This window comes from Molothrus aeneus, chromosome Z, assembly GCF_037042795.1.
Source record: "Molothrus aeneus isolate 106 chromosome Z, BPBGC_Maene_1.0, whole genome shotgun sequence".
Taxonomy (NCBI): domain Eukaryota; kingdom Metazoa; phylum Chordata; class Aves; order Passeriformes; family Icteridae; genus Molothrus; species Molothrus aeneus.
Window position 1 is genome coordinate 71,824,254 of NC_089680.1, and position 144,179 is coordinate 71,968,432.

The 144,179-nt window shown below is 43.7% G+C and overlaps 1 protein-coding gene across 1 annotated transcript; it reads right to left on the reverse strand.

The window, feature by feature from the left end:
• Positions 1-29,007: 29,007 nt before the first annotated feature.
• Positions 29,008-115,047, reverse strand: MEGF10 (multiple EGF like domains 10). The gene is made up of 25 exons (XM_066569368.1): positions 114,999-115,047; positions 96,282-96,416; positions 93,460-93,561; positions 92,661-92,761; positions 87,582-87,674; positions 74,649-74,895; positions 73,980-74,100; positions 71,968-72,104; positions 69,428-69,640; positions 63,826-64,000; positions 62,828-62,948; positions 60,288-60,451; positions 57,324-57,426; positions 47,784-47,930; positions 45,600-45,734; positions 45,149-45,277; positions 42,451-42,579; positions 41,245-41,373; positions 39,216-39,344; positions 38,449-38,685; positions 37,346-37,473; positions 37,059-37,182; positions 35,291-35,335; positions 33,661-33,867; positions 29,008-32,767 (listed from the first exon to the last, which is right to left on the reverse strand). Exons 2-25 carry the CDS (start codon positions 96,398-96,400, stop codon positions 32,610-32,612), a joined length of 3,393 nt encoding a protein of 1,130 aa, XP_066425465.1. The 5' UTR covers positions 96,401-96,416; positions 114,999-115,047; the 3' UTR covers positions 29,008-32,609.
• Between the last annotated feature and the right edge of the window lie 29,132 nt (positions 115,048-144,179).

Consider the following 144,179-nt stretch of genomic DNA (forward strand, 5'->3'; position numbering starts at 1 on the left):
CCCTTCATTTCAACCTGAGTGCTTTTCTGCACTGTGCCAGCCCAAGTGGGGCACGCTCTGAGCTCTTCTCACCAAGTGGACACTGCGCTGCTCACACACCAGGTGATGCCCGTGCTGCCCATGGGTGCATTGGCCGGGAAATTCTAACCAAAACTACTACAAGGGATACTCCTGGCACTCCTGCATCTGCTCAACTTCATTCTTGTCAAGTTGAATTTAAACTATGATGCACCTTCAGCCCAGTGTGAGTGTCTAGCCGGGCCAGGATGAAGGCCAGTGTTGGAGACATGATGGCCTGGTGGGAGAAAGAGAGCTGAGCACATTTGGCTGGAAGGGAGCAGGAACCTGGGGCACCTGGAAATGTTCCCAGAGCCACTCTGGGCTTCTGCCACGCTGGGAGGACCAAGCCCCTGTTCTTTCTCCCCCAGCTGGGAACCATGCTCTGTGCAATTCACACAGGCAGGGCAAGCCAGCAGAGTTGTAGCCACACTGTGGTGTGGTTGAACATAGCTTGCCTTGGGTCCTGCTCAGAGAGAGTACTCAGATGCTTTGCAGTGTTGCGTTGCTGGGACTCTTCCTAGTGCCTTGATTTCAACCCAAGCCCTTTTCTGCACTGTGCCAAACCCAAGTGAGCACACTCCGAGCACATCTGGCTGGAGGGGCAGGAACCTGGGGCACCTGGAAATGTCCCCAGTGCCACTCTGGGCTTCTGTCCATGCTGGGAGGACCAAGCCCCTGTTCTTTCTCCCCCAGCCCTGGGAACCATGCTCTGTGCATTTCACACAGGCAGGGCAAGCCAGCAGAGTTGCAGCCACACTCTGATGTGGTTGAACATAGCTTGCCTTGGGTCCTGCTCAGAGTACTCAGATGCTTTGCAGTGTTGCGTTGCTGGGATTCTTCCTAGTGCCTTCATTTCAACCTGAGCCTTTTCCTGCACTCCACTGCTGTAGCCTGCTCTGCGGCCAAGGGAGCTGGACAAATGCCGGCTAGCTGCTCCTGGTGTGTGGCTGGAGTGGGCCACAACAAGATCTGCCACTCTCAGGTTCTTCTTCAAAACCATCGGGTAGCGGTGCTGTCTGTGGCATGGGTGGCGCAGGCAAGAGCGTAGCTACGAAGTCCTGAGATGAAGGAGAGAACGGACACTCGTGTGGATACCAAGGTGCTTTATTTCCCAGGCGGGACCAGTGACGGATGTCAGAGGAGGATGGCTTGGGGAGGCAATAATAAAGGGAATGTGCATGACAGGAGGAGACACGAGGTGACCAATAAACGAAGCTCAGGGGAGGTAGCGTGGGACACAGCTGGACCAATAAGGATTACATAAGGGAGGGAAGAGGCAAATCATACATTGAGTAAGGGATGATTGACACAGAAAGTCCTCGAAATAAAGGGGGGTGGTTACAATGATAAACAGGGGAAGTGGGCAGCACCAGGAGGGAAGAAATAAACTACAAGGGCATAAAGGAAGGATCAAGGGATCAGTCACCTTGAGGGACAAGCCATTGGCGGGAAAACAAGGGGTAAACAACTTAGAGAGAAACCATTTTGAGGGAAGTACATGGGGGGAACCGAGGACCAAACCATATTTTAAAGTATAACCAACTTTACAACTGAACTCATATAAACATTTTAAAACACACGACTCCACATTTCCCCCTTTGTTTAAAAAGAAGGAGAAGGGTGCTGTGGAAAAAACGAAGTCCAGTCCTTTTTACATCTCGGTGCTCTCTGCTTTCTGGGTTTCCCACCATCCATCATTTCTCATGACTGCGACAGCAAGCACGATCTTGGACGCTGAGGAAGGCTTTGCAGTGGACGCGGTGATGATCCGCTTCAGGAGACACGAAGCACAAGGACAGCAGAAAAAGAAAGATAATGAATTAACTAATGTCCTTCATGAGTGACAGCATCCACCCAGAAAGGCCTCAGTTTTTGAACAGGCTCTTAAACCAGTCCTTGCCTTCCTGTTGCACGTTGCCCACCATGCCTTTGATTTCCTGGATGGACGCGTGGATTGATGCGGGTTTTCAGGACCCGGCTAGCTCCCGGGAACCCTGATGCTGGGTGGGCGTGGGCAGACCTTCTCCTTGACATGTCCTGCCGCAGAACTTCTCTGCCGCTAACACGCACATGCACAGTCCCGAATGACTAAAAGACAGCACGGCCAGATAGAAGGAGGACTCGGAGGCTCTGGTGTTGTTCCAACAGGCTTTAATGTTGGGAAGTCTGAGGGCGCAGGCAGGGAAGGAAAGCGGGGTACAGCCTTGGTTGAAGGGGACTGGAGCCGAGTTGCCTGAGCCCCGATCCCGGGCGGGACCGGGGTTTATTAAGGAGGAAAGGATAGGCGGGGTTGGGATATGATTGAACCATTAGGAAATGGGGGTACAGGGGAGGGAGGGCTCAAGGTGTGGTAATTGGGGGTACACCAATAGGAAAACGGGGAGAAGGTGTTCTTAGGGAGAGATCCAATGGAATTGTGGGGAGCCGGGAATTTTCTGTAAGAGAGGGAGTGGGTTGCAGATGATTGATTGAATTGTCCCATGATGTCCCAACTCCATCCTCTCTGTTGCCTCCTGTCACATCTTCCCCTTTTCTGTTAATTAAAAAGGCCTCTTCTACTGTCTTCAAAACGGCTTTCTTGAGGCACAATATAGCAGTTACAACAATCCCTATGATGATGAGAACCATAGCAGGCCTCGTAAAACAGAGGAGGCCCACTCAGGAATTTCCCATTGGTTGAATAGCTTGTCCAGCCAGTCGGCCGCCTTTTTCTCAGTCTTTATGTTCTTCACCTGGTCTGACAGTCCTTTTATGTTCACCTGTATGGAATTGTTATGTGAAGATAAATTGAAACAGCAAAGTCCTTCAAAGTCCTCGTATCCATGGCCATGGGAGAGCAGCAGAAAGTCAATAGCCACTCTATTCTGTAACGTGGCTTGCCTGGTGGTCTCTTCGTCCACAAGGAGATCGGACAGTGCCGCGGATGTTGCGTTGGCCTGCTTACTAAGCCAACACCCCAGGTGAGAAAGCTCACCAAGGGCCTTTGCAGCGGCGACCCAAGGCAGAAAGATAGATAACGCAACCCTCTTTGTCATTCCCCAATTGTAAATTTGGCTATCACAATCTAGACTGAATTCTTCGAAGGATCTCTTTTGGCAGGCTAATTTGTTATTCTGCTTCCAGTTGTGCAATAGGGTGGTATTTGGGGTGAGGATAGTCAGCAGGCCAAGGCTGCAGGGACCCCCTCTGATGTTGGAGGGGATTCCTGCCCACACCCTATCGCCACAGATAAGAAGCACTCCCTGTGGGAGCTCCCTGGGGTATGACATGGACTCAGACGGTGTGGTGCTGGTGTAGTTGCACCATTCAGCTATGTTGTACCGCTTATCGTTTGGCGAGACATCTTTGCTTTGTGGTTTTGTGGTGTGCCAATTGGGTCTTGCTTGATGTTTGAAGTTAATGCAGTACTTCGACCTAGTGGAGCCCAGCAGGTCTAGCTCTTGGGGCTCGTGTGAGGCATGAGGAAGAATCTTCATCCATTCATCCCAGGAGTCCACAGAGTTGGGTTTCTTACCTGTGAACAGATAATCATTTTCCGACAGGAGGATCCCCACCAGGCAGGTAGATAATGGATCGTCCACGCTTCCCATGGCCATACAAAAGTTGTCCTGCTGGAGGGACTTTGCCAAGGTGACCCAGATGTTTTGTTTGGGCTGGGGGGGATGATCCAGCCTGGGGTCACCTGGACAGATGCAAGGATGCAGGCGAAGGTAGCCAGACTGGCTGCATAGCTGGGGATACCCGGGATTGTGGCGATGTCAAGCATGTTCCCCTTCTCTTGTCCACACCGGTGTACCTGATCTTTTTGGAGAAACAAAAGACCCATTAGAACATGTCCCTTTTTTCTTGCGACCTCCTTGAAGACACACAGGCACTGTGTGACACATTTGTGCTTCCTAATAATTCCAGCTCTCCCTGACTATGCTGAGCTCGTAATGGAGCTCTTTCATGCCCTGATAGGCATATATAAAACTTTGGTCAGTGGCATTTCAAGTTTGCCAGACCAGTGTAAAGCATGGACCGAGTAGGAGCATGGACCGCAAAAGGTACTTGCTACATGAAAAAACACGCAACTTCAAAAATACCTTTTATATGAAAGCCACGTGACCTTAGAATGTACTTCATACATGAGAAAACACACGGCCTCCAAAAACACTTGCAACAAGAGGCGTGTGACCTTGCAAGTTACCTGTGCAACCGCAACCAATCTTAAACCTCCCAGATTTCTCCTTGCGATCTCAAGAACAGGGGCCCAGACAACCTCAACCTATCTCAGACTTTCTTGATTTTCCCTGCGACCTCAAAAACAAGGGCCTAGACAACCTCAACCTGTCTCAAGCTTCCCCTGTTTCTCCTTGCAGCCTTTGTTCTTGTGGAAAATATACATTCATTGCAAAAGAATGGTCTTTTCCCCTTTGACACCAACCTTATCTCGAACTTCCTCTGCAACCTCCCGCTTGTCCCCTCCTCCCACAGATCGATCGGCTCTTGGATGACAGATTGAAACAACACAGCCCCTCAAACTACTGGCATCCATGCCCGTGTGCCAGCAGCAGAAAATCAATAGCTGCCCTGTTTTGCAGGGTCACCCATCTGGTTATCTCCTCGTCTTCTAAGAGATCGCTTAAGGCCCTAGATGTTAAGTTCACCTGGCAAGTCATCCAGCATTCAAGATTTCCTAGCTCAGAGCTTTCGCAGCTGCTACCCAAGGTAGAAAAATGGACACAGCAATACGCTTAGATTTGGCCCAGTGATAAATTTCACCGTCGCAATTTTCATCGAATTGAGTTGCACCCCTTTTGACAGTCTTTGAGCTTAATTTGGCACTCTGAATCAGAATTTGGGTCATGTTGGGTGACGTCAGGGATAGGCGCCCCAGGGTGCATGGGCCTCCGAGAAGGCAAGAGGGGATTCCTGGATATGCATTATCTCTGCAGATAAGAAAGACCTGGTGTGGTTGAACACAGCTTGTCTTTGGTCCTGCTCAGACAGAGAACTCAGATGCTTTGCAGTGTTGCGTTGCTGGGACTCTTCCTAGTGCCTTGATTTTGACCCGAGCACTTTTCTGCACTGTGCCAAACCCAAGTGAGGCACGCTCTGAGCACATCTGGATGGAAGGGAGCCGGAACCTGGAGCATCTGAAGTGTCCCCAGAGCCGCTCTGGGCTTCTGCCATGCTGGGAGGACTGAGCCCCTGTTCTTTCTCCCCCAGCTCTGGGAACCATTCTCTGTGCAGTTCATACAGGCAGGGCAAGCCAGCAGAGTTGCAGCCATGCTCCTGGTGTGGTGGAACACAGCTTGCCTTGGGTCCTGCTCAGCCAGAGTACTCAGATGCTTTGCAGTGTTGTGTTGCTGGGACTCTTCCTAGTGCCTTCATTTCCACCCAAGCCCTTTTCTGCACTGTGCCAAACCCAAGTGAGGCACGCTCTGAGCACATCTGGCTGGGAGGGAGCAGGAACCTGGGGCACATGAAGTGTCCAAAGAGCCGCTCTGGGCTTCTGCCACACTGGGAGGACCAAGCCCCTGTTCTTTCTCCCCCAGCCCTGGGAACCATGCTCTGTGCAGTTCACACGGGCAGGGCAAGCCAGCAGAGTTGCAGCCACACTCTGATGTGGTTGAACACAGGTTGCCTTGGGTCCTGCTCAGAGAGAGTACTCAGATGCTTTGCAGTGTTGCGTTGCTGGGATTCTTCCTAGTGCCTTCATTTCAACCCAAGCCCTTTTCTGCACTGTGCTGCCACGGGGGTGTCGATGGCTTGAGTGCCATGACCTTCCTGAAGAAGCGCCTTTATAAAGATGTCCCAGGAGCACAGGCACAATCCAGCCAATTGAGTGATTTCTCAGCTCTCAGCCTGGCGGCGGTGCCAGCGAGGCGAAGAAAGAGACTCGAGTGCTATGTGGCAGGTTCCACGGAGTTGGAGGCCTTTATTTTAGAGCAGGGCCTCTGTGAAGGGAGCCAGGGACAGCAGCTCGTGCCTCACAGGGGAAAACTTGGATTTATATAGGGAAGTGGAATGGTGGGGAGAAACAAGGAACGAATGGGATACGTCTAACTTGGAAGAGTGACAGGGAGAAATCAATGAGATAAAATGAGATAAAATTAACATGGAACTGCAAAGGATCACGAGCCAGGAGGGTTTCCTCACCCTAAGTGTATGAATGTGCTTCATTCAAGGGTTGGCTCTCCAGGGGAGAGCAACCACTCCTTTGCTGGCCGATTCCTTGGCACCCACAGATCCTTTTTCTTTATTTAATACAAAAGCATCTCGTAGAGACTTGTTAAGCAGTTTTTTAAAACATCCAAACATACATATGTAAATAATGATGACTAAGAAAACCCAGAAAACATGTTGAAGGAGGGAACCAACCCAACCCTTGAGTCCCAAGCTTCCAGAGAAGCTCTCAGACCACTGGGGTTCTTTCTCATTGAGTTCTTTGACTGTGTCCTCAATCTTTTGGATGTGGGCATGGATGCCTTCGCTGTGGCTAGATAGATGGAAGCAGCACAGCCTGTTGAATTCCTCGCAGCCATGTCTGTGGGCAAGAAGTAAAATTGGATCACAGCATAATTTTGAAGCATGGCATGACAGGTGGTTTCCTCATTGGTCAGGTCACTTAACACAGCGGATGTTAAGCTGGCTTGCTTACCAAGCGAGCACTCCAGGTGAGAAAGCTCACCGAGGGCTTTGGTGGCAGAAACCCAAGGTAGGAGAATGGACATCACCACCAATGTGTATGACGAGTCGATAATTTCATTGTCACAATTTTCATCTAATCGAGTGAGCTCTCGTTCTTGGCGGGCCAATTAGTTCTTTTTCTGCCAGTCAGTAATAGTTGTGGATTTTGGAGTGAGGGGATGGTAAGCTGGCCAAGCGTGCAAGGACCTCTTTGCAGGAGGGAGGGAATGCTGGCTCACATTCTATCCCCACAGATCAGGAACATGCCCCGGGGTAACACTCTGGAATGATGGGTGGAGACAGAAAGTGTGCTGCTGGTGTAATTGCACCTATCAAATTGATTGTATGTTTTGTCATTTGGTGATGCATCTCTCATATAAATAGATTTTTGATATTTTGCAGCAGGCCATGGCTTACCTGGTGGGCAGTAGTAAAACAATACAATATGTGGCATTGGAAGACCCCAAAAGCTCCAATTCTTGGGGCTCCTCTGGTGCATGCGGCAAAATCCTCGTCCACTCGTCCCATGTGTCCACCAGACTGGGCTCCTTCCCTGTGAAGGGATACTCGTTGGGCTTCGGGGGAATCCCCACCTGTCGCACGTCCCAGCTGGATGGTGACATGGTGGGGGCAGGAGGGCAACAGTTCCCCTCTCTCGGGCTCCACAGAATCCCAGCTACCAGTGGAGGCACAGTGCAGAACAAAAGGACAACAGCACGGACCTGGGGTGGCACTAGGGTTACTTTATTTGATGGTAAAACTCCCCGAGTCCAGGGTCCCAGGTGCCAAACTGGGGGCAAAAGACAGCTTATAAACTGGGGGAGGTCTCAGGGGAGGATACAATCTCTAGCTGATAGGAGAGCTGGGGGGGAAACACAAGGCAAGGCATACAACGTGTAAACCAGTGAAGGATTTCAAGGGAGGGCAACAGCTTGGGATAGGAGGGGTTAACAACTGGATAGGGGGAGGGGGTTTGAAATTTGGTAAGGAAGTAGCTAAGTAACAAACATATAAACCAACACCTGGCTCAATTAAATAACAAAGGCAGGTCTGTGTCACTCTAAAAACGGGGAGAAAACCACAAAAGGACTATCAAACCACAAATCAATAAACGTGCCAAATAAAAAAACACAGTACAACACCTACTAGGCATGATGGAAGGGGATTGGTGGCACTGCCCATGGACAAGCACGTGTCATTCTGTTGGAGAGACTTTGCGAGGGTGATCCATACGTTCTCCTTGGGCTGTGCTGCTAGACAGGCATCCATGGTTGCCATCATGAGAAGCATCCAGTGGGTCAGGAACTGCGAATGGGCTCTGTTTTCCATGGTACCGACTAGTTGGGTCATCTGTGGGAGGGTTGTTTGTCTCTGTCCCGCTGGGAGCCTCTCAGGAACCCCTGGCCAGCCCCGAGTTGGCAGGCAGCGGGGAGGCAACCCCGACATGGCTGACAGTGGGGAGACAGTCGCTCGTGCCCCGAGGGTCCTGAGGGCAGCTAGGCCAGTTGCCTTTGCAGCACAAGAGACACCAGAGACATAGGTAGACGATAAAGGGCGGACTCTTAGCAGGTGTTAATCCAAGGTTTTACTCAGGGGCTCCGGCGAGCTCCTACACCTCAGGGGGCTTCCTGCAGAGAGCCCCAGGAGATGTGCCAAGATCACACGTAAAGGGAGGTGGAAACTGAAAGTAGGTAACATTTTTCTAACCAGTAAGTGACCCTGAGGGATGCGTATGGGGGGATAGACATTTAGGACAGTGTATGAGGCAAGGCTTGGGGGACTGACCCCTAGCCTCTGGCAATCACTCAAATGTCCTCGACCAAAGCTTCTAGATGGAGTGATTGACAGAGAGCCAGGGTGGGGATTTGGGGATGATCTCAGCAAGGGAGAGGGATTGCACAGGTAAAGGGAGGGGGGTACAATCTATTTGGGAAAAATACAGGAATACAAAAATGAAGCTACTTCAAAATATTACAAAGTATAAAACACACTACAACAGTTGTTAACGACTGTTAGTCTTGAAGGGGGAGGGGGGTCCTACGTTTAATTCTCCCATTCTCCTCCCTTCTTTTATAAATTTATAACTGAGTAAAACCCAATGTTAGTAATAGGATAACAATTAATGAGGTAGATGATGGCCGGTGGGACCGTTTTGTGCAGTGGGGGCATATAGTCAAGCATCGGCTGTTGCAGCTTGAAAATGGCTTGCATTGGTGCATTGGCATCATTAATTGGTGGATGAAGTGATGAGGGAGTGGAGGAGAATGAGGACAAAGAGGATAGAGAGGGAGGGTAATTACTGACTATATGAATGAGGAATGTGGCAGTGTGTGGCTGCAATGACGAGATCATGTCCAGGGAGGCCACAGCTGATGGCAGGAGAAACAGATAAGACAAGTTTCTTCCTTGTTTAGCACAGGAATCCATTTTATTTCCCCCCCACCCTGTGCCCGGGGGAGGAGGGGTCAGGAGGTGGAGGCCTGGGAGCCCAAACAGAGCCCCAGAGAGCCAAGAGCAGAGAGAAAAGAGAGCAAAGCAGACCCGTGGTGGGGGTTTTATCAGGTATCCCATGGGAGGAGTCTTAGTATCAGATTACAGCCGCCTCAGAACAGGAAAACTCCACAGAGGAATACTGAACTGGGAGAAAGGGTATTATAGCATTGAGATTTGGAATTGGGATGGGGAGGTGTCACCCTGGTTTTTTAAGATTTTCTACGCCTTCTGATGTTTACATTCTTGTAGTGAACTTTCTCACACACTTTCTGTAAATAACTCATTGTTGTGCATTCCTTTATGGAGGAGGAGACAGTTAATGGACTGTTGGTTTGACCAGTGTTGTTGGAGAGGTGGCATTGTCACCCTCCAATCCACCGTCCCTTTTGGAAAACTATAAATGTTGGAGTCAGAAAATAAACTTCCCTTTTTTCCTTCACCTTGAGAACAGCGGTGTGCGCTTGTGTTCTTTTGTGTCCTATAGTGACAGAGAGGGGGTTTCACGAGCTTTGCTTGTCTTGGGAAGTGTCGGCGTCGTGGTGGCTTGGTCTTGTTTGGGAGCTGGTGACAGGTCCATTGGCTCTCAGGGGCAGTGTTCCCCTGCGGCCCATCCTGACAAACCCCATGCAGGAGAAGATGTTCCCCTGCCAGTCTGCAGTCTCCTCTTTCAAGCCTCGGACCATATCTTGCATTTTGTCAATCATCTTCTGCACGTTCTTGGTGTTGGTGTCAGGTTTAGACAACAAAGAGCTTCAAACTCCTCGCACTGATGGTTGTGCAGTAGGAGAAGAAAGTCAATATAGGAATAGGAACAATATAACAATCGGAAGCTTTGGAAGAACCAAGTAATTTAAATTCTAGGGGCTCATTATTTAGTGGGGTTACTTTTCAGACCATGCTTCTCTAGCCAGTCATTGGGTTAGCTACAGAACTTTTACTTCTTGCATCATGAAGGAAGATGCAGCTCTTTGGGGGGACTGGGGAGTCAGGGAATCGGCTAAAAAAGGGGGAAACTCATTCGGTTTAAAAGGGATCCCCACAAGGGCAGGTCGACATAGGGTCTTCTGCAGAGGTGGTGGTGAGGCAAATGTGGTCCTGGCTGAGGACTAGTGCAAGAATCCTCCAGACATTGGCCTTTGGCTGGGGAACAATCCATTGGTCTGTAGGGTGGATGTTGGACCACAGGATAACGATGAGGGCAAATTCTGCAGTTCAGATCGGGGCCATTGGCTCAGGTCACTAAACAAAAGCACAGGAAGTTAAAAGGGTAACGTAAAAGGACTTGGTTCTGCCACTGTTTAAAGGGATTAGGGTTTGCGCCTCCTTCTCCACCAGGCCTCTTCTACCTGCACCACAACTCTGATTTCAGGCTGTTTCTTAGAGAGGTACGGTTTGACCCATTTGGAGGGGACCTCCTTCAGTCCTGAGGGGGTGGGCACTCAGGCATACCTCCTCCTCCAGGTAACCAGATCGTAGGACCCCTCTGTCTTCCAAGACTCTGAATCTTTCACCAGGACTGGAGGCCTGGCATTCAGGTGCAACTGAGAATTTTGTTTGAAGTGCTGGGCAATGAGTGGGTTTAAGTTGTCAAAAGAGCAGTTTAGGAAATGTAAAGTGAAAAGTGCTTTGAAGAGCTGGACCTGAGAGGATTCCACTTTCATTGTCTCTTGTTGCTGTTGGAGGGCTCTTTTGAGACTCTGGTGAGCCCTCTTGACCATGGCTTAGCCTGTTGGGGAATTGGGGATGCTGGTCTTAAGTTTAATTCCCTATTGTTGTAGGAAGCTCTGGAACTCCCTGGACTTGTACACAGGCTCGTTGTCCGTTTAGATCACCTTGGGACACCGAACACGGAGAAAGCCTGCACGAGATGTTTTTTCATGTCAGCTGCTTTCTCCCCTGCATGGGCTGAGGCATAGACAGCGCCAGAGAAGAGTGTCCACTGAGACGTGGACATAGTTGACTGCCAAAAGACAGATGTGAGTGATGTCTGTTTGCCACACCTCGCAGCTTTGCAGCCCGCGGGGGTTCATGCCTGAGCTTAAAGATGGCAACTGGTGGGACTGGCATGAGGGGCATGTGGCTACAATCACCCTGGCCTGTTCTCAGATTAGGTGGAACTGCCGAACCAGGCCAGGGGTATTCTTGTGGAAAGAGCTGGTGACCAATGTTCACCTGCTGGAATACCTTGGGGAGTGGGGCCATCTCGACAGAGGCAGCAAAGGCATTGGCTCTGCAATTGCCCTCTGCAATGATCCTTGGCAGGTCTGTGTGCAACCTGACATGCCTTACATAGAATGGTTGCTCTCGGTTGGAGACCAGAGCTACTAGTTTTGAGAGCAACTCGAAAAGAGGCGTGTTGGAAACCTCCTGCAGTACCGCGTTTTCTGCTCGGGATACTACACCAGCTACATTTGCTGAATCTGTTACCAAACTGAATGGTTCAGAGAACCTCTCGAAGGCCCTGATGACAGCGGCCATCTCAGCTACTTGAGGTGATCCTTCCACCTTGGCAACATCCGCCTCCCACCGCTGAGTTTGAGGATCCTTCCAAGTCATTACCAACTTACGGGGTGCTCTGGACGCATCTGTAAAAACTGTCAATGCCCTTAGAGGTGTTCTATTTTGAATGCCTTTTAGAGATAGGGGAAATTGAACATCCGAATCAAAGAATTTGTGGGCTGGCCAATGAAGGGAAATTTGACCGGTGCATCTATCCAATGCAAACTGTAGGGCTTCATTCTCCTGAAGCAAATGTTCCACCGTTGCCTTGTTTAGTTGGCCCGAACCTAATTGAAGTGGCAAATGGATGCAGTCAAGGTCACATCCTGCTAACTCCCTGATCCGTGATGTTGCTTTGTGGATCAATTCTGCCACCAGCTCTTGTGGCTGTGTCATTCTTTTGGACCAATGGTGGCTGAGGAAAACCCACTCTTTGATTAAGAGTGGATCCCTCTGGCCCTGGACATCCTTGTCCTTGGATGTTGTGTCCCATTGAAAAATCATCCGATGGAGGTGTGGCAATTTCCCCAGTACAATAAATTTGAAAGTCAAGCCTGGCTGATACCAGTGGGCCTGCCTGGCAGAGATGGTTTCCTGGACATTCTCCAGTGTGGTCTTTGCCTCCTGGGTAAGTGTCCTAAGAGAACTGAGCTCCTCTTCCCCCTTCAATAAATTGAAAAGGGGAGCTAGGTCGTCAGTGGGTATGCCTAGCCAAGGTCTCACTCAGTTCAAAGACCCACACAGTTGGCAGATGTCCACTAGGGTCTTGATGTTAGTTTTGATAGCCAATTTCTGCAGAACAATGGTCTGCTTTCTGATTTCAAGGCTAGGTACTTCCAAGGTGGCATCCATTGAATCTTCTCTTCCTGAAGCTCGAACCCTGCAACAACTAACACATTGATTGTGAGGTCAAGCACATGGGTAAGTAGGTTGTCATTCTGAGCACACACCAAGATGTCATCCATGTAATGTAAAATCACGGCATCCTTTGAAGCTGCACGGATGGGAGACAGCAAGGAGGAGACATACCACTGGCAAATCACTGGACTGTTTTTCATCTCTTGTGGGGAGGACTTTTCAGTGGTACCTCTTCCTTGGGGCTTCTCAGTTGATGGTAGGAACCGAGAAGGTGAACCGTGAGGCATCGTCAGGGTGTAGGGAAATTTGGAAAAAACAATCTTTGATATCGAGAACGGCCAAATTCCAGTTTTGGGGGAGCATCGTGGGGGACAGCATCCCACGTTGGGGAGAGCCCATGTCTTCGATTATGTTGTTAATTTGGTGGAGGTCGTGGAGGAGCCACCACTTGTCTTCGTTTGATTTTTTAGTGACAAAAATGGGAGTTCAATGGACTTGTGGTCTCCACGATGTTTCCTTTGCGCAGCTGCTCCTCTACAAGCTCCTCAAGCACCTTTAATTTTTATTTATTGAGTCGCCACTGTTCTACCCATACTGGTATATCGGTCTTCCAATTCAGTTGTTGGGTAGGGTGCTCTTCAGTGGCCACCATCCCAAAAACCTGGGGGGGGTCTTAGGTAGGTCACTTGTGGCCCCTCACTGGGTCATGAGGTCTCTCCCCCACAAGGGTTCTGCATAATTAGAATGGATGTATTTGCGTGTGGCCAGAGTAGCTTCCCCAGGCAGGTGCTGTTGGGGTGCCTGCAGCACTGAGAGCGTCTCCACTTCAGGCTGCCTTGACAGCTCCCCCAGCCCCCCAGATGCCTGAGCCCGGATGGTGAAATCAAAGCCTTACCAGAGAAAACAAGAGGACTCCTCACATAGCACATCCAGCTGGGTTCATTAAGGGAAAATCCAAGGGTCCAGATGAGGTGAGGGTGACGAGGGAACCAGGAGCAAGCAGGAACACAACCTCTGCTGAAGGGAACCAGGGACGAAGAGCCAGGAGCAGGGGTGGGGCCGGCCAGAGTATATAGCTGGGGGAGGGTAGGAGGGGTCAGGGTACCAGTTATCCAATGGGGAAGGGAGTCAGGGCTGGAGTTAAGGTGGGGTGACACGGGACGCACCAATGGGGGAGCAGAGTGGGAGGGGTCTCTCAGGGAAAGCCAATGGAGGAACCAGGAGCACAGAACTTTCTGGAACTGGGGGACGAACAGCAGTCGATTGACAACAGCACATTAACATTAACAAGCAAGGAACGATGGAGAATTGTGCCAGTCTCTCACCCTAACTTAAACAGTGATGTCCTCCCATGGCATTCTAGATTTGTCTTCTCCATGGCTGTCTCCCACATGTATTGATGCCAATTGCCCTTCTGGCCCATCAGTTTTATACGATGATTTTCAATTGCTTAGCTAATTGAATGCCCCTTATACCTTGCACACGACCAGCCACGTTTTGTAGCTCCCAATGTGACGGCCACTCCCAGGAGGGAATGATCATCACATCTGCTCCCATGTCTAGAAGTCCATCTAGGTATCTATGTTCCGCATCCTTCTGCATTCCGCACTTAATGCGGGGCTTCTCTCTCCCCAGCACCTGAGCCCATGACACAGTGTGATGAATGTTTCGTCGGAGCAGATGGGCTTGCTCTGGATCCCAGGTCAGCTCAGGCACTGGTATGGCTTGCGCTATTATCTGGCCTTCTGGGAGGTAGGTGGGGGGGGCGGATCAATACAGCCCAAGAGAGAATTATTCTGGGTCTGATGTTAGGAGACCCGGAACGATGTTGATTTCTACCGGTGTGTATTTTGCGTCTCCGATGACAACATATTTAAATTGGATCCGGTTCCAAGTACCTTGAGATTCCGGGGCACACCGACACAAAGTGGAAGTCGGAATTCTGCAGATGAAGCAGCTCCATCAGTTGCAACCTGAAAGGTTCAAAATTAGAGTGGGCAAAATGGGTCTATGTTTAGTAGTTGTAAGGTGAGACAAGTCCTGGTGTCATCTTATTGCAAGAGTCCTATACCTTCTTGGTGATTTCTCATAGGCACCTCCTCACAGCACTGACTCCTTCACAGCACAGCCAACAAACTCTTAACTCTCTCCTCACCCAGCTAACTCACTCTTTTCTAGCACTCGTCTTCTTGTTGGACACAGCTGTGACCTATTAAGAGCAGGCCTGTTCCTAATCTTTGGTGATTAGTACAGCTGCAACTCCTCAGGTGTGAGACTACCTTCTGCACTATATTTTCTTACTTCTATCCCTCCACAAAGTCTGGTGAAGTTGTGGTCACAGGTAGGCTCTGCTTCTTAACATTTTCTCCTCTGCTCCCCCTCTGTAGTGTAAATGAGCCCACCTCATTTATATCACGGCACAGGGAGGGACTGCGCTCTTTAGTTAGTTTTTTTGTTGGGCCTCCACAGGAGCCTTCTGCCCCCTTTTAAAGTCTAAAAATTGTTGCCTCAGTGGGCAATCAGGCATCCAGTGTCCCTTGTTCCCACACAAATGGCACAGTTTGTCTGGGTCAGTTTCCTGGGAGGTTTTGGGACACGAGGCTGATGTGCGGCTGGTGTCGGTGCTGAACCAGCAGCAGACTTGACAGCGGTGACCCTCCAAGGCGGCCAAATCTTGTTGTCGTGTTCCTCCAGGTAACTTTGTGAGCACAGACTTCTAACGTGCTGCAGAGTCGGAGGAGGATCCAGGGGCAGACTCTGGGTGGCGGCCTTGCATTTTGCATTAGCATTGGCCAACACCACTTCCATCAGGATCTCCCGCCGGATGTCCTCACTCCACACCTGCAACTCAATCGCCCTGCAGAACCTCTCAAGAAAGGTTAGGAAAGATTCAGCTGGTGATTGCATAATTTTAGCGTAACTGCAAGCCGGTGCCTCAGGTCTCAACATGAGAAAAACTTTCTCTGCTGTCTTGGTGCTTTCCCGCAACACCTCCCTGGGAATGGATCGCGCCTGTTTGGAACCCTCTGCCCATTCTCCTTGCCCACAAAGATGATCTATCGAGATGGTATCGCCATTAACATCAGAGGCCATGCAAGGATTATCCCATAATGATGGGCGAATTCTCTGCAGTTCTTTTTTCCGTGCTGCTTCCCACATTGGGAACTCGGTGGGGTAGAGCAGGCATGAAAATAATTGTTTGAAGTTGGCTGGGGTGACCTCTGATGCTGATAACGTTGCCCTCAGGAGCCCCTGGAAGTATTCACTCTGCTGGGAAAACTCCTTTTGGGCCTTACGCAACTCCCTAGTCATGTGGTAGGGGAATGGGTTCCACTGGGGCCTACAATCTCTCTTCCCTCTCCAGATTGTGTGTGACTGGAGATACAGACAGTGTGGGAATGGGCCCTGGATTCCTATCTCCTGACACCCCCCAAAGACACTGAAGAATAGGAACCGGAAGTCGAAGGGGAAGAGGAGTGGCTGGGAATCTGGGAGGGGACACATGATGGACAGGTCCCTAACTTTGGGCGTGGTCAGGAGGCAGGTCTTGGGAGGAGATGGGAGGAGCTGAAGGAGGAGCCGAAGGAAGAGGAGGGACATAGGAAGAGGAGGGTTCACAGGAGGGGTCTGAGGACAGGAAAAGGTTGGCAGACTGACAAAAAAGGGATTGTGGGAAGAAGAAGGGAAAAAGGCGGAAAAAGCCATGTGGCCTCCGCCTTGTTGAGCTCCATGGGAGCCATTTTGTGGGGAGCTGGAGACTGGGAAACTGAACTGAACAGCGGGTTTTCAGGACTGGTTTCTGCTAACTGGGCAAGTAGGGGAAGGGGAAGGATCCTGAGAAGTCAGGCCCGGACTCCTTGGGCAGGGGGTTTGGGAGGCTTGAGGGGAGCTGGGGAGGTGGTGGCAACCTCGCACTGAGCAGGAGCAGGCAGCTCCTCTCAAGAGCCCAGAGTGAGGGGGAGCAGGTGAGGGAAAAGGGCTAGGACAGGGAGAAATGGGGAACAGGTTGTCAGAGGATGGCTGTTTCCTCACTCTCACAGTGGATTTTCAAACAGTTCTAATTTGAAAACTCCAAAATGTTTTGTTCCCTGATTTGCCTAGTTCTGCTAACTTATTTCCCACCAAATCCCAGAAATGCAAATCAAAAATTTGTTCAGAGGATGCTTTGGAGACATGAGAAAACAGCCACCTGACAAACTGCTTTAACTCCTGTTTCAAATATGGAACTTTTCCCCCTGCAAGGACACCCACAACTTGGACAAAAATTCCTTTTTGAGCTGCTGACAGCCTAGCACCCATGTCTGAGATGATAAATTGAGCAGCCCAAACCAACCTACCACCCTGGAAAAGGAGAAAGAAAATCAAAACCCCACTGCCGGTTACCACCAAGAAAGAGAAAGCTGCGCACCAATGGGCAAGAAAAGGAGAGGTCCTGGCCCTATACACACAAAAAGGCACTAGGACAGATTTCCTCAACAAGAGAAGTTTAAGAAAAGGCAGGGAAAAGACCCACCCCATAGAAAGGGGGATTAACAGGGTAAGTCACATATCCGGCACTGAGAAAGAAAATCTGAGGGTGATGGCTCCTACCATGGAACAACTCCTGCGGTGCCTCCAGGAGCTGCCATTCTCATCCCCCAGGAGTGCCACCCACTAAAACTGGGTCTGTTCCCACTGGGAGTAGCTTGCTGACCAGGAGGCTTCAAGGGCACTCCAAGGGATAGATCCAAACTCCAAAGCAGTGTCCAGAGTCTCGCCCATGGGGTATGGTGCTGGCCTCAGGCCCTACGTTGGGTGTCATCTGTCGCTATGCCCCTCCAAGTGTCCCCTCGGAGTCACCCCAGCTCACTCTGGCACGGGGAGTGGTGGGGGACTCTCTCCCATTCCTCAGGAGGCCAGGAGAGCAGCTAAGGCTCTTTGCCTTGCACGGACAAGGCTCTTTGCCACGGCAGCAGAAGAAGGAGTGGACTCCTGTTGAGGGTTCAGTCCGGGTTCATTGGAGAAGCACAGGAAAGGGTCCAGTCAACCAAAGAGCCAGGGCTGAGCTGTGCACCATTTTATAAAGAGGGGAGTAAACAGGGGAGGGATTTGCCCACAAGCCAACGGGGATATAGGAGGGTGTGGGGAGCAGGGAAACAGGCAGTTAGGGGAACCAATGAGGGTAATCCAGGGGAGGGGCCCTGGTGCCTGAACCTATCACTCAACGCTCTTGGTGTAAGTTTCTAGAGGGAGGGGATGGGCTGTTGTGTGACGGACAGGACACTGGGGAGGGGTTGGGGGAATGACACAGCAATTTTATGGAATTAGGGGGAGGAGGCAGGATGACTCACAATGAAAGGGAGAGAAGAGGCAACAGGGGCAGAACCATTACAATGGCGGCGGGGAGGGGGAAACTGGAACAAACCAAGGCATAACTTATTACAATTAAAATATACAAGAACCACAGGATAACATCCTTCCACAGCAGGTATTCAGCTGGGGACAGAAGACAGGAGAACTAATCTTTAGGGCTTTGATCAGTCCCTTAAAATATTCACTTTCACTCCTGAATTATTTTTGGGCCTTTGTGAAAGATGGTCTGAAGTTCTCCTCATCTGTCTCACAACCAAGGGCAGACATCGGGACCCTGAGGACCCTGATTGGAATTCTGGCCTGCTGGTGGTGGATGAACACCAAAAATCCTGAGGCCCCTGAGCCAAGTCCTGGCCTGCCAAGTGATTGTTCACAGCTGTGTCTACAGTGACTGCTTCTACCAGGGCCTGCCAAGGGGCAATGCGCCCTATATGCTTACACGTGCGACAATAGCCCAGGAGTTTTCCCACCTCTTGGTCAGATGAACTTCCTGGGGCAACTTTGGTAGCCCCCCCCCATGGAAAATCCTTCATCTGCTCCACTACCACCATGATGGATGGAGATTGAAGCCCCCTCCCAAGGACTGAGACCCCCGTAATTCTGATCTAGGGGTGCTGGCCTGAGTGAAGCAGGATGCCTGCTAAGTGTTGCCTGCAGATGTGTTCCCTGGACCTAGACTGGTTTCCCATGGAAACGAGTGCTGAAACAACGAGTCCCACTCACTGCTGATATTGACTTATCCTCCTGAGAATGTGGACTGTCTGTACCTGTCTTGAATACCTTTTTCCCCTGCCTGCAATTTCAATAGACTCATTCTTTTTTGTATCTGTTCCCCCTCAATGATTTCAAGATCTGTTCGCCCCTCAGCAATGGACTATAATATGAACTACTGTCTCAAGTGCCTTCAATCCAGACACAGAGAAACCAACAACTGGTACTGCCACACTGCGCAAACCTCCCAGCATAAGGGAAGGCATTCAGGGAGGCAGGGAAAGGGGTAACTGGGGTAGAACTGGGTTGTGGCTGTTTCTCTACTTCCCCCTTCTCAACTAAGGCGCTCCCCATTAGCCAAATTAAAAGATAAAATTTTGACACTGAGGTGTCTCCCTGGTTTAACAGAGATGAAGCCTTTGCTCCCACTCTGTCCCAAAAGGGGGCAAAGACAACATCCATGGGAGACACCTGAGGGAAGTGAAGAAACAGCCACCTAAACAATTTCTTCAAACCCCCCTTAGAAAAACATTTACCCCTACCCTTCAGGATTTCCCTAATTTGGAAATAAATCCCCTTTTGTTGTGTGGACAGGCGAGCACCCATTTTCTGCCACACAACCCTTCACCCACACCCGCACCAAAAGGAAAACTTAGAGAAATCAAAAGAAAGGTCTAAGGAGCAGACCAGGGAAGGGCACCACTTTCACACAGGGTCCCCCCAGTCGCACACACACTATCCCCCCACCTGGAGGATGCTTGCCTGCTCCAAGGATGAATGTGAATGTGGTCCCATCCTGGAGACGATCCCTGATGCTGCGGGGGTTGCCATCTCCGTCCCTGTGAGCGCTGCCAACTAAAATGCCGCCTGCTGCAGCCGGCATAGCCGCCATCCAGAGACTTCTGCTGGCTCCCTCAGAGGAAGTCAGCCAGTCCTTCGTGGGGTCTTGGACCATTTGGGAGGCCCCACATTGGGCGCCAGATGCTACTGCCTGCCAGAGCCTCGGCTAGCTCTCTATTATTCTGGAGCAGTGATGAGAGTGGGGAACTCCCCTGGCCGGGGTGAAGCCACAGGCTGAACCTTCGAGCTAGCAAATCTCCAATAAGAGAAGTGGTGCTGCTACGTGGCAAGACAGGGACTGGATAAAGAAGCAAGAGGAGACTCTCCAGTCTTGAAGCGCCAACGAAACTTGAATGAGGTCGGAGGGGTCAGGACAAGGAGAGCCCTGAGCACCTCGGTGCACGGCGTTTTAAAGCATAGCAAAGTGGGATGGATACAAACCGATAACCAGTAGGGCGACAATCGAGGTGGAATTTTGGGGTAACAACCAACCAGGATGGGGGAAGGAGAGAAGGTTCAGTTAGGGATTGGTTCAGGGAATGAATGGCAGGGAATGTTCCAGAACAAGGAGCAGGGTTGCCTTGACAGGGAAAAAGGGGCAGGGTTGCCTTGATAGGTAGGGAAGGGTCTGGAACAAGGGGGGGGGACACCTTGAGGGGCAGCTGGAAGGGAGCGCACAACTTAGGAAGAAACCAACTTGGGGAAAATATGGGGGATAACAGAACAGACATTTAACAATCAACTTAATAAAATAAACATAAAACACAAACCTCAACAAGCGCCAACTCTCCAAAGCTTGCCAACAGGCCCCAGTGGGGACCTGACACTTGCTGGTAAGCATCCTTTCTATCTAATTTGATGATGAGTGTGTGCATCTGGAGCGGTGTGGCCGATGGAAAACATGCCCAGGCTAGAATGACCAGCCCATCTCCAGCCAAGGGGGGCGCTTCCCCAACACGAAGCTGGGTATTGCGCCTAAGGCAATAAACTGCCTTCCGGACGTTGGCCGCTGTAAAACTCCGAGCCGCAGGATGAAGAGGCGTCTCTCAGTCTCTTTGGTTTTATCGGGTTTATTAGGTCCTGGGGGACCAAACACTCCCAATGGAAACAGGGGGTAGGAACAGAGAACTGAGAGCCCCGAGGTGTGGAAAACCTCGGGTTTTAAAGGAGATGGGAGGGGTGAGGGGTAACAAATCAGGAGAGGGAAGGGAAAGATACATTGGGGATTGACACAACAACAGAACCAATCACGTACAACTGAGGGAGGGGCCCCGGTCCCTGGGCCAATCACCCGACACCCTGGCCAGAAGCTTCTGGAAAAGGAGGCAGGGGTGCCGAGTGACAGGCAGGCAACCAGGGGTGGAGAACAAAAAGGATACATATGATAACCATAGCAACTGGGGAGGGGTTTGGGGATTGACAGTTAACTGGGATTGGGCAGGACCTTTCAACATGAACAATGGGGGTGAACAGAACAACCGAAAAACGAACCACAACATGCATCAAATACCATCAGGGAAACTTGGATCTTCTGATAGGCTGAGAGACATTTTAATCACTGGAGATTCTCTCAATGGAGTGGACAATTGCCATGTACTCCCAGTCCTAGAAGTCCAGACTGTAGGAGCAAGGGATGAAATCACTGTTAAGGTTGTGTGTCTGGAATCACCTTAGCATGCCCCCCTCCCACTCGCATGGAAGACGAATGAGCCAGAGTCTGGGTGGGTTGGTGGCCACTGCCAGAAGCAAAGTTAAGGGTGCTCGAGTGCCTTGCACAGGAGCAATTGTCCAAGGGCCACATTTTACCATCTAATAGCCCTTGGAACACCCCTGTCTTTGTCAGAAAAAAACCCAGCAGAGACAGGTGGCATCTCCTGCACAACCTCTGTAGGATCAATGAGGTCATTGAGGACATGGGTGCCCTGCAGCCTGAGCTGCCCTCAATCTCAATGCTCCCCAGACACTGGAGACTGGCAGTGATGGATATTAAAGATTGCTTTTAACACCTCTCTCCATCCCAGAGATGCCCCAAGGTTTGCATTCTCAGTCCCATCCCGGAGCAGGCCTGCCCCTCTGAAGTGGTACCACTGGCGTGTTCTCCTGGAAGGGATGAAGAACTCTCCATCTGTTTGCAAATTATTTGTCACCCATGTTCCTTAACCCATTTGGAGGAAATTTTCCTGACACTGTAATACTTCATTGTACAGATGATTTTGTATATATTGATTGGATCCTGTATATCAATAGGATTTGACTCCTATTTAAAAACCTTGTTTGAGAGCACCATCCAAGCCATTAAGAAACAGGACTTGAAATAGCAACTGAAAAGATACAGCCTGTGGACCTACCTTGGACTCCAGACTGGCAAGCGAAACCAGCACGTCACCATCAGAGATGACCTGAAGACCCTCAGGGATCTTCACTAATTATGCAGAAGCATCAGCTGGGTCCATCTGCTGCTGGGAGTCAAAACTGAGGACTTTGTGCTGCTCTTGAACTTCCTACAAGGCTGCGAGGACCTCAACTCACCGCGAGCCATCCTGCTGGGTCCAGGGTAGCTATTGAAAGGGTTTCAGAAGGATTGTCCACAAGTGTTGTAGTGTGTTTTTTATTTGGCATGTTTATTGTTTGATTTGTGGTTTTGTGGTCTGTGTTTTTTCTCCCCTTTTTTAGAGTGATACAAGACCTGCTTTTGTCATTCAGTTGGGCTAGGTGTCGGGTTATCTGTTTGTTCCTCAGCTACTTCCCTGCCAAGTTTCAAACCCCCAACCCCCTATTCATTTGTTAACCCCTCCTATCCCAAGCTGTTCCCCTCATTTGAAATCCTTCATTGGTTTACACATTGTATTCCCTTGCCTTGTTGCGGCTGCGCTGGCTGTTATGGAGTTGGTGGAAGCCCGGCGGATTCACAGCCCAGACCGCAGTGTGGAGTGCTTGCCTGACACGAAGTCAGTTCCGCGCTTGTGGGTCCAAACCGCACGCAGGTGGCCGCCAAGGAGAGCGCGGAGAAATAAAGGAGGGACTCTAGTGCCACTAGACAGGGTTGGGTTTATTCCAGCCCAACCAGGGCGAGAGCAGGAACGGGGAAACAGGAGCGACGAGGGAGGGGAGGCACTAGAGCAGGGAATAATGGGATGACATGAGCTTATAAAGGCAGGGGGTGGGAGTGGGCGGATACAGCCGACAACCAATTGGGGAATAAAAAAAAAATTGATACATGGAAAACTGACACGCCAGGCTAGCAAACCAGACAAACCTTGAGGAGGGGCCCCAGCTCCTGCCCAATCACCCAATGCCCTGGTGAGAAGATTCTAGAGAAATAGGATGGGCTACTGAGTGACGGACAGGGAGCCTGGGGTGGAGTGAACAGAGATACATTTGCGAAACCAGGGCAACTGAGGAGGGGCAGGAGGATTGACAAGTAACAGTCAGGGGTAGGGGAATTCCGGAGCAGAACTACCCCAAATGAACAAGGGAGAACTGGGATAAATCAAACTGAGACACCACACCTTGTGTTTCCCCCCCAGCTCTCCTGATTAGCTAGCGATTGTATCCTCCCCTGAGACCTCCCCCAGTTTATAATCTGGTGTTTGCCCCCAGTTCAGAGCCTGGGACCCTGGATTTGGGGATTTTTACCATCCAATAAAGTAACCCCAGTTCCAACCCAGGCCCGTGCTGCTGCCTTTTTGTTTCTGCACCAAACCTCCACTGGTAGCTGGGAGTTTGCAGAGCTCGGAAAAGGGGGCCCTGTCGCGCTCCCCGTTATCATCTAGCCGGGACTTAGTTTACTGTGATAACAGTCGTCTCTTGGCCTGGTGCTGGGAGCTGGCGGGTGGACTCTCGCACAGCATCACTTCCCATCTTCTGTGGGAATCTAGAAGCACTGAAATCAGAAGCATCATGGTCCTAGATCTGCTACCACTTTTACACAACCTCTTCCTCTTACTTCTCCCTCGGTCTTTCCTGCATGTAGGACATGGGATAAATCTGTAAAGAGATGTGGACGAGTTACGACAACTCCGCTATCCTGTGTGCTCCTCCGCCTCCTCCACCCGGGGCCCAAAATAACAACGGCCATGACATCTTGGATCCTTCCCGCTCTGCCCTACCGGTTACCATGCTTTCTCCTTAACCTCCTTCTTCCACCAACCACCATCTTGTTACACCATCATTCTATGCTGCCATTTTACCCTAAGGCTCCTCCCTTGGCTCCACCCCTTCTTCTTTGGGCCGTACCCTTTCCAGAGGAAACTGGAACCATGCCCACCATAGTTCCAGGAGTACCGCCTTCCAACGTGGTGTGGGAGTTGGGCAGCCAGAGTTGGATGGCAGGCTGACCCTGGTTGACAACAAAGTAAACATAAATCTAAGGCAGTGAGAAACATGTGTTTAAGTTATGGAGAGGAAAATGGAATTATGGTGTAGTTATGCTGATGTGTTTAAGCCAAATAAGGTTATGTTCTGGTTTCTGGAAATGATTTATTGGTTAGGTTTTACATATATGGTTACATTATTGTTCATTGGTTCGCTGCCCTCTGGCAGTTCCTTATCAATTGTTGTGTTCACCCATTTTTAGGGTCTTCACAGGACACCCCATACTGCATGCAACTTATATTTTTTTTTTACTCTTTTATTAAAGTTGTTTTCCGGGCTACCTCGTCGATCCCATCCTTATTTATTTAATTCTTTGCCACCCTGGCTGGTGCAAGGATTGTCACAACACTGGTGACAATGTGGCAGTGCCCTTGCAGGCCGTGCCAATGCCAATGCCGGAGGCCAAACACCATCGTTGATACCCTGTTCATAATAAAATTGTGTTTGTGTCAAGTCATTCCTCCTCAGAGGAAGACCTAAGTCCTTCTAGATCAGTGACTCCAAAGACCCCTGGGAGAGGATCTGGAGGGGGATTGGGAAATGGCATTGAAGTTTACAGTAGCTCTGGTACGGGAGAGAAGGGGGAGGTATGAATCCAAGAGGGGAGTCATTGTCCTACGGGGAAGTAAAGGAATTGTGCAAAGCAGCAAAGGACTATGGGAGGGAATCACTTTAAGAGCTTCGTTTGGGGTATCTTCACCACCCAGGTTTTGATGCCACATGATTTGAAGTACATAATGACTATGTTGCTATCCCCCACACAATACAGCCTGTGAGAAAGGGGGTGAAAAAGATTATTAAATCCGTTTATTGTGGAATATGTTGATGTTGGGGTTGAATAAAGGTACCAGGACCAGAACAGAAGAGTGTAGGAAAATCCACCTTAGTTAGAGTGAGAAAAGTAGTCCAGTCCCAGCATCCCCCTGCACATGTATGTTAATTACCTCCAGAAACTGCCTTCTTCTCTGTTAGATTATTGTTTGTTGCAAAGTTTTACATATTTCTAATCCCTTTTCCATATTGGACCCTCACCCTCAAACTCCTCCACTACCCTACCTTATATAAACTGTATTCACCCTGGCCCTTGGCCCTTTTGGTGCACCCCTTTGTACTGTGTTTGCCTTCGATCAGTTTGTTATTTTTGCATTAATAAACCATTTTCATTTTTTGGGTCACCAATTTGTGCGTGTTCCTCATCTATCAGTGCTGAGTTTGGGGATCACTCACAAATCTCCTGGGTTCTGTCCATCTGACCTGGACCCTGAGTGACCACAAGCTGGTGATCAAGCACGGAGAGCACTAAAAATTGAACTAAAAATCGACCCACAGCACTGAAAATCGACCACCTTGGAGGAGAAGGGGCACAGAGCCAACCTGTTGATCAGGCCACATCACACCTCCCAAGACCTGTATTGGATAATACCAAAAACGCAACCAGAAAAGTACTCATGCAGGTGTGTGACGACAACAGACTGGCACTTCATTTTGTGGGCATAAGACGAGGGTCCAGTGAACATTACATGCAGTTCATTGACTGCCTTAAGCAAGCCCTTGAAAAACAAGTTAAAGATGAAAGGGCAAAAGACAAGTTATTGAGAATGTTGGGAATTTCAAACACCAACCCTGAATGCAGAAAGGTGTTTTGTGCTCTTCCACCAAGGCCTGAGCCAGCATTGATGATGCAAATGATTGAGGCTCGTAATTGCCTCGGAAGACCAGAACGCTCAGCTACTTTACAGGCACAGGTGGTAGGACAAGGGATTGCAGAGGCTTTAACTGGAATGTGAGTCATCCCTCAAGGGCAACAACACGGTCTGAGACCATGTTAGGAATGTGGCAATGTAGGACATTTTGTAAAGGACTGCCCCCAGTGAGGAGCGAAACTTGCTCCTAGGACCTGTGGGTGCAAAAGGGATTGCCAACACACTAACCACATTTGCCCAAAGTTGGAAGGTTGTAGCAGGATGCTGCTGGGAAGCTTCCTGTGGAGCGCAGGATGGCCCCTGTGCAATGACACAGATGCCCCAGCCATCCATGACTGCAACTACCAGAGGCCAGGTGGCCCAGAAATTCAGCATCTCATCACAGGGCTACCAAAAACTTGCCTCCAGGTGCCAGGCTGGACTTGGCAAGTGCCCAACTGGAAATACTGACTGACTTCTCCACTCATAACTGTATCAACAGGACAGCTTGGGCCCAAAGACCAGCCCTGTGAGCTGTTAATTCTTGGGAATTGAAGGTTGAAAACGGAGGGATTTTTTGTTTTACCGTTGGTGCTGTCATTAATATCACAACAGAAAATTACAGAGTTAGCAATGTGTCCTGATCCACCCTGTTTTATTCCCCAAGGATTTATAATCTCACCAGTGATTTTACTCCCTGATTCGACCAATGACAACACGCCAGAATCCTTAGTAAAATAAAAAAAAAAGGGCAAGGGGATTTTTCTCCTTTTTAATGCGTTTTTAAAGAGTGACCAGCTTGGGTGGCGCGCAAGCCACCGCTGCTTCCCGGAGTGGCACGGAGGAGGAAGAGTGCAGCTTTGGCAGAGCCAGGCATTCCATCCTCACAGGAGCAGCAGGGGATTCCAATGTTCAATTTGACATTTTTGCTCCTCTTTCCAGCCGACATCTCCCTGGCTCAGGGTGAGAGGTCAGCAAGGTCTCAGCAGGCACTGAACTCAGTTGCCCACCCTTAGACGTCACCTAGACCTTTTAATTCCATTTTAGGGGTTTTCTTTGGTGAAGTGTTTCTATATTTGCATACAATCTCTGATGTCACTTCCTCTTCACAGTCCCGGGTGCCATTTCCTAGGAAGCAGCCAGGGTGAAAACCCAACCCCCTGGAGAGGGATTTCCAACATGTAATTAACAGGGGATGAAGAACAAGTAATTGATTATCAACAAGGTAACAATAAAGACTGGTAACAATGGGTTTAACTTTATCAACTCTGTAACTTTTAATAAATGGGTGATTTCTTATTCCTAACACTTAGTAGTTGTGATGTGTTTCTCTTTAGGTTTACTTAACTTACCTACTGTCTTATTAATGAGTTTGTAATCCCTTTGTACTATGTTATCTTTGTGCTGTTAGTCTTTGGACCTATCCTCCCCCCACCTTTTAGAGTGGTGTCAACTCTTCATCTGTGTCATGTGCTAAAATTAGAGCGCTACCCTGATTGTTACTCAGTTCTGTTACATGTCAATCTTTCAGCCACTCCCTGTGAATCCCCTATTGGCTCTCATACACCCATCTCCTCCCTAATCTCCTCCTCTCCCGAGCTGTCAATCCTCCCTATCACTATCCTTTTCTCCAGAACCTTCCCTGCCAGTTAAAAATTTGTCTCGAGGTGTACTCCCCACCGAGATAAAACATCTCTTGCCCACAAAACTATCGGGGCTCTTACCATAAAGGGTCTGAGACCTGCTGAGTCACTTAGATGCTCACAGGTGTATGGGATTGGATGGGATCCATCCCAGGGGGATGAGGGAGCTGTGGATGAGCTCCCCAAGCTGCTCTCCATCATTTACCATCAGTCCTGGCTCAGCAGGGAGGTCCCAGAGCACTGGAGGTGCCAGTGTGAGCCCATCCCCAGGAAGGGCTGGAAGGAGGAGCTGGGGAACTCCAGGCCTGTCAGCCTGACCTGGGTGCCTGGCAAGGAAATGGAACAGAGCACCTGGAGTGCCATCACAGGGCACCCACAGGACGGCCAGGGATCAGAGCCAGCCAGCAGGGGTTTAGGAGGGGTAGGTCGTGTTTGACCAACCTGGTCTCCTTTCATGGCCAGGTGACCTCCTGATGGATGCAGGAAAGGCTGTGGATGTGTCTGTTTGGGCTCCAGCAAGGCCTTTGGCTCTGTCTCCCACAGCTCCCTCCTGGAAAAGCTGCAGCCCAGGGCTGGGGCAGGAGCACTCTGTGCTGGGCTCAGAGCTGGCTGGACGGGCCAGAGAGTGGTGGGGATGGTGCTGCATCCAGCTGGGGCCAGGCACCAGGGGTGTCCCTCAGGGCTCTGTGCTGGGGCCAGCTCTGATCAATGTTCTTATTGATGCCATGGATGAGGGGACTGAGCCTTTCATCAGTAAATCTGAGATGACACTGAGCTGGGAGCTGTGTCCATCTGTTGGAGGGTAGGAGGGCTCTGCAGGGAGACCTGGAACGGTTGGATGGATGGGCAGAGTCCATAAGATGAAGTTTAATAACTCCAAGTGCCCAGTGCTGCATTTTGGCCACAGTAACCCCTGCAATGCTCTGGGCTGGGGACGGTGTGGCTGGACAGTGCCCAGGCAGAAAGGGACCTGGGGGCACTGAGGGACAGCAGGCTGCACATGAGCCAGCAGAGTGCCCAGGGGGCCAAGAAAGCCAATGGCTCCTGGCCTGGGTCAGGAATGGTGTGGCCAGCAGGAGCAGGGAGGGCATTCTGCCCCTGCACTGGTACTGCTGAGGGCACACCCTGAGTGCTGTGTCCAGCTCTGGGCCCTCAGTTTGGGATAAGGATGATTTGGTTGATAAGGTGGTGTTAGGTCGCAGCTTGGGACTTGATGATCTCCAGGGTCTTTCCCAACCTGATTGATTCTGTGATTCTGTGAAATGTCCCAACCTTTTTTTCCTTATGTGGAATAATTTAGACTCTTTATGGAGAATGCTAATTTATAACCAATGATCATTTACCCTATGTAGTTAATCAGGATCAGTCTTTGTTACTTTTTGTTAATAAGATGTTAATAAGATACATTTGAATGTAAAACAAGTCAATTATTTAGGATTAAGCCCCCTTTCAACTGCATTGAAGGAATGCTGAGTTTCTCAGATTTGCACAGAAAAGCCTGGAAAGTAAAACTATACTTTTACAATACTGGATTGTAGCTTTTTAAATCTGAAACATTCGATATCTATGATGAATTTTTCTGGGTTTGTATTACAATCAGTACTGGTAATTTACTTTATTTTCTTCCAGTTATTAAACTGTTCTTATTTCAATCCACGGAGTTTTGTTTCCTCTGTTTCTCCCTGGTACCCACATGGTACCCAGCTGCCAGCTGGGATTAAACCATGAGAGCAAAAATGACATTTCATACACTGCCTGTGCTATTTCAGGATCTCCTGTAGGCAAATGAAAAACAAAGTAAAAAAAATAAATCAAAGCACTTCTCAGTTTCATTAGAAACTTTATTGTATTAACCTACAGGGATGTGAAGTGAAGTGAAATATATGGTAGTGAAAGGGAGAATGATGAACATCAGTCATCTTTGGAAAAAATATATATGTTTTCACAACAAAACACTTTTTTTGTTACAACTAAGAAAAAAGAAAGCCAGGCATACTTGATAGGTTTTCTTTAAAAATATAATACAGTTCAATCATATCAAAGTGAAGTGTTGTGGGCTAAAAAACAGCAAAGTTATGTTCAGTGCTCTAGCACTAGCATGAGTGTATCAAATAACAAGATTTTCTCTATAGTAATTGATAAACATACACTCATTTCAGTAATTTCAGATACTGTATATACAATCTTTCATATAAAGCATTTTTTGTCAAAACTAGCTCTGTGATGTTCAGTCTGGACTTTGGAGCTTCGGTGTAAGAATTACTATTTGGACACATATTGGATAAAAAATTGCTGTTAGTTTACTTGAAAATCCAAGATATTTATAGTAACACATTCCTTGCTTTTATCCTAACTTCACTTCAGTATGAACGTGCAGATTGTCTCAGCAGAAAGTGTGAGCACAATGAAATCTTCCTTCCTGTAATCTGCAGGTGCATCTCCAATTAAAGTTAATGGAAGTTCTCTGGGTAGATCAAGATAAGGACAGATTTTATGTGTAACAGTGTGTTGTGATTAAAATCTTGGACATAGCAGAAAGCTGTGGGGTTTGTTATGCTTCTAAGTGGCCTGAATTAATAATGCCTACAGTATTTAAATCCTAAAGTTTATACTCACTACTTTAAAGACAGCTATTGACTTGGTGTAGCTTTTTATTGAAATGGTGGCACGTTGCTAGGGGAGAGCTACCTCCATTTTCAATGCTACATTTTGTCCCTACTGAAACGTGAACATACAGAGAGGCAAGGCATCCCTCTCCATTCCTGTCTGCGGTGAAGTGAAGCCACTTCTCTGAGTGCTGCCTAGAACTGCTCCATCCCCTGGGCCCTTCAGCCCCCTCCACCCTACAGAATGCACCTCCAGAAATGTCTGCATTGTGTGAGGACCTCAGGGGGATCTACATGAGAGCTGTCTGGATTTTCACCAGGATTTCTGCTGGGGGCCTCTGGAGCTGAGAGCAGAGAGCACTCCAGGAAATCAGTGTTCTGAGCACCTCACCAGGCATCATCCTCTGAAGTAAATTCACCAGCCATCTGCTGGTTTATGCAGACATTGCTGCTGCTGCTGCTGCTGGCAACACGGCAGGAGTTGCACCCACATGCAGGAAGGCAGACCTCAGTCATGTGCACATTTAGAACACACACAATGAGCAAAATCGCAGTAAACTCATCTACTTTCATTAATATTTGACTGAGTATTTTACTTGAGGATATGCGACGTGTTGGAAATTTAAAAAAACCTCCCAACATTTATTCAGCTCTTCCCTTTTCCGTGTGAAAAGAATTGTTTATATGATGAAGATAGTTTACCTAGTGGTCTTCAAAAAGAGCAAGAAGTTTCTGTGAACTCCCAGTTGCTAAATGCAGTATTTTCTATTCATGGCTTTAGAGAAGAAAGGTTTTATTTTAAAGTCTGTTTCACACAATACAAAAAAGAAAGTATATACCAGTAGCTCTACATTTTATCTAGATGCATAGAAAGCCAATCAATACTTCATTTTAGACAGGGATTAAATGGCAAGGAGCCTTAGAAATCTCCTAGCTAATATCTGTACTTTCCAAATCCAAAGGTAATGGAAATCTTTATTCCAAGGATGTACCAGAAATGCCCAGGGAACTGCAGAACAGCCAGGATCCTTCTCCCCATCCATCAGTGACACAGCAGCCCTCAGTGCAGCAGAGGCACTGCCAGGTCACATTAAATGCTGGCACCTCACTCTTAGCTTCCTAAAAATATCTTTTCTCTGGGAGAGGATATCTCATCTACAACAACCATGTAATCTTCAGGTTGATGTGTTTGGGGAAAATTCTGTCCAATGGACGGATCCCTTGCTGAATTTAATTTCCACCGAATTGTGCAGCTCATAATAGATTATTTTGGAAGGACTGAAAGCCTTTTATGGGAAAAGGGGCTGTTTTGGGAAGATGATCTCCATCCACATGATCAGCAGAAGAAGCTAAACTTCAAGGAGGAACTGGTTTTTACTTTGTTTCTGAGTTCCTGTTGTCATTCTCAACAAAAAACACCTTGATTTTCTTCCCCCAAATGAATGAATCAGTCTGAACTGGTGGGTATTTTTTAATCAGCCCTGATTGACATCACTGTGAATTCTTACTTTGATCCTCTTGCCCTGCCCAGAGGTCCCTTGAACCGGACAAACAAAAGGCCAGTTGGCAAAAATGCATAAGAAATGGACACACACACACTAGAATATTTTTTTTCAGTTACAAGCTAGCTCACTAAAAACACAGACACACAGCGTAAAAATGGAGAGAGAAGTTAATGGAAGTGAGGGGGGTACATGTGTCACATTATTAGCAATGCAAAAGACCAGCTTAAGCATGTGTTTCCCTACATCAACTATAAAAAAAGAAAAGGTGCCTTTTTAGCAAGTATGCACAGAGTTTGCTTAGTTATTTTGAAGAAAAAAAAAAGTCAGAACACTTGACTATCTTTATCCTATATTACAGTAAGTATTACTACCTTTTTATAAAATGTAAACCCTTCCTTACAGTTAAGATTTACAGAAGTCATCACCTTTGTCCACTCCTTATGTAATCAGTCCGTGGTGACAAAAATAAACTGATTCAATTTACATATTTTTTGAAGTAATAACTGATATGTTTTGGATTATTAGTTCGTGTGTGGCAGAAACAGTGGTCAGAACTGCACGCATGAAGCTGAACTGTGGCAAAATACTTGTTGAAGACTGGTGCTGGGTCTAGAGTGCTAAGAGATCTTGAAGCATCATGTAAATATTGATGTATGCAATCGTTTTATCTCCAGAACTATTCAAGCCAAGATACATCCACCACCTGCAATGGACAGCAAAGCCTGATGGTGGATTTCCCAAACAACTGCAACACTGTGCTTTCCTTATCCCCATCAGATCTTGTTTCTTGTAATATGTCTTGACTAAATATAAGAATGGAAGGTAAAGTTTGGCAAGGCAGTTTTCCTTCTACTAGTGAGTAACTGGTGAATCAGATCACCTGTACAAAGTGGTATTTGGTAAATTGCACTGTCCTGGGAGTATTACTACTCTGGAACATGACAGACATGAAGCCTATATTTGAAGTTGCTAAAATGTGATGTTATCAATACTAATCTGCAAACTACTATTTTTTTTTTAAGCCAGTATACTACAGTATAAATGTGCTGCATACCTGTTTCTATAAAATTTACTGCCGTGAAAAAGAGAAAAAAGAAGAAGAATCAGGATCCCCAGAGTGTGGCATTTGTCCATCTGTCACTTGTATACACAATACAGACCTCGCGCTGAGATTCTGCTAAAGGTACAGCAATTATCTGCAGGACAGATCAGGAGCCGAGAGCGATGGTAAACGAGAGAGGAAGGAGCACGACCGTGCCACTCTGCCCCTTGAGAGAGTCCCAGGGCTGCAGGAATCGGCTCCTTGCGGGGTCATTTGCTGCTGACCCCCTCTGTGGAGGGCGTGGGGCTCTCTCTGACGGGGAGCAGGTCGTAGTGGCAGGGAATGTGGCTGTTTTTTGGCAGGTCGTAGGGATCCTGGCCGAGGCGCCCGCCGCCGAACGCGCCCTGGACAATGCTCACCGTGGGCTCTGTGAGGAGAGAGAGCATGCACTCAACCCCGGGCAAAACACTGATATTTTATTTCAGTTTATGCTTCAGCAGGAAGGTTCCTCATCGTGCTGAGTCCTGAAATGCAGCTGTAGAAGCACAGGTTGGTGTTTTTGCCTCACGCTTGCAGCAGGGCGCTGCCATGAGTTTACTGACAGAAACAAGACAGCATCTCTTCTTTATGTGCTTTTAATTTCAGCAAATTAAAAAAAACCCAAACCAAACAACAACCTGAATTTGAAGGTTTCAATCAAGAACTTTGTAACAGTCCTTAAAAGCAGAATGGGTATGTTGATGGATTTCAGTGATCTCTAATTGCATGCAGAAAAGGAAAATACATCCTGTGACACAGGACAAAATTTATTACAGCCCAGAGATGATCAGGATAGCTACCACTCCACAGGACCCCAAAGTTCTCTGTAATTAGAGAAATATAGCAACTAGGTAGGGCCCATATTAGTGGAATACTGTGTCTGTGGGTGAAGATGCTATTTTATTCTGATCAAGAGAAGGAAACAGAACTTCAACGCTCCCATGGATAATTCTTCAGTCTAACCTAGAGCTGAACTACATTGCAATCAAATGCTGAACTTACGCTGTTGGTTAAAGGAAAGCTTTCACACCAGAGTAATTCAGAGGCACCTGCAGGTGACAGAACAGAGCTGAAGGTACTTCACACCCTGTTTGTGTGAATTACACCAAATAAGTAAAACCACTTTTTTACAGCTTTTGGGCAGAACACGGAATCTGAACGCGTAGTTTTGTTCTCCCAGTGGTTTTCACGCGTTTCGATGAAACTGAATCGAAGATTAAAAAAGCCCTTTGTGCTCTTTGCTCCTGACCCCCAGCATCCGGGGGTGGATTTTGTACCTACCAACTTCATAGACGTTCCTGCTGGCTGTGGCAGAGCCGGCGATCTCGGCGTAGGGGGAGTCGCGGCGTGCCGGGGACTTCATCTCCACGTAGCCACATTCTGAACTCTTTGGCACCAGAGCTGGTGGGTCTTTGATAGTAGCATAGGGGTTCTCAGAGCTGCTCAGTGAGCAGTTACTTAGGTTGTACTCCGAGTTCTTCACCAGGTCTACAAAGAGAAAAAACATGTTACTGTCTCGGGCATGCTGTGTGCCATGGACATGGCTACCAAAAAAAAAGAGGGTTTTTGTTTCATGCTGAGTTCTAAAAAGTCACTCAGCAGTGAATATTTAAATGGAAACCAGTTGTAACGCCTCAAAATCATTTGCAACAATCAATGAAAACTTCTCAGCTGCTATGCTCTTTAATGGACTTCATTTTGCCACCAGCAAATTACTGTTGCAAAATCCGAGCATCTTCAATTCTGGTTAAAATAGTGCCTGGCATTATACAGAGATAAGCTGAAGAATCAGTTCTTAACAAGCACTTCAGAACAGTTCCTGCCCCTCCAGGTGCTGAACTCAGGACACTTAAAATCTGAGACTGTTCCCAAGAGCAATGTCTGGGTGAATATTCATGATTTATTTATAGGGATGGCTTGGGTGGTGCAAAGTTTGGGTATCTGAGTACACAAAAAGAATAACCAGCTTCTTCTAAGTTTCTGTAAAGCACATACAGGAAAACTGGCAAGGAAACATCAGGTGGCTTGTGATGTCAGGATTAGACTGAAGGATGAATAACTGGTTTCAGAGATGTATTTGCTTGTGCTGGGAAGCAATTTTGTGGTGTTTGTGTTGCTTTGTGTTATGTTATTTAACATGAGACTTCTTAGCTCATTCCTGACTCCATATCCAACATGAGACTGACCTGGTGGACCTGTCAGTGGATGGGTGCTCATGATTTTGTGACTAATTTGAACTGGGCTTTCTGTAATCACAGAAGTGTAGAATTGTTTAGGTAATAAAAAATCTTTCAAATCATTGAGTCCAGCCATTTCTGCAGCTCTGCCAAATCCATCACTTAACCACATTCCTAAGTGCCAAATGCCAGCAGGGTGGTACAATGTAAAGTCTTGTGAGAAAAGTGGATAATTCAGAAGATCAAGATACCAGATCACTACCCTGAATTTCGGAAGCTTTTCACTCCTGTCTGTATTTTGATATCCTTTCCAGGGGCCTGCAGTGGATGTGGTGAAGGTTTGTGGTCATGCAGACCAGGACCAGCTGCAGCTGGAATTGCCTTTTAAAGCCTTTCAGCAGAGGCAGCATGTGTTCTGCAGTCTAGAATTGAGCTGTGTTCTGACTTAAGAATGACAAAAACCATTTGATCTGTGTGACACACAGGGGACTTAAAATGGCTTGGTTTGTCGTTTTGTTGGTTAAAAAAAAAAATAATCCAACAACCTCCCTTCAAAAAAGATAAAAAACCCACATCAGCAAACAAACCAATCATGCATTGATTCAGTGTCGAGGAAAAATTTAGTTCTAGAATGATATTTTAATATTTTCTTCACCTATAAACCAAAGGTAATTTGGAAGAATAAAAGGCATGTCTATGTAGTTCCATCTAAATACATCAGAAAACAACCTCACCTTTCAGGGACTTCCCCACATATCCCCTATCAAGTCCAAATGCACCTGAGGAGAAAATGATACCAAAAAGAACAGAGTAGTTTTAAAATCAAAGAAAACAAAAGTGATTAGACAACAGCTTGTAAATGTTTAAGAATTGCCTTGGGACTCATTTCTGCCCTAGCTGAATAATTCTCTCATAAGGGCTGTGGAACTGCCCAGGATGGGGGTACAGAAGCACTTGTACTATTTGCTTCCACATTTTCCAACAGGAACAGGGGAGGTAGGTCATAAGGGACCATTAAATTATCTGAATTTATCTGAAGTTTGACCTCACATAACACCAGTTACTCATCTTGCTCCAATTCTCATTCCTCTGCTTCCAAATTTAATCACTCCCAAATCAGCCTGTTCCAGCCCCAGTGGCCTGAACACCTTGCACCTGAATCTACAGCTCTGCAATTACCTGTTACTCTCTGATTTCCCTCAATTAAAGTAAACAGCTGAGCACAACAGCTGTCTTCAGAGACCTGGCACTTTCCTGGTTACTGATCTATTCAAACAGCTTTCATTGATACTGTGGAGAGCTCATTTTTAATTAGGCTGTATTGTGGTACTATGCTAGAAGCATTATAAAAGCCTAAAATGGTTTTATCCATGCACCATCTAAACAAAACGAGTAGTTTTCAAGAGTTAAGTGGTATTATTTTAAGGAGGCCTAAACATAATTAGTTTTATTCCTACCCCATCTTTATTTACTAGATGTCATGTCACCTGTGCTGTTGTTTACACAAGTTTAATGCCCAGGTCACCAGCCTTGAGTTACCCAAGTAATTCCATTTTATTTTCTAGCAAACAGACACAATATCAGCATTCATCCACTCCTCTGGAACCTCCCTGTTGCTCACGATCTCCTGCCTTGGGTTAACCACAGCAAGGGTCACTTGGGAGCATTTAGTGCAAGTTCAAATGCTCTAAGAAAATACAAAGCTGAATGTTGAGCATTATGACTGAAATCCTTTCCTGAAAAAAAAAAAACAACCAAAAACCAACAAACCAAAAAAACACCAAATCCCAAACCAAACACAACAGATCTGAGCCTGAACTGTGGTTTAACCAAGGTTGGGGAAGAGCAGTGAAAAAAAACAAACAGTGCTGCAAACGTTTGTTCTGAATCCCAAGGTCTGATATATGTAAACACCAGAAATGAAGGAAATTAATTTTTTTAAATTATACTGCCACTGAAAGCCCTTTTTAAGGCTTTCACTGGGCAGTGCAGTCCAGCATTTTTGAAATGCATGAGAGTGGAAAAGGGTGAAAAGCAGGATGCAGCAACTCTCTCACCGTTTCTTGGGAATTTCTCTTCTTAAAGAAAATTCTCTTTTAGCAAACAGGAGGCTTAGCTGGAAAGATCTACTATTTACACCTGAAGTGGCTCAGGTAATGAAAAAATACTTTTTAAATCATTGCATCTTGTGGTGATTAAAAAAAAAAAAAGAATATGTGCAATCTTCCCTTTATTTAATAGGAATTTGTAATTTTGTCCAAGCAGATCCTTACTATAAAAACCCCATTTGTCAATGAAACTAGTGAATAAGCAAATCTTTTAATAAAAATGAGATATTTTACACGCCATGTCTGCACTGGGCATCAAAAACTGTTCCACATCATTCCTCACAAGGGGTCACTTTTTAATCTCTTCCTGCCTTAAGGGATGCATCCCACATACAGTGAATAACATTCTCATTCTCCTCCTCCTCCTTTTTTTTTTTTTTAATTTTATTTTTACCAAGCTCATTGAGGTAGCCACCGTGTTTCCAGTCTGCTGGCAGTGTTCCTGTGTAGTCCATGACAGCACTTCGTTTTCCAGGCTCCATATTTTTCAGGTTCACAAACAGCTGGCTGGTTTTTGCCTATTCCAAAGAAAGAGCGGCAATAAAACTGAAATTGCAGGGAAGATGCTGAATTTCCAGGTGGTAATCAGGAAGAGCAAAAATAAGCCAGGCAGGAGAGATGAGGGAACAGTGTAAAATAAACTAAAGACTGCCAGCAGTTTCCATGTTTTCCTTGCTTTACCTTTGCCAAGGTCAGTCTCTCCATGTTGGTGACATGGGGTGGGCTGGAGCACTGGGTCAGAGTGTGGTAACTGGGGTTAGAGAAATAGCGGCTGTTGACATTTCCACCATTGGTATGAGGGATGGTTTCTGGAAAGAAAAAGAAAGGAAAATCAACAAAAATATGGAATTCCTTTCTTAAGACACGTTTTTGGCAGAGCTGCACTGATTTCCAAATCTGACCTAGGGATCCCTAAAAAAAAAAAAACAACCCAACAAACACAAAACTAAGTATTTTTTATTCATTCCAGGAAATGAGAGATGCAGGGCAGTGAGTGACAAGTCATGTCTTCACTTTTAGCAAGGAGCATTCACAAGTGTAACCTGCTAACTTAACTCCTCTCTCAGAGCTGTGGTCCCTTGCTCTGTTTTTCCTTTCTAGCCATCATTGCAGTCACTTGTACCATCAGGTCTGCATCAACATTTTCTGGTGCTCCAAGAACACCAGGACCTTTGCTGATTTGCTTTTCCTTGACTCTGACAAGTCTTCCTGCTGCCTTCTTCAGCTGCTGCTTTCCTTGACAGTGGTGTTCAGAAGGCACAATTGTCCCAGGTTTCATGTACCCATTGAATCCCAACTCACAGGCACTATAGTAGGCCAAGAACTCGTTTGTTCCATTGCTCCTTCCCTTAGTCAGTTTCAAACCTTTTTCTGTCTGTTTCTCTGCAGAATCTTGCTACAGATAGCAGGAAATCCTGATTTGCTAAACTCTTCCTCTATTCAAGCTGTTGGCATTGAATTTGAAGTCCCTTGTAGAAATCAGATTTTCCCACATTCCAGCTGTATATAAAAGCAGGCACAGAGGACGGAAATGTCCATATTTAATGCAGAAAAAAATTTTCAGGGTGTGAAATGTTGCACAGGAAGGCAAAGTAAATGGTCACTTTTCTTTAGAATTAATGGTCAATTTTCTTTAGAATTTTGCCAGGGTGTGCCACCTTCATGGTATCAAAGAGCAGAAATATGTGAATTCAAGCCCTGTTAGGGGCAGATCTGAGCACAAAGACAAGAGATGGAGGGGAAAAAAAAGCCAAAAAAACCCAAGTATTCTAAACATGACATACCTGAAATGGTGTAATCTGCATTGATGACCCTCATAGCAGGGGTGTAGGTCACGGTGGGCATGTGTGTCTCCTTCCCTTTCTGCTTCTGCCTGTAAATGATGAACAGCACCAGCAGGAAGAGCACAACCAGGACGAGAATGATGATGCCAGCTATGGCTCCTATCTGGTAGGAGTCAGCAGGGAGGGCAGTGCTGGTACGGCTCAGGCTGTTCAGGTTCCCCACTATAATCACACCAGCTGGAATAGAAGAAGAAAATGGAAATAAATGGCATAAACCCAGGGGGGGTCACGTGTCAGGAGCAGGAGACAAAATTTCACTTCAAAATATGACTGTATTTAGTAAGGATAGAACAGAACTCTGTCAAGAATCAATCCTAAATTTAAGGAAGAACACTTAGAATCTTCACAGAAAGGAAAACCACTCAGAATGTTCACAGAAAAGAGATGTTTTCATGAATTTGAGAAAGTAAGAACATTTTCTGGGCAAAGGAACAGGGCTGGTAAAGCCCATGCTCCATCAGCACCTTTGAGCAGCACTGCCCTGTAATTTCATGCAAATCTAAACTCCACTTACTTTGCTCTGGTTAATTATCACTAATCTAATTTAAAGCCTCAAAAACTTACGTGAATTAACAGAATGGGCTACGTAAAAAACCACCCCACCTGTCAGATTTATTTAATGAATGACACAGAGATGGCGTTCAATAGGTGAAGCCAGTTTCTGTGTGAAAAGGTGACAATAAAATTTGATTATGTCTCGGCTTTACCTTGATCACACCTGGCCCCTTTCCAGCCTGGGCTGCAGTAGCAGGTCCCTGTGATGTGGTCACAGGTGGAGTTGTTCAGGCAGTCACAGATCTGACGGCATCCATACCCGTATGTGCCCTGGGGACACTCTGCACAGGACAAAAAGCAAGAAAAAATCTCATTGAAGTTTGGAGTTCCAGGTCTGCAGCACCACGGGAGCCCAACCCCACACGTTCCTGTCCCTGGGCAGCAGGTGGCAATGTGTCATCAGCATCAGATCTCTCCTGGAGATGCTCCTAAGAGGAGCATCCTTCCTCCTCGGTGTGCAGGAGGGAGAGAAATTGTGCTCAGATGTGTATTCATGCTTCACCTGCAATGCCACCAAGGCAGTGCAGCGAGGAATCAAGGGGGCAAAAAAAAAAAAGGCAAAAAAAGATAAATTTTTAGAAATTAGAAGGCAGTGAAGAAATGGGTAAGGTGTGAGTAAAGAGCCAGAAGACTCAGATCCCAGTGCCTGAAAAATCTCATTATCATCCAGGTGGAACCAGACACCTGGATGGTGTCCTGTGGTGTGACAGGTGTGCTGGGGCAAAACAGCAAAAGGAAAGGGCCCTAACAGTGAGTCTAAAATGCACCACACATTTACAGAGAAATACAACTGCTGCCCATTGCATGCTCTGATACTGCAATGTATACACTGAGAAACTAGCGACAGGAGAAAAATGCTAAATTATGGAGAATAAGGTGACTGGGGAAGTTGTACTTAATTATGAATTACTTGAACGTAATACTTAATTACTGATCAAAGTGTCTCCCATGTTATGTAGGTGTCCTTGTAGAGAATTACCCTACACTGATAAAAATGATTTCTTTTATCCTGCCACCTCTTGGTACTGCGTGGCCTGGCACATTACAGTCATTCTGATGGTTTTAGCAAGTGTAGTGTTTCTTCATTTTTTCTGAAATTTCTTGAGAGTTCTGCACCTATATTTACTTCCTTTTGTCTTTTTAAAAGAATCTAACTCATCTTTCATGCATTCCTAATTTGGAAAAATTTAAAAAATAAAGTAAAACAAAGTGTGCCAGAGAAGAGTCTTGCAGTCTTAACAAATGTCAACTCAAGTAAAAAAATTCATGTTTATGTACCTCCTCCTTCTCTTGATTACACTCAATAAAACAAGATTATAAATACTGAGGTAAATGGGTGGCCAAAACCCATCATGTCGCAATCTATTTTTGCATTTCAAGATCTGAATTAGAATGAATACCAAAACATGTAGCTTAGAATTGCTAAATCATTATCATCAACTTGTAGGATAAAATACAAAATCCGTAACAGAGTTAGATTTGCCAAATTATTCAAAGTGATGTTTTGACATCAAGAGACTATCTTAAAAAGTTATCTTTTCCTGAACATCAGTGATGTTCTGAGGAGAAACACAGATGTCATTTGAATGCACAAATTTGGAAGGAGAGCCCTGTAAAGTCAGCAAAGGTTGGACAAACAGTCCTGTGCTCATGAGCCTGATTATTCTTTTAAGGTTGCAAAACATTACACCACCAGTGATGTCAGTGGTGTTATCTCTGATCTTCCTGAGGAGAGAACCATACGTGTGTGTGAAAACATGAAAACAAAATGCCACCTGCGACGCTTTTACAAACCAGCTGCGCCTTAAAACCACACTGCGAAGGTTAATTTCATCCACCAGCACTGATGCGTTAGTTCTTGCCTCCAGTTTTCCATCTCTTAGCTGTCACTGTGGTTTGTACTAATGGATACATTTCATTACTTTCACAGGATTCTAATGACAATTCCTTGGATTCATTTTGTTGCTTTTACACAACGGAGTAAGCTGGGTGTTCCTTTAGCGCTACGCCCAAAGCGACCAAAACGCAGTGCAAAGGAACAGAAACCTCAATTGTGACAGCTTAATTCTGTGGGGTTTTAAACAGTCTGGAAAAGCCTGTGGCCAGCTCTGTGCCCATCAGAAGAGGCCCTGGAGGCCAGAGGCTGTGTCCCAAGGCAGAGGGAGGGAGGGGTGTGCTCACTGTGCTCGCAGTGCCGCCCCATGAAGCCCGTCCGGCACGTGCACTGCCCGCTGATGTGGTCGCAGTCGGCTCCGTTCTGGCACTGGCAGATCAAGGCACAGTCCTTCCCAAAAAAGCCCAGTGGACACCCTGCAACACAAGCAGAGGGAGGGGGGAGAGGGGTGAAGCAGCTGCTCTGGGAGTGGAAGGCAAACATTCTGCTGAGGGCTGCTCCTGCAGCTCCTGAAACGGAGAGTTCTGTCAGCGCAAGGCAGCGAGGCAAGACTTGCCTCGTGTGGAGTGGTTTAAAACACACATCAGGCAAAAATGAATCTGGGAAATGGTGCTGGCAGCAGAGGTTCTGAAAAGACAGCTCCTTGAAGAAATGGGCTTCCGAAGAGATTTGAGGGCACTTTGGGAGTCTGCCCATCAGTCAGTGACTCTCTGGCTGTATTTCCTTCGTGGTTTGTACTGAAGCATTAAAAAAGCCAAAACAGCAACATATTGTACCTGAGCTACTCACAAAGAAACCATTTCAGTATGAAGAAGACACACCACTGCAAAGAGATCATTATTCACCAGCAGGAAGCAAAAAACCCCTGATAGCTGACAGCTGAACCAGCATAGTGAATGTCTCCCAGAACTGCATCCATATGGTCCTGTAATGTATCTGTTATTTCCTGCCACTATGACATTACTCATTTGAAACAGCAAAGTTCTGATTTTATGAAAAAACATGTATTTGAACACTGAATGCAAAACACAGTCAGCAGTCCAATTTTTCTTGAGGTTACATGCAGGGGTTGTGGCCAGGATCACAGTCAGTGATGGCAACCTGAATTGAAGGTAAACCAAACCAAAAGTGTAATACAAAAAAGATAAGAAGTCAGCTTTACCCATATTTATTTCTAACAAATGTTTATTTCTCAAACTTTGTATGAACTCTTAGCCTGCATGTAATGAATGACACATATCTACACCCAGTCACTGCACAGCTATTTTACTTTAACAAAAACCTCTTAGAAGAAAGAAACCCAAACAGTATTAATGTATTATTACATGAAAAAAATTCCAGAAGAAATTATGTTACAGTCTAGTGAAATACTCTTTCAAGGTTCTAAATAAAAACATCTTCTGTATCAGCATTTGAATTCCAGGTTCAAGCTGTTCTGGAGGATAACTGTGTCACTGAAGTTCAGACTAAGGACGAGCACAAAATTCACTTACTCTGTGTGCAGTAAAGGCCAGTCCAGCCCGGGGTGCACTTGCACTCCCCATCGTAGGCACTGCAGAAAGCTCCATTGTGGCAGTTGCACGTGTGGATGCAGTTTGGTCCCCAGTGGGAAGGTGGGCAAGCTGCAACAACCCAGAGCAATTAATTAACCTCAGATGACAAAGGTTCCTTGATGCACATGAATAGAGCTGCTTCCATTCACACACCAGCACTGCTTTGTTTGCTGTTCGCTGTTTTTCTCCCGAGTTCATGTTTTGGGTTGCTCTGTTCTGAGCAAACAGCCATAGATTTATTCATTTATTTCAGCTAAGGAATCATTTTACTCCAGGTAAAAAGTGCTTAAAAATATTAAATGGGTGAAGAATGCATACTCAGTACTCAGTAAATAGGGCATTCACAGAACCTTTCTCACAGAGAAAGCCATTAGGTTTCCTTTCTTCACTTATTTTTTACTCTGCAAACAGTCAAGGTGATACAGCTTTTAAACTTCAAAAAGTGAAGGAAAACAGAGAAGGTGGAAACTCCTATATAGCCTAAAGCTTTAGATCCTATACTGAGCCTGCTTCTTGTGCTTCCACTGTTAAATTTCATGTATTTCCCTAAACGTGGTGAAGATAATCAGGTTTGTACCTTAACCTGGTTAACTCAGTTGCTTCCGTGGGTCCAATAATCAATAAAATATTTTTAAACACCAAGTAATTATCCAATAATCAATATAATATTTCTAAACGCCAAGTAATTATCCACAGAATGGAGATTATTTTTTGCACAATCATGTAGACTCATTATGAGACAGAATTTACTGGCTGCTTTGCAAATGTCATGATGGATGAATCTGATGCTATGTGCTGCCACTAGAACTGTGAAGTGGTTCCAAAATACTAATTACTATTCAGAGACAGCAAATGATAATTTTCTTCATGGTAGATATCACTAAGTGAAGAGGGTACTCCAAGAATAGACCCTTTCTGTTGAGTAGGATTCTCATCTTGAGGAGTTTCTTCCTTTAGTAAAGAAAGCAGTACTTTAAGTAGTAGTTAGTATTTTAAAAATAAGTAGTAAAAGAAATAATTCTTTAGTACTTTAAAAATATTGTTATTGAAGTACAGTGTCAGTATTTTGTAGGAGAGAAGCAGGAGGTCAGACACTGAAGCCTTGGTTTTATTCCTGTGTAAATTTAAAAGAGTAACTCCTTATGGTTTTGTACTGATCTGGTTTCCTGAGACCAATAAAACTCTTGAATTCTTTAAACATTTGCATAATCATTCATGCATAAGTCAGCTGTACTTTTCCAAAGTATCACGTTTTTTCCCCAAATTTCAGTTCATTAAAAATTATACTATGATGAATTAAAAAAACCCCACTAAGTTTGTTTTTTTATTACTTTCACACTGTAGTTGTGCCTTGTAATTATTTTTTTGTTATTTTTTTGTGTTTGAAATTAGTGGTCAGCTAGGAAGGAATGTAAATCACATACAGGCAAAAGGTTAGAAGTTTAAAAAAGGTCGCTGGTTCTGAAAGAAATTAATGGAATCATTATTTTCCATGTGAACGAAAGGCCTTTATACAAAGCAAATAAACTTCCTCTGTTATGGTCTCTGAGCACAGCCTCAATAAACACTTCCATTCATATTGCTGGCACCATTTTCTTGATATTGATGCAGTGAGTAAGTCCCTCCTCTTCCTAAATACCCCTATTCTGCTACTCTCCCAACTACCTACTTATTTTACCATAAAAACAGGGACCTTTGTCACCACTGGCTTCTACAGGAATGGGCCCAAGATTTATTTTGGTATCATAGTGGACTGTGCATGCTAATCACTTCACAGAATTTAGCCAGGAAAGTTATTTTTTGGGTTCTTTTCCCAAACTGACCAGATGTTACCCTGCACTTGTGCAGAGCCTGGTAACCTGGGCCAGTCAAACCGTTAATGATATAAACCAATGAGCCATGTCATTAAAAAATGCACTTCCCTGGAAACCCCAGCACAATGTCTGACATTTCAGGGTATGGTACAGCAGCTTCTTTTAGTCACAAAAGTGGGTTGAGTGAAATTTCGGCATGTGTGTGTTTCACACTGCGTGGATTTTAGCACCTTATGGGATTGGATATGCTTCTTGTGAGAGTCTTCCTTAAAACAATTATTTCCTCTAATTAGTAAATCTCATAGACCCATGCAGGCATATGGGGAGTGACTACTTAATAAAGTAACTTTACAAAAAAACAGTAAAATTAGGATCTTCCCTTCTCCTTTTTTAGGCAGTAATGAAGAGTCCAGTGAGTTCAGCACAGGAAGACAATACTCACTGAGTGAGGCAGAATTACACTAAAAATGTCTATCTGTGAAAACACTTATAAAAGGAAGAAAGAGGAAAACCCATCACAGAGTTACAAGCACTTAAAAAAAAAGGCATAGTGAAAAATTTCTTAACAAAATGTTCAAATGCTTAGTGAGAACAAGGATGGTTGTGCAGCCAGAGCACTAACCTATGTGTGAGAAATTTTCAGCTTTGTTCTTGGCCTGGCCAGAGAAGTTTAGGATTATTTATCTCTCCATTATTTTACCATGAAGTCCTAATTTCTGACTTAAGAGAGTGTTTCTTTACAAAAAAAAAAAAAAAGTATTTTAAGTAGCTGCACCCTGACTATTTGTCCTAAAATTAAAGGTGAAAAAAATCCAGGTACTTACGCTGAGAGCAATCACTACCAATCCATCCAGGGTAGCACTGACAGGATCTATCAATAGGATTACAAGTCCCATTATTGGTGCAGGTGCATATTCCAGCACAGTTCTTCCCAAATCTGCCACTGGGACATACTGAGAAAACATTGTCAGAATTAGAACTCCTTAGTGATCAGAACAAGATTTCATTTTCTTCATTTCAGGAGAAAACGACTAATATTTGGATTGAGAGAGGTGTAAGGGTAAAGTGAGGTATTGTAAGTTACAGTGAGCACAATATCCATATTCACTACACAAACAATTAAGAGTACAGAGAGTCTCACACTGAAGGATGAAACAACCTAAGACTGCTGATTTATAAATGAACACTCCACCAACAGAAAGTATCTTTGGTTTGACAGCCCCCAAGTGATGGAATGGAAACCATCCCATGGGGGGTCTCTATGGCCAGCTGTACCTTCATTGCAGAGGGCTCCTGTGAATCCAGGCAGGCAGTCACACAGGCCAGTGATGTGGTGGCAGGGGCCACTGCTGTGCACGCACTGGGGGCAGGTCTGGCTGCAGCGGTGGCCGTAGAACCCCGGCGAGCAGACTGGAAAACCAGAGAGGAGACAAGCTGTCCCTGCTGCTTCTCCTGCCACCAGCCACCCTGCAGGCCTGGCTTGGAGCTGGCTCTGCTCTCCAGCCCCAGAGGTGGTCGTTGTTATCTGTGCAGCTCAGTGATTTACACTCCCAAAACAAGATCTGCTCCCTCTCCTCAAGGATTTGGCGTAATTCTGCTTCATCGTGACTTTGTTGACATTCCATTACATGTCAAGCCACCCTGAACTTGGATAATGTTTGGAATGCATACATGCTTTTATTTTTTTGGCTAAACAAGGACATCTTTTGAAGCACATCTGAAGTAACAGAGAGAATAGTTTCATCTCCAGATGTGTAAGGTCAGCTTAGACCTTGATTCCTGATGTGTTTTCTAGCTTGGAATTCAAATAGCCACAACTTCACTGGATAAAAAGCACAGATGTTTTCCAATCAGCCTTTCTTTTACATGGTACAGGGTCACTCTAACTTTCAGGGAACCTGAGACCAGAAATACAGAGTTGTGCAGTTAATTGTGATGCTAAAAGCACGAGTTCTCAAGAAGTAAAAGTAAAAAAGGGGAGGAAGAAAGGCTGCTTCTCCTTCTTTGTTGATCTAATCCCTTTTGGCATTTATTTCCTGATAAATTATAATATTAGGTAAGAGATCAAGAGAAATACCTGAACAGCTGCAATTAGCACTGACTAAACTACCTTGGAATCTTTTCAATATTTCGATTTCATTCAAGATTCAGTCTTTTAATTACACACTTGATACAAGTTATATGGCCAGGATCTCTCCAGAGAGATTAACTTCTCCAAGTGAAACAGTGCCAGAAGGTCTTCCTGTTTACTGAAAAGGCAGTTTCTGACCAGGATCCAAATTATTCCTATGACCTTTGTCTTCCCAGCCTGCAGACCGTGCCTCAGAGGGGCACTGGGCTGGGAGCCCCTTGTCCAGGTTATAGGCACAGTTCCAAAACACCAGGGAACATTTTTCCATGGCAGTGCTACACTTTGGATGCACTGATTGACTGCAGGGCCCTCGGAGATTAGATAGTGAGAATAATTAGTGCTCACAGTCAGGAATGCTCAAGGAATACTAATGCCACACTGATGTGGGATTTAGCAGTGCCATGACACAGCCTTCAGCTGGAAACGTTGCCGTTCCTGGACTGACAGAACTTCACCTTCCTCTGGTTTTCCTTCTCCTGACAGTGACCATTTCAGGTAATCTCCTGCCTTTTAAGCTTCTTTTGGAAGAGCCAGGAGCATCTTTGCTTGTCTTTAACCCACCTGCTCCTGGACCCTGTTTCTGGGAGACCTACTCTGGAAACTGGGCTCCCCTCCAGTTCCAGACAAATCACATTTCTCTTCCCTGAACACCTTTCCCTCACAGCTTCAGAGGTTCAAACTGAAGACAGCTGAACCGCTGGCAAACTGTGACAAATCTTGGGAGGGCAGACTTATTATTTACCTCCCTAATTCTGGCACGATTTTCCTTAGTTCATCTGTATCTCTCTTTGTGAAATTTGTATTTTATCCAGACAAGTTTTTCAAAAGGAGCCATGGGTACATTTGACATTCTCTGCTCATTGTGGGGCCTGATCCCACTGACTATTCTTACAAAACAAGTGTTAAAGCCCCAAATATTAACTAAGCTATTGGTTCCTAGAGGACAATGGGAAGGCTTTTAGTTTCTGAAACTCAAGTATGTTTTATTTACCTGTATTACAAACTTAACACTCATCAATGCTTTAGAATGGAATCCCCTATGACACGTCTTGGAAAGTCATGTTCGTAACAGTGCCACAGGACAGACAATGAATAAAAGGAAAGCTGTACCATAACAAGAAGAGCACTACTAGATGGACACATCTGTTAATTTCAGGTAACCTTTTTTTTTTTTTCTGAATATTCATGTGTTTTGACAAAATGTCCAATCAAGGAGGGTGTCCTACCCTTTCAGACTGCAATTAGCAAAGCATTAGGATGTTGTATGATATGTTTTCCAAGCAACTGGGGAGAAACAGAGATTTTTGAAGTATTTATGTTGTCCTTACTTCTCTGGCAAGTGGTGCCTCTGTATCCTGGTGCACACTCACAGATCCCGTCATCTGGAGAGCAGGATGCTCCATTTTTGCAGTAACAAGGCAAGGAGCAGTTTGGACCCCACTGTCCCTCAGCACACACACTGTCACAGTGAATACCTGCAACCACAAACAAACAAAACATCTGTGAAGAGCTCTTGTGCACAGTTAGGTTAAACCTTTGCTGAACTTTAATACACAGCTCACAAACCTGTTTATCAAAACATCACTAACGTGAGGAAAGTACAAGATAAACCTCCATCTCTGTTCCTGCCTTTCCCAGAACAGTGAATTTCCCTCATATTCCAGTTTTGGTGAGAGGCACAGAAATGGCTTTTGCTTCCTCCGTAATGGCTGCTTCAAAACAGCAGAAGGTTTTTGGTTTCAGATTTTATGTTTGGGAAAAGCACGACAGAAGGTATTGCAGGAACTTTTCCCTCTGAGCATTCTTTGTGTCTGATATAACTTGTGTATAATAATGGGGTGCAGGACACGGAATGATTTCTAATTAGTGGTGAGCTGATTACTGCTCAGCCTCGTACTGAACAGAAAAATGTAGTGCACACAAAGGGTTTCCAAACACACCACGTGAGCATTCCAAAATGCTGAGCTGCCACAGTGTTAAGGATGCTGGTCAGCCAGTGCTTTGTTTAACCTGTTTCAGTATAAAATTGATTGTAAAATGGCCACAACTTGAATCTCTACACACAGATCCTAATACACACCACCCATTACAATCATCCAATCAGAGTTTGTTTGCTGGGTTCTTTTGTTTGTTTGCCTGTCATTTTTCTTCACAATGCAGCAGCATTAAATATAATTTCCCTGCTTTTTAAGGAGCGCTGTGCATGTTAAATGCCAGCAGGCACCACCGTGGAACTCAGACCCTATTGTGTCTGCAGCACTTTGCATTAACAATCAAGTTTTATTGTAATGCCTCCACTGAATGAACTCTCCACTAAGGGAAAAGTGGACTGGATCCAACCACAAGCATGTCTTGCTTTGTAAGTACTTCCAGCAAAATATGCCACAGGTTCAATGGCTGCCAGGGTCCTACAAAAAGCTAAACAGTTTTACATGTGACAAGGAAAAAAAAATCTTTTAACTTTGAACCCACTGCTTGTAAAAATCCTGAGAAATAATTACATGGTTTGCTGATAGAGCAGACTAAGAGGTGATTCCTCAACACCCTCAGCATGTGCCTTGCAAAGCTGCCCATATTTAAAAACCAACTCTCTAATTAGAGGAAAGGTGGAACTCCAGACTCTTGAACTGTTTTTCTCTGCAGGACAATCAACAGACTGAAGAGTCAAATATGTGTTTCAAGAGATTGCACCAACCTGTGCCAGCACGATAGAAGAACACCTGACTTTAAAAATCCAGATACTGACAGACTGTACCCAGGCTACCTCAAAGCCCTAACTGCACAATGGTCATCAGTACTGACCTAAACCAAACCTCTTGTCAGAAAATGAAAGGCTGCTGACATCACTCCTTTTTCACTTTCTGCCTGCCTAGAGAGTGTCTGTCGTTCTTCTGTCTCCATCTACATTTGAGCATCAGTGCTGACTCGTTTCCCAGCAGTCTACTTCAAACTTTTCATCAACTCATTTAAGCAAATTAAAGAGAGAGGTTTGATTTTGAGAGGTGCTGGTGCACAATGGCAGTTGTGACATCACTGCATTTAACTAATTTTTTTTTTTTTTTCCCCAGAAACAAGACCACTACTACTTCCAGCTGCTGCTTTTCCTGGTGTTCCCAAACTTGAGAATTTGGGTCTCCAAGTCTGTGAAAACACAGGCAGAGCCCCTCAGAGGGTTATCTGCCATATCACACATAGTTGCAGAAAAGACACTTTCCACAGCCTCAATGGGGTGTCAGCGGTGCCCAGTGTATAATGGTCACTATTAACAAGCCAGTGGTTGCCAAGAGCTACCAAAGTGCATTATCTGAGATTATGTAGACCAGTGACATACAATAACACCAGGCTCAATTATACTGCCTTGATCTGTGCACAGAGGATGCTTTATGACAGCAGAGTGTCCGAGGGTGATGCGGGCACGCTGGGATGGGGAAGACAATGGGTCCCATGCTGCACAGAGCCACGGGGCTTAAAACAGAAAATACCACTAAAAATGGAAAAAGGGGGGGGAAAAAGGCTCCTTCAGTACACATCAGGGAAAACCATCCCTTAGGTAAACTGAAAAAACCTGCTTTTTATCTCCCACTCTCATCCCTTGCGAGGAGGTGAAGAATGGCATCATTCTACTTAGCAAATAAACAGTGTGCACTAAATGTCACTGGGTAACAGTGATGACAACATAACACACTGAAAGACTGCTGAACACAATTCTGTTTCACTGTAATTTTATTATATTCACTCTTGATCATTAGGAAAATCAGTTTTACTCCTCTGAGTGTAAAGAACCAATGCAGCAAGGCCGAAATAATTTAGTTATTTACTGCATCTCTACTTATTAAGATAGTTTTCAGTCTCACTCACTATTTATTTATTTAGGTAAGTTCCCAAGGCACTTAAAAATAACCAGGTGAGTTTTGAATCTTATGGTTGTAAAAACCAAATGTGTATTTTTGAGAAAGAACAGGTTAGAAATATTAAAGCATTGAAAAAAAATTTAAAAATTAATTTCCAGAGTGATGCTTTTTATGAAATTTCGGCAAAGAAAGCTATGCTTTGATAAAAAAGCCACAAATTATTCAGGGGAAAAAAAAGCATTTTTACTAGAACTTGCAAAGCAAGATTAGACTCACTTTTTACAACAGTGTTACCAACTGGTTGATGACTGCCAGAGTTTCGTGCAAGTATTAATCTCTTGACACAATAAAATTGTTTTTATTAAGTTTTCATGTTGGTTCTGATACTGATAAGGATATCTGCGAGAAAATGTTTTTGCCAGAGCTATGGACAAAGAGCTCTTTGATGGCCTTCACAAGTTGCTAGGCAATAGCTGAATGGTCATGATAAACTTCAGCTAAGCTGCTCTGAAGAAATGCTCGTGCATTTAATGCCCAGTGCTTTATGCTGGGGGCCTCACATCCAAATCAGCATTCCCCCAGCATTCGTAATTGCATGAATGAAGTGAAGAATTCTTCAGGGATACCACTCCTTCTGCCCATGCTAGCAGAGCATTTGCACACTCCCTATGCTGTGTTTTTAAGCTGAGACTCGGTGATCCACCCGAGTCAGATCAACAAAGAACTGATTTGCTTTAGCACTTGAAGCGGGGGGAAAAAAATTACCAATTATTTCTTACTATCTTCCCAGGCAAATTTACTATTGGAGTAAGTGCTGTTTTACACCTTATTATGTTTCCATTAGTCTGATAAAAGGTTATCCGAACTTTAAGAAGAGTATTTTTTTTTGTAAAGAACTTGTATTTGCAGTGCAATTTATGTTAACACACATGGAACTTTCCAGTATAACCCCTCAGCATTAAAAACTATTTATATACTGTCTACTTCCCATGTGCCAGTGCAAAACTGGGTATGTAACAGTCCAAACTAAAGAAGGAACAAGACTTTCAAAGGCTGGAGGAATCCTGGTGTCATTAAAGCAAATGATGCTTTCTCATTATGGTCCAAGAGCTTGCCCTTCATATTTGAGAAAAACTAACATTTCTTTTCAAGGCAGCTGCAACTTCTGATGGGTGAGAATTACTTTCCTAATTTCTCTGTCAAATAACGGGCAGCCCAAAGAAAGAGAGGTGGTGAAAAATGTCCCAGGCACTATTTTAAAGCACCCTCACTGTCTTTGAGGGAGGGTGGCACCTTACTCCACTGCTGAAGGTAGCAAGAGGAATTAATTTAAGTGTCCCAAACTGAGGAGCTAATGAGAGGATCAGAGATTTTTCTCTAGAAGTTCAGATTTCAGCTGCCTCCCTGCAGCAGTAGGAGAGTCATGGCTGGAAATTTTGGTAGGAAGCCAGCTAGAAAAGGCTGTCAACAAGGACATCTGAGTTTGAAGGCAGAAATCCTTATCTGCAAATTTTAGTAGCAGAGTCCCTTTTGAAGTATTTGCGGTATCCTTCTGAAGGCCACACTCTTGCTACATACTGTTATCCAGTCCAGAGGTGCTCTTCTTTTCATCTATCAATCCCTAGGTAGCCACCAGGAAATAAGACTTCTCCTTTTTTCAACTTCTTCTAGGCAGAAAACAGGTACACCTAATCAGTGATTTAAAGCTATTTTTTTTTTTCTAAAAGGGTGGTATTTCTTCTGCATAAAAATCCACCACAGCAGAGAACAGGCACAGAGAACAGACATACAGACACAGTGAAACCCAGATGTAAGGTGGAACCCAACCTCTTATTGGAGAATTCCTCTCCCCAAGCTTGAAAAGCGAATTTGTCATTTATCATGAGAGAGTGCCCAGAAGTAATTTCATTTTGCAGCTCACTGAGTATTCCTTCCAATGGGGCCTCATCCTTCAGGAGGCTGGGTGGAACTGGTGGCAGTGGAGGGAAAATTATGTTTTCACAAGAGAATCCTGGCTTGGGTGCACTGGTGCTACAGCAGCAGCTCATTTTTGCTCCAAAGGTGAGCAAGACCCACGAAAGAACCCTTCCAATTCTGTTTTTTTTGCTTTGTAGGACAGGGAAAAATGCACACTCATGGAAAGCTGAGGGTGAAGGCAGAGCTGCAGACCTGGGTGTTTCCACCAGCGGGGTGGGTGTCAGATGGCAGACCTCCCCTTCATAATCCGGCAACAAATGTGCCTCTCAGAAATACTGTCAGAGGCACATGGAAGGACACAGAAACAACACATCTGGTGATGGCTGAGCTGAGTAATGCCAGCAGGTGTCCAGCACAGAAAAAGTCACTGACACCCCTCCTGGTGCAGCCTGTGGGTGAACGCCCTGCCCGCTGGTCAAATGTGGGCTGGTATTACTGCATCTGTCTTTTCCACAAACCACTGCCATTGTTTTGGTACTAGATAGCAGACTGGTGGTATTTCATAATCCCTGGCATCACGTAGCCTTTAAATCGATTTTGAGAGTAACAAATGTCGTGCCACCCCGACGTGACATCTCCTCACAAATGCAAAGGTGCTGCACCAGGGGGAGCAGAGCAGTGATGTCTGATCAGGAACACCCACAACACTGCAATTACACTAATAAACTGTCTGGAGGGAAAATGCTTTTGCCGTTTAAATTAATTAATCATATTGCTTAACTTAATTGATTAATGCTTTAATGCATTTAAAACCTCTGCAAGAATATGAGTTCCTTAATCTTTCAGGAAATTTGGGAGAAATTTGACAGCTGCTTGCAGAACAGGTAAGATTAAGGGATGAAACTATCACGGTGCTTGCTGGTTTGCTTGTTGAGAGAAGTGTTAGATATACCTTTGTAGTGGAAGTTAACCAAAAGTTTTGGTATAATTTAATAGGAGAATTATCATTAACTATCAGGAGAGTATATTTTCTGTGTGTTTCTTCTGCTTTCCATTTTAATAGTTCTTACTCTTTTCCACTCTCTGGCTACTGAGAAATGAAAAAGAATTTTCCCTCCAAATGAAAAAGAAGTTATTTATAAGATGCCGTGAAAATGTCAAGGGATGAGGGAGTTTGGGGCAGACATCATCCTCTGTGTGGGCGGATGTTTCTCATTTGTGCCATCCCGTCATGTGGCTCCTGGAACGTGAGGGAATGGTCAGGCTGCCAGGAAAAAAACATCACCCTTAACTCTTCCTTCCCTAAGCAGAATTAAGCTGCTGCAGAGGGAAAACATTTTGCGAACTACAAAAGAGCACAGGATTTCTAACAAGGGTCCTGTAAAACCTAAGTCGCTTTTGTTTAGCACGAAACAGAACCCCAATGAAAACCAGCAACCCCAAATAAAAACAGAGATCTAATGAAAGTTAATTTTAACTGTTTCTTGACTCTTTTTAACACGATAATAGTGTTAAAACTATTTTAACAAAAAATAGTTGTGTCAAAAACTGAACTTTTACTCCTATGTAAGTAACCTAATAAGGTTACTAATATTGTTAACCTAATAAGGAGAACACCCTGGGCATGCTCAAAAAGACACTAAAAACTACTTAACAAAACTAAACCTTAGAGCATCTCTGTGCTGACCCAGTGGGGAGGCTGAGGCCAAGCCCTTGTGCCCACGTCAGCAGCCCAGAGCTCCCTCACACCCCAGGGTCACCAACCCACCCTCCCCATGCAGTGTTTCCTGCTCCCCAGCCTTGTGGGACAACTGTGTCACTCCATTTGCTTCTAAAAAGTTACATAAACTATTCCCTCTAAAGAAATTCCCCGGGGGAAATGCAGATAGCTGTTCTGTTCACAGGGCTGAGGAAAATGCTGCGTTTAAAGCACCCTCTTGGAAAGTCTGTGTTATTTTGATGGCATCAAAACATTTTGGGAAGTTCACCTGGGCATCATGGATTTATTTGTGCTTAAAACCAAAAAATACTCACAAGTTGACGTTTTTAAGCTTCCTCAAAATGTATTTATTTTTAAAACTGGTTTAACACCAATGGTTTTAAACAACTAAATCCTTCATTTGGGTTAGATAAGCATTAAACTGACCCAAAATCTGGTTTTCCCTCTCTTTGTTTTTCAACTAGGTAGGTAACACTACCCACCCAAAACTAGTATGTCTGATGGTTACTTTCACAAACCCAACCCAAAAACAAAACAAAAACAAAGGCCAAGCCACATAATTTCTTTCATTTTAGAAGCTCCTGGATTTTCCACACATCCTCCACCTGCTTCTCCACACAACCCTATGCACAACCTCCCCTCTTAATCCTACAGTCTTCTGCTATTCTTGCAATGCACTGTTACAGCACAGCCATTTGAGAGCCCTTTCCTTAAGTATTCCCTCCTTTTTTTTTAATCATTCCAAATATAAGCATCTGCACAAAGCCTGGATTCCTCTCTGGGTATTGCTCTGACATGCGAAGTGTGGGAGGAGGATTTTTTTTTTTTCCAGACACTGAGTATAAAGTGAGCTATGCTGTGGATGTTGTAAAGTGTGTCTAGACATCACCAACATGTCAAAACTAGTCTGTCACACACATGCTGTTCTGGTGACATCATCCAGGGATGGGGGGCTCCATTTTATCAATAATTAGGCCTCAAGTCTCTTTCTTGTGAAGTATTTTTCCTTTTAAGAACAAAGGCGAAGTAAGATTTCACTACACAAAGTTACTGTATTATGTCTTTATCTTATTATATGTTATACAATCTATATTATTGATATATTTATATATATATAAAATATATATAAATATATATTTAATATATTTATATATAAATATATATTATATAAATATATAAATATATGTTTATATATTATATATTTATATAAATATATTTATATTTATATATAAATATATATTTATATTTATATATATTTTTTATATATATATATATATTTTATATATATTATCCTTTTCTACACCTGAATCCAAGCACAGCCAAGGCGCACTTGAAGCCTCTGCCACACCCTGGGTTAGTTATATCACACTGGCCAGGTAATTTTTATAACCTGTTATAAAAAATGCTGCTAGATTTTTAATCTGGCCTTTCAAAACTGCCTGTTTTAACCTGGATCCATTCATTAACACATTCTGACCCTGATTGTCTGTCTCAATTTTAGAAGACTCGCAGGATGTACTTCAAGCTGTGCCCTTAGGACTTGTGAACCTACCTGCACCATTATGGATCAGCAACTCTTCACATCTTTTTATGGTGGGTATTCTTTGATTAGTACATTTAGTAATTTATGAGATCACATTTTGAGCAGATTCAAATGTAAGTTCGTGGAAATGTGTCCAAACACACACACAAAATTACCTGAAAACTACCTGAAAGTTAAGGACATTGACATCTTAACAAAATAAACATGAAGTAGTGTCTGAAAAAACAGCAATAGCTGGTATAAGGCTAATAGTATTTTTTTGTAATTTACTCAGGTAGCTTCTACTATTTTCTGCATTCCTGAGGCATCTGAGTGGCTGATGGCAAGTCACACTGCAGCCTGTGGGAAGAGAACTGAACCAAAAGTCCTGCCTTAGTTAAGTGAGTGCTGGCTCCTAAAGCTCCTCTCACTCACACTGACAGGAAATGGTGAGACAGGCCTTCTCAAAGAGATAATAAACAGAAAAAATGAGTAAATAGCAGAGAGGTTTGGTCTTCCAGAGCAAAGCAGGAGCTCTTTGTGCCACCTATGTATCTGTATCCCCTAGAGATTTCCACTTCCTACCCCCAGTAATCATAAAAGTCATGTTCATCTGAACAGAAAGGAGAAAAAACAGCAGTAAGCTGTAATCAGCTACAGTTAATCAACCTGAATAGTAGACACCAAGTATTATGTACTTCAAACAAGATGCTGGCAATCCATCCACAGAGCTAGGAAGAAAGAGCATAGAAAAATAAAGGTTTGGGAAAAAAGCAATAGCAAGACCGTACCTATCTGAGGAGGTTATAAGCTCACCTCTACCTACTTTGTCTAAAAGCACCATTAAAAAAAAGAAAACAATTCTATCATGAACCTACAAGTCAGTTAGGCTAAACATTAGTTTATAGAAGAGTGGAATAGATCTAAAGTCACAAATAAAACACAAATCACTGATTTTCAGAGCACAAATATGCTTTGCTCATTTAAGGTTTGCTTTTCATGCTGACTCTTCATTACTAAATGGAAGGAGCCCACACAGACAGGTGATATGAGAACTGTGTGATCCTTAGAACATTGCAGCATCACAGAGAGGCAGCTGGAACACTCCAAGGGGGGAAAACTTAGAGTGTTAATTAAACTTCACAGAAGATCAAAGGGCTCTTCCAAATTTAAAGCTTAGAAATCCTTGTGAGACCCAAAACTCCCTCCTAGAGAAAAAGGGAACATTTCATGATAGCTGCCTTTCTGCACAGCTCCACCACGTTTTCAAAAAAAATCTCACTCTCCACTAGCAAGAGGATGCAACAACAGTGCCCAACAAAAATTTTGGTGAATGATTCAACTGACAATAATCCTTAAAATCATAATGTTAAAAAAAAAAAAATTGTGAGAAAATTTTTGTAGAGGACGAAGTATCTGCAGAGAAACTTAAAAATGTTTGAGACACTGAAATGGCAGCACAGTTGTCTTGGTTTGAGACAAGTTAGGAGGTTGACAACTTGGGACAATGGTTCGTTCTCTTCTTGGCTGCCTGAACGAAGCTTCCTGAGTTCCTGTACATGATGCTTTACCCCAAAGCTGCCAGAACAACCTTGGATATGTACAGCTCATCACCACTTTTGTAAGGAATTGTGTAGTGGAGGTGCCCAAGCTTTAAAGTTTCCCTTTCCATTCCCAGTTTTCTGCAGATCACACTGGACAAAACTTCCCCGCCCGTGAGTCACAGGAGGGACACAGTGGCTACAGAATGGGGGGCTCTTTCCCCTTCCAACCTCATAAACTCTTCCTTTGCCCGCAAAACCAAGTCCCCCTGGGGGGAAACTGTTGTTTTTGTGCTTCCCAAGGGTGTGTGCTGTACCTGACCATCCCGGGAGGCAGCGGCAGTAGCCCGTGACGGGGTGGCAGCCGTCGGCGTGGCTGCAGTCACAGCGCTCGGCGCAGTCCAGGCCGTAGGTACCATCCTGTGGCAACACAAAAAAAACACAACACCCCGGAGATGATGGCAGCTGGGAGTTAGAGGAGAGACAAGGGAGGGTCAGCCCAGCCTCAAAAAGCAGCCACAGATCTCTCCTGAATCTCCAGGCTGTTAATAATGTAAAATATTTGCGGTGTTTGGAACGTGTCAGCATCCTACACTTTTGTTTTTTCATTACAGTGGGGAAGATAAAGAATGAATTATGCTCTCTTGAAAACTCCCAGACTAAAGGAATTAAGTCTCCCTTCTGCATCAAACTCTGAGATCTCTGCTTATGGGTCAAAATGGGTACCACACAGAGGTATAATTTTAAAGGAAATGAGTGAAAACCACTAAATTACAAGATACCTTCAGTGTGAGGTTCACTGCATAAATCAAGCAAACTATCACTTTCTTTTAATTAGAAACATTTCCCTTGATTAAAAACATTTCTCTCTGCATTACAACATATACTCTATCAAAAAGAGATAATCTTTGGCTATGGAACATTGCACAAAATCAAACTTTTATTTTTACCTATGCAACGTTTTTTGGACCAAAAAGAGATTAAAGTCACAAGTTGGATCACCCTGTTGGTGTATTTCTTTTTTCATGGGAAACATCTAAACATTTGATTTTGCTTTTCCTGCTTCTTCCATAAGAGCTGGCACACAGATTTGTGGATAATTTCACACAAAATCAACCCAAGAAACTGAGAAGAGCAGATGCTTTACAATCTCCAAACAAGGCAAAGTATAACAATCAACTAGTCTTGAATAAAAAGTCAAAACCAAATTAAAAAAAAAAAAAAAGGCATGGAAAAAAGGCCAGTAAAATTTACAGTAATACTTCAGGGTTACCCACAGCAAAGGCAAAAAAAAAGAAAAAATGTCAGGTTTAAACCCCAATAATTTACATTCAAAGCTAAAAATTGGTGTCAGTCACATTAAAAATCTGAATAAAACCTATATGAAAATTAATCTGCTGTGCTTTGATGTTCATGCATACATTTCAACTGAGTGCCACAGGATTTAAGCTATTCAACTGCCAGTCTTTCAAGTCTAAAGTAGAACAAAATCTTACATTTCTTCACTGTAAGGAGCCTTTCACTCATCTCAACAATACATTTTTATATACAGAAAAGATTAAGCATTTCCTTACATATAATCAGATTTGGAATGAAAGGAAATCCTCAAATATGCTGTTGAAAAGCAGTATTTTTAGCCTGCTATGTACTTGGACTGAAGTCCAAACTGTAGTTCAAATCTTGAACAACAATCTGAGCAGTGATAATAATGTTCTGAAGTTACTGAAACAAACTGAAATACATTGATTTAAATAAAGTCCCTGCTCAGACATGAAAAACATTTCAGACAACTGGAAGTATCTGAACTATTTTTAAATAAATTATTCTATTTATTATTATTTGAATAAACAATTTCTGTTTATTCCCCTGCTCTGGAATTTTGAAGCAGAATTTGCATTTGAAACAGGTAAATGCTTATGGACATTGTTTGATACAGATGGAGAGAGGGAGAGGAAGACAGTGAGCTTGGGCATGCTGAATTATCTGATACAAAAATATTTTTAAGCTTTATTTTACTAAGTTTGGGATAGAGATGCAATTGCTCTGAAATGATACATCTATTTTTTAAATGTCAGTTTTGGAAGACCTAATGCAGCTTGGGAGGTCTCATCACCCTTCAGAATCAGGCAATAAGTGATAAACAAAGCTGCTTGAGGAAACAGAAAAATCAGTCTTCTGATGGAGATGCATTGCTGGAAACACTGCACACAGGTGGTACTGCCATCAGCTTTCCAGAATATATTCCATTTTCTTTGCCACTTTACTCACTACAGGAGTGCTTCATCTTAAAACCAAAAGCGAAGACCCAAAAAATCACTCCTGAGCGTTCCTAGTGCAGTCCAGCAGAAAAAAATTTCGTTGAAAATGAGGTGATTTCTGGTTTTCTGCTGTAGTTCAGCTACTCTCCTCATGTCATTGCTCAGTAGAGCTTGTCCAAACTGAAAGAAGCCTAAATGTGATATTTACAGGGTGTGTGCTCCTTTCAGGTGATTCCTTTGTAGTTACACCAAACCAACAACCTGCCCTGCAGATACATTGCAGAAGTTAACAATTGACAGGGGAAGGAAAAAGAAGGGCAGAGAGCATTTATTTTATTAGTTTTGTTAGAAGTTTCCCAGAGAATTTAAGCCCATCACTGAAAACAGTGGACCCTGGAAAAACCCACTTTTTATAAAATATTTCTTTTCAGTGTATAAAATAGAATTGAAACCAAAAAGTTACACAATAAAACAAATCCACTTGGAATTTTAGGGTTTAAAAGCTTCTGAAATTATGTATTTGAATTTATGTATTTTATTTCCCCAAAGCTGCAGATTACAAGGTGGAACAGAACTGATAGGGAGCATGCCATTGTCCTCACAATGATTTCTGATTTTCCAAAGTCTGGGAGAGAGCAGAAGCCAAAGCCCCAGTAGAAAAGCAAAGACCTGTGATGGAAGTGGGTGTGAGAGTAGCTTCTCACTTTTGACTGAGAGGGAATAAAAATTCTTTGTTCATGTTGTAACACAGACATAAGGAAAAAAGTAATTAAAATTACATTATTTGATTTGGGGTGTATTTTTTTGTATTTTTCTCTAATTATTTACGCTTAAAAGTAGCAGTCTGATAGCATTTGATGAAGAAATGTTATAAGAATTTTTAGTGCCTGTCCTTGACCCAGCACCCCATCCTGTGTGCTCCAAAAGGACTCATCCCCATGGAGACAAAGAATGGCAGATGCCCCTCCCTGCCCAATATTCTCCTACAAAAAAACTCAAAATTCAGTGGAATTATTAAACTACCTGGCAAGGGAGTTCACATTTCTCTCCCCTCCATCCTGGGGCACAGGTACAAGTTCCATCCAGAGCATTGCAAGCCCCTCCATTAAGACACTGGCAGGTCAGGTTACAGCCCAGTCCCCACGTGCCACTGGGGCAATTTATGGAGCAATCCACACCATGCCAACCTGCCAAAGAAATGGGATTAAAGTCAGAAATTAATCAGGTTTTCCCCCATTCCTCTCAGACGATGTTTCATGTCTCTAAGATGGGCAATACTGGGGTAAAATTCACTGCAGGATTTATCAGCTGCTTCAGCTGAGGGCCTGTCCAGGTTGGAACAAAGGTGTTCAAGGGCACCTTGTAACATCTGTGCACAGCACACATCTGCAGATGGGTGCCAACAAGCAAAAGAGACTGATGGAGGATCTGAAATGGAAACAGAGACACCTTGACATTTCACTGAGAAGCTCTAAACTACACTGAGAGTGTTAAGCTGTAGCCTGAAAATAATTAGGAATATTTTCCCTAGGCTCAAGCTGCTGCTTTTGTAATTGTTCCACCAGCATTCAACTCAGACAGTCTGCAACATGGTTTTAACATGTATGTAACCAAACAAAAAGAGAAAAAATACAAATATTGCATAAACTAGATCCTTTGAGGAAACACAGAAGACCTTTTAGATGATTTTTGTACTTCTCTCCAAATACAAAAAGAAATGTAATGGAAAATAGCTGTAAAATGCAGCATTCACCACTGATCATGCCCAATAGCAATGGTTTGCAGACTGGATAGACTGGGATGTGAATAGATTTTTTAAAATGTGATCATCCATCAGATTCAAGAGGAACAGTGTGAGGCAGTCAGTCACATATTACCATCACCAGTGACACAGGCCAAGTTTCTAATTTTGTACCTTGTTTACAGTAAGTGGAGGGAAAAATAATTCGGCACTGAGACTGATCAATAGGCTATGCAAAACACATGCACAGCAATTAGGCTGCCTCGTGCTTCATTGATAACTTCAAATTCAGGGGTCATTTCAGGAAAAAATGTAGTTCTTGTAATTTGACTAGGAAATTGAGACACTCTCCCTCTGCTGCCTTCCCAGGATTTATTATCTTCCTTTGTTTACATGACAAGTACCTAGGATCAGTTAAATTTTACTTTTTGCTGTCCTCTTTCACTGTAGTGTGATTAAAAGTCCATGGGGTACAGGAAGATAGGATTCTGCATTGCCCAAGGAATATTTTTATCCTCACGACCTAGCTGCTTTGCAGTATCAACCTGAACAGGGTTAAAGTAGCCATACTGCCTCTGTAAAGAGCAGAAGTTCCACATTTGCTGCATAAGTGATGTAACAGTTATCAGTCTCTGAAAAATTTAGTGGCTGTTTTTCTAGCAAACTCTATTTAGATGGGATATTGGGAATTAGAAATTGTTCTCTGGTAGGGTGGGCAGGCCCTGGCTCTGTGGCTGCCCCTGGATCCCTGGCAGTGCCCAAGGCCAGGCTGGACACTGGAGCTTGGAGCAGCCTGGGACAGTGGAAGGTGTCCCTGCCATGGCAGAGGGTGGAATGATGATCTTCCAACCCAAACTGTTACCAAAATCATTGTTATAAATAAACCCCTCTAACACTGTTCTGTGTCAGCAAGTCAGACATTAGTCTATTCCTGGTCAGGGTCTGTGTGTGTGTGGCTGAAAAAATTCTGGCCTCTACACAGATGCAGACACTAAACTTTTTCACTTATTTATCCATTTTTAGCAAACAAAGAAATTATTATTCATTGGTTCTAAATTACGTAATTCTCTTTCATTATGTAGCATTCTATCCTCTATTGGTAATAGATTCCTCACTTCTCAGGCTAATTAATCTGTATTTTTTACTCTATTTATTATCTTTTCCACAGGTAGGGAGCTTCCAACACACATACATGAAGTCTTAGTTATCTTGCTGTCTTCCTCATCTTCTGGTTTCTGCGAAATGTCTTTGTAGCCCATAAATTCTGCACTTCTTGTAGTTGTTTTAAACAACACATCTCTCTCTCTGCCCCTTCCCCAGGCTTTGTTCACTGAAGCACATCAAAATTAGCTAAGGGAAACTTGAAGTTCCAGTAACTTTTCCCAAGTATTCCCACAACAGCTGCTTATGAAAAACTTTGCTAAATTGTGGCTAAAAGTGATTCAAAACTAACACACTGCTTGTAGTCAACATACGGGTTATGACTTATTAAAAACAAATTATTAAAAGTTAATGAAAACCATTAATTAAAAAAAAAAAAAAGAAAAGTTATGTAATTCCAACATAAAAAAAAACTGTTCTGGGATTCTGTATGATTTTGATTAGGAATGCTGACATCAGATAAAGGGTACATCCCACAGACCTCCTGACAGAGCAGAGAACAAGTTTTCTTCCTTGAGAATACATTTTCCTTGTTTTCACCTCCCAGAGCAGCAGAAGCATCAAGTGTCTGCTTCTCATTAAGTTTCCTCTTCTCTACTTCAAAAACCCAATTTCACTTTACAGTTACAGGGAAATGAAATCCATCTGAGGAGACACTTACCTGCTTTGCAGGCACAAGAGCCATCCACAGGTGAACAGGTGGCCCCGTTTTTGCAGCTGCACACGGAGGAGCAGTTCACTCCATATGTCCCAGGGAGACAAGGGGTACCACAAGATGCACCCTGAATTATAAAAGAAGAGTCTAAAAAGAGTCTAAAAACCAATTGAGGAGGCTCAGAAAATACAACTGACTCAAGTGATATAAAAGCCAGCAAAAATACAGACCATGCATGTCCTAGGCTGTAATTTTCTTTAATTTAGGGGAGAAGGACACTTTTTGTGCTTTTGAAGTATTTTAAAGTCTTTTCAGTAAGTATTAGTTTTCTATTGCTTGCTCTGAGAGCTCAAGTCACATAGCACCTGGTTAGATCAGGTGGATCAGAGGACAGTAATAAAGAAGCTCTTTATGAAGTCAAAACACAGTAAGAAAGAAGTCTAATGGTAAATTATGTGGGTATGTAAAATATTTTTAAGAGCTAATTTGGCTGACGTTTTCAGTTATTACTTTCACAAGAACAGTCGTACTGTAAAATGTTAGATTAGCATCCAAAGCACATGTAACAGCAAATGTGTGTAAAAGTTGCAGAATAATCTGTCCTGAAGTATAAAAAGAAGTGCTTTTGGCTGAAGTTTCTGTGGATGGAGCGTGAGGAGTTGATGACTGAAACCCATCATGCCTGCCTTTACTTACACCTCAACAGCACGCCCTCATTCTTACCAACATCTTAGAAATCAAATCAACTTCTCCTCCTAAAAATGTTCTTACCAACATCTTATAAAGCATATAACTTCTCCTTCTAAAAACGCCTCCATTGCAGCAGTGAGAACCCACCAGAAATGCTGATTTCTCAGCGTCCTACAGCACAAGCAGTGCTACCCAAACACCCTCGCTTCCCTTGCACCGCAGCGGAGGAGAAAGGGACGGGGTGGCACCCTCAAGAATTTGCTGCACAACTGGGGCTGGAAACTGTGAAACTGTGAAAGCGAGACCTCTTTTACCTTAAATCCGGGGGCACAGGTGCAGGTCCCAGTGACGCTGTCGCAGTCGGCCCCGTTCTGGCAGCTGCAGATCTGCTGACACGACTCCCCGTAGAAGCCCGGCGAACACGTCTCGTTGCAGTACAGCCCAGACCAGCCTGGCTTGCAGGAGCATTCCCCAGACATGGGGTGACAGCTGCCCCGGCAGGGGGATGAAAGGTTAACTCAGTAATTCAGGACTAAACGTGGTGTAAATACTGTTTTCTCTACATAAGACCAAAAAAAAACCCCAAAAAAACAAACAAAAAAAAAACCCCAAAAAACCCCCAAAACCCCCCCAAGAACCAAAATAAAAACCCCAAAAACCCAAACAAACAAACAAAAAACATAAAACAAACAAACCAAGACAAAAAAAAACCCCAAAAAAACCCCAAAAAAACAAAACAAAACACCCAAACTGCCCCCCCCGTTGCAGATGGGTTGCATGAAGGGCCTTGCGTGAGATGATTTTACTTTCCATAATTTGGTGTATTCATATAAAAATATGCTCCAATTAAGATAGGAAATGTAACATTAAGCAACATACAGACATTTTGGGATGACACGGAAAGAAATAAAGGGGTATAATTTTTCTCTATGCGAGCAGAAACCTTGCTGAAACACAGTTTTTACCATAAGACAGATATCCACGGATCACGGATACGAACACTAAGAGGATGAAACCATTAAACTCCCCAACATTTGTTGTTAGATTCCCACTCTACCAGGATAATTTCTGTAACCCTGCAGAAGCTCAGCAGCGTATTGTCTGAGAAACATGATCAAGAAGAAAAATAGCATGGCATCCAACAGGAAATAAAAACACAGCACCCCATCAGCAAAGCAAGAACGTTCTCTTCATTAAACTAGTTTGGAAGAGGACAACTGAGAATGGTAAAAAACCACCAGCACTGGGCAGAAGCCAGCTATAGCATGAGAGCAGTGACCTTTTGGGGAGAATCTCCCCTCTCTGCTGGCCATACCTGGTGGCAGAGCAGCTGCCTCTATACCTGGAACAGCAGTTTCATTGAAGGGCCACGCAGGCAGCTGCTGCCTGGTAACAAATGGACATCATCAGCTGTGCAAGGATATATAGGCTGGGAGAGGGGACACAATGGGGAGCTCTGTAGCACTCTGGCAGACAAAGCATTTGCTTAATTCTCACCAAAGGAAAGCCTTAGTATCCAAATCCAATGTATTTACAATGGGAAGACTGTTTGGAGATATTTGCCTCCCTTCACTGATTGAAGTGAAGCTCCTTTAAGAGTGCTGGAAGGACCAAAAAAAAAAAAAAAAAAAAAAAAAAAAAAAAAAAAAAAGCCTTCCTCCAGACAAATTAAATGACCCATGACAAGAGCCTGGTTCTGCAAGACTTGCTGACTTTGTGTGTGGGGTTATTTTGGAAACTGAGTATTTTTCTGACCATTTGAAAGTCTGAAAAAATACCTGCTGCACGTTTATAACATTACAACAGCAATCTTTGAAAGAGCTGCAGTGCAACATGGGAAGACAACATTAGTTGCAACTGCTTTTGGACTTGAGGGCTGCTCTTGTCCAAGTAAGAGTTTAAAATTGCTGAAAACAACCACTGCTAATCAGGGAAGGCATGGATTGTGAAAGCTTGGAACATATACATGGAATACATGGAACATCACCATGTATTCTGCTTTCTGCATATTTAACGCACACACTATGGCACCATAAAAATTTGTGGGTCTCCAGAGTATTAAAATACCTTTGACAGCGTTGACATGAAGTGAGAGGAAAGGCCTTTTCCTGCAGAAATGGTTCAAAACTCATGGTGTTCATACTGAACAGCCCCGGTTATTTGTTAGTTACGTGCATGCCAGCCATGAAACAAGATGAAATTGAGATATTCTCACATAAAACACGGGCAAAACTAAGAAGACACATGATGGAGCAAGATAATCAGGTTTGTCTCCTGTCCTAAATTCCTGCAGGACCCCAGAGCTCTCACCAGTGGAAGAATACAGAGCAGGGAAGATTAAAAAAAAAACAACAAAAAAAAAATCAATTCACAACTAGAGAGTTGTTAGGATAAGAACCAGAATACAATCATAACATAAACTCAGTAGCACTGACACCTGACGACAAGAATCCCAGCGATCACTGGGAATCCTGTAAATTCCCGACTGGAAGCGTGGTTTGTTGTTGGGCTTTTCTTTTCTATTTTTTAACCCCTCCCAGGAGAGGGGGAGCCCACACGCATGAGGGAGCGCTGGATATGAGGCAGAGGCATTGATATTCTGTGCCCCCCAGTGAGTGTCACTGAGGCGCCCTTGCCCACGTATTGATTGGCGCTGAAATTAGTACTCCGTGATTTGTAATTAGATGTAGGAAGCCAAAGCACTTCTGGAGGCTTTTGATGGGTTCTCACGCGGTTATCTTAATTGGCAATAATGTTTAAATATTAAGGTAGGGATATAAAGAGATGCTGGAAGATACTTTCAGTATATCCTCTTTTATTCCTGGTTGTCAGCTCACAGTTGCTGAAAATACAACCCTACTCTGTACAGACAAAAAAAATTACTGTGGGTAGTTCATATTATGTATTTGAAGGACTTAGGTGAAAAGAATTATTTCTATATGCTTCATTTACATGTTTTGCTTTCAAAGTATACAACCAAATTGTGTAGTACACTAAAAAATAAATATAAACATAAATATGAATAAATAAAAAATTTCCATTAAAAGCTCTTGCACCTGTACATACAGGCCCATCAGAAAAATGGAAATTTAAAAAGCCCTAATCTTTACTTTAAAAACAGAGCCAAATTACATGAACCAAACATGAATTCCACCAATAAAACTACACAGGTATCTCAGAAAGGGCATGAGACAAGAAAAAAACCCCCCACTAGTGCTCAAGTCATGAATAAATCTTAATTGCAGGCTGAACTGCACCAATGTTGTTGGTACAAGAAGGTCCTGTTGCTGTCCTCTGGGCCCCTCAAACAGATTAAAATCTCTCAAGTATAGCTATTTTTATGCTCTACAGAGCATTTAATAAAGGCTGCTGGTACAACCAAGAGCAAGGAAGGGCTTGCCTTTCATCTCCAGGAGCTGCCATCAAGCAACAGCAGCAGCAAAATCCCTACAGCTCAGCCTACCCAAAATGCAAATAATGAATTATTGTCAGAGCTGTTTTGATGCAATTTTTCGGCAGTCATAAAACAGTAATAAAAAACAAAGAATGTGCATTTTTCAACTATCTATGTGGAGAAATATATGAAGAAAACAGTTGTATTCTGGAACTTATGCACACTTTCTTTAGAGCAGTATTTTTGGAGCTAAGCTTTTTTTTTTTTTAAATTAACCTTTCTGTTAATTTCTGTATTGATTAATACCAATAACCTAGAGCTCTAAGCCTACCAATAGCTCCTCTTTGATGATATCTAAACCAGTGATCACACCCAGATGAAAAAAAGCTGTTATGGTATCAAGGGCTCCCAAAACAGAACCCCAGACCTACAGACACACAAAGTTTATTTGCAGAAGGAATTCCACCCCTTTTTTTTTTTGCATGCCCTGAGATTACTTTGCTGCTAAATGAATTAGTGCAGTGCTTGTGGCAGGCAAGAGAGGGTTGAGGGTATTCCCTGACACGATTAAAGAGTTGCAAAGCGAGGACAACCAGGCACAACTGGCTCCTAAAAAGATTTTCAGAAGATACTCAAAAGCCTCAAGTGCCCACAGGGAGTTTTGTCTTCTACATGATTACCCTGATTCCTGATATTTATGGTCTTGGGCACTTCCTGACCCAAGGGGAAGGAACATATATGTAAAATTTGTGATGCAATGAAAATATTTGTTTTTCTCACACATCATGATGCTCTGGCAAATATGCTCCAGCCAGCACCTTCAGGGCTGTTAAGTGCCATTGGATTTGTCATTCAGAGGGGGAAATGTCCAAAAAAAAAAAAAAAAAAAGACCAGTCAAATGCTGTTGTTTACTTGTGAACATTTGTGATCTGATTTGACCACGAGCTGTCTCTTCCAGTGGTATAAATGAAGGAACAGCTGTGTGGGACATGAATCAGAAGTAATCCCTGTAACATTAGAAATGGTATACAGTGCAGTGCATTCCTGTCAAACCAGGCTGATGCAACAGTCTGCAGACAGATTTTCTGTAGGGAAGTAGCTAACTATAATTCATAACACAATAGTGTTGGGTGTGCTAGCCTAATCTGAGAGCTGGAGGGCCCTGCATTATAAAGACATTTATTCCTGAACACACTGCACAAATAATAAATTGCTTGATTTTACATCGAAACAACTCCGTATTTTTTTCAAGGTATTTCAGGCAAATGGGATGAGCAAAAGCACAAGTACACAACTGCAGAAGTATAGGACTGGAAGGGGAAAATTATTCAGTTTGTCAACAAAAGGTGTGCTGGACAACTGCAACAAAACACAAAATAATTTTTCACAAAGAATTAACAGAGTAGCTATTTCCATGCATGGATTTAACATCGCTGCTAAATTCTGACTAAAGGCTTTTGTTTTGTCTATGAGAAAAAGTGCCTCTTATATTAATGCAGAGCAGCATTCTATGTGACACTCAGTAGTTCCTGCAAATTACCCTCACATCTTCTTTCAATAGCAAAAATTTAAATTGTGCTCATGACCCTTCTCCAAGGTACTGTTATTAGCAATGCAATTAAGTGTGAGTGAATGCACAATGACCACAGTATCTAATCAGAAGAACTGTTTTGTAGCAAGAGAAAGCTGTCCACAATTGTTCTATAAATATGCTGGCTTGCCTCAACTGACATCTGAAATCCCTCCCTCACAGCTGAAACTCTGCCTGCAAATAACTAGTTTTTATATTTTCATAACAATATGCTCAGATGCTGTCAAAATCCACAAAACCTCATAAAACAGTGCTCATCACTTCCTGAATGAGGAGAGATGTGTAAAAGCTAAGCTAATGGGAAAAATATTTTCATTTGATTTCCAGGGATTGGATTTTACCTGCTCGCTCAAAAAAGCTCTTAAATGACAATAAATGTATTTTCCCAGATTTACAATATGTAAGGCTTTTGGAATTTTGTACTAAAATCAGGCACCCACTGAAATTCTTATATAAAGAGACTGAGAGAAATGTCCAAGCTTCTCATGTCCTCACCAGAAGACCTTAAACATCCATTGATTTAAATCCAGTTATTTCTCATCTACAGTAAACCAGAGTATGTAAGAGGCAGCCCATGTGCACTGACTTTATACAGTCACAGGGAACAACATAATGATTTATTCAGGTGGCAAACATAGATAAAGGTCATGCTTTGTCTTAATATTTATTTCATGGGTCACAGACCAAACACAGCAGTGAATATCACGATCAAACATGCTTGCAGGTAAAAATTCAAAGCATCTTTTAGGATGGTATTTTCTTTCTCATTGCAGTCAGAGAATACCAAATACTTACAAGCCTTTAGCTGCTTCAGTGTGCACGAAAGTATTAGAAAAATCAGGAAATACTCCTTTTCAGGTTGTATTTGGATTTCTGTGTCCTGTTCAGAAAAAAAAAACAACAAAGCAGGGCAGAGGGTGCAAAGCCTACCTCCAGGTGTTGGGCATGTGGCAGGGACACTTTTTGTCACACTTGAGGCCATAAATCCCCTCGGGGCAGAGCCTGGTTTCACAGTGTTGCCCTGTGTAGCCTGGCTCACAGAGGCAGGCACCACTGATGTGGTAGCACTTCCCACCATTCACACACTTGCAGGTCTCTGCACAAAGCAGCCCGTAGCTCCCCACTGGGCACTCATCCTGGCACCTGTGAGGTTAAAAAACAAAAAACAACAAACAAACAACCAATAAACAAACAGAAAAATTGTTATATTTCCCATAAATGGCAGCTTCTGGAGGTTTAAAGGAAATTTGGTTTATGAGGAATGTCTTCTACTGGTCAAAAGTGCCACTTTAATAAGAGCGAAAATCTGCGTAACTTGGAGAAACCTTCAGGAGATCAAACCCCTCCTTTTCATCTCATTTTTCTGACAGATGAAAATGAAAATCAGTGAAAATTTGAGTTTAACCCACACGGGGGGAAGTAGCAATGATTTTTGTTGCTGCTTAAGGAAAATATATCTTAAGAAAGAGACTTCTTCACCAAACTCTTCCTCTCTCATTCACAGAGTCTTGAGAAGATAGACACTTTAGCCAGATTTATCTCCTTAATTTTTCATAGATGGTACACATTGTTTAACCTAAAGATCAGTCTGTATCATTAATCTGACTACTAGAAAATAAAATTTCAGTATCCTGCTTCTCAAATTTGCAATTCATTAACTGATGATTTTCTGGATAGAAATTTCATTTGGCTATGTCTTATGAGTTTGATGTTTTCAGCTTTGTCTTTCATGTGTTCTAAAAACTGTTAAATACTGAATGCCAGTCAAGTTACATGTTGTAAAAAAATACTATTGATAATATAAGTATCTGTTCTGTTTTCCTTCTTTCTTTCTTCTGTTTTCCTTATAGATTTGGGGTTTATTTTGTTTTGGTTTGTTTTCGGGTATGACTAGTAGTTCATTGCATTAAAATTTCAAAGACACATGATACAAGGAACTGCAAAATGTAACAGAAATTAGCAAAAGCCCTCTGACTGAAGTAAAATTAGTAGACATGTTTGTTTCATGCTTCTACAGTACTTTTCTCAATGCATCTCTGATGCAGATACCTGGAAGTTTCAAGATATTTGTAACTCTGTCCTAACTTTTTATCAATAAAATCTTCTTTTCTCCCGAGGTGTAATATAAAAGTAGAGCTAACAGCATAATAATAGAGGAAATTACCCTGTATCAATGTGTCCTGATGAAGTTATACAAATAAAGCTGTGAAAGAATTTTCCTCAAATGGCAAACAGGAACCTCAGCCAAAGTAGACAAAATTTAACCCAGATTTTTTTTTTTAAATTTAACTTGCAAAACCCATCTCTTTGGAGGAGGTGTGTATGGGCTACCTCAGACAGTGCACACACAGCTCTCTGACATGAAATAAGGACCAAGTCCTTATTTAAATAATAACCTTGCCACTGACTCCTTCCTGCCCTTGGAACCATCTCGAAAAATGAAAGAATTGAAAATACAGCCTCTTTTGAAGGAAAAGAAGGAGGCTAAGATCTGCAAAAGTGATCACAGTGCTGCAAACTGTAAGGCATTTCAGATGAAAGTCAGATTTAAATTATTACAATACGAAAAATTTAATTACTTTTAGAAACACCAATGTTTAGACACTTGTGCGGTTACTCTTTTGATTTTCCCTGGAGCCCCTGTCTATGTCTGCCTAAATGCATCTACCACCTTCTGCACTGTTTCCTCACAGACACAAATATAACTTTGGCATGCAAATGGCTCTGGGCTAATTATTCCTCTTCTTCTTGAGGTCTTTTTCCATATTATGTCTAGCAGAGCACTTCCCACGTCCTGTGAACGCTGGTGTGGAGAGTGCACATGGTTACAAAACCCACAGCTGCTGGCAGGGATCCCCTGGACTGACCCCAGTGATCAGGCTGCTGATGACTCCTGAAAATGAGTTGTGTGCTGCTTAAAATACATGCAGGAAAATGTTCTTTCATCACTTTCCACTGCCTTCAAAAGTGATGTCTCACTCTAGTATCTTGCCAATCTGCCAAAGCTGACTTAACAGCCATCAGAAGATGAAATGTTTCATTTCATTTGAGCGGAGCATTTTTAGGAGACAACTCTCCAGCCTGCAGCCTTTGAAGAGGGATTGAACGAGCCTCCCTCGCTGCCGTGAGTGCCAGACATCTGCACAAACCCACGAGCCTCCCTCCTCACCCCTCCACCTCGGCCCAGGCTGCACCATTCTGCACGACTCTCCAAGGGAGGAAGACTCACGGGAAGTGCCAGGGAAACACTGAAACCCAGCAGTTCCTTGATAGGAAGTGTTCTCTCACATGGACTTTCAACTCGCAACCCGGCATCAGCTGAGTGACGCGGCTAGCATTTCATCACCAAAATCAGCACTTTCAATCATATCTCAGATGCTTCCACTGCTCCTTCTACCGGCTTCTGAAGTTGCCCTGCTGTGGCAGAGCCCTCCAGGCTGAGCAGCCTGGCAGGAATGGGTTTTCCTTACCGTTCCCCTGTGTAGCCTGGGCTGCAGTGGCAGTGGCCCGTCGCCGAGTCGCAGGTGCCTCCGTTGTGGCACTGGCACTCCTGGGAGCAGTTCTTCCCAAAACGACCCTCAGGACAAGGCTGACCACAGACCATGCCCTGGGAGTGCAGAAGAGAAATCTTAAGAGCTGGGACTGCAGCTTGAATAGACAAGGAAGAAGTGAGGGAAGATCAAGGACATGCTGTATTACTCTCCCAGTGCTGATCTTGGAAATGCCAGACCCTTTTCCAGCTTTAAATGTGGGGCATGTTCCAGCACTGGAGGAATAATCTTCTAGGGTTTGCATGTTGGAAGTAAAACACTCACGAAAAACACTCTCTCTAAGCACCTGTGAAAACACTTACACATAAAAGACCAACTGATGTCAATCTCTTCCCAATTTATTTACCAGGAGTGCTATATATCAATATACCCAGGAATGCCCTCCAGTGAATAGAGGTGTAACAATCAGCAGCTGCTCTAATGCCCCAATTATTCCACGTTATGGTAAGTTGGGGTTTTTTTTTTTTTTTTTGATGAATGATAAAGCTGTTTGCAATTTCACTTAAAGCAGCACATCCTAAAAGCTTAAGTAGCATGATTGCTCCTTTCAATGGGTTTTGAATTTCTGCACTGCCTTTTACATCCTTGGAATTAATTGCACCTGGGTGGTGAGGGAAACATCAGAACCTAAGACTTTTAAGAACCCATTTCAAGAAAAAGGTATTTACAAGCAATTCAACAGACAAAAGACATCCAGGTATTTCATCTAATGTAAGACACTGCAGAATTTGCACCTGGCTACCTTAAACCTCCCTTACAAAAAAAAGCAAATAAAAAAGGTTACACTGACAAAATAGTGTTTCACAAAACTGAAACTTCTAAAATTAAAACTTCTACTTAAATAATTACTTGGAATGGAAAATTAGTCAAAGGTCTAAACAGTCATGTATTAATTAACACACATAGTAGTTTTCCTCACTGCTTCATGTGCTATATCTCATTTTTAGTAGCTCTGTTTAGGCAGATAAAGGGGAGTCAAGAATTTATGCAAACATTTGTATTCCACTACCAATAATTTTGCTCTTCTAGCATGAAATGCAACAGAAAGTAAAAACGGCCATATTACAAGCTGGCTAGTCAGGTGTGCTACAGAATCTCACAACTAGAGATTGTATTTTATCACATGCTCTCTAGTTGGTGAAAAACTGGCCTCTACCACAGCTTATTCTCAGTATAATATAATATGTAATTAAATGATCAGTAAATATGAATTTTCACACAAAAGAAACATTTAAATGAAAAATATTATCAAATGCTCACGATCAGTATTATCAGCAAATGTACTTAAAGAATTTATTTGGGCCTTGATCACCTTCCAATTGCATTATTTTCCAACTCAGAGCAGGGAGCCTGATGGCAAGGGAAGGTAATTTGCAGCTGCAAGGTCAGGTCCTAATTCCCTAGCCTCTGATAAAAGGGAAAGAAGCCTAAAGATAATGTCAAGGATCTGATGTCCCATCTCCTCCCCAACAGTGAACCCACTAGGCAAAGGTTTTGGACTTTTTTCCATGCACATTGGACATGGAAAAACACTATTTTTTCCACTATTATTAAACACATTGGTGTTATTAAACACAATGGTGTCATCTCCCTATAATATCAACCTACACGCACAAACCAAAGACTCCCAGGCAAGACCTAAAGGATATTGCCTTGTCACAGCACAACTCATGTCTTTTGCTCCCCAGAATCTGATACAGTTAAAAAGGCAGTGCAGAACTGGAGCATTTTCAGTAACAGATGGTTTCGCAAGCATTTTATTTCAGTCCCCTATGCTAAAATATGTTTCTCATTACTCCTGGCTACAAGCAGACCACATTTGCTATCCTCATTTGCCACCCTGTTTTCCCCCCCCCCCCCCACCGTTGAGTTGTACAAATATGGAAGTTTTGGGGGGGTTGTGGGGGTTTCAGGGAGCATTTTTTTTTTACCATCCATCCCGGCGGGCAGGAGCACTCCCCGGTGATGTGGTGACAGACGCCTCCGTTCTGGCACGGGCACCTCTCCTCGCACTGTGGGCCGTGCTTCCCGGGGGGACACAGGTCCTCACAGCTGTGCACAGGGTGGGGACAGCACAGACACCCGTTAGCACAGGCCCCAGCTTTGCTTCCAGCGCTATCATCACCAGGTCTTCCAGCCAAAAAGCGTGGAGCACACATCTCAGAGCAGAGAGATGCGCCCTGAGTGCTGTGTGGCACCCGCACAATGGATCTAAGGAAACAGACCTGGCATTCCAGGAATTACTCCTTCCCAAGGCATCTCTTTACACGCAGTTTGGCACTCATTCCCTGCTGCTCACGCAGCTCTGGAATGACCCAAGGCCAAACAACTCCACAATTCAATGCCATTTCCCAAACCTGTGGGAAGTGGCATTGAATTATGGCCAGATTGCGACGGCCACAAAGAACCCTCTGCTGCTCCTTTTTGTGCGTTTTTACCCATCTGCGTCAAAGATTTTTTTTTTCCTCTTGGCCACACACCTGAATGCACCCTCCTCAACACGGCTCTGCCCAAGCCTGCTAGCTCAGAACGCAGAGTCTAAATGGAATCTAAACTCCCCAACACCCCAAAAAAACCCCCAAAACACGGGCACTGCTTACAAGGCGCCGGTGTATCCGGGGGGACACCTGCACTCGCCGGTGACGTGGTCGCAGGTGGCTCTGTTCTGGCACTGGCACTTCTGCTGGCAGTCGTTGCCGTAGGAGCCGGGGTCGCAGCGCTCCTCGCAGCGCCAGCCCTTGAAGCCTGCAGAGCAGTGGCAGGCCCCCGTGATGGGGTTGCACAGGGCCCCGTTCTTGCACTGGCAGCGGCTGCTGCAGTGGGGTCCCCAGTGGTCGCTGTCGCACGCTGGATGGGGAGAGGAGAAAAAGGTTTTAAAAGGAGTTTTTTGTGGTTACGGCGCCGGACGTGCTGTGAGATGGCAGTGCAGCGATAAGAAAGAAGCGTAGGGGGATACAGTATGGGTAAATGAAGGTGGTATAGAATGTAATCTTACCCCCTAAAGAGTTGCAGCTGAGTTAATTACCAAGGATGAGGAGTAGGCCTGATGTTAACAGGCCACAGCTGTAGCCAACAGGAAGAGTGTTATAAAATAGTAGATTGGTTTGTTAAAGGGGGATTGGAGTCAGTTGGCTGCTGTGAGGACAAGGAAGAGGCAGTGCCTAGAGGAGCTGCCTACAAGAAACATCAAGGAGGTACAAAACTCTAGCAATGTGGAACCCTTGCAATGTAATGACAGTAGAACTCCAGCATTATAATGACAACAAGAAATTATGGAAGGGAAATGGTTATTCCTTCTTGGTCCTTAAGGATTGTGGCAGGCAGATCAGGCTTGGTTTATGTGGTTTATGCAACTGATTCTTCTCGAGAAAAGCCAACACTATAAACACAAGGCTGAAAACTAAATACAAGTTCAAATCTCTTAATTCTCAAAACTCTTCAGTGTGACTGTGTTCACAGGGGTCCGAGGATGAGGGAAGAGATGAGGATCTGACTCCATGTTTCAGAAGGCTTGATTTATTATTTTATGATATATATTATATTAAAACTATACTAAAAGAATAGAAGAAAGGATTTCATCAGAAGGCTAGCTAAGAATAGAAAAAGAAAGAATGAATAACAAAGGCTTCTGTCTCAGACAGTCTGAGCTAGATGACTGTGATTGGCCATTAATTAGAAACAACTCTATGAGATCAATCACAGATGCACCTGTTGCATCCCACAGCAGCAGATAACCATTGTTTACATGTTGTTCCTGAGGCTTCTCAGCTTCTCAGGAGGAAAAATCCTAAGGAAAGGATTTTTCATAAAAGATGTCTGTGACACTTCATTATAACTCTCCATCATCAAGCCACGAGCTTCCTTTACAGAGGGAAGTCTAGCTAACTTAAAAAATGTACTCTAAATCCACCAACAACTCTCTTAATCCCAGAAGGAACTTGCAAAACTTGCTCAAGTCTAGACTCATGACTTTGGGCAAATCAAAGAATTCCTACTTGTTCACGCAATTGCAAACATTTCCTTTGCAATCTTCAAATATACTGACAGGGCAAAAGAAAACACAAGAAGTACTTCACCAAGCAATAGGAAATTAACAACTACGGGGTTAAGCTTCATCTGGATGTTACAAATTTGATTATCCAATTCATCTTTACGATCATTCAAATCCATCTTTTCTTGTTCTTGTCTGCCCCAATGCATCCCATTAAAGCCCTCTAAGCAAACCATTCAGAGGGTATTTCAGCATCAAAAGAAGATCTCAATGTAAAGGAAGAAATTTTATCCTAACAAACACAGGAGGTTCTGTAGAGAGCCAGGAGATTAGGGTCACCTGGAGTTCAACAGGAATGTGTTAATCATATGGTCAAATGATCTGATTTTATCTTTATGTTCTGTTGATAACAGCAGCACAATGGGAAGGCTTCAATTGCAGGGACTGTAAGCCCAGGCTCTCCTCTTGGAGACTGACAACCATTGTTCTCCCAGTCTTCTCCTGGGGCAAAAAAGCCAGGCAGAGAACAGCCACACTTTCCTAGACTAATGCAAAGTAATTCAAGAATGCTCCTCGGGGTAGGAATTATTCAGCTGTAAGAGCTGTTCACCCAGGCTACACTAATAAAAAGGAATTAGGGTCTTTTCAAGAATCTACTCCTCAAGGTTGTTTTGTTGTTTTTTTTTTTTTCTTTTCCCAGTATAGGTCACTAGAACATGCATCCATAAATGGAGATACTGTGAGCACTTACACAATGAAACAGAGAGCAACACAAAGTAGTGTTATGTATTATGAACACCCAGCAGTGCTGCTGGGCTGTAAGGACAACTACCCATCTTATTATTGGCCTCTGTCTTTAAAGATGTGTGGGTTTTGTTGTGGACAAACAACAGGCCTACAACAGTTCTGTAACACACTGCTGCCTACACTGCATCTCTCCAATTGCCTTTTGCCACGATAACTTTAAACATTTTCAACATGTCTGCATAAAGTAGAACATGTAATCCTCCTGTTCAACTGGGCAGGAAACTAGCTATTTTGGGTATAAAAAATACATGTATGGCTGTCAAGATGCCTGAGACAGTCACCTGTTCTATCATGACAGAGCAGAAACCCTGAATTTTTGCACATATATATATTTTTTTAACATATCAGTCTGCATTCAGATGAAAGTCTTCTTCGTTTCAGACAAAATTTCAATTTTTACCATTCCCCATGGAAATATTAATTAATAAATCAAACAAATAATAATAATAGTAAAACCAAAACCCAAAAAGCCCTGTCCAGACATGTCTGATAAACAGGAGAATTCAGACTGATTGCCACATCACAGCTGTTCCAGTGCAGAGCTCAGGCAAGGATGGAGGCAGCCAGAACGTGCCCTTGCTACAAAGATGGGTCTGGCAAGAGGTTTATTCTTGGTGGTGGTGTTCTTTTACCAGCTGCTGGGAATGGGGTATTTGGTGCAGCCAGCAACATTCCTGCAGCTTCCTGAAGACTCAGTGCAATGAGCCTGAGAGCCACAGGGCCCAGAAACTGCTCCTACCAAGCATCTGCCCCTACATCCAGCACCCAGCCTCACTTGGGCAGGATTCACTGCCCAGTGCACAACCATTAATTAGTTTCCTGGCACGGCCTTCTCATTATGCTTGCAGGAAATCATTAAAATAAAAGCACATCCTATGGCTGGCAAACACCTAGCCTCAGGACCACTCTCCCAGCAACCATCAGGGGAATAACAAATATTGATTTTGCAATCTTTCATGACATTCCACAGGTGGCCCCAGCACGGTGCAGTTTTGCCACAACCCTTCACACTGGGTCTGTCACCAGCCTTCCATCCACCTGTGACTTATGGGCAGAACTGTGGAGAAATGCGCAGGATTAAGGGGAATAAATAATAATACTGAACAAGATGGATAAATCATGTATTTTACCTCTATTCCTCTATTTCCCCTGACTGATCATCAATAAAACTCTCCACAGGAAACCACAGTGATTTGTCAGAAACTGATGCTCAGTTTATTGCTATAAAAGAAGGCAAAGGGTAGAAATATTTCCTGTGGCAAGTTTGGATTACTTTTATACAATTACTGCATCTGACTAGTTCTAGGATTCAAACACTGAGAAAGCTGGGCTGGAAGTCACACGTATCTGCTAGTTTGGTGGAATGGGATATTCCTGGAGTTAGTTAATGACTACTGCCACGCTACAGGGTGTCAGCAGGAGTTTAATGAGCAGAGTGTGCTGGCTGCACCCAGGTCACAGGCACACATGCACAGGGCACACACCACAAGCAGGCACCTGAAAAATCCTCATACACTGATTTTCTAACAGATCCAGAGCTGCGATACCATCTCCCTCAGCACAAGGGGAAAGGGGAGTAACACACAGAGACAAGGGAACGTTCAGATTTATTTCAGCACAAGGACGGTGCATCTCAGCCCCAATCAAAGTCTGAACCACTCAGAGGTGCCAAACCCAGCCAGGAAACCAGTATTAATTTTCTGTGTTGATCCTGGAGAACTGGCTTATTGTTGCTCTGTCTTACACAGAACACCTGCTTGACAAAAGGCCTTCATTGCCTTTCACACATTATATTCACTCTCAGGTATTTTTTATGTTTTAAACAGAACTAATTAATTAGTCTCCCTGTCAGCTATTGTATCAGATTCACAGGGTCCTTTCTGCACTCACCTTATGCTGTAGGGGAAAAACAAAATACACATAAACACCACTTTAAACACTGTGATATTAATGTCACATCTTCTCATAATCTTTTCCTTTTATTAGTCATCTGGGAATACCTTTTCTTCTCACCACAGTATGCACTGTGCACATCACACAATGCCACAGACACCCGAAGGAGAACTTTGCTCTCTGCTTTGTTGAGCAAAAGCAGGAAATGGAATAAGATAAATTCTATTTAAATAAAATTAAATTTAAATAAAATAAATTCTATAAATAGAATTTATAAATAAATAAATTCTATTTAACATGAACACTATGGTAAGACTCTCACAAGACTATGCAGGTCTACCATAATAAAAATTCTTGGTGACACTGAGGGCCAAGTGACTCGAGAAAGAGGGAGAAGATTAAGGAGTCAATGGTAAAAGAACAATATTTGAGAAAAAACTGAAAACTGTGATGGAAACTGCTATCAGTTTGGGGCCTTTTGTAGCATCTTTGAAGATGTAAAGTACTCCTGTATACCATATGATTTCTTGTAAAAGAATGGTAATGCACATTGTTATTGTGCTGGGCTAAATTTGGTTTTGTGCAAACAGTTTTTGTAATTTACAAACTGGGGTGGTAGGAGCTCTGATATTTAATTTATCCTTTTTTATGATTTTTTTCTAACAATCTGGAACACATGGGCAGAATTTGGCAACTACTTTATTGTTCTTCATAAACAAAAAACACTTTTAACTAAATATGGTCACACGCTTGTAAGGTTTTTTCCTGCTTCTTAAAAACGTTGATTTCATTAAAGGGCAACAAAAAAAACTTCAAACAATTCCCAGTCCATCCTGATAAACCCACCCCGATCACCTAAAACTCTGCACTTCTCTAAAAGCTCACCTATAATAAACAAATAAGGCTATTTGTTTATAAAACTAACTCTAACTTGCAACTACCTTTTAACTATGCCAATAGTTAACAATTTCCCTTATAACTTCATACTCAAGCCAGACAATGTTTATTGCAATGCTATTTTTAAAGATAACTTCTTTTTGTGCCATTGGGGAGGGAGAAGAACTACAGCAAAACTAAGATTTACAGTCCTTGTTGTCAGTTTCTTGCAGGTGTCTCATATGCAGTACCAAGACAACTAAATGAGATTTTAGTCTATCTTGCCCATCTTTGTGCAAGACACATTGCAGTGTGTTCCTGGAAATACATACCACTGTTTGAAAACAGAGGAGATTCTTATCACTTCATTAGGCTTATGTATTTTTATGGCCTTTAAAAAAACTGAAAACAAAACTCCCTACCACAGACAGCAGGGAGTAAATACTCCCTCCCTTGGAATGCAATATTGTGAAGTATAAATTTAAAATAACCTAACACTGGCACATATACATATTCCTGTCTCTCTGCCTTCAAAAGTCCCAACACAGTTTCTTCAGAAAGTTTCAAGCAATTACAGCCCTTCAGTAAGTGAAAGGTGATTTCCCTTGCTTCAAGCATGTAAAACAAACTGAAGCTGCCCATAGCTTCAACATCCTTCCCTGTTCTTCCCTTCCCTGTTCTTCCCTTCCCTCACAAATGGCCAACCACAGACAGTGTGAGTAAAAAAAGGAATAATATTGAGAAAACTTTGATTTATCCAAAAGAGCACTCCACTGACAGTCTTGTTACTACAAACAAGACTGCTAATCCCTGGACATACCCTAAGGCGTGACTTCCAAAAGTCAACAGAAGGGAAATCTGTTGATTTTATAAGCAAAAAATGACAAAAATATGGATGTTACCACTGATCTATACTCACATCACACCTATTGGAAAGTTTGGAGAGTATTCCACCCTCTGCTATTTCCATCTGCAGATCTAAACGGATTGCACTTGTTTCCCTTAGGATATTTCTGCAGGGTAGGAAACAGATAATAATTCTCCCAACTGGAATTAAATCCAAGTAAAAGTAAATTCCTGCTGATTTTGAAAGCTATAAGTACTCAAAGTGTGTTTAAAATTTGACAAGATGCATTAAGCCCCCGGTGACATCAGCCTGTCTGTCAGCTTGGACAGCAAATGTGGAACATGGCAAACAGAAACCTCAAGATGAGTCAAAAAAGCCAGGAAACAAAGCCAGCTACTCTGAAAACTAGAATAAAAACATCCTGTAGAAAAACTTCAACGTGTTATTTCATTTATTTCATGGATTATTCTCCATGTAATTCTTTTTTATTTTGCTCTGATCTAGTAATCCCAAAATGCTATGAGAATGACACATGCATATTAATAAAAACCCCCATTTTTCCTTCCGATAATCACTCATAATAATTATAAAATACCAATGTCTTTTAGTAAAAGACCTACTTTACCTACATCCCAGATGCAAAAATGCATGGAATTTTTGGGGTTTTTTTCAGAATGCCATTTCTATTGGATGTGGAATTTTCTTTCAGTCCTTTGTTTCTCTCTGATTGCATTTGTTATACTGTAGGCCTTTTAGCCTGTGGCGTATTTTTCATTGTTACTTTTTGTTTTGTGTATAAGAAAGGATTTTTATTCAAAACGCTAAGCTTAAACTTAATTCAGGGTTTTTTCTTGTTTACTTTATAAAAGCCTTTTGATCCGTGAAGTGGAAGAACAATGAAAATGTGTTTTTCAGATCTTATGAAAGACTGGAACTATATGCCTTTCACATGCCATAAATTTCCAAGACTCTTTAAAGTGCTTTGGACAGCAGAACACAAGGATGGATAATTGATAAGGAAAACACACACAGATGGTTGTTGGTGTTCATTTTATCATGTTACTGAGATAAAACCTGTTAAAAATAATTGTTATTATAGGAAAAATTTTAAGAACTTGCCGGTACTACATCCTTCCCATGACCCTGACTTTGCACAGATATCCATAAGTTAGCTTTTTTCCCTTTTTTTTTTTGCAATGACTTGAAGGTCATCTTAATTTTTTTTTTTTTTTTTAATTGGCTGCAAATGGTATCCCTCACATCCTTGAAAACCTACTAAGCGAGGCACTGAAAATATATAAGCTCACCAATATATAAGGCATATTGAAATGAAATGAGCACTAAAAATACTTAGGCACTGTTAGTAGGGGGAAAAAAAAAACAACACGGAACTTAGTCAAAAAATCAGCTTAGGCAAACAGTACGAATTACTGGGTTTCCAAAACGTTGAAAAGCAGAAGTGAAAAGTTTCTCCAGTCCAGAAAAAATTTACAAAGCAATAAAACTATCACCATTTACTGGAATGCCTTCCTTTAAGTATATCTCAATATAAGTAAATTTAATAACTCTGCTTTGTAGAAAGCATTTTTTTTTGTTTCTACTTTTGCTTAAAGAGTGACACTGTAATTAAGCAAAATTTTGACACATCGCCATAAAACTTATTAATTTCCCTAGGACTTCCAAGCCAGAACGGTTCACAGCACCAAAGATATACTAAACATAAAAATATCATTATTTCAAATGCATAGTTGTACTGAACCTCAAGACAAGCAGAGGTGCTATGTAGCCCTGGAAATTTTGATGCTACCTACCACAGTGACACTGCAGTGACTGTTAAAATTGAAGGTGATGGCAACTGCCATTAATACCTGTTTTTCCTATTTGCACCTCATCTGACTTGCTGGTGGGTTAGTTTCTCAACTCAAAGATATTCAGCCTCCTTAAAGGGGAAAATGAAGTGTTCAGCTGGAAAAACTGAGGAGAAGTCAGTCAGGGAAGTTACAGCAGCAATAATTACAGAAGAATTATGGGCAGTGAACATAGGGAAGACACAATAAATATGAAATTTAAGATTGTCTATGACCTGCTGGCACTTTCGTTTGGGAGCTGGGCTGGGGGGCAGTTCTGCATTACTTGAACAAGCTATTTCTCTACATTTTCCATAAAAGTAAAATAGCTGTCTGCCAGGACACTCTGCAGTTTTGCCTGTGTGTTTACCAGCTCCCCAGTTCTGGGAACCAAGCCTTCCTAATGCAAGGATGTGGTTAAAAACCAGAACTTTTTTCTGCAGCCTGCTGGATGGCCTGGAAAACTCAGGGATGAGCTAACTCCCTAAGCGTATCTTGCAAGCTGCATTAGTCAAAAAAAAAAAAAAAAAGAAAAAAAAAAAGGAAAAAAAGAGAAAAAAAAAAGAAAAATAAAAAAGGAAAGCAATGCCCTGGCCCAGAAAAATCTCAGTTTAGGAGGACTGTGTGCCATCAAAGTGTGCAAGGTGGCTCCGGGCAGGTTCCACGGGGGCTGTCTCACTTGGAAAAGTCACACATCCACCTCTGCAGGGTTAAAGGAAATCCAGGGCTGCACTGGGAAACTGGCACTGCCCGTGGCTCACGTGAGTGTCTCACACGCAGCAGTGCCAAGGGATCCAGTTTCTGCCATGGCCTGCATCTGCCAAGTCCCATGAAGAAAACAGCGAGATTTTCACGGAATTTGCGAACTTTACAAAACACCCACGGCTGTGAAGGAAACCTGATAGTAGCAGAGCTACTGTGGTTTAAAAGTTACCTTAATAATACCCATTTAAAGGTAAAGGTTTCTCTGAGGTGCAAGCCTTAGGCCTGCAGCTTAATGTATTAAGGAAAAATCCTATTTTCTTCTCATGCTTCACAAAACCCTAGAGACAAATTATGTCTTCATGCCACTTTTTCTACTCCCGTGACTTCAGACTATAGTCCCAATAAAGCTCTGCTAATCACCAACAGAATCAAATTACAAATTAAAAGCCAGTGATTCAAACAAATATCAAGATTACTTCAGCACAATAAATATTTAAGAATCCCACTCCCCTTGTCACAAACCAAAGACATGTCACTCCCTTTTTTGCTTTACCACTCATGCCAGCTGGGGGGGATCACAAGGCTATAACCATTTCAGACTAGTCAGTGTAATATTGATTTTTGCCTCTGCTCCAGTTTATCCAGAAAGTGCCCTATTGATTTTGAAGGAATTATCTGCGGACTGCTAGGCATGAGAAGAAAAACAAAGTGGATGTCCTGGTTGTGGACAGGACACCCACTGAACTGCACACCCACTCAAAACTGACAATCAGGTCCATGTATTACCCATTATAATATAGATAATAATATAAATAATAGCATATATATATATATATATATATATATATATAAAAAATAGAAATAAATAAAATTTATAAATAGATATGACGGAAATTAATCTGAACTTCACACTCACCCAAAAGTGCCAATCAGGTTCATGTATTATCCATTATAATACAGAAAACAGTATAAATACTACCATATAAAATATAAATAAATAACATTTATAAATAGAGGTAGTGTTGTAGGAGTGTGAGCAGAAAACATAAATTACAAATGTACAACAGGGTTTGATCATCTCCACATCTACACAGACATTAGCACATAATACAACTATTAGCACAACTTCTACAGAAGACTATTCTATTCTCAACCTGTAGTCAAAAGCATTCTTAAAAACAACCCAATCAGACACGTGCCAGTTAAAAATTTGAGAAAACAGTAATTTAGTTTGGGAGGGAAATGTTGTGTCAGTTTGTTTGTTCTTCAAAAAAATCTATTTGTTTAACCTACATTTAGCACTCTGTGCACTTTTCTTAGTACTGCACTTGTCCCTAGCCCAGAAATGACCAACGTATACTCCTGGAATTCACAAGTATTTCTTCAAAGGGGAACTGATAACTTATGGATTGTGCTGATTGACTTGCTTCTCTCACTCAACACATCTTCTGTCCACTCCCTTGTCCTGACTAATGTGTTCAGCCAATAAATCTGTATTAGAATAAATTGTTTTGCATGACTGTCATCTCTCCCACCAGAATGCAATGTTCTGCAAAGGAGTGATCTCTTAATCCAAGTGGTGTTTCTCTCAGATATATCCACATTATCATCACTTTCTTGACCCACCTCACACTGACTTTCAGTGCAAGCAAACACTGCCTAATACACTCTATTTTCTTTAAATAAAAAGAAAATACCTCAAGAAAAATTACACCTTGTGCAGGAAATGTTTCCCAAGGAAACATTATTTAATTAAAACAAAACTCCTAGGCCACAACTCAGGTTTTCCTTGCTGAAGAATAGATCCAATCCTGTTTCCCACTCAGCTGGGATGTAAATTTTTCAGAAAGGCAGAGGATGTGGTGAGGAGCAGAGTTATAGTCTGGGTTAGAATTGAGCACTGAAAAAAGACAGGCTCAGCACTCTGGCCAAACCTTAGGCCTCCTCTCCCTAAACTGAGAGCAGCCACTAGCCTAAATCATTCAGGAATTGGCAAGGAGTCGCAGCAATAAGGAGGTAATATTTGCTACAAAAGCAAATGGGAGTCACCCAAAAAATTTATTCCCTCCTGAGAAACAACAGATAACAATCAGTTTGGGGGTTGGCAGACGCTGTAACAGCACTAAATCTGTTCTCAGATGTGTGCAGATAAAATTCCTTTGTAAGGAGAATAAACAATTCCAATAGAGATAGGACAGCAATTTGGAAGAAAATGTTTAGTTTTGCAGTTTTACAAAATGTTTGGTCCCGAGGTAGAACAGTTCCTTCCCATATGTGTGAATCAATGAAAATGAACAGATGACTACATCTGGAAGTTGGCCTAATACCTCACACTTTGAGGATAATATCTTCTTTTGAGACAGGGCATTTTATCTGGTCATCAGAAACCATAAAATCCCTGAACCTTTGCTTTACAAAGACAATGGCCTGTCTTTCAAACATGGTTCCACCATTCAGTTAAGTAATGAAAATGATTACTTGATGGACATTATTACAGTAGGGCAACATGCATATATTCCTACTGAATTAATAACTTGCTGTATTAAAAAAGTTATTAAAAAAAAGCACAGATCATTTTTTTGTATCATTGTAGCTTTCTGTGACTAAAACTAAAACCAAGCTGGGGATCACGCAGAAAATACAACTGAAGACAGAAATCAGAATCTTTTACATAGGGCAAGCAACAAGAAAGCTCAGAAAGCCAAGCTCCTCTCACTTTCTGTTATTTCCAACAGAAATATTATCCATTATTCCTCAATTCAGTTTGACCTGTGCTGTTGCTCTTCAGATAAGGAAATCATGAACAGATAGCAGCAAATGTCAGCTCTCAAGCTCAGAAGGACAAATGAGTGAAATCAGCAACTTTCTTAGGTTTGTCCATGCAGAAGGGGATAAATCCCAGAACAAATGTTCCTGTAGCACATGCACAGAAATATCTCCTTCCTCAGCCTACCCCCTTCTCCTATGGCTACACCAGTAATCCCTAACAAATTTTGGCAGTTCCAGGTAGCCCTAAGGTCACCCAGGAGCCTTCAGGGGATCACCAGCCTCTCCAGAGGTCACTGTTCAAAGGTACACAAAAGGCAACCAGCTGAGGAAGAAGCAGAGGAATAGAGCTGGAGGTGAACCCAGAGTGAATTATACCAGACAGAAATCCTGTGAGAGGAAGGGTTACTTCCAAAGACAGATTTAGAGGTTCCTATCTCATCTAAAGCACACTTTCAGGCTTGAAAATCTCAGTAAATAACAGTATTTTTGCAATCTGTGCTGTCTAATGATTCACATTTCTTCTGCATGTTTGATTAGTTACAGAAGAGCTTAATGCATAAGGTTTTCAGAAAGAAAGATGCATGTTTTGACAATTTATTTTGACAATTCAGTACATTAGATTAAGACCAGTCTTACAGCAACACTCTGTTGTGAAAGAACAATAGCTCTTTCAGTTTGAAGCCTTATGCAAAACTTGGGTGTTTCTTTGGAGCTATACATGAATCCCATGTAAGCATACACAAAAACTACACAACAAATGTAGTAGTTAATTTTAAAATAGTTAAATTCTTCCTCATGCCAACAAATATGCTGCTGGAACAACAGATCAGTTCCAGATGAATTATGATAGCAACATGTTTGAAAACTGAAGAACATTTCCCTTCTTTAAAAAGAAAGATAATGGGAGTTGTTAATTTTATAGGAATCATGTACTAAGTAAATTAGCAGTGTAGTATCTTTGCAATTTATTTGTTAGAGATTTACAAGGTCTGTGGACTTTAACTTGTAAATACAGTTGTTTTTATTGTTGATTAAAATATGTTTCTTTCAACTGCACAATCACTAGCAGAGACCCACCTTGAACTTGACTGTAAAAAAATATATGGTTTTATGTTAGCCTCAAAAATACATTTTTAAAGATCTTTAAAAGATAGCCATAAGGCTGGAATAAATAAAGATTTATAATTAATTGGAAAATTACTCTGAGAAACTGTATTTCAACAAAGGGAAGAAAAGATAATGATTTGTGTTTTGCACAATTCTACTCTCCTCATCTCCTGCTCATGCAAATGGAATGAAGAAGGAAGTAGGAGAATTTTGACCAGAGTACAATGGAAAGACATTGAGAGTTCGGGGAGTGAAGAGTGAAGGGAAAAATGGTTGAGTCAGTGTCAGAGTGAAAAAGGAGGACAGAGTTGCTAGGAAGGCTTTCCTCATAGCTTTTAAATGTGAACTGGCACCATCGAACTTCACACATTAGTAAAATAAAAACTGCGAGATTTTCTTACATGTAAAATAAAACTATGTCTTTACTGTGATTCCAGATACTGTGCAATCTGCATGTCTCTGAGCACAAAAAAGCCAAAAAAAAAAAAAAAGCTCATTAGTGCTGCTACATGGGAACAGTGTTTGCAAGTAAATGAAGAAAAATCAGGTTACACAGAGTAACCTGATAACTCAGAAAAAAGCCCTGATTAGAGAGCAGAAGCCCAAGCACAGAACTGATGATTATCTGTCCAAAAGAGAGGACAACACCATGGAAAGAGTACAAGACAGGCAGAAGCAGGTGAAAACTCACCACTGGAGCAGTTGGGTCCTCCCCAGCCAGGCTCACACTGACAGGTGTTGGGAGCAATGCAACGGCCATGGACACATTTGTCAGCACAGTGAGCTGTCAGAGAAGGGAATAAAACAAACAATTACAACTCCTGCCACTAGGAAAAATATTCTTTAAAATACTCTACAACAGTTCTAACCCAGTTCTTTCATGTCTCAAGTACCTCTTAAAAGCACAATAAACACCAGTGTATTTGGTGGCATCTATTAAAAATATATTTTATTTCAGTCTCTTCTATTTGCCCTAAGCTTGAAGATTCCAACTAAAATTGTGTTAGTATTACTCAAATACTCCCGAGGAAATGGTCCCAATTTAACGAAAAAAGAGCCAAAGTATGATCCAAGCTGGGAACCCATCTGACCATGGTCCTGGGCAAGAGGCTCTGGTTGGCCCTGCCTGAAACTTGGATGGGATGACTTCCACAGGTCCCTTCCAACCTCAGCCATCCCGTGACTCTCTGCAGCAAACCCTCACGCCAAAAAAAAAGAGGGGAACTTCAGCAGGCATCCAAAGAAATGCTCTTTTGCAACAGCATGGATAAAATAAGATTTGCAGCACACTGATATTTTAGTATCAACTTTTCCAAATGATTGCACAGTTCAACTGAAGAATAAACAAACAGTGACAGCGACTGAAGTAAAGCATGACATACAAACCTCACGAATCACTGCAACCTTTTTTCTAAGTGCCAAATGGGTGCACTTATTTTCTTTTATTTTTTATGATTCGCAAACATGTTTCTAAGATAAGTCTTACTTTGAAACAGACCTTTTGTTTGAAACATCTAAGAAAAAACTGAAATTTGATAAAAACTGACTTTGATATCCAGCATTATCAATGACAGAATACAATACACTCAAGAGGAAAAACCTCTGACCAGCAACAATTTGCTGTCATCATATTAATCACAAAGTACCCCTAATTTTCCAAAATACATGCGCTGTAATAATTTCCTTCCACTTTAAACAACAATAAAACTTAGAAAATGTGTACAGGATGAGATTTTTCTTTGTACCAACATTTCCAGAGAAACTGGAAATCTGATTGATTGCTATACAAATGAATGTAAAGTTATCAAAGGGAAAAAGACAAAGCGGATGTTAAAAAGAAGTTTAATGGGGCTACATATGAATCACTGTGGTTCTGAATGATTGAAAATGTTCTGGAGAATTAGGTATTTAGGTAAAACACTTGCAACTTCTGGGTTTTTCTCAGTTAAAGATGATAAAGCACACTGGTCATCTTTACATTTAGTATGTCCAAGAAAAAGGAAAACCACACAAAGATCAAAAAAATAAAAAATTTTGATTATATGGGATCCCAGCCACTAACTGCTTATCTTTATAGCCTTTAGTTTTCATTCTCAACTATTTCTAACAAGCCGCTTTTCAGATGTACATTAAAATGATCTTCATTAGAAATCAACAGGGACAATAATAATTTTTAAACATTTGATGAAGCAAGGCATTAACACAGAGCGTTGTTGCCTATTTATGTGTTATGGAAAGACTGAGTTTAAATAATACATCACAGCTTTCCATTAGTCTTGTAACTTGACGTGAATCGCTTGTATCTTTGAAGATTCCTTCCTAGTTAGTGCTGCCTTGGGCACTGAGGCTCTCCACAAACCAAATGTGTGAACAACCTTGCCAGCAAGCTGTGAGGCAGCAGCAGGTCACCGTAAACACGCAGTGTGGGGCCTTGTAGGAATAACCCAGGGAATGCAAACATCCCCAGCCCAAATTTCTGACCACTGAGCCTTAAACACAATGAGGCAACGCTCCACCACCTCCTCTGTGAGGCAGCTGGAGCAGAACAGAAAAACAAAGAACTTGCAAGAAACCAGACCTATCTCCTTGCCCTGCCCCTCATGCCGCGCTCAGAACATGGATCCACATTCTGGATAGACATAAAAACCTATTCTCTAACCAAAAGAAATTATTCTTTTGGAAAGACACCTTCTGGGATGACTCTTGGCAAGTGAATCCTACAGCTGTAAGAGACAGAACATGTTTAAAAAGAATATTGCAGTGGACACGGGGATGAGAGAACCAAAATTTACTACACAGAGCTACAAAGAGGTGAGGACAACATAAAAATCACCTAGAAGAAGCTGAAAAGACATGAATAACACCAGGAACAGATAAACTACTTTCTCTTGGTTTTCCATGGAATTGTTGGGCATGGTATTAAAAAAAAAATGCTTATATGCAGGTGTAGGTGAAAAACTTAGCATGAAGGGTCTTCTTTTTTTACTGATGAGTGTGAAGAAGCACCAAAAACTCCCTGGCAGAAATTGCCATGTCTTCTTTTTTTTGCAAGAAAAAGCTCAATTATTGTATGAAAAGCAATCTGGGTTTACTCTTGCACATTGGCCTTTACATCTTATTTGCCCTTATTTTTGTGCCTTATTGTTCTTTCAAGATCTTTTCTACACTCTTGCCTTCATTATCTGATGTTAAAAGAAAACTTGAACAAATGTACTTTTATCTTTGATGTAAGTTTATGCATGCATTTTAGGATCTGCTGCTTTTTCACATCGAAAAGCCAGCCATTAACCAGTTAACATAAAATTGAAACACTTTGGATGTGATTATGCACATAAATTATATTACTGCAAGGTTTAACTCCAACTTCCTCCAAATTAATTGAAATGAGCATTTGTCGTGGGAAAAAATAAATTATCTATTAAACTACATTATAAACATGTTTTTTTCAAATAAATCCTTCATTTTTACACTGTATGCTAGAACATACCCCTTGTTTGATCATGCTAGAACATACCCCTTGTTTGATCTTTGTTTCCTGTGTTTGATGGCTATTTGCTAGTAAAGTGAGTGGTATCCAGTTATACCTTAAGATGGATGGTGCATTTTCTATTTCATGTTTTGAGGAAATTCAACAGGCATAGTTCTCCACTAAGGTTCTTAGAAATATACTACAATGTTAGAAACTAAGTGAGGTAAATGTTCAAGCTGTCAGGAACAACCAACCTTTGCTTGTGTGCCCATCCTTAAGAAAGCCACTAGAAAATGTCTTAAAACCTTTGAAATCTTCCTTTTCAGAAACATGCTAAAAAAAAAAATTTGCACTTTTTGAAAAAGTTTCTTGTCTGTAGCTGATCCTAGCATTCATATGCCAAATCTCCTAGGGATTGCCACTCATAGTAACAGACAAGTGGCAGGAAATCCTTTGGAATAAATAAGAAATTTAGTCAATCACTCAGCCTGGGGTGGAGCTGCCAGGAGTCAGCTCCTTAACAGAACTTCACAGAATTACTGTTCTGCCTTTGTATGTGCATATAAACTGCATTTAGATTATCTCAGAAAGTGCATCAGGTCTAAACATAAGAGTAAAAACAACAGCTTGAGGTCCAGTTAACCTACTGCTCTACAGAGGTGCTGGCAATAGTGGAGACAGAGGTGAGAAATTTGTGCATTATTTATATCCTCTATGAACAGGAGTTTCATGAGGACAGCACAAAGCACATTTTTTAGTGAATTAGTACTCACTAACAAGATATCTACACTCCTACAAACAGTTCAAGTACCGACCCATAAAAATGCTGGAATTAAAATTAAAATACACTTTCTTGTCAACCCACCTAAAGACAAAATGGCACAGATTCCTATTATTTTTGAGAAGCAGCAATGAAATTTCAATTCATGCAATGTTGAGTCACACCAAAACCATCTAACAGTAGACTTTTCTAATTTACTTTTCTAACTTGAGAAGTCAAATAAAGGAACAGACAAACAACAAAATATCAACAGCAACACAAGGATTTTAGCCTTTTAGAGGCATCTTACATCCTTCTACTAGGTAAAGAAAATAATCCACCCAGCATGGAAATAAAATTGCAGTAATGGAAATGCTCCAGCTGGAGATTATGAAAACTGAAGGTCTCTCTCTTTCTTCCAAGGTCAAATAAATGCAAACTCAGCTACACTGAAGGACCTGAATTTTCACATAATTTAAAGTCTAAGGCATTCCACAATCACTTCAGAAGTCAGAGCAGATATGTGCTGAGTATCATTATCAGGCATATTTTCATGTAGTAACAGAAAAAATTGGCATGTCCAATGGTATTTTAACTTTTCAGGTTCTGAATATCATTGTGTTAACACAATGAATTTACTACATGTGCTATAGCTGTGTAAAAGCTGCTGTCACATAAGAGAATCACCATCACACCTGTCATCACATCACGAGTCAAACTGTAACACACTTCAAAAAATATTCTACCTAATACTACCTACTAAAAAATTAAATATCATTATTCACACATGCTGTATAATAACCAAATGTAGTCAGAAATTGGTTCTTGTAAGTTTAATGTGTACATATTACAAAAAAAAGTTAAAATAATTGCCAATCTGCTATCAGATATATTAGTTTTCTAAAAAATATTTTGACCTTGCTTTTTGCACAAGCAGAAAATGTTTTGGATCAAAGATTTTTTTTTTCAAATTCCAGGACATAAAAAATGTTCTTATCAAACACCATTTTAAGACCTCCCTAGGTCTGCACAAGGCCAAATGAGAGAGCGAAAGAAATGAGCCAAGGTTGCCTCCAGACTCCCCGGCCACAAATTTTCCCAATTTTGGGTTAGATGAGGAGACAGAGGAATGTGCCACCCAGAAAAGGTGCTGAGACCTCCCGAGAGTTGTTACAAACCCCTGTATGCCCAAGAGAGGTTCAGCATGAGGATCTGCTGGGGTCTGCTCCGAGGAGAAAAGTCTTCCACGTCCCTCATGGTTTTAAACCTTGTGTTCAAAACACTGATGCTTGCACAGTGCACTTTCCACATGATCATTAGCTGGAACCACATGAAAGCTGGCTGGCCACCTAAGACACCTGAAATCCAACCATTCCTTTCACCTGCATCTGCTCAGCCCCAGCTGGCTCCAACGAGAGCTGCAAATGCATCACTGGCGAGTAACCGAGCTCCTGGAACTCTGGGAGCAACTCTGGGGAGTCCCACCAGCACAGCGGTGGAGTTTCAAAGCCAAAAAAGTGACAGCGAGAAGCTGAACTTACGGACACACATTTCCCTGCTCTCATAGAATCCAGGGCAGCACTGGGATTTGCGCCTGTACATCGTTTTCTCACCGTGTCTGTAGGCAGTGCGGTAACTGATCCTAAAGAGAGGAAGGAGCGTTGGTCACATGCCTTGGTTCAGAAACAAGACAGGTTGTGTTCTTAGACATTTTAAAAAGCATTCAGGTGTCATAAGAAAAGAAAGGAAGTGCTCCAAGTTGTCTCGATTTATCTGTTGCTAATTTTAAGAGTCCAAGGGTCTCCCTGACATGCCTTAGGTTCATGGGTGCCAGGAAACAGGAAAAAATGGGGACTTTTTCACTTGTCATGGTTCATACCCATGGGCATATTCCTCTGAGGAAAATGCTCTTTACAGATGTCACCAGTTTTTATTCATTCAATCCTTGCTTGCTGCTTTCTGCTTGCACAGGAAGTTTCCTTTAACAAATCCTTTTACTTTTCTTTCAAGCAGCATACACTCACTTCCCCCAGAACACAACACTGCAAGCAACAAGGGTTCCCTGTGATATTTCTGAACAAATACACCTTGCCGGGTCTGGAGAATTTAGTTTTTCCCAAGCTGTTTGCTTTCTGTTAGCACTCCATGGGATAGAACACCCCAACCTGCTAATAAAATGTATGTGACATTGCTTGGACAGGCATTTTCCAGCTGACACAGATCACAGCAGTTAGACAGGGTTGGACACTACAGCTAAAAAATCCTACATACGATGCTTGATTTTGAGTCAAGAATCTTAAACATGTCAGCAAATTGACAATATTAGGATTTATACATCACCTGTGTCGTGTGCACTTGAACCAGTTTAGGATGTCAGTACAACTGGTGTAGTAAATCTGATCAAAAGGATGTGGATATGACTCTTGCACTGTAACTGAGTAACTGGGGAGAGACAGAAAGAAAAACGGGAGATCATCAAGCAAGTCCTTTTAGTACAGTCTCATTTAATTAGGTCTTTTACAGAATCCTGTTACAGAATGGAAAAAATATAACAAAATACTCATGTCTAAAAAAATGACACGGAAAGCTTGCAAAGAAAAATAAGCATGCAGAGAGTCATCATATTTATACTGTATAGCACATTTGATGAAATTCCACTACTCGACATTTAAAGAAATGTAATGTCAGCCTAACTTTTTCTAAGATGAGAACAGCTGTAACTCAAATAGGCAGCAAATGGAAGTAGTGCATATTAGGTGTTCTCCTATAGAAAATTTTATTAATCAACTGGATAATTGAACAACTAGTTAAGGAGACAGAAAATGAGGTTTCTTCTATTATCATTCAAAATAGAAAAAAAAGGACTTTTTGAGAAATTTCTTGTAAAAAAACTTGATCCTATAGGGATCAAGTTTTTACAAGAAAAAAAATGGGCCTATAAGAATACATCCAGTGCACTTATATACTAAGTGAATGTTAACACAGAAATATACCTGAGTAGTAATTACTGAAAAATTACATTACAGGCATACCACCAAACAGTCTACTCAGCAATCAGAAATTAATGAATACTGAAGACCATAATTTCTTCTGCTTACTGGATAATTTTTAACAGAGAACCACCCACACCACACCCCCAGAAATACTATACGAAATCCTACTATTATTTTTTGCCAAGTTACACAATTATACAGTGTCCTAGAAACAAATCCATGCTGAGAGCTTCCAAAGCTGCCAGTAGGACAAGAGGAGCAGAGCCCTGTCTCAAAAGGGGAAAATATTGAATCATCCTAGAAAACTCTTTGAGAGGCTGTTTGTGCTGGCAGCCATTCCTGGGTTGCGCAAGGGAGCTTGAAAATACAGGAATGCGTGGCAAGCTCCTGCAGCAGGACTGATTCCCAGGACCAGCCAAAACACTGAACAGCTCACCCAGCTCTCCCTCTCCTCCCCTCACACCCTCTCTGAGCTCTGAGCCCTCGGTGCAGGGTGACAGCCACGGTCTCCTCATCCTGCTGTCACCGTCTACGCCTAAGGGGAAGCACATCCAGAGCCACTCACCCCTAAATGCACACACCCTGCTCCCTGTTTTCCTGTAAGAAGGGAAAGCAGGAATTAGCAGCCCTAATCCACCCAGCTGTCCCAGCCCAACAAAATATCAGTGGGATGCTGGCGCTTGCCTGAGGCTCCGCGCTCTTACCCTGAGGCAGGGCACTCTCTACCCACCCCTTCTCACCATTTTAGTAGTGACTGAGGTCTGTTTTTTATTTAAAGCATACATCAGTGACAGGGGCAGTCAAGAGCTTCTGTCTGGTGCTTTGCCCTTTCATACTTCTGTCCATTTGTCACCTGCTTTGGGCAGCAGCGTGAATGTTTCACTGAGTTTATTTGGAGCTCTGCTCTGGTTGTGAGCACAAGGAGGAAAAAAAGTTCATGCAACAAAGTGGGCATGCTCACTGGATACATTTTTGGGTGTATTTTTCCCTCTGCGGACTTTGATTGGCTTGTTTTGAATTATATTATGTAGTGCAAATAGTTATATTTGGGGTTTTTTTTCCCATTTTGCTTTCGCTATGTTGTAGCTTCCCCCAAAACCACTTCTATCTACAAAAACTGCAAACAAAGCACACACAATACAGGACAGTACCCAGTAACACTGCAGACAAATTCCTGGCTACTGCAAACAGGTATTTAATATGGTGACTACTTCATACACACACAGTTGCATGAACTGCACACAGCAGCTGAGGCAGAGGTGCCAAATCCTTTACCTGAAGCTGAGGTAAATTCCCAAGGAATGTTCTTATGTGCTGGGTTTGGGTTTTTTTAATAGAGAGACTTTATTAAAAAGTAAATACAAGTTTCAATTTTCTTTGTAAAGATTCAGCTATAACAATCAAAAATAAATGTACAGTGGCTCAGCAGCACTCCCCATGAGTAAGCACACAACACAGTTTACATTAAGTGCAGGAAATACTGATGTCCTCAAGTGAACTGTGAAAATTAAGATTTTCTCACGGACCAGCTGATCAATTACAGGCACAACAGTTATAATGACACCAGAAGTCTTGTTTCCACTATCATAACCTTTACACAAGGAAAGAAGTTCAGCAGATGCTTGAGGCTCAACCTCTCCCAACTCATCGTGGCTTTTTGCAATTCACATGAAATTGGATGAACAAGCAAGACCAACTACATTGATGATGAATTTCATTTTGCATGTTATAAATTTTTGAACCTCATCAAAATAATTAAACAACAAATCTTAATTCAGATCCTGTGAGTGCTGAATAGGAAGGAATCAGCATAATCAAATTTGGCCAAATTCCAATATGGTTAATTATATTTTGCATATGTAAAACTTCTTTTCACCTAAATTGGAAAGAGCTATTTTTACTCACTTCTAGTACCTAGATGGTTGTGTAACACTGCTAGTACTGGTTCTTTGCATCCTGACCCCCAAGGCAAAGATGCATTTCAGCCCACTGTTAAATAGTCTTTTACTTATCCATGAACTCACCTGCCCCTGCAGTAAAATGAATTCTTTTCCCTTGTTTTTAAACTCAGCTAAAAGCCTTCAATAATTTGAAGCATGCCAAGCAAAGCAAAGCAAAATTATTACATCAGAATTTACATCACTTATTTTTCCAAAAGGAAAGCGTTACCTTTCCCAGTGGCTACACACATTGGGATCTTCCAGATTCAAAGACACAGCTGAACCCATCCAGTGGTACAGGAGGAGTATGACAGGGAGGCCAAAAAGGGAGTTGAAATGAAGAACCATCTTTCCAAAGAGGTGACTGCGAGGAGAAAAAGAAATAGTACATTAGCAATACCATACAGAATTTAAAGAAGACTACAATGTTGATCCATCTATCACTAATCTAAAGGAAGGGGCGCCTCAAGGAACACACACTGCTTTCCCAGCAGCAGCAACACCATGCCCACTTTGGAAGGAGAGCCCAAATGGAGGCGTTCCCCACGAGGTCAGCTGGTGGCAAACTGCCCCTCAGAGGTCCTGCTGTCCCCTCCAGATGCAGCCACCCAGGCTGGGAGTGCTCAGCCAGGCTCTGCCCACTCCCAGAGCCAGAGCTGAGGTCTGGAATAAAGGCTGGCACTTGCTCAAGACCACAAGAGTGGAGAGGCTCAGCTGTGACACAGCACCAGGAGCCCTGCACATCCCTCATTTACAGGAAGGGTTTGTGCCTTGCCACGGCCACCACAGCCTCACCCTGCTCTGTCACTGCTCCTTAAACTAGAATTCCCCAAAATTTAATTCCCCCTCCTCAGCTGGCTGTACGGTTTCCAAACAGAATAAACATTCATTAAAGGAAGCTGTTGTAGTAACATGAAGGTCTGAAAAGATTATCCTAACACTTTTACTAAGTAAATTATTTTAATTTGCATGCTGGAAACACTCTTAATGCAACTGGCCATTAATCCACAAATGCCAGAAGGAATGCTATTAACATGTAATTTATTTGTAATGACTTAAGCTACATTTCTGTTTCAGTGAACATTTGACCTTATTTCCTCACTTACACACTGATTCTAACAGATGTAACAAAAAAATTAGATTCTTGGGTCTAATCTGTAGTAAATGAAAATAATTCAATGTAATAAATGAAAATAATTAGAAAATAATTTCTAATAAGTATGTTTGATTTAATAAAAATATTTTTAACAGAGCAAATTAATGCAGAAATAGCAATTTCTTACTTTAAATATTATGGAACAGAATAAAGCAAGTTATAAGTCAATCACTTTATTATATGAGAAAGAAGACCACAAGACCATGGGAAAAAAAAGAGACAAAACTTACTTTACTTAACTCTTACTTCAGAAGTCAACATAAAAAAAGCTCACAACATGAAATTATTATATTTAAGGTACTGGAGGATACAGAGATGATCCTATTTTGCTGAATTGTTCTTTAAAAATCAGGCTGCTGAAAGGTATTTCATGGTCTGTAACTATTTCTCTGCATACAGCAAAGCAGTCAATGTGCAGTTATTTCAACAGCAGCTGTATTTTCACCTAATAATTGCAGTGAAGTTGTGATTTCATTGAAAATATTCACTCTGATTAAGCAGACTGTAAATGGTATTTTCCCTTTTTTCTTTCTTTTATTCTTGACTTCAGCAACTTTCCTTTTTCAGGATACATTTAACAAAATTTAAAATAAAAAAAAAATTTGCATGAACCCCCTAGAGTAAACTTGATTGCATTCCAGATCTTTTGCTTAATTATTAAGGAAAATCAAAACAGAAAATCAGTACAGCTGATTAGCATTGCTGAAGTGTTGATATTAGCAATAAAAGATGTAGATGACTCATTTAACTCTTGCTGCCTATGGTTTGCACCAAGAACAACTGTTCAGAGATTCACTTTTCATACCATATATTGCTCAAATTATCTCACCCAATAAAACATGAGTATTTCAATTATCTACATGTACACAGAACCTGTAGTTTAAGTACTGAAAATGCTCATTTTGAGGAATGCCTTCCCTGTGCAAATTAGTATATACACGACACAGGAAAAAAAAACCCAACAAATTTAAAATAATCCTTGGTGTTTCACCACCAGGACTTCCTTCCACAACAGAACACTAAAATCTTATTGTCTGTTAATTTTTTCTACAGCATTTGAGGCAAAACCTCTTGTTGACAAAGCTGTATCTTTATTCCTATTTCAGGCAGGAACTTCAAGGCAGTACCAGTGTCTGCTCAGGTCAGACTTCTCTGTTTCCCTCAACTTTAATCCATACCCATGATTTAAAAATTTTAACAGGAAAGCAGTGTATCTCCATGAAACAACTGTAGAGTACTCTCTTAATCTCCGTCAGCTAATTAAGGAAATTTAACTCATTTTATATTTATTTTATAAAAAAATCAGATAATCAATAACAGTCATTCTAAAAAAAATAAACCTGATCACCTCAAGGTTTATTATAATTACTAACAAGCTCATTTTAAAATGGTGTAAAAAGTGTACAAAATATACTCCCATAAATTACAGGTAGTCTCCTGAAATACATTTAAACTTGAGCAACTACATAAATTGCATTTGTCTCACTAGTAAGCTGATGCAAAATCATGTATGTGCACTATGTATGTGTAAACACAGACAGTTAACCATTAATACCCAATATCTGAGATTTTTAGGCACTTTCTCTGCCACTAGTAACTGTGTTGACAGTTTTTATTTGGTTTGAGAGTTTTTTTTCCCCCACGGAGATTTCAGGATCAAAACCAGAGAAAGAACAGATGACTAAAAAAAGAGGCAAAAAAATTATTCTTCTTTATGAGGTGAAAATTACAACATGCTCACAAAATTAATCTCTCCACCCACCCAGAGCAGAGCCACAGGCAAAGCTGAGGGTGCACAGATTTCTTGTAATAAAAGGTAGATAAATACAGGTGGAGCTGAGGGGGGCAGGGGAAGATATGATGGACACTGCGGAAGAAGTGAAGGTAGCTCAAGGCTGCAAACAAATATTTTTTGGTCAGCAAAATCAAGTGCTGCCAGAGAATTAACCAGGATTAGAACTGCATGAGCAGCAGAGAATAGTACGACACAGTGGCTAACATGACATAATGGACCCAAGACCAAGGGAAATGCTGATGCAGCTTTCCCATTACTGTTGCAAAAGCATTTTTACCATTGAAACATGAAAAATGCAGCAGGAACGGGCCATTTAGTTAGAGGACAAACTCCAGAGCAGTGAGAGTTTGTGTGGCATCTCAAAGGTTTTACAGCATTCAGTCCTGCCTTTCTGCAGTGGTAGGGCACAGGGACATCAAAATGTTTTTGGGCTGCAAACCCATGGGCTATTCTTAATTGCACTGACATGGCATCAACCTGCATGTATAGCATGTGCTACTTCAAAAGAAATCTTCTCCTCAAAGATTTCTTCAAATTTCAGACTGAATTGTAAACCACACAGTGATCTGTTCAAAGCCCCTTGCCGGTGTCCTTGCCCTCACTCTCTCCAGAGGTGCCCACACAGACTTGGTGACTGCAATTGGAAACTACAGCTCCACATGAGATAAAAGAGTTTTTTAAACCATTTTTGGGTGAGGAATTGTTTGGTCTTTCACTTCCTACAGAGTCTTTTCCACAACACTCTTTGCTCCTGAGGCTCAGCTCCTCTACCAGGGACACAATTTGCTTATAAAAACATCTCTCTCACGACTGATGTCAGGCAGAGCAAAATTTGAATCTGACCTAATCTTGTCAATGATGATTAATCCCGTGTTAGCTTCTGTGAAAAAAAAAAAAATCCACAACTGATTGCTTTTATCGATTACATTAGAGAATTAATGGATGCAGAGCAGAAGGCGTTTTCCCTTTGGAAATCAGTAAATCAGTTTGACACCTTGTCACATGAAATCTCACTCATAAAGCAAATACAAAATAACCTGAATTAGGAGCATTATCACACAGACCCTAGGCTGGCTGAAGATGTACAGTCACAGCAAATGGAAACTGACTGGTCTTTTCCCAAATCCTCAAAACATATCACTCCAAAGGCAGCATTGATTGTCACTGTCACGGGGAGCTCAGGACAGACCAAGCTGGCAGGGCTGACAGAAAATGTGTGGGATCTGCACAGCCAGCATGAGAGTTTGCTAAAGGATAACCCAATAGTGCCCTAGACTGAAGGGCCCTAAACTTTAACACCCTCCATGGTCAGAGATGATAAGAGCCCTTCTTGATGCCGCCTAATCAGATCTGACCCTCTTCACCTGGGCTGCTTTATTTCAAACCTCACTGTGAAACAGACTGACACATTTGTGGAGTCCAAAGTTGTTGAGGATGGGATAAGCATGGATGTGAGAAAAGCAATTCACTTAGATTGGTGTCTGAAGAATAAACAAATCAAAGGCTGAGTGACCTGGAACAAGTCTCTTTGATGGAGACAGATATGCTGCTACTTTTTTCAAGTTACGCTGCAAAGAAAAATAAATCAGTAATCAGTGACCATTCTTCTTTGGTTATTAGATTAGGTCATTTTTATTTTTCAGTCTCTCTTTAATTATCAGAGGCTTCTAAGAAAATGAGGTTTATGTAATCACAGTGTTTGTCTGTGTGTTCTGGCCTCATGCCCAATAACTTGTAAATTTATTGGTCACTTAAACAGGAAGCAAGAGAGGGAAAGAAGTCCTGAATTGTGGAGTTCCAGAGAATCCAGAGATAATGCACAAGTCTGGAGGAGACCAGGCTTTATTTGCCCCTGAGTGATGCAATTACCAGTTTTGAAAGCTACAGCATCACAGTCCTTTATTTCATGGTAATGCTATAATCTCACAGAATGAATCTCTCTACCATTCCTACGAAATATAAATGCAACAATATATTACCTGATCTTAAATAACAGAGAGCAGCCTTCAAACTATATTAAAACTGTAAACTGGAGTAAATTTTTGAGTTAAACTTTTTTTTCCTTCTTAAGCATTTTCTGGTGGAAACCTGGAGAGGTTGGGAGCTGCCACAATGCACATTGTTTTGTAAGCATCAAACAACCTCTTGCATTGCAATTACAAGCACAGAATGAATTAAGATCATTGCAAACATGGGAGGAAACAGGAATCTTTACCACCCAGCAAACATGTGGATTTGCAGTAGTAAAGCCACACAGTTCCAGATGCAATGGGTGGCTGGATAGCATGGATCATGCTGCAGCACAGACCCAAAAGCATGGGAATGTTGCAACAAGGTCCTCAAGCACTCTGTCCTTCCCTGCAGAACACTCAGCAGCATCTTTTACAAGACCTGTTCTTACTGCAAAAGATCGTGAGAGTTTCTTCTAGGAATTGTCCTCTTGAAAAGCAAGATTGTCCTTGGCCTGCTGACTTCACTCGCTGCCATTCAGTGAGAGTTTGTGAAGCTGCTAAGCTGGCAGGGGCCATATATCCACTTACCAGTCCTCTTCTCCCTCAAATTAGCATTAAAAGGGCAGGAAAGGACAGTTCAGTGCAAGTCAAGTCTGCACAAGGCTTGGTAAAGGCATGGTAAAGACAGATGCCAGCATGCCAGATACTTTGCAGATGGACTCATTATTATTCCTCAGAGGAAGGCTGCCAAACATCACAAACATGGGGTCACTTCACTGTAGCTGTCATTGTCTGATAAATTAGGGCCTTTTCACTTGAAAGTATTTCCCTTTTTTCCAGGCAGATAACAAGTACAGGTGTTGAACCATTAAGGTTACCTATGGAGCATGGTATTGTATGTTTAAAGATTACTTCCACAGGTAGCCAGCAGGATGAGTTGTTGACAAAAATCTTTGACTAAATACACTGCTTTTTATTTTTTGTTTCTCACCCAAATGAAAATTTACCAAATAAAGACAGGTAAAACTGTGTAGAATCCAAACCAAAGTTTCTGAAAAGCACACTTTGAGAAGATGAAACAGCACCTTGAACATAAATTCTGATTTGCTTGTTTGACACAAGACATTTCAGGTGAAACATGAAAAACTGTGTCAGGTCCATACACAGATGTCACCTCTCAGCCCTAGGCATCTTTCCCAGGGTGGATGCTGGGAGTTAAAAGTTCTCAGCAAAAGAAGGCAAATAACATAATTTAATAGACTCTGTACATTATAGGCTTGAGACAAATATCATATCCTCCTCTGCTTCCCCCTCCTTCTTTTTTTTTAAATTAATATATTTTAAATTTTTTTTTTCAAAAAATGTATTCCTTATTGAAACATCTCTTTATTTTAACCCCAAGTCTATTTTAATAGTACAGGGCTAGAAAACTATAGAATTAAGTGAAAATGGTTAAATGTATGTCTTAAAGGAGAATTATTTCTGAAATAAACTATTACTACCATGTATGAAAGTTTTATTACTGAGTTACCCAACAAAGATATCTGAGTCAAACTTTTGTCATAGTCCCTCAGCCATACAGCATATAGATTTCTGCCTTTTTTTTTTTTTTTCCTAATGCAAATAATAAAAAAAGGACATTGCACTCATGGACGTAACTGTGAAAACTTTGTGGTTGCTGACAAGTTGCCTGGGACAATCCTGTGGTTGCCTAAATACACCAATGCCCCGGTTCCACCGCTGTGGAAATTATCATTCATGGTTTTACCCTCTCTTGAACAAAGTTTCTGTGACCCCTCTTTTCCTATTACCAGCCTTCCAGACACCGTGTCACTTCCAGTTTATTGCCAGGATATAAAAGAGCACAGTCAAAGGACTCAGATAATTACTTTAGCTTCCTATGCAATTTAGGATCAATTTCAAATGTTCCCACCTTCCTTTAAAAGTCTTCTGCTTTCCAGCCCTCTTCAAAGACAGCCTCTGTTTCCTTCCCTCCCCCATGAAATGCACTTTCTGTTTTTCCATACACATTTTCACCATACATTAGATTCTTCCCTTTCCTAGACACAGCCTCTCTTATCACTGGCAAAATTCTTCAGTCTGCAGCCTTTCTTGTCACAGCCTTTCACTGGACCCTCTCATTATGAAAATCAGACATCTGAACTCCTGCATTTGTTTACAACTTCTAGATGCTAAGAAGATGCTATAGCTTGTGAAAAAAAATTGCTGGCAACTCTGCTTCAGTACATTTGCCCTTGTTAATCATCCAGTGAAATGCCATTTTGCATGTAATGCCCAGCAGAAAACAAAGTTCTCTTTCCAGCTAGATCCTGTTTTCATGATTTACACCAAGCATTACACTTCTGTAAATCTTTACCACAGCTTAAAAACTTCATGTTTCAAATGATGTGCTTAAAAAAAACAGAATTAATTAATTCTGATACCATTTCCCCCTAACAGCTTCTGAAACATTTCAATGCATTACGGATCAGTTTTTCCACCTCCAGCAATCAAAGCATCTGTGATTCACTGCACAAAACCTCACATGCCACCACAACCACCACCCTACAAAGAAAATTCAAAACATTTTAGCAGAAGAATGGGGAAGGCAAAAGCATTTCCTTTGACAGTTCATTCACTCAGTTCCATCTTTTATTTTGGTGATTTGCAGAGGTTGGAATGGATGTAGTGCTCCTGCACTCAAAGGGGAAAATGGAAGAACATAATTCAAAACTGAAAGCGACTGGTTAAATCTAGCTTTTTAACAAACCCACAATTAAAGGGATAAATCCTATCTTTAAGTCTTGAAGAACTTCTGTCTTGAAGAACTTTCACAGGGATTACAACAAAACCTCAAGAGGCCTACAGAGTGAGTAATATGCAAAGTATGTGGTTTTCATGGTAAACTGGCTTAAACACATTACATCCTCTGTAAACATTAATACAAATTTAAAACATGTTTGCAGTTGTCTAATTCTAGTACCTAATACTAGTACTCCCTATGTGCCAGCAGAAGAAAAAATAATTCCTGGGGAGAAATTCAACTTTGCCAGGTGCCAGTGGTGTCTGCAAGTTTTCTGCACACTGAGGATATATAAACATGCAGGTTTAGATGTAGAATGTAAAAAAAAGACAAAGAATGTACACAGGCATAAACTGGTTCAATACACCCCTAGAGTACCAGCTGCAGCTTTAGGACAAGATGCTGTGCTTCAGTGAATAAATAAAACCTCCAAGAAATAAAACTGCTACTAACACTTGTGGCAGGCATTAAAAAAGCAGATTCTTTCTAGGAATGACCAAGTAAACAACTTTGTAATTTTATGTCTTTCATACTAACAGAGTAATTTCATATCAAAGCTTCCTGTTCTGATTTATATCAGTATCAGTCTTCTCTAACCATAAATTTTAGAGCAACTCAAACCATTAAATTCTTTAATTAAGTTTGTATAATGATGAATCAGAGGCCTTTTTAAAGAGTGCCCAATACATCAGTAGAAGAAACTGACGATGGCAAATACCTTCGAAGCTCCAACAATCAGAAGACAACTTTTTCAGGTTGCAATTAATACTGTTCATCAAGAAAATTTCTCTTACTTTAATATGTTAATTTACCTGCATTACACAGATTATCTGAAATCTTTTTAAGTGCCTGCTGCTGATTTCAGTTGAGGGCAGTGTAATTTGAACCCAGAAAAATCAAGACCATGTTCTTATCAACTTGAACAGAAGGCCCTAAATCCCACAAAATATCGTCCTTCAGGACACATGTTGACTTCTTTAAGCCTGTACCTCTGCAGCGTGCAAAAGGACAGCAGTAGCACAAGCACATATCTGTCATAGAAAAATGGTCTGTCCATATCATTGTCAGACAAAGCACCTTTCGTAACAAGGCACCCTATTCAGAGATCTAATTTTTGCAGACATTTGTATGCCAAATTAAAAAAAAAAACAAACCCAACTCTATGATGCTGGGTTTAATGAGGTACTCTGTTATTCTCTGTAATAAAAATTAAGCGAGAGAGACAGAATTCTTCAGCTTAATTGCCACATCTGTTATTAGGCACTTTACTTTGATTGACTGGAGTGTATGTGTCAGAGACTGTGCCAGAAAACAGGGAAACTTTGTAAAGTAGACTTATAACTTATAGCCCAACTGGCACTAGCAGCATCTCTGTTACAGCTTCTGCTGCCTCTCAGTTAAAACTACAGGAACGTTGGCCTTGGTTCAGTCATTCATTAACAATTAAACTAAGTATTGCAAATTGTGCCTCCTTTTTTCTTCCTTTCTTAAAGATAAATTAAAAGAAGTCCCCATTTTCAGAAGGAAGAGCAGTGGTTACCTCAATGTGCAAATGTGTCATTTCTCATTAATGGATGAGAGCAACCCAGAATTTGGAAATTGCACCCTGTGAAATTTCACATTCAGTGGTGCATCTACTGCCTTACCTTGCCAGCAGATGAGCAAAGGGCTGAGGGGACAGTGACAAACAGCACAGCATTTGCAAAGGGACTGGACCATCACAGCGAGGGAAGAGCAAAAATGGAATGGACACTCTCCTCTGATCTGCACGGAAACTTGGGATGAAACCTGAGCTCAGGAACTGCCTTTCTCTGAAATCCACAGATCATGATACCAGGTGAAAATCCCACCTACCTTGAACTGGCCAATAACTGATTTTATGACCAGCTGATTTTCTTTTGGCTCTAGAACCCAAACTCTTAGCACCTACTGTCCTGACATAGCAAAATGACACTTTCTCCCTCAGCTAACTTCTTCTTTCCAATTTCACACAGGCTTTCTACCAAGAGCACAGAAATGTATGTTGCTATTGTAAGCATGAAGACAGACAGGCCAGCTGCAGTATTGCTGAAAACTACTTTTCATCCACATCACCCAATAAGGAGCAAGGGATTATTTGACCTTCTCTTACCAATTTTCTCTGCTGCTTCAGAGAGTGCAAAGAAAGGTAAAAGTACATGTGCACGAGCAACAAAAACTACACCAATACCCATTGCATCCACTCCTGAAAGGCAGAAGGATGGTTCTGTGCTGGAAGCTGAAGCAAAGCTGTCCACCGTGGGCTGGGCAAGCAATGGGCACTGAGCCTGACCCAACCTGTCAGCTGCCCACTGAACTAATCCATGTGTAAATCTGTCTTCTCTCTGGAGGGCAGACTGGGATACTGATTCTCCCCCTCCAGGAGAGCAAGTGACTGTTTTTTTGGAAGGAGTCTGCCCCAATGGGTGAGACAAGCCAGGGCAGATGCTCTTTGTCACTGTTTGAAGGTTTTTGTTGCACTCTCAGCAGTTCAAGGCTGCTCCATGCCACATGGGGGTCCAGAAAGTTTCCACATGGCACTCTACTTTGAGATCTCTTTTCTTTTGCAAATGTCTGTTTCCCTCAACCTAGTGAATACAGCAAAAAATAGCACTCACTTAAGCACATTTATTTGAGATACACATTATGTAATAATCTCACATACAGTATTTTAATTGACATAATTCCCTATAAGATTTACAACACTTCTTCTAACACTAGCCTTTTATTCTTGAGGCCACACTGTACATGGAAAGTATTCAGCTCCCGTCTGTCTAAGTGTTAATCTTGTTTCACAAAACAAGTCAACAGCAGGGCTGAAACAGAAACAGAATTTAGGTCTGTTGGTCTCCATTTTCAACCCACGCCCGGGATCCATGCCTCCAGTTTGATATCCTGCCATGATGGCAATGACATGAGCATCGTGCTGATGGTACTAACTGGGTGTAGCAAATCATGAAACACAGACTTCTGGGTCCTAAACATTTACAAAGGAACCACCACCGCACCCAATGTCACGACTGAGAGAATTTTTTTACAGATTTGGGTCATCTCTGAAGAGGCAAATAATTCCCTCTCATCAGTCTGGTTTTTTGCTTGTTTTTCCCACTGGTTTTCTTGTTGGAAACAGCAATGAAGAAAAAACACACACATATAAGCCTAAGAGAAAACATCAGTGTACTAAAGCTTTGCTATTTCCCTGAAGATAGGCCATGAAACACAAAGCAGGGTAATTTTCAAAAGTCAATGTAGAGACTCCCACAAGAGAAGAAGATAAAAGTTTAAAGTGTGTATCTAGAAGGCAGGCTCCAGAAACATCACTCAGTGGCACTGGACATTTTTGGAGTGACTGCAATGGATTTCTACTTAATTCCCAAAAACCTCCTCATACAGACCAAAAGGCAGCAGCAACAACCTCAGGGTTTCTTCACAACTTGTCTCATTGCTAGATGAGAAAGGGCATTTCCTCCCTGCATCCCCACACGACTTCAGCAAACAAGCCAAACAAAAATCTCTTTTCTGAAGTTGATACACTCTCAAAATACACACAGAAAGTTTGGCATCTGCAAAAGCACAAAAAAAAAAAAACAAAATCTTCTCCTGCATATTAGTGGTGCAGACCAGAACCCCAAACCACTGCATCCTTTGAGGTTCACTTACCATGAATGCATATCCTGGCTGTCATTATTCATACATAATGCAAATTGGCATGAACTAGTGTTCAGCAAGAAAGAATGTAGCATTTCTAAAAAGTGCATTAAAGTTGCAGAAGAACAATATTGTTCCAGAGATGAGATTAAGTCTCACAGCTCCCTGAAATGGGTTATGCAGATTGAAAAATCTACTGACAAGCAGTGGGGATACTTAAAACAAGGAAGCTTTTCTCTTGCTGTGTTTTTGTTTTACTCTCTCAGCAACTCCTCACCCTATCCTCTTATTCAATAATTAAAAATGCAGTCTTTTGTGGGTTCAGAGTGTAAACAGGTTCCCTTGAAGTAGTGATTTTTTCCTTCAGAACCATCTTCTCTTTTAAAGAACCTGCAATGTGTAGTGCCTTTAATCCAAACCAACCCCAAAGCACAGAGAGCACCCTATGCACTCTCAGCAGAGTCCATCACAGTGATGGCAGTTCCACTTTTTTCTAAAAGAAAAACTTAATTATCTATTAAATGAGGCCAGTTGTTCTGGCTTTGGTGAAGGCAGCTTTGGTATATTTGGATGACACAGATGTGTGTGTCTTCATAGATCCTAAGATGCACAAACAATGGGTCTGGCATCATGAACTCCACCTCAGCTACTCTGATCTCACTTGAGTCACTCCTGGTTTACTCAATGCAAGTAAGAAAACTGGACTCTCAGCTTCTCTACAGTTACACCTTTTATTTTGAAAGAAATGAAACTGGGTAAAATAATTTAAAAAAATAATAAAACAACCCAAACAGAAGTGACATTCTTTGCAGACTGATCAAATCTTCATGAACTCTACCCCTCAATTTAAAATACACATTTCAATCTCATTGGCAGGTACCCTTCAGAAACAGTTGTTATCTGCAACATCAGTCTGGGGAGGGGGAAAAAAAAAAAAAAAGACGAAGGACAAAAAAAAAAAAAAAAAAAAAAAAAAAAAAAAAGATTAAAAGATCAAGTTACTCTTCACTTCCAAACAAGCCCGGCCACAGCTGTACATCAGCTTCCGAGCAACTGCTCTACAAACACACAACAGGGCTTCTGTCTTCCCACAGGGTTTGCTCGGGTCACCCGCATGTGGCGCGGATTAAAAAGGCAGGAAAGCTCCATTACGGAGCAAGCAGAGCCACGAGTTAAACGGGGGAGCCGCTGGTAAATATCCTGTCCAGGGCTCCCTCCCAAGGGGGCTCCCCCAGATCCGGAGGAGCCCACACACAGCTCTGGAAAAAAGGGCCCCAAATCATCATTCTGCCTTCATAGTTTCGCTGTCTAAGCAGGAGGAGGTGGGGAGGGAAGAAGACCAGAGAGTTAAGTGGGGTTTTCACAGGCAAGAGGATATGAAAGAGGCAGCCTCAGGTTTTTGGTGGTGACAGAGGGATAGATTCAGGCAGCCTGTGCGGATTGTGAAATTTTTCTTATGGTAGGAAAACAGTAAAGAGGAAAGTGACATACAGCAGTAGACAGGGAGTAAGGCCAAACCTCTCTGCAGGGTGTGATCTGGCCATCGTCAGGTGCCACCTCCCATGTGATGGATGTGCTGGAGAAGTCAATCCATCCCTCAAGGTTGCAAAGGCAAACCAGCTGTTTTTGAACAAATACTTTTCTAATTGAAGAGCTCTCCACTCCAGCTGCTGTATCCTATTTACTCAGTAGATTTCCAGCCCTGCTGCCTTTGGGACCAAGACTGCCACAGCTCACAACTCACCAGGGTCATTTCTTCATGTATCAAGTGCTCTTGAACCCTTTGAAGAGGGTTTATAAGACACCAAACAGATGCTTCCCACAAACACACATAGTCATTATTTGTGCTTAAGTTCCAGTGATCGTGAGATACGTGTATTGACAGACCAATGCGGTCTAAAATTTTGTAAACACTTCAGAGGAAATTAAAACTCAGCTACAGATGCCCAAAAGCACACAGAAGGAAGCAATGGAGGAAAGAAGCAAAGGAAGTGGAAGATCCACTTGGCCTGTTGGCATACTCCATCTTATTCCCACTCCGTCTGCTCTCAATGCTATGTTACATGTTTTTTGCTGATTCCTGACAGCAGCTTCCAAAAAAACATAAACAAACCAATTATGTCATTTTGTACTTAAAACTCAACCAGGCCTTGGCGGGCACACACACAAACACACATGTTCTTTTCTATTTTTTTTTTTTAAATTTTTTTTTTTTAACATGCAAGTGCTTCCAGTGTGTTCACATTCTCAGGGTGATCAAGCTTGGTCTGACTATTGGCTTTTGGAGGATCTGATGCCAGTCAGCCGTGCATAATGGCCTCTTTGTCTCACTGTCACATGAGCAGCATTGTGTTACAATCATTGTCACTCTGGGCTCAAACTGCAAGGCATGCTTTCGCACAAAACACTCACTTTGGGGGCTCCTTTTGGCAGAGCCCTGCCATCGAAACTCTTTTGCTGCTCTTTAGTTAATCAGCCCAGCAACGCTGAAACTTTAAAAGTCAGGATTCAAAAGCTCTCATCCAAATCAACCGATTATGAAGCTTCTCTATGGGCCACATGAAGAGCGGGGCAAGTAATGTAACATAGCCATCATTTATTTACATCACTTTAAATCACTTTTCCTAAGCCCTATGACAGCAGAGAATTGTGCTCCAAATAAAAGTGGGGGATGGGAAAAAAAAAATCACAAGTCCAAGTTATCTCCGCCTTGAATATTTGTCTGCAAGATATAATCAAAACATTTTCACAGGACAAAGACAAGTAACTTGCCAGGTGACAGTGTTATTTTACTACTTGCTCTGTAAATCTTTGAAATACACCAAGAACACCCAACCCTTCCCCTGCCAACAAAATATTCTGAAAAATATATAGAGAAGACTTCTGTATAGAAGAAACTTCAAAAGTTGCTTTAAACATGCTGAACTCATTGAAACCCTGTACGGATGTCTCTGTTTTCATTAATGAAAAGTAGTCTCACAGGGCTGAGACCAAACCATATTAAGAAAAACATCCTCCTGCCCATACTGTCTCTTGAATAATTTTGCACTGGAAACTTTTGTCTTGTACTACTCTTGAAATACAGCACTACTCACTCTGAAGGGGACTTACAGGACCTACCTCTGAAGAAACAGGCACTGTGTGGGAAGAATTCATAATGAATTCATAAAGAAGACATAATGCCTGTGATGTGCAGGAAACTTCGGGAAGCAGTGGCTTCTTCCCAAAAGGAATGGGGCAAACAGCAAACTAGCAGCTCACGTACCATCTCCTGTCCAGTTCATTCTCCTTTCCTTTGCAGTCCATCAAAGTAATGTTAACTTCTGAGCCCTGCTTTGGTGTTCCACCCTGGTACTGCCCATAAACATGCCCTAAACACATATTACCCTCCTCTGGATAATTTTTCTTTATTAAGCAGCCTGAGCCAGCCTTCTTCCTTCTCCACACCCTCCACTGCTGCTTTGAGCAGACCCTTCCAGATGAGCACTGCCCCAGAGAAACACCACCACAATGGTTCAGGGCCACCCTGACTCTTGCCTGGACAATTCTACCCAGACCACAAACCCCTGCTGGTCCCCTCTCGTCCAGCCTGACAAAGACATCCTCTGCATCATCCTAAGGTCATGACTTCTCTGAGATGTCCCCTTGCCTTTCATGGTCCTTGCCCGTGCCCAGCATTCCCAGTACTTTACAAGATGCTGGCCCTTTGTTTGGTGAGGCCTTGGTTCTAGCCAACACTGGCAATATATTGGCATTGCAGAGAAATAGCTCTTCGCTGTCTTTTATTTGAAGACTCTCATCTAAAAAAGAGCTATTATTAATTCCTTTAAATGTAGGAATTTCTGTTGACTTTTGATGAAAAATAGCATGACTTGAGCTTGACACCTGTCTTCATTATTTCATTGTTCCTCTTGCCTTTTGTCTTGGATGTAGACTATAAAAGGAAAGATATTTTTTTGCTATTGTTCTTGTGCTGTTGTACATCTCCTGTGGCTGCAGTGGTGGACACTAGAGCCATACAAGCTGCAGCTCTTTGTGCCAGTGATCCTAAGTCTAAAATGACACACCGATACAAAGTCTTTACGTTTCTTTGAAAAAATAATTTTGCACACACTTGCACCTCTGCGTGTTCAACAAGAATTATCTGGTAGGCTGAGAAGGGTGTTCTTTTACAGCAACAGAAAAATTATTACATTTCTCTCCTGAGGTCACACAGCAAGTCAATGTCAAAGTCAAAATTATGTTTTCTGCTGTATGTTTTCATTGTCTTGCACATCAAAAGAGCTCAGAATTGGTATCTCACTGCTGACTATAGGCTAATTTCTTTGACAATCAGATACAAAACACTGATAAAACTGGAAGAGATGGCTGTCCACATTTTAATATAAACTTAACGTGTACATCCAAAGGCATGAACCACAAATCCTTACACAGGCAAAACATCAATTACAGACCAGACAGTTTGAATGGGTTAATTAACATGAATGCTGACACAATCAATAAAGCTATTCCAGTAAAGCAAATCCCACCCCAGAACATTTCTCCTAGTTTTCTGACAGATGGCTTTAGATGATACATACTCTTTTCACAAGTAAAAAAAAACAAAAACCAAAAAAACCCAACATTTGGAATATCAAGACACAGATTTTTCTCACAGATGAAAAAATACTGCACTTATATCTACGTTTATGCTATGCTGACTGGAGCATATGAAGTCAGTACTAATTACTGACAAACTAATCTGTTAGTATTAAAAATCAGGATCAAATTCCTGGCAGTGAGTCAGTAACATAACTACTACATACTGAAATCTGATTCCACTGGCATCATTCATCAAGGAAGACACCACTTAACAGGAGTAAGGATGTCAGAATTTTGTCATTTCACTACACCATTCCTGTCTATACCTGAGGAAACACTACTCACATACACTGTGTTCCATTAAAATAATTTTTTTAAAAAAATAGGATCACATCCATCTTACAGTACTATCTACATAACTTTGGGTTTTTTAAAGCAACACATCTTTGATTAGACTAAAACTGTGGCATGTACACAAAGAAGCTGGTTTTTGACTTCCTCAAAAGCCACTTGCTCTCCCTAACAAGAAATTAAAATGCCTAGACAAGAAAAAGCAACATACAGAAACCATGCAAAACTCCTGCCAAGTAATCTGAATATAAATTCAAGGGATCCTTACCAGCTGCAGTCAAAAGCCCACTCCAAACTCTGCTAGATGTTAATCAAACTTAAGTATGGTAATGCACAGTTCCTGTGTTCTTTGCATAGATGAATTAATTGCTTTTGTTAACTGCACTTGCTTCATTGGGGGGGGGGGGGTGAGTGCACCCTTACAGCTGAACAGCTGATTGTGGAAAACATGGTTATGCAAGTCACCAAAGGACTGTTCACTTGGTTAAACCCTTCTGCTCACCTCAGAATAGCTCATTTAACACTGAAACCCCTGGAGAGGTCCCTCCAGGTGCCCACTCCCACCCTACCACTCACATTCAAAATGACGGCATTAGCTATCCCAGTTTTAAGGAGACCTCTAAATGGTGACATTTATATACAAAGGGCTAAGGCATCTTCCCCTAATGCAAGGGTAGTACAGTTTCCATCTGCGGGGACTGAAACCTGGTGTACACGGCCCTGCCCTTGGAGAGCTGTGCCACCTCTGGACCATTTTACCACCTGATACACCAGAAAAGGGGAACTCTATTTCCAGGGAAAGACACAGCCAGCTGACTTCACACAGGTCACTGAGCTGCCTGCAGTTCAGAATTTTTTTTTTTTGCCAGATATGGACTATAATCAGTGAGCAAGAACACAAATTTCATAGCCTGTCCTGTGAACTGCTCTGCCAGAGACTTTTAACACTCCAGTCTCTAAACCACACGCCAAGGAACCACACACAAAGCCAGGGCATCTCCACAGCATATTAACAATCACTACTAATATGATGCCACTGATTCACCCCCTGTGGGAGCGACACACGCTTAAATTTGATTGTATGACAAGGCCACATGGTTGGCTCTGTAAGAAAATTTAAATAAAATTTATTATATAGGGTGCCATATATTGATGCTGCACAGGTGCATGAGTTACATAGGCAAACAAGTAGAAACCTGGTCCTAAATTAGAGTTTGTCCAGCTTATTAAAAATCTGGAGCACACCTGCCCAGCTGGATTTTCTGATTTGAGATGGGAAATCAAACCAGACATGCTAATACTGCTTCATTTGCAGGGCCAGTAACTAGCAAGCAATAGTTATTTGGCCTAAATAGTTACTTGGCTAAATTCTGTCTCCAACTCAGATGGTTGCACCCCCCACTCCCTCCACTTCAAGAAGAACACACATACCTAATTACATATGCTTTCCTCCAAGTATTGTGCTGTTGGGGACAAATACCATTTAGGGATGTTGACAAGGCAACTGAAGCCAGCTTTCAGTTTCAGCCTCACATCAGACATGCTGCTCAATCAAAGAATCTAAGACTTTTCAGCAAAGGTCTGCAGCTTATCTGCTGGGAAACAAATGTTACTCTCCAGACTTGTCTTTTCAGATTTTTTTCCTTTGTTCTTCCGAGATGCTGGAATACAACATTTTTCCTATACAGAGTCATTATGTTAATCAGCTTTCTAAAAGACTGCTGCCAAAGCTCAGTTACCAACTTGATAAAATAATCTATGAAGCATCTTCTATACCAAAGACACGTTCCAAGTGAGGTTTTAAACTCACTCTATAGTGAGAAGCTGGTACTTTGGAAAAACTTCAGAGCTGTGAGTGATTCTAGGAGATGCATGCTCAATTTGACTACACTTCAGTACTCAATGACTGGCAGCAACATTTAAGTAATTAATAAGATTACTGAAAGTTGTCCATTCCCAGCTCATTCTAGGAAAAGCAGCTGCGTATTTTTCCTAATTGATTTGTGCCTACATTTCCAGATTGAACCTACTCCTTGGCTGAAAGACAAAGTAGGAAATGTTTACGCTACTACTACTGTCGCCAAAAGAAAATCTGTGCAGAATACCACACAACTGAGAATTTCTCTAGGCAGCTTCTGCTGAGGGACATACGCTGGAACGAAATCAAGGTATTAAACAGATGTGCATTTTCACGTGCGGGTCATGCTAATTTACACCTATACACAAGCATCCCTCTATTCCAGGGTGTACACTCGCTCCAGTCTCTGCTCAGGACAGCCAAAAAAGCCTTCCTTGTAAACGAAGGACAACCTTTAAAAACAGGCACTTTGCGGAAAATAAATAAATAAATAAAAGTACTCTGAGGAGAACCTAAACCGACTCGCCCGGGCTCGGGACCGAGCGAGCGCTCCCGCATCCCGCCCCACCATCCCGGTCACCCCGCACGAACGCGGGGACAAACACGCCGGGATGCTCCGCAAAGGCGGAGGCACCTCGGGCAGTACCGCATCTCAGCTCCCCGGAGGATGCTCCTGCCGAGGGCAATCCCCGCTCCGGGAGGGAGCGATACCGCCTCAACCCCGCTGCCGTACCCGGCACCTGCTGCTCGGGACGGGGACGGGACGGGTCCGGTCAGTGCCTACCTGTCCCGCGGGCGCCCTCCCCGTCCGACCGGCCGCCGGGAGCCGCCGCCGGGAGCCCCCGCCGCTGCCGCCGGGAGTAGAGCGAGGGGCGGTGTGAGCGGCGGGGCCGGCGGGGATCAGCCCCACCTCCGCCTGCCCCGGACCGCCCCCGGGCAGACCCACGGACTTTTTTAACCACTTACCCGCGTTCCCAGCGCCACTCTCGCTCCGGGCGCGGTACTGTGCGGACGGTGCGTTCCCTCTGAACCGGACTCGCCGCTCTTCACTCAAGTGCGAGCTACATAGGGACCCCAGAGGTCGTTCTATTCGGCCTAGTGAAAGATAGATAGTACCTACCTAGCAGATGATCGAGGAGAGAAATCGTCTTTTCAAACAACTGCATGCTAAGGTCCCGCAATGAGGGGCTGAGCCTCCGCCCTCTCAGGAGACGCGTTTTTAGAGAAAGGGAAACGTCATGTGCTCCTCTCCAGAGCTGCTACGGAGAGGAAGGGCATGGTGACTTTTGCACTTCAATATATTAAAGTATATTGAAGATTTTTGTTCTGTAAGAAGCATTGCTCTTTTTTTGGTTTATTTTTTCCATGTTCGAGCGTAGTGTTGGCAGAGGCGTTAATGGGATCGCTGCTTGGCTCACTCTTGGCCAGCGGCGGGCCCGTCCCGGAGCCGGCGCCATTGGCTCTGCGGGACAGGGAGGAACATTCCAGCACCTTCCCAGAGAAGCTGAGAACTTAAACCAGACCTCCCGCTGTTAAACCCGACCATGCCGCCCCATACAGCTTTTCCCCCATGCCCATGAGGCCTGGGGGGGGCTGAGGGTGGTGTGGGGCTCCTGGGATCCGGGCTTGCCCCGGCCCGGGCTGTGGGGAGGCCGAGTGCCCGCGCCTGTGGGCGCTGCGTCGGGGCTGCGAGTGTCCGCTGTGCGGGTGCCTGGGTGCGGCTGCCGCTTAGGATCCCCGTCCCGTTCGGGCTGTGGATGGGCACTGCTCGCAGCGGCACGGGGCAGGAGAAGAAGAGGCACAGGCGGGAATCGGAGATGGCCCTTTGAGCTCCAGGCGGGCCTGCACAAGGGGGACCCCGGCAGTGGGAGTCGGTCCCCATGGCGGGACCTCAGAGAGTGCAGAGGTGCCTGAAAGAGCTGGGACTGTCCATGGCTGGTGCTGGGGGTCAAACCACATCAAACCCGAATGATACTTCTATTTGCCTATGCCATTCTCCGATCCATCCCAAACAAACTAGGAGGCGTACTAGCCCTAGCTGCCTCGATCCTCGTCCTATTCCTCACTCCATTACTGCATACATCAAAACTGCGATCAATAACTTAGCGCCCCCTATCACAAATGTTATTGTGAACCCTAGTCGTTAATTTCTAACCTGAGAAGGCAGCCAAACAACAAAGGTGCTGGATGTGAAGCACCTTTGCTGGTGCTTCTGGTGCCAGGGTGTGAATCAACGGGCTGAGCCTGAAGCAGCTCTCAGGAGCTTATCTGAGGCAGAATGAGCAGATGCGGTGTCAAGGGAGATGATGGCAGCTACACCATAGAGGTGTGGGGACACCAAGTGGCCGGACGGACTGCATAGGTTTGGGATGGCCGTGGGGTTCAGTTGGCACTGAAGTGTCCTGCATTTTGAGGGGATTGCAGGCACACGGGGATGTTGAGCAAAGTGTTCTGAAGCAGGTTGTAGATCCCATCCGAGTGTAAAGGGGTTGTGGATCTCCCAAGATTTCTTGCAAGGTTGGGGAGCTTTTCAGAGCTAAGTGTCATTGAGGTCTGTGAGTCCCAGTGCTGCCTGGTAAGGCCAATGGCCATGAGATGGAAACCTGACCACCAAGTCTGTGTTTGCAGATCAGGGGGTGACTGCTGCATCCCCAGTGTCCATTTCTGATGGATTTCTATCCTGAGATAACTCTTGACTCTTGTATAGTATTACTGTTTTAAATGACTCGGACACCAAGTGAGAATAAGTTATAAAGGTTTTTATTGAGAGCTCACAAAAAGTCAGCGAAGTAAATGGGACAGTGTTGGGAGGCTTGTCCACATAATGGCTGTTTCACCTTTTATAACCATGGTTTTGCATCAGCCTTTAAGGTTTTAATCAAATTACATTAACTGGTACGGCAGTCAGAGTTGGCATGTCTTGTATTGTGATTTTACTGCCTTTATTTCAGTTTGTAATGGTTTCATCTATGTACCCGTTGTCTCCCAAAGATGGCTTACCCCAAGTTGTTTTCCTCCTCCCCTATGTCAAGCCTCTCTACTCTCCACTTACCACCCCCAATTTTCTGCTGAATTAATTCCCCAATCTCCTCCCTGAGCCTCTGTTAGTCACTTGGCCCCCCCATCCCCTCTTTCCAGAACCTTCCATCAGGGGCATAGAGGGATTGGTCAGAGGTCAGGGCCCTCCCTCAAGGTGCTTCCCAATTTGTGCCTCCTGCTATCTATCTCCCCGTTTTCCACACGCACAGTTTTCCCATTGGTGGTTGTATGAATCCCTCCTTTGTTTCCACCCCCCTCTAAAACTTGTTTTGAGAACTCAGTCTTTGCACTCCGTACCTGGTCATGCTGAGGTGTGGAGGACCTCCCCCCCCCGGAGTTCCCAATAAACCTTGGATTAAACCCTGTGAAGAGCCAGCTCCTTCCTCCTCCACCATCATCTGCCAGTGCCTCCTCTGACTTCTGGCTCACAACCCTAGTCCCCCTCCTGTACCTCCTGGGCACAGGAGAGTGTTCCTGCCATCCAGCATGTCAGGGCTGATTGGGAGTGACCAGATGGTCTCAAAGAGGACATGGGGACAGGGGTGCCTCCCCCCCATTTGAAGGGTCCTCCCTCTGCTTTGAGGTCCTCCACCTCCATTTGCTGTGTACACAGCCCCACTGTAACTGGCAGCTCTTCCAAGTTTGCGTGTCCCCTTTTCTTTGTGCACACCAGGCCCATTTTGGGTACAGCATCAGAGTACTGTGTGTCGAGACCAGCCTGGAGCAAAGCGCTGAGCAGCATTTTGCTCCTTTGTTGCTGGCTTGGTTGTTTCTGGTTTGGTGGGGATCTATGTAGTGATTCTTTCAGACCATGGGGCACTGTTGGATGTCAGAGATATGTTTGTGGATCTTTGTGGGTTTGGTGGCTGACAAGTTGCAGGTCTGTTGGCTGCTGCTACATTTGTGAAAGATGTCAGGGTTTGTGGGTGTTCCTGTGTGTCTCAGGTGTAAAGTGAGTCAAGTGGAGTCAGTGTGCCTCCTGTGTGGAACCAGTGGGGACAGGCTGGCCTGTGGGCACCTGCTGCGCCATCTGTAACTACCTTGCTGTGACCTAAGCCAGCATGGCAGGGACAGAGCAGGGTTGTGGGATGATCCTGCATGGACACTTGCCTGGCCCTGCAGAGGGACTCATGCCAGTAGCATTGGCTCTGTTAATTTCTGCATGTCTCCAGTTTGTGTGATGTATTGGTGAGGGGGACGATCTGGGTATTTGTGAGTGCACAGACAGGAGGAACAAGCGCTGTGGCCACACCTCCTGCCAGGTGAATTCTCATGGCACTCCCTAAAGCTTTGGGTCGAGAGGGAGCTGGGGCTCCAGGCGTGTTTGGGGCTGTGCTGTGGCAGTGCCCCATCCCTGCCCCAGTGCAGAGCTGTGGGGTGGCCATGCAGCCCTGAGCGTGCTGCTCAGGGGCTGCTGTGGTGTCTCCAGCGCTGCTTCGTCGCTGCAAGATGGGTGTGCCCTCACCTGCAAGATGAGCGGGTGAGGCGGCAGCTGCTGCTGCCCTGTGGCTGTCAGGTTGTGGATGCTCTGCTGGTGTCAAGGGGCTGGGGGTGCCGGAGATTTCTTACAGGGCTGGGAGCCCTTTTCAAGCCAGATGGTCACTGAGGACTGTGGGACACAGTGCCAGCCTGGTGACCCCAGATGGCCCTGAGATGGAGACGTGGCCTTTGAGTCCCCACTGGGAGATGAAGTGTTGAGTGCTGTATCCCCAGGAACAGGCAGCAGCTGGTGGCAGAGGTCATGTGTGAACTGCAGGTGGAAGGGGATGTGTCCTTGCTGAGGCCCTCTAGGGGCAGAGTGGGAGTTGAGGTGCAGATGTAGCAGCAAGGGAGATACAGTTGGAGATGAAGACGGGATGTATGTAAGGGAGACTCAATGGGAGGGAAGATTTGGTGCAACCATAGTGTGAGTGTAGGTCTAAAAGGGAATGGAATATCATTTTTTCTAGACACAAAATTGAAACATCAACAGTGACAGTAAAAGTGATATGAGCTCCTGTGGCCAGGCCGTGGCTCCTGGACAGCATCTGTGGTCTTCTGGGCATGGCAGGGGCAAGTGCCAGAGATCTTGGCACTTGTCCTTCCTTTCTGTGTGCCTGCAGGTTCTCGTGGCGGGTGCTGCATTCTCAGCAGCAGGTGCAGGCCTGGCCAGAGCAGGAGAGGACGTGCATCATGTACCTGGGACTAGGGGGCAACGCAAGCTCTTTCTAAACCCTGATGTGCCCAGCACATGGTGATGCCTGGTTCCATCGGAGCTGCACCCAGGGACAGGCTCTGCATTCTGGCATGCTGCTGGCATGGCATTTTCTCTGGGCCGTGCCAGCGGCAGAATGAGCGGTTGGTTTGGGCAGTGCTCACCATGGGGATCCGACTCTCTGAGAGCTTGGATTGTTTTTCTTCCAAGTGGTCAGGTGTCGGGCACAAGGGCAGTGTCAGCCCAGGCCCTGGTGCCTTCTGTGCTGCGGCTCTTGTGCTCTGTTCCATGGAGGTGATGGAAAAGGGACGGTCAGAGGAGCAGGCAGTGCCTGGCTCTGGCTGTTGCTGGGGCACTTGAGGCTGTGTCTCCTCGTTGTCCAGCAGAGCCCCAGCCTGGGAGGGCGCCCAAGTTCAGAGGCATGGCCAGGGCAATGCTGGCACGTGCCTTTGCCAGGGAGGCAGGGAGGAAAAGGAGGGAGAGGGCTGAAATGCCAGAGGCAGCAATCTTGGGCTGTACACAGGCTGTGTATTTGCCCATGGGCTTGGGGAGGAAGGCTGAGCAGAAGGACCCATCTGAGGCACATCTTGCTTGGTGCACTTAGTGCTCACAACCAGTCCCTTGTTAGCTTGTCCTGGGAAGTGCTGCTGTGCTGATGCTGAGGTGCCCAGGTGAGCCAGTGAGGCTGCTCCTGCCTGTTGGGTGTTGCAGATGTGCCTCTGGGCTTGTGTGTGTTGGTGGTACATTTAAACTGTTGCCCTTGCCTGTGTCTCCCCAGTGGCTTAAGTAGTGTAAGCCCTGCCTTGTGTTCCTTCTCCATCTCCTCCCTATTGGTTAAAAAAATGGTACCTGCCCGTGTATATAAACATCCTCTGTATATAAACCCCTTCACACTCGTATTCTTTGTCTTTCATCCCTGACCTTTTATGAGAATAAACCCCTTTGAAAATCACACCAGAAATACCTCTCTCATCATCATTGCCTCTGTCCTCAGCAGTTGTAGATATTAGTATGCTGTAGAGAGCAAGCTCTGCTCTATGGCTGCTCAGACCAGTCTTGGTCAGAGAGTGGCCACTCTGGGCAGCTTGCCATGAGCTGGCGGGCAGACTCTGGCAGCACAGCAGCTGTCACCCACCCAACGTGTGGCCCCTCAGGAGGGAGGGGCAGTTCCCTGGATTTTTTGGGATTTGAGCCTTTTGGAACGTCAGTGTCCCACGTGTGAGCACAGCACTTTCTGGTTGGGGGTGCTCTCAGGGGTGACGTGTCAAATCTCCGACTCCCAGGAGGGTCACTTGGGGAAGAGAACCTCTCCTGTGGCTTTTAGTTCCAGGGACTGACTGTGGTGAGTTTTTGGAGGGGATGCAGGTACACTGCTCCCAGGGATAGGTACCACGAAGCAACAGGCTATGCAGTTAGCTCCATGTAGCAGCCTGACACCCCAGTCTGGTCCTTGGGCCGTTCTGTTTTGTGTTTACATTTTTCCACAGGAGAGGGCGCATTGTTGCTCTGCAGACAAGGATGGGGGTGTGACCGTCAGTACAGCAGAGGGAGTTTTATGTCCAAGTTGTGGGTTCCCTGGTGGGAGGTGGGAAGAAGTTTTCAAGGCACAGATTCAAGTGTTTTTTTCCTTGGCTGTTCCTCCATTTTCTGGTGTGTCTGCTCAGGATGTGCAGACTACTTCCTTTTGGGACACTCTTAGTAGAAAATTAACTGATATGATGAACTGTGGAGACTACACAGTGGCAGAGTTTTGTGGGAGGGGACCACAGGGAGAATGGGGCAGAGATGCCCTGGGAGGACTCTCCAGTCTGAATGTCAATCAGCTATGGCCCACTCCCCCATTTCCAGACGGTTCACTCATTCCCTCATTGGGTTGTGCTGTGAGACCACCCTCTCCTCCCATTCCCATTGGTGTACCCTTTATCACCCCACCTTGACTTCTCCTCTGATCTCTCTCCCTGTTGGTTGTTTTTTATCCTGGCCCCGCCCACCTTCTTCCTGTTATAAACCCTGGCCCCACTGCTGTTCTGGGCTCTGCTACTGGCTCCCTTTTGGCTCTGGTGGTGTCTCTGCTCCTCTCCCTTCCCAGACCCTCTGACTCTCCTATAATAAACCCAGCTGGACCCTCAGCAGTGTCTGGAGCCCTCCTTCTTCATCTGGTGGGACAGAAGACTATCCATCTGGGCCTGAGCGCAAGGTGGGCTGGGAGGGCTGCTCTCTTGAATCCCGAGGAGGTTGCTCTGACCGCACCTGTCCAGGAGCTCCCTTGCGGGGAGGACAAATCCTGAAGCTGACACCTGAACAGGGACCTGGGCAGTTCTACACGTCCAGGTCTCGGAGAGGGACTCCTTGGTGCTGCAGCTCTGTGAGCAGCAGTGTCAGGAAAATCAAGCGCCATTTGGATCCAGCCCCAGGAGGAGCTGCACCTTGATTTTTCAAGGACTGTTCTGCCTGGCTTGCCAACACCCCTCTGCATCTCACCTCGGATCTGTCTGCAGCTCTGGGGGGAGCTTTGGCAAACTGGAGGGACTGGCAGGAGCTGACCAGCCCCCACGAGGCTCCTTCTTTTTGCCCAGGTCTTCATTGCGTGGTGAGGGACTTGGTGTTGAGAGGCACCCCACCTGGGCTCGTTTGTTTTGTTTTTATCCTTTACTTCGTCAGGGAGAAAAGCAGTGGGCAATGGGGGGAAAATTGTCCCGTGCCCAGAAGGAGTTCTATCTCCAGGTTCAGTGTATCCTTGTTTTGGGGAATGTTTCATTTTCTAAGAGGTATGTTAAAGCTTTTGTTTGATTCCTGTTTAAGCACTTTCCTGAGATTTCTGAGGAAGATGATTTTTCTGTTTCATTTTGGGGGAGAGTAGGGAAATGTATTTACACAGAACAAGTTAAGGGGAATTTTAGGGTGGGAAGATTTAAGTTGGTTAAAGAAAGGGAGAAAGTTGGGGCCCCCAGTTCTTCTTCCCCGTGGTCCTCCCCACCCATTCTTAAGCCCTCTTCCCCTATGAGTGGGACAGGACACAGATCCTGCCTGAAGGCGCAGGGTTGCCACCTGCTCCCTGCTGCCTCCTGCCTCACTCAGTCCCTTTCCCAGCTGGACTCTACCCATACCCTCTATCGCAAAACCCCTGTCCCCAGTTCAGACCCCAGTTTATGCCATTGCAAGTCGAATTCCTAAGATGGCATCAGCTACATGGCACTGCAAAATGGCGCCTTTCCCCCTCTCCCTAGTCCTCTCCATAGTCCTCCCACCTCTCCGTTGGCACTTCCCTCCGCATTGAGTTCTGCCCCTGTGTCGGGTCCCTCCCTCTCCCGCGTGATGTCATCACGCGTATCGGGCGCCACCCCTTCCGTCCCTCTTCCTCCTTCTCTGGGTGGGCCTTCTGGGGGTGGATCCACTGCCCGAGAAGGCCACGTCCCAGTGCGTGAGGATGGCCTTCCATCAGGCCACGCCCCTCCATCTCCCACACCTTCCAGTTTCCATGATACCGGAACCGGAGGTGGGCGTGACCGGAAGGCAGCCATCTTGGCCTGCTGGGACCCCAGTCGCTGGGTCCCACCAGTCAACTGGAGACTTTGCTCTCTAGCCTGCGCGGTCTCATCCTCCGATCTGTTGCACCCCCAGCCGTAACATCAAGCCAGTCAGTAGCTGGGTGCGGATCCAGGAGGAGGTGGTCAGGGACGGGGATTTTAGGGCTGGCAAGGAACCTTGACCGAATGGTCGCTCTGGTCATCCTAACCCGGAATGGTGATGCGTGGTGGGAGCAAATCCCATACACAGAGATCAAAGAGCTGCGAAAGGCAGCCAAGGACTATGGGACGGGTTCCCCCTATTTTAAAAACTTACTTGACCTAACTTTCACTGGACAAACTTTAATCTCACATGATCTCCGTTATATAATGATGGCATTGTTATCCCCCACTGAATTCCTCTTATGGGAAGCACAGTGGAAGAAGCTGCTAAAACTGCTGGTAGAGAAACATCAAGTGGAGGGGTTAGGAGAGGACGCAATGAACGCCTTTTCAGGCAACAAGGTCTTTGACAAGCCTGAGGACCAGGCCACGCTGCCTGTTGACGTGATTAATGATGATCCCAGACAGCTCTGCCCCCCTGCAAAGCTTCTCTGCCGTCCACCAGGGAGTTGATGAGCCTTTCATCAAATTTGTCAACCGCCTGCGAGAAGCCATCGAAAGACAGATTGACAATGTGGAGGCCAGGGATGAACTCTTGCGTAAGATGGCCATGACCAATGCCAACCCCGGCGCCAAGAAAGTGCTCAGGGCCCTTCCCCAAGACTCTGAGTCTTCCATCACTCAGATTGTAACAGCATGCACCAAAGCTACGTCCATCAAACAAACAGTCGCAGTCACCGTGTGAGTAAAGGTGTGGTGGAGGCAATGGTCAACTTAAACAACATCCGATGCTTAAATTGTAAGCAATATGGCCACTTCTATGCAAATTGTCCCTACGCCCTGTCTGAAAGCCACATCACGTCTTCTGCGCCCGCGCCTTCTGCAAGATTGTCCTCCTCCATTGCTCCTTGTCTGCCTCAGTTCCAGCAGTCGCCTTGTCGTCCAGGAAACAGATGGTAGAGTGCGCCCCAGCCCTGCGCGATGACACCAAATGGCAGGCTGCAGCAGCTTCCTACCATCCTGGAGACCCAGTTCCCAGATGGCACATTTCCAAGGATCGGAGCCACGAGGGCAGTCTCTGATAGTTCCCATCGGACAGGGAATTCAGACCAAAGCCTTTGCCGAGTCCTCTGTAGTTCGGTGCGCATATTGTTACCAGACGAGGATTTAGTCAGTGTCCCGGCTTGCTACATGAGGCCTCCCTTCCATGATCGGCCCATCGAAGTGCTTCTCTTGGGGGACAATAAACATACACTGTATGAGATCACCATCATACCCGAGGTCATTGCTGTGTACCCCCATAATGAAATCACTGTTACAATTTTGAGTACCATGCCACCGTACACTCTGTGTAAGCATTCCCTGTTGCACAGATGTACGTGTTACCCAGACAGGACTATAATTCTAATAACTACGACGTTTATCTTACCCCCACTTCAAGCAGGGAAAGTCCTAACATCCACACCACCATGTCCTGGGAGGAGAAATGCTTTGACCTTATAATGATGGCAGACATAGGAGCAGACGTTACCATCATCCCGAGAGCAAAGTGGTCCCGTGGCTGGGAGTTGGTGTCCCCTTGCGGCACAGTCTCCGGCATCGGAGGAGCTGTCAGCTCTCTCAGGAGCAAACATTTCGTGACCATAGAGGGGCCCAAAGGACAGATTGCTATGGTAAGGCTATTCGTCATATCTTGTGACATTGCTCTGTTAGGCAGAGATGTTCTATCACAATGGGAGGCCCGATTAGACATTCCCAATGCCAACTGGGATTTTTAGCTTGGGCCACTGCAGAGTGCACCACCCCACCTCTCACCTGGAAATCCCATGATCCTGTGTGGGTGGAGCAGTAGCCCCTCCCCAAAGAGAAATTAAAAGCACTCAATGAGTTAGTTGAAGAACATTTGCGCCTGAGGCACATTGTTCCATCTGATAGCGCCTGGAACACCCTGATATTTGTTACAAAGAAACCCGGCAAGGACAAGTGGTGCCTGTTCCAAGATTTACGTAAAACCAATGATATCATCAAAGATATGGGCCCCCTACAACCCGGCCTCCCTTCCTCCTCTGTGCTCCTGAGGGATTGGCAGCTCGCAGTCCTTGACATCAAGGACTGCTTTTTTAACATCCCATTGCACCCCGGAGACGCTCGTAGATTTGCCTTTTCGGTACCGTCCGTCAACAGGAAAGAGCCGTATAGGCAGTACCATTGGGGCACCTTGCTGCAGGGAATGAAAAATAGCTCTGTGCTCTGCCAAACCTTTGTGGCACAAGTGCTTTCCCCGATCCGAAAACTTTCCCCCAAGGCAGTGATTTTTCATTATATGGATGATACTCATCTGTGTGGCCCACCGAGACTTACCTAAAAGCTGCCTTCGAGAAAACTGTAGCTGCCGTCAAACATGCTGGTTTCCAGATCGCAGCCAACAAGATCCAACTCCGCAGCCCATGGAAGTACCTCGGCTCCCTCATCACCGGAAGAACCGTCGTACCCCAGAGTCTCACCATTAAAGACAATCCACACACCTTACAGGACCTGCAGCAGATCTGCGGGATCATCACTTGGATTTGGCCTTTCCTGGGTCTCACCACCGTGGACCTGGCCCCACTCTTCAACCTCTTTTGTGGTGACTGTGATCTCGCCTCTCCTCATGCCCTGATCCCATAAGCCCGCCAGGCCTTGGAGAAGGTCGCAGCTGGAGTCCTGGCAGGCCCACCATCTGGATTAGTCTCTCCCCATAGACGTGGCAATTCTAGGTAAGGCACCACACTTTCACGCCCTTATTTTTCAACGGGACAGTAACTCTAAAGACCCACTAACTATTATTGAATGGCTGTTTCTTCCACACCAGCCAAGAAAAATGATAACAACTCCCCAAGAACTGGTTGCACAGTTAAAGTTAGAGGTCGCCTCCGAACCCTTGCAGGGTGTGACCTGGCGTGCATTCTTCTATCATTCACTTTAGACTATTTAGACACCTTCCTGCAGACCAGTGAACGTCTTCAAATTGCAGTAGATAGCTACCCCAGCCAACTCTCAACTGAATACCTGAAACACAAAATCTTTAAAAATTCGTCGCACTTGGCCTCGAAACCATTTAAGAGTATTACCCCAATTAAAGATGGTCTCACAGCGTTCACTGATGGGTCAGGAAAGTCCTGCAAGTCAGTGATCACTTGGAGAGATGTGGACAGTGGAGAGTGGGAGTCCAATGTCCAAATTGTTGGAGTCCAATGTCCAAATTGTTGAAGGTTTTCCTCAGATCGCAGAACTTGCTGCAGTCATGAGAGCATTCAGGAAATTTCAACAACCTTTGAATGTGGTCACTGATTCAGCTTATGTTGCCAGGATAGCTGAGCGGGCAGAACACACCTTGCTCAAGGAAGTTCAAAATGAAAAATTGTCCACCTTGCTCTCGGAACTCATTTGGCTACTCTCCCATGGTGTGCAACCCTACCATATCATGCATGTCCGGTCTCACACAGACCTGCTTGGCCCCATCACTGAAGGCAACCAGAGAGCAGACCTTCTGGCTATGCCAGTTTGCTCTGACCCCACTCTTCACACTACGCTGGACATTTTTCACCAAGCTCAACTGAGGCACCATTTCTACCACCAATATGCCCCCGCCTTGCGGCGGCAATTGAAACTCTCCGTCGAACAAGCCAGACCAATTGCAGCAACATGCCCCAACTGCCAGGCTTTTTCACTACCTTCAATGCCAGTTGGGGTCAACCCAAGAGGCTTAGGAGCCCTTGAGCTCTGGCAAACAGACATACATTATGCTCCATTCGGGAGATTAAAATGCGTACGTGTGTCAATAGACACTTTCTCAGGAGTGGTGTTTGCGTCAGCACATGCACGAGAAAAGGCAGAAGATTTCATCAAACATTTTTATATGGCCTTTGCAACCTTGGGAGTCCCCAAAAACATAAAAACAGATAATGGTCCTGCCTTCATGTCCAGACGTTTTAAAGATTTCACACAGCAATGGGGAATTGCCCATACTACTGGCATTCCCCACAATCCTACAGGGCAATCTATTGTAGAATGAGCACACAAAGAAATCAAAAGGTTGCTGGAACAGCAACATGATGCAGCCGTCACTTCTTCCCCTTCCACAAGGTTGTGCAAAGCAAGTGTTGAATTTTATGAATTGCTCCCAAAAGGAGCCCAAGCTCCATATTGTCAGGCATTTCCACAACACGACGCATGTATATCTCAAAGAAAAACTCCCAGTGCTCGTCCGCGATCCAGAATCTAAAATAATTGAAGGGCTCTACCCACTCATTACATGGGGGAGAGGATTTGCTTGTGTATCCACAGGCACAGGACCCAGACGGATCCCAGGAAAGTTTGTCAAACCCTACCTTGACCGTACGCCAGAGGACCAACCAACTGATGAACAACAAGTCCATCTCATTACGTACCACGCCGCTGAGACTGCCTTCCCATGGAGAAGAAGGAAAAAGAAATGGACGTATCCAAATATCGTCACAAGACTATTGAAAACATGCAGATACATCCCTTCCACAGACTGCACAGCTACCTCAGTTACAGACATACCCCTGCCTTTTCTATGTTATTGTTATCAATAACCCCCACCACTGTCTCTCCCTCCCCTAGACCCTTTATTTCTTCCCTGCCTGTCCCCCTTCCTATTCAAAAAAGAAAGGGGAGGTTTCTGAGAGATGTATAGGGGAAAGAATGGCAAACTGTATGATTGACATATGTCTTTTCTAAAATCAAGGTACACTGGGAGAGAGAGTGGAGAACCATGACCCCTCTCACAATAATCCCGGGAATCCCCAGCAATGCTGCCAGTGCCACCCCCTTCATCTGTCCCCTCGTGACCGTCCAGGTGACCTCAGGCTGGATCATCCCCCAGCCAAAGCAGAATGTCTGGGTCACCCTGGCGAAGTCCCTGCAACAAGACAATCCTTGCTTGCCATGGGAAGTGTGGACGATGCACTCTCTATGTGTCTGGTGGGAATCCCCCTATCAGAGAATGACTACCCTTTCCTAGGTAAGAAACCCAATCCTGTGGACACCTGGGATGAATGGATGAGGATTCTCCCGCATGTCTCACAGGAACCCCAAGAACTAGACATGCTGGGTTCCACTAGAGCGAAATACTGTGTCAATTTTGAGTATAAGGCAAGATCCGATTGGCATTATACAACAAAATCACAAAGTAACATCCCTAAAGATGTCTTGTTGGATGACAAGCGGTACAATGTGGCCAAATGGTGCAACTACACCAGCACCACACCATCCGAATCCATGCCATACCCCAGAATGCTCCCGTGGGGGGTGTTTCTTATCTGTGGTGATAGGGTGTGGGCAGGAATCCCCTCCAACATAGAAGGGGGTCCCTGCAGCCTTGGCCAGCTGACTACCCTCGCCCCAAATACCACCCTATTACAAGATTGGAAACAGAACACCAAACAGCTGGCCAGAAGAGGTTCCTTCAAAGAATTTGGCCCAAATTGCGATAGCCAAATTTGTAATTGGGGAACTACCAAAAGGGTCACGATACCTATCTTCTTACCTTGGGTTGCCACTGCGAAGGCCCTTGGTGAGCTTTCTCATCTGGGGTGCTGGCTTAGTAAGCAGGACAACGCTACACCTGCTGCACTGTCGGACCTATTGGCGGACGAAAAGACCACCAGACACACCACGCTACAAAAGGAAGCAGCAATCTACTTCTTGCTGCTCACCCATGGTCATGGGTGTGAGGACATGGAAGGACTCTGCTGTTTCCACTTGTCCTCTCACAGCACATCTATACAAGTGAACATCAAAGGACTTCAAGCTCAGGTGAAGGACATTCAATCTGAGAAAAAGGCGGCCAGCTGGCTGGACAGACTTTTTGGACCCTGGGGAATTCCTGAGTGGGCCACCTCCATTTTAAGAGGCCTTCTGTGGATTTTTATTATCATTGCAATTGTTGTAATCGCCATCGCCTGCCTCAAGAAAGCCATCCAAAAGACGGTGGGTAAGGCTTTTTTAGTAAACAAAAAAGGGGGAGATGTGGGAGGGGACTACAGGGAGAACGGGGCAGAGATGCCGTGGGAGGACTCTCCAGTCTGATTGTCAATCAGCTGTGGCCCACTCCCCCATTTCCAGAAGGTTCTCTATCCCTCATTCCCTCATTGGGTTGTGCTGTGAGACCACCCTCTCCTCCCACTCCTATTGGTGTACCGTTTATCACCCCACCTTGACTCCTTCTCTGATCCCTTTTCCTGTTGGTTGTTCTGTATCCTGGCCCCGCCCACCTTCTTCCTGTTATAAACCCTGGCCCCACTGCTGTTCTGGGCTCTGCTACTGGCTCCCTTTCAGCTCTGGTGGTGTCTCTGCTCCTCTCCCTTCCCAGACCCTCTGACTCTCCTATAATAAACCCAGCTGGACCCTCAGCAGTGTCTGGAGCCCTCCTTCTTCATCTGGTGGGACAGAAGACTATCCATCTGGGCCTGAGCGCAAGGTGGGCTGGGAGGGCTGCTCTCTTGAATCCCGAGGAGGTTGCTCTGACCGCACATGTCCAGGAACTCCCTTGCGGGGAGGACAAATCCCGCAGAGTTTCTTCTGTACATATTAATTTGGTCAGCAGTGAAAGATCAAGGGAAAATGATCAAATAGCCAGCACAGTTGTCCTTTTTTAATCCCCGTGTCCCTCTTTCCCCATCCCGTGCTGTCAGGGACCCTTGCTTCATCCTCCAGTCTGTTCCCTGTTTCCCAGTTAATAGTCCCCAAACTGTTCCCCAAAGTGGTTTATTCCCTGATCCCCAAGATGGTCCCTCTAGGACACATGATGGCAGTGGCCACATGGCATAGCCCCCCGCTTGTGCTTCTTCTTCCCAAAATCCTTCTCTCTTTACCCTCTCCCACTCATCTGACCCCTTCCTGTCCGCTGAGTCCTCCCACCCATTGGGTATCTCCCTTCATGTGGGCTCTTCCGTCAGCCCCTCCCCCAGTGTGTTTTGTCCCTCCTTTTCCTGTTGTAATCCCACCCATGTCTCCTTCCCGTGCCCTGCAGCTCCGCCTATCCTCTTCTGACTTCAGTTCCCACACTCTTCATTCCAGTTCCTACGTCACTGGAACTGGATGTGACAGGCCCTGGAACCCAGAACAGGAGGCCTTTCTTCTTGCCACTCCAGTTCCTTACATTCGCAGGGAAGCGCACCCTACCTGGGAGCCTTTCTCCTACCAAAATAAAAAGAGTTCTGCGGGACCCAGAGGGAAATGGGGTGAAAAACTGTGGTGCACGGAGGCTGTGGCGCAGGCAAACCTTGGGGCGCCAGGTGGGTTTTGGCTGTGCTGTGGCAGTGCCCCTTCCCTGCTCCCAGTCCGTGTTGTTTTGTGTTCATTTATGTCCTGTTGTAATGTTTTGTACTTTAGTTTGTTCCAGTTTCCCCCTGTTGGAATGGTTCTGCCCCTGTTGCCTCCTCCCTCCTCCTCCTTGTCAATCTCCTTGCCTCCACCCCCTGCACCCTGGAAAGTGCCCCCAACCACTCCCTGGCATCCTGTCCATTACTGGGCAGCCCATCCCTTCCCTCTAGAAACTTCTACCAGGTATTGAGTGATAGGTTTGAGCACCAGGTCCCTCCCCTGATTTACCTTTAGTAGGGAAACTGTCTGTTTCCCTACTTTCACACCCCCATATACCCTCATTGGTAGATGGACAAGCCCCTCCTCTGCATCCTCCCCGTTTATAAAGTGTTGGCACTGCCCAGCTCTGGGTCTTCTGTCGCTTGGCTCTGCTGGGTTGTGGATTCTTTTGATACCATCCTACAATAAACCCAGAATGAACCCCTGACAGGAGTCTGCTCCTTTACTTCTACCAGGGTTGTTCAGTGTCTGATCCACACAAGATGAGAGCCTTAGACGCCCTCCTGGCCTCCCGGGGGAACAGGAGAGTGTCCCCTGCAATCTGCTGTGCTGGGGTGAGCCAGGACGCTTGGGAGAGGCACAGCAACACTGTGCTGCACAGAGGCTGTGGCATAAGCAAGCCTTGGGTTGCCAGGCATGTTTGGGGCTGTGCTGTGGCAGTGCCCCATCCCTGCCCCAGTGCAGAGCCGTGGGGTGGCCATGCAGCCCCGAGCGTGCTGCTCAGGGGCTGCTGTGGTGTCTCCAGCGCTGCTTCGTCGCTGCAAGATGGGTGTGCCCTCGCCTGCAAGATGAGCGGGTGAGGCAGCAGCTGCTGCTGCCCTGTGGCTGTCAGGTTGTGGGTGCTCTGCTGGTGTCAAGGGGCTGGGGGTGCCGGAGATTTCTTACAGGGCTGGGAGCCCTTTTCAAGCCAGATGGTCACTGAGGACTGTGGGACACAGTGCCAGCCTGGTGACCCCAGATGGCCCTGAGATGGAGACGTGGCCTTTGAGTCCCCACTGGGAGATGAAGTGTTGAGTGCTGTATCCCCAGGAACAGGCAGCAGCTGGTGGCAGAGGTCATGTGTGAACTGCAGGTGGAAGGGGATGTGTCCTTGCTGAGGCCCTCTAGGGGCAGAGTGGGAGTTGAGGTGCAGATGTAGCAGCAAGGGAGATACAGTTGGAGATGAAGACGGGATGTATGTAAGGGAGACTCAATGGGAGGGAAGATTTGGTGCAACCATAGTGTGAATGCGGGAGTGTGGTGTGCTGTTGTATTGTGTTCTTACACGTTTTATTTGCCTTAAGCTCTACTTTGGTTTATCCCAGGTTCCCCCTGTTATAATTGTTCTGCCCCTGTTGCCCCCTCCCTCCTTTTTCATGTCAATCTCCCTGCCTCCTCCCCCTGTTCCCTAAAAGTTGTTGAGTCATTCCCTCGACCCCTCCCCATTATCCTGTCTGTTGCTTGATGGCCCATCCCCCCACCTCTAGAAACTTTTACCAAGGGTGTCGAGTGATAGGTTCAGGCACCAGGGCCCCTCCTTTGAATTGCCCTTATTGGTCTCCCTATCTGCCTATTTCCCTGATCCCATGCCCTCCTGTATCCCCATTGGCAGGTGGGCAAACCCTTCCCCTGTTCACTCCCTGCTTTGTAACACCTCTCACATTCCCATTCTGGGTCTTCAGTTGGCTGGAGGCCCTGGGTTACAGATCTCCTTGGAGCTCTCTAATAAACCTGGACTTTGCCCCCAACTGGAGTCCACTCTCCTTCATCTACTTGCATCATGTTGGTGTCTTGTCTGCAAAGCGAAAGCCTCAGCCGCTCTCCCAGCCTCCCAAGGAACGGGAGAGTGTCCTCCACTGTTGGGGAAGATGAAGCAGGAAAGCCTTATAAATACGATTGTCTGGCAAAAGATTTTGAGAATATGGAAACTATAAGAGAGATGGAAATGAAAGCAAGCTTTGAGATCCCTTAGCTACTGAACAACTGGAAAACAATGGTGTGGCTGGACTAAAGATAATCCTCTTTTGATGGAACAACACCCTCTGCTTGCAGACAGGTCCAAGGGGCAGAGCAGACCCTACTAGCTTAGCAGAAGGGGTCCAAAGAGGAGTTTTTAGGGTTTAAAATGTAACACATTGGAAATGTAATGATTGGTTGTGTAATGTAATGATTCTTACAGGCTGTATGTAAATGTTACAAGATTTGTATATTGTACTAGATTGGTTAGTGAGAATTAGAATGTTCAACACAGAAGAACATTTATTGTATTGTAACGGGAACCTTTCTCTCTTACCCTTTTTACTCCCTTAGGCTCTGACTCTCTTACCTTCTCACCCTCTCTACCCCTCTCTCCTCTCGGTCGTGGTCTGAGCTGTGGCTGGCAGCTCCCAGCAGGGCCCTGCACCCAGGCCCTTTCCAATAAACCCCAAGTTCCACGCCCTGGCTGCAGAGATCTCTCGTCTCCCTCTGTCCCGGCTGTGCTGCCCCCCAACGCTCCTACACCCCACCGCTCACTGTGCCAGAGCGAGCCAGGGTGACTCCAGGCACTCGCTCGGAGGGGCACAGCAACAATTGGCGCCCAACGTGGGGCCTGAGACTAGCATCAGACCCTGCGATGAGACCTCGGACACTCCCCTGGACTTTTTACCTTGGAGTGCCCTCAAAGGTTTCTTGGCCAGCAAGCTGCCCCCAGTGGGAGCAGACCCCAGTTTAGTGGTGGTGCTCCTGTGGGACGGGAATGGCAGCTCCTGAAGCACTGCAGGAGTCGTTCCCTGGTAGGAGCCATTGCTTCCGGATTTTTCTTTTCCACTTGCTGGACAGGTAACAAATCCTCCTTCCTCCCCTTTTGTGGAGTCAGGTGCCTTCCTCCTCTCTCTGCCATTTGTATAGATCCCTTAAGGGAACCTGTCCTTGTGCTCCTTTAGGTTTGGAGCCAGGATCTTTCTTTTTCCTGCGCAGCCTTTATTCTTTCTCATGGGGAACTGGCAGTGGCGTTCTGCTTCATTTTTGGTTTTTCAGGGGCGGTGGGTTGGTTTGAGCTGCTCAGTTTGTTATATCAGCCATGGGTGCTAGGCTGTCTCAGCAGCTCAAAAAGGAGTTGTGAACCAAGTTGTGGGAATCCTTTCGCAGGGGGGAGTTTATTATTCAAAAAGGGAATTGAAATAGCTTGTCCAATGGTTGTTTCCTCACTTCCTCAAGGTGTCCCCTGAACAAATTTATGACATTCATTTTGGGGATTTAGTTGGTATTAACAGAATGGGGCATGTCAGGGGACTCCTCCTTGTCTAAATTTACTTTCTGGAGTCTCCAAATTAGAACAATCTTAAAATCCAAATTTGGGGTGAGAAAACAACCATCTTTTGACAGCCTGTTCCCCAGTTCTCCCAATTTTCCCTGTCCCAGTGTGCAGCCATAGTGTGAGTGTGGTGTGCAACTGTGGTGTGAATTGTGGCAGCATGATTCTACAGCAAAGCTTCTGCTCTTGCAACATCCTCCCACCCTTCCTGGCTGCCTCCAGCATTGTGTGCTTGCTGTCCCACACCTGAAAGCTGTCCAAGCTCTCATCCACCACAATCACACTGGCCACCAACTGCAGCCAAGGCCTGCAGCTCCTTAGCTCAGTGAGAGGGAGTTATGCCTCAACCCTTGGCACAAAGCTGCACTCAAGGGCACAGCAAGGCAGTCATAGATACCTTAGAGTGGACATCTGAAATGGAATGGAATATAATTTTCTTTGCACACCTTCAGGTATTAGCAATGACAGTAAAAGTGATCTCAGCTCCTGTGGACAAGCATGAGATATCTTCATAGTGCTACGTCTTTGTTACTTTCCTGTTGAGGCTTTCCTTGGGTCTGGGTCTTCAAAGAGGCAAGAGCAGTTGTTGGTTACTATAAAGTTGTTTATTGCATGAATACATCCCGTCTGGAAGGGAAAGAGTTCTTAAGTATTTAAGTCCGTGCTAAAAACTTCCTGGCATGCAGCAAAAGCTGCAGCTGCAACAGCTGCTTTCTGTCACTGAGTCACTGGCAAGATGTCCCAGGTTCTGGGCAGGAGCAGCAGCAGCAGCAGTTGTTCCGTGGCAAAGAGTCCAATGTCCTGAGCAGCAGCAGCAGCAGGAACCACAGCCTTTTCTTCTTCTTTCTTCTTTCCTTCTTCTTTATTCCTTCCTCCGTGACAAAACACCTCAATACAGGGTGTTTTTATTCATACAACACCCAGTCTGCTAAAAGCACGATTCTAAAACATTCTTTTAAAACCAATTTAAACTTAGTTCTAATGTGTGAAAGTAGTATGAAAGTATTGTGAGTTCTTACCTAAAAAACCACATGTATAATATTACAGTCAGCATTGACCATTGCAGAAAAGCAGCTTCTCACTAGCTTCAATTCCACAGCTGGCAGAAAATGAAGAGTAGTTTTGCTATTGAGAGAAATGTTCTTGCACTTACTGCCCAGGAGTGTAATTTTGCTAAACTTCTGCAGCTGAGAGAGCAGACTGCAGTCTGATTTTCTAACCAAAGCCTCTTATTTGCGGAATTTCGCAGTTCCCATATAACTGGCAGTTTTGTAGAGACTAAAGAGAGACAAATTGTTTGTGCCAGAGATCAAACTCTTACCAAGTTACAAAACACAGGGGTCATGGTAAGACTTAAAGCCAACTTCTACCACCTCAGTTAATGTGGAAAACCCTCCTCTGACTTCTAGGCAGTGTTCCTGCTTGCTGGCAGAAACTACCTCCTGATGACTCTCTGACAGTTTGCATGTCTCACATCATATCTGGTTCTTCCTCAATCTGAATTGCACCATTTCGGGCATCTAGAAAATAAATAAGCCACAAAAGAAGGAATTGAACTGCTAGACTTAAAAATCTAGAAGGGGACCTCACTGATCAGCTTCCCTGGAAGGGATGTTTGAGGAGGGCGAACTCATGGTGGCCAAAATGCATGAACGGTTACACAACTTAAAAGTTGTAACAAGTTAGAAGAAATATAAGGGTATTCCAGCCTTCCACGAAAAAAGCACTCTGTTCCCTGTTACACCTACCTGGCACCAAATGCTGCCCTGCCAGCTGTGCTGGGGATCATCAGAGATCCCGCATGTGTTTAGCTCACAGTTAAAATATAACATCCTTTAGCATTTAAAAGGGTGGAGGATTTAACCAACACCCCCCTCAAGGATTTAGTGCTTTCTTATTTACTTTTTCAAAAGATAATTGGGGTTTGGGATTGCTTCTTTTGCATTTTGAATTCAGTTTAAACATTAACGGGATGTTCTTCCAATTTAGCACAACTGGTGTGTATTAGCAGCTACATTTTCTGGCAGAGCTGAAAGTCTGAAAGACTAGAAATGCCTGCCAGGCTAGGGAAGCAGAAGTAGGAAATACTGCCACATTCCTTCCACCAAAATTCAGTAGCCTGAAGTTCAGTTAGGTGCCACAGGTTATTGGCTGCCACAGCTTTGCTTTATCTCAGAGCTCATGGAAACAGGATTGCAGGGAAAACGTGGAGATGCGGCTGGAACTCTGAGGCATTGCCAGATGTGCCTGTGCTTAGCACAGCTGTCCTCTGCTGCTGTTCACATTGGTACCTAAGGGGAGAAAAATCAATAGGGCAGTTATATTTACAGCTATTCTTGATAACAAAATCACTGTGCTCTTGGGGGCAATAGATCAGGTACAGAGTGTGTGTCTGGACTCAACAGGTCAATATTAATTTATAACTTTATTTATTACCCATAGGGGTTTGTTTGTTTATTTATTTCATTCTGGCTTGGTGGTTTTGGTTTTTTTTTTTTAATTATGTATTATGCTCACACCACTCTGGAAGCTAGGCTATTACCTTTGCTTTCTCCCACATAATAAAGCAGAAATTACCAATTATTTTTACACTTAAGCATCTGAAGAATGCAGAAGCTGATGTGGTGCCTTGCAGGTCCACAACCAGAAAAGATAAAAAAAAAACAGAATGGGAACACTTGCATGGTACTTTTTTGTGTATTCATGCTGTCTCAGGTAGGACTGTGGCCACTCCAGGTGCTGTAACGCATAAAAGTACACACAACAATCAAAATTCATGGAAACCATTTAGAGGCAAGGAAGACTCTTTGTGTAGTTTCTCCAGTTGAAGGGAGTCAGGGCTGTTAATGTAGAAAATACCACTTCCTCCCCAAGGCTGCAGTGAACAAGTCTAACAGAGGAAATAACATCAACCTGTACACCTCTGTGTTGAGTTTTAGCTCCAGGTGCTGCAGTGGCAGCCAGATTTTAGGCTGAAGCTGCTCTCCTCTGTGCTTGCAGTGCACAGTTCAGAGGGGCTCTGGATGAAAGCGGGAGTATGGCTTCCAAAATACACTCTAAAGCAGACATTCCTGTCTCATGGAGAAGTCTAGGTGAAAAAAAAAATAGATATTTAAGACAAAGAGTTCTTGTTTTGAAAGACATTTCTCAGTGTTTTTACATCTACAGCAAAAGGATTCTTTTACAGCTTTAGTTTTTGTTATCTGGAAAAGTCTATGAGCAGATTATTACTATTGTTAAATACATTATTAGATATTACCAGATACTAATTTTTTATTACATAAATACAATAACTACTGTTATATTGAAGCAGAGATATCTGTAGATAAATTATGTTAAGCAGCTATTTACATTTATTTATTTATTTATTTATTAATGAAGTGCAGACTTCTACTGAGTAGAATTCTTGAGGAGTCGTTTTTCAAATTAGGACAAGAATTTTCCAAGCTGCCAGAGTTTGAGGAGTTTTATTCCCCTCCTTCAGAAAAAAGAGAGGATAAAAGGGGATTTTTTTCCTTTCCAAAAATAAAAAGTGCTTTTGCCTAAGATGTCTCTGTGCTTTACCTGACCTGAGTTTCTGATGAAAGATCAATCTCTCATTATTAGCTTTCCTTAAACTGAATGTCCAGGTTTGAATGTGAGCTACTTTCCACAGATTATAATTAGGTTTCTTCCAGTTATGATATGTATAACTGCAATAGCATTACATATTTTTGCAAACGAACTGGTGAAGTTGTGGTACTTTACATACCTCAATATTTTTTCCATGGAATAACATGTTAAAAAAAATCTCATAAAACAGATTATGAAGGAAGAAAAAGCAACACATCTTCAGTCTATTAATCAGGAAGTTTTTAGAGAGAACATATAAATCAGAGTAAATTTAAAGTTAGGATTCTCTTTTATTAAATACTTGATGGTTTCAAAGCAGCTATAAGGTCTATGAGATTAATACAAACTCCTCTACATACATAAATCAGTTTATAATGAAATTTTTTTCTTTTTTTTCTTTCTCCCCCCTCCCCCCCCCCCCAAAAAATGAATCTTTTTGTGTTAGACACTGGAGGAATCTTCATTTAAGTTTCTAACAAATTTTGTAATAACCTAGCCAGCCTGTCTACGAGTTACCCCTTATATGTTGCACAACACAGGAAACTCTACATGGTTGCTCATGGTAAAATATATTTTAACATGAAATATAACTTTTAATTTTGAAAAAAACCCCCAAATATATATATATATACTGTGTACTGTATTTTGAATATTTGGAGTTCTTTTTGATTGCTACTTCATTATCATCTTTGTAGATTTTACATTAATTGCAAGCAGATTTGACCTAAAAATCTTCTACACCCTTTTCAGACTTTTGGTGTATATTCAGAGGACCTAAATATAGAGAGTTTTGAACTGCTAATGATCCCACATTATCTTCAGACAGGATGGAGCACAGCTACTGAAATGTCATACTGACAGATTTCAGTTTTCAGATTTCACTGTGCTTTCTTCTAATGTGTCAAAATCATTATTTCTGTTCTGCATTAGAACCTAAAGTGGATAAATGGTTGCAGATGTATGTGTGGAAACTGATGTTTATTTAAAAATCACGCCTTTCTTTGAGAACCCCGCTTGAAAATTCAGGAGAATGGAATTTGTTTTTCAGGATTTCTTCAGTAGATTTCCTGCCATGGAGTTGTTTTCTAAGCCTCTGATGGAATATCCAACAGCTCAAACCTGAAAGATGTTACTGGCATCATTGATTATTGAAAATACGAACCCGTGAGTAAATACTGGCAACAACATCAGCAGCTGTTATTATTTAAACATGCCAATTAACTTGTCATTAGGGCAAATTACCCCCTGAGCTCTGCGATGTTGTATCTCACCTGCTACAGATCCAGTGCGGTAATTTTAAAGCAAGTCAGGTATCTTCACCTTTTGCTCTCATTTTTCTGCATAATCTGATTACTTCAGGTTCAAAAAAAGAAAAACAGAGTCAAAAAACAAAGACAAAAATAAAAGGATCTTCTTTCTTTTCCCTTACACAGTTGTACACCCACCAGCCACTCTCTCTGCACTCTTCCTCCTTGTTTTCTTACATTTGTTATCTGGTTGCTCTGGGATGTCTTGCCTTAGTAGTGTTGCCTCCACCCCGGCCCCAGGTGAAGGGGCAGTTGCTGTTGTGGAATTGTGATTCTCATTTCAATATATCTGATAAAAAAATGTCAGCTAGCAGGGGCTGTTCAGTGTGTGAGACGAAGCGCTGAAATTCGGGTGCAAAATCAGGATGGGGCACATGAGATAAGCATGTATAAGTTACACAACAACCTGCAGATAGAAGAGATTCACAGGCTGGTCTGGTTCTGGGCAGCATGGCCTTAGTAAAGCCCTGTTTTGCCCTACAGAGCTGAAATTCCACCCAAAATGCAGTAGAAACCCTCTGTACTTCTCTGCATGGTTTAGTTGTAATTTACTCTTCTAGAAATGCTGATCATTGCTTTTATTGTATGGCCAAGGCACATGTCTGTGCTGCTGGAGCAAAACCCATCACCTGGGACTTCTGCTGAGCCCTGCTGAGTGCTGAAAATTTGGTGGCCTGCAAAAACTAGAAAACACATCAACGTTTTCACTTCTTTCCAAGTAGAGCACTAACCTCTGCAGAGATTTATTATGAAAGAAATAGCATCACATAGGCTGTGGAGCAAATGGTAGTGATATTAGGGTTGGTTAATAAAGAATTAATTAAACCATAGAGAAGTAAGAGTTCAGACTTCTTTTGTGGCTTATTTTGTGCCGCTGCCTCAGGTTTTTTTTGGCAGGTGTGGCAGGATTTTTTGAAGTTGCTGTGAGTGACAGTGACACTCAGAGGTGTCACAGGGGGCACAGGAGGTGTGGTACTGGAAGGTGGTCAGATCACTGCCTCATTTTTGAGAGTCCTTTGCACCAGCAGAACACTAATTTCAGCAGGGCCTGCAGGAATTAGCAGCAGGCTTCTTATTTGAGAAATAAATTGAAATAATACGTTGGGTTCCTAAACATTAGGGCATCAAGTTCACAAAAACAAGGCACTACTTGAGGTCCAGGTCAGTTTGAATAATTTTACTCCATACTGTAAGACACATAATTGCCCCTAAATACCTCAGAGATGGCTTCAGGGCATTCTGTGAATAATGAAAATAAATACACACAAAGTTTGGTTTTAATAGCATTTTGAAGATAGAGCCATATTCTTGGTCCCTGTACACTCTTACCTCATATGCAGAGCATCAAGGTCTCTAAAAAGAAATCTGCTACCTTTCGTGGGCTAGAATAACTTCTAGCTTGTGTTACAATAATAACCAGCGTGCACCAGAGAAGAAGTTGGAGGGATTTTAAAAATTTCAAAGGAAAGTCGAGGGCGAGCCACAGGGTGCCGCTATTCTGCCAAATAACAACATTTCCTGCATTTTACTTGCCCGGTGAATTTGGGACAACGGGAAGAGTTGCGGTGATAACCTCGCAAGAGCTGAGGAGTGGTTTTTGCATCCCGATGACTCCCCTCGAGTAATTACGGGGTGTAGTACGGCTGCCTCAGTGCTGCAATCAGTGAATTGATTAAAATGAGGAGTGAAGTTCGTCATGAGCAGAACAGAAGGGAGTAAAACGCAGAGGCAGAGCCAGACAAGCTCCAAACAACTCTTTCCTTCCACTCTTAACACCACACAAAATTCTGATCAGATGCCTTAGTCTGAGGTTTAATTAGCGTGTGCTGTATTTAGACAGGCTCCTCACATTTTGAAGTTGATTCCCCCGAGATCTTGAAGCTCCACCTGTTCTGGTGTTATGCAGAGAGTTCCTAATTTAAAATCTGCCTAATTCCTGAGTTGCAAATGCCTTTTTTGGCACACTTGTCCTTCTGTACCTGGGACAGAGAGGAGGTTAAGTAGTAAGTGGCTCCTCCCAGAGTTGCTTCAAGAAAAACTGGTCTGCACCGACTGAGTAAATCTGTATTGAAATGGCCTTGGCAGAGATTGACTCTCCTTGGCCAACAGAAATTATTTATTCTATTGCTTTATAACCAAGTACCTGTTGGGGAAATTGTGGTGCCTTGCAGTTGCTTCTTGTAGTAACCCCGAAGTGATGAAGTGCTTCCTCATCTTTATACTGATTTTGTAATGCCTTGCAGTGATAATTTTCAGGAACAGCAGATTTTCCTGCTTTTTAATAGCTACCTTGCTGAGGAGATGTAATTACTTTTCCATAACCTGCTGTAAAAATATGGCAAATAGAAGATTGTCCTACCTCAGCTCACTGCAGTTCACCTAAATTTTTTGGATTTATTTCTGTTGTTTACACTTCTCAGCTAAGAACTGGAACCTATCCTCCCATGCCTTTTACTGAGGTTCTAAAATAGGAATGGAAGCCAGGCCTCAGCACCTCCTCATGGCATTTTTTTTTTATTTTTAAATTTAAAAAAAAATTACATTTCAAGTAACTTTACTATGGGTACAACACTGCCATATTTACTTCCAAAACATCTGCTAGGAAGAAGTCATGGAGTGCAAGAGAGTGGGATTAGCTGGGCTAAAATATACCAGAACCACCTATGTGGTATTTGGGAGTTAAAACTTGAGGGGTGGCAAACACTAGAATAAGAATTGAAGCATAAACAGATAAAATTACTGTAATTTTGCACTTACTCCTATTTGAATATATAATTATCTTCTTCATGAACTTTTCACCTGTCTGCACAATTAAATATAAATATCATTAAGAAAGATTTTATTTGTTTGTATTCGGTAACATCCAGTATTTCTAGTACAATTACATAAAATTCTGCAAAATTCCCCACCCCTCCAAAACTCATAGGCGAATGTTAGAGCAGTACTACTAAAAATAACGAATGTAGCAATAACAACCCATTATGGATTCTATGGGCACACAATTTCAGCCACTGACAGTAGTCAGAGATGCAAAGACAGTGGGAAAAAAATGTTATTCCACTTAGTTAATTGACCAGTTTTTCAGACAATGTTAATTTACAACCGAAGAAAATGTCTGCAAGCCTGATGTCATTCTGTACCCATGCTAGAGCACCATGGTTATGATTAAACCTAAGATTCGAGGTACTTAAAACTTCACATGGTCATATGAAAACTCAGCAAATGCAAGGAACATTTGGAGGCTCATTAGACTGAAGATCTGCTAATTAAAATTACATATTACAACTACAGAGTGTGATTCCTTGATGGATTTATGCTGTCTGGCTGAAGAATCCTAGGCACATTTTAAAAGAATTAGACCTGTGCTGGATGTAAACTTTGAATTGTGATTATTGTTCTGTTCTGACAAACCCTAAGTCCTCGAACAGATAATTACACACAATTTTTGAGCCTCACTTTTGCCTCCTGACAAGATTCCACTTAGCTCAAGCCAAAGGGACATCACAGCATCGAAACTGGACTTCCCTGAAATCGAAGGGAAAACTTGTAAAAAGAGACCCCAAACGCTGTATCTCAGCAATGTCAGTTTAATTTTATTCTCCAGTTAAAATAAATAAATTACTGCCAACACTGCACTTTATCATCATCAGCATCAATGCAGATTTATTACCTTATCTGTTATTTTGTTTACAGCAACATTGTATTGATGAAGTGCTTATGCACTTTTCTTAGCACCCAACTCTGAAATTAAAAATCTGTAAAGCAGCATGAGCTCTTGACACTGTTTTCCCAAAATACTAGTTTTCTACTAGTTAACAGGGAGACAGTAAGAAATAGGACTGTAGTTCTTCAGCTTTTGCCCAAGAGTGCAGCCTAAGGAATAAGTTTTGCAGCAAGACTGAAGTATTAATAAATCAGCTGAGTCAGGAAAAGAAAATAATTTCTTTACAAGGAAGTCATGATGGGGCTCCTTTTCCATGTAGGCTGACCCACAGAATTCCAGTGAACCCAAAATATGAGTTCTGCATTTCCTTCTAAAACTTCCTGCTTGTATTTCTCAGATAAAAGTTACCTCATCCTTTGCACAGCAGCACTAACCCAGAGTTCAGTGAATATTCTTGCCTACTTAGATACCTTGTTCAGAACAACGGTCTCAGTGTCTTTATCTCACCAAAGAAATAAACCCGTGCATCACACGACGCTGGCATAAAACATTGAAATGTAACTGCAAAAAAGCCTCTGCAGGTGTTGTCAAAATCCATTTTGTTGAGTATCTACTGCATTATTTCAATGCCTGGGCAGCATGCAGTCACATTCCAGATATGCTTCATGAACAAGAACTTCTCTTGAAGCTACAGGCTGCCAGACAGCAGGGTCCTTTTTCTTTTCTTGAATATGAAACAACGGTGGAAGTAGAAGAAAATCACAGAAAATCAGGTGAATATATATATAGTAAACAGTAAAGGTACCAACTGACTACTGTTTTGTGTCCCATTTCAGTTTCTGAATTGCTGAAAATAGCTGTCTCCAACACAAACAGAAAGTAGCAGAAACTCTTTCTAATGAGCTGAAGCATTGCAGACAAGAATCTTAGGTGCATAAGTATATAGTCAACAAATTTATTTGTAAATAAATAAGTGATAAAAAACCATTAAAAATTGTTTAGAAATGTTGTATGACAAGATCTAGGGTAGACCAAAGAAGAAACCAGTGAAAAATGGGGCTGAGTTTGAGGGTTTGCCCAGTTGTCAGCCTGACAAGACAAGCTGTGGTGATATTCCACAATGACAGAATAAAACAAGGTGGCAGTGGAGAACCCAGAGGGAGGCAGATGATGCCTCCTGCTGAACTGGAAACTAAACAAACAGGAGGAAAAAAGAAAAGAAGAAGGAAAAAGGGTACTTAACTAGCTGCATTTTCATTTGGGCAGTAGAGATGCCTAGAATATGGAATTTTCAGCAGCTGAACCTGCGTTTGAGGATTTGCTCACTGGCAGAGGAAGTGCCGAGAAAGAAAAGAGGTGAATATTCTGGAATCCTCCCTCCTTTTAGCTGTTTACAACCCAGTAATCCCCACACCTGCACAAACAGAGAGCTGATCAGGAGATAAAGGAGTCATTAGAAAACAATAAATTCTTTCTGATCTATGCCTACTGAGAGCTACACAGTGTTGTTAAATGTTACTTCTGGATTAAAAATTGACTTTTGGGTAGAAAGGACAAAATGCCTGCACACTGCTTATTTAAGTTGTGGGAACTCCAGTGTAACCTCTACAGGAGAGTGTTGAATCTTCAGTGAAGCACTGAATGAAATACCCTGAAATTAAATCAAACAGAAGGAACAGAGAGGCAGTGAGCAGGATGATGTAGCTGCACTGATTAGGAATAAAATGAAGAGTTCATATTTTATAGCACCTGTGCACAAGTTACAACAGGCTTGCTTTAATTGGAAATGCTGCTGCAATAAAGTTGCCATCCTTGCCGGCTGTTTATTTTATGTAGATCTCAGAGCAGTCGATAAAG

Bases quoted from the DNA above. Each gene is read 5' to 3' on its own strand.
- MEGF10 (XM_066569368.1), bottom strand. From the start codon at position 96,400: ATGGTTCTTCATTTCAACTCCCTTTTTGGCCTCCCTGTCATACTCCTC. The intron at 93,562-96,281 runs GTAACGCTTTCC...GTCTCTCCCCAG, and splicing joins GTGTGTAGCCACTGGGAAAG to TTACTCAGTTACAGTGCAAG. The intron at 45,735-47,783 runs GTAAGGACAACA...CTGGTTTTCCAG, and splicing joins AGGCACCACTTGCCAGAGAA to TCTGCTCGCCGGGGTTCTAC.